Below are 144,179 nucleotides of genomic sequence, written 5' to 3'. Positions count from 1 at the left end.
AGCACTTCTGCCAGCTCCCTCCGTCCCCCTGGGTACCTCTCTGAAATGCTCTTTTCCTGACACTGAAATTATGCCTTATGTCAGTCCATGATTCAGAGCAACCTCACAAGTATTGACTGACACATAGGTAATGGTAAGATTTGAGCACAAGCAGCTGCTCACCAAGTGTTTCACTACCTGTGGATTGACTATGCATGGTAGAGACTACACTACTTATGGATTTTGTTTGGGGGTTAGATTGCTACATAGAATTGCCGGTAAAATTCACATTATTTCCAAGGAGGGTGGTTCAGAGCACAAAGTGATGGTGCAGAGTGAACACTCCTTTCTCTGCAGTACATGTTACCTGTATGTCCCCTGCTAGCCATAAGCTGCTCTCCAGGTTCCCTCTTTTGTAGCTCTAAAGCCAGTCTCCACCGTGACTCTGAGAAGTCATTTTGTGGCTCAGTGAAAAGGAGCCACAGTTGCACACAGATATCCTAGTGTCAGTCCAAGTTTGGGTGGCTGTCTCCTCCCCTACACTAACCACTTGTCCTCCCTCCTCCACCATTCCTCTGATTGTGGGGTTAAATGGTGAATAGGATTCAGGAGAATCATCTGGAGAGCAGAATGGCCACACAACCACATCCTGAGTCTATCAAGCCCTTTGGTAACCACTCAGTGTCTCCAAAATCAGTGCTTAACCTTCAGTGGGCAGAGGGATCAGCAATTACGTTTACAGCCTTTACCTTGAAATAATAAAACATTATAACTCCTGTCTCCAGTGTTAAAGGAGACAGAAAGGGTCCCAATTGGGCTTATGCACACCATCTGCAGCATTTTGTTTTCCTTCACACACATATAATAGATTTTGTCCATTCTGAGAAAAATTCTATTTTCCATTTTGACCACTGCAAACAGGGTCATTAAAAAAAAAAAAAATTAGAATACTCTTTTTTTTCTCCTTTTTTTTTTTCCATTTCCAGAGCTTTTCAGGTTTTATAAAGTAGCTTCTGCTGAATAAGCCAGTAGGTCAGAGTGCATTGTTAGTTTGCACACTTTTTAATTAAGTCTGAATTGATCATCACTCCTTTCATCTCTCTCTTCATGGGACTACATCAGGATTTCTTTTGTTTGCTACTGATAGCATTGGATGAAGGTACTGCTTAGTAGATCTTCTGTAGGCAAATCTGTCATTAACTTTTCAACTGATCATAGATTTTTCTAGGGACTCTGGCAAGCTTTTTTGACTCCATGCCTTGATGAGTGATATATCCCGGGCTGCAGAAACCTAACAGAATGTTCACTCTGTCCTCAGTGCATTATCCAAGGTGGTTTTCAAGAGCCTGACTGTCCTATGTTGTATCTGTGCTAGCGTAGGTTGATCCGCTACTATAAGGCTGTGTTGTTTGTGCCTGTTTTGTCAACACAAGCTGCAGCTGGTGCCCTTCTTCCACCTCTTTCTTCATCAGCCATCGCAATGGTGTTTTCATAAACCTCCATAGTTTTTGTCTGGTTGTCTTTGGCACCCTCCTGGTCTGTATTGACTTTGCAGCACTTGCAGAAGCCGCAGCAGTGTTTCCCACAAAAGGCAAGTGAAGACATAATCACATTGTCCCAAGGCTCTAGGGAGTGCATCCAGATGGGTAGGAAATCCCAGTTTTGGAGTTTCTCAGGCAGTGAGTGCGGTCGCCTCTTCTGCATAACATTAATTACAATCACAGCAATAAAAAGAGCAAGCAGGGGAAGGCAAACACCCAAAAGGACCGGCCAGCCTGCCAGTGACAGACCAAATACAAACAAAGGCAAAAGAAAGAAGCAGACCAGAAGATAAAATATAGCAAACCATCTGTACTTGGCTGTTATGTTTCCCAAGGTCTTGCACATGCGGATTGGCAGCCGGGTGAAAGGTAGTGGGTAAAACAGAATAATCCCAGAAACATTGAAGAAAAAGTGGCACAAGGCAATCTGAAAGCAAAAACATTTGAGAAGTCCATTAACTTTAAATGCCCTTACTTGAATGATACCCTCCAGTTGCACAAAGACTCCGTATTTTCCCTTTCCTTGCTTCCCACTGTTTTTTCTTGTCTTTCACTGGTATTTCACTGCAGGGGCTTTCCTGGCATGAAACAAGGACTCCACAATACCTCTCATATTGTGAGGATCACTGCCTACAGACAGGGGACAGCACTTGGAAACAAGGCAAGCCTAGGGCACGACATAACTCCTTGTAGATGCAGAAGTCTTAAAATGCATCTTTCAATTGCAAGAAATTGAGTCCACCAGAGATAAATCTGACTAACCAAACAGCTGTTGGAAAACAGTCCTGTTGTTAGTGAGGCATGAGAAATACACGATAACCATTCACTGTCGGATTCTACATCTCTAAGTTTTCAATTAAAAGATGGGAAGTGTAAATCAGATATTGCCTGCAGGCTATTGAGAACTTGCTTGGTTCAAACCTGGATTTTCCTAAATTTAACTAAAAGTTTATAGGGCACTGAGAAGGTTCTTTGTCTGAGTCTTTTATAATAATTAGACTCACATAATTCCAAACTGGTTTTTAAAAAGTAAGTGTGAAGAGACATCTACTTGCTAAAGCTTGCAGAAGTTGCTTAGACAGAATAAACACATACTGAAGAAAACAGTACATTCCCTGCTCACCTTATCTTATTTTCATTCTACAACTGTTATCAGACTAAAGTAAACATGAAAGTACAGGGGTTTATTTTTAAAGTAAGTTATAAAACCAGCTAGTTATCGTGAAATCTGAGCTTGGTCAAGATAGTATCTTCTTGTGATTACATCTATTCTATCATGCCCAAAGACAATAAAATGACTTCTGTAATTTTCTTGATTTATTGTGGCTGGTAAAAAACATTCATCCTTTTCATAAAGGAAACTTCATTATCTTTTCACCCTTTGATGTAGAGGGTTCATTCAAATGTTATCTGCTGCCTGGAATGTTCCTTACTGGGTGGTAAATGGGAGCCCAAAGCCACGCTGCCTACTTTTCAAATAGTCTGATTCCACAAGGAATTCAAAAAACCCAGGTTAGATTTACAATGAGAAAATAGATGCTACAATGCTCACTGCAACCTCAGGTAGGTGCACAGCTTGCCATCTTACGGGTTGTACAGCCTTCACTTAGGTCACAGCCCAAAATCAAACATGACATCCATGGCATAATAGCATCACAGCCAACTTCGTCAGTTTTTCCTTCAAAAAAGTTGTACCTTCTAAATGAATTCAAGGAAGCATTGGCTTATACTGACCTGTAATGAATATTTTAATGTACTCCCTGGACTTGCTAAAGCTGCAAGTATAGCTGTCGTGGTTGTGCCAATGTTAGCTCCTAAGGTAAGGGGATAAGAGCGCTCAATGCTTATAACGCCAATGCCTAGGAGAAAAAAAACAGCATTGAGTGGTTTGAGAATGGTGGAGAAGATGAACATGGGGATAAAGAATACAGTATTGACAACTTACCAACAAGGGGTGTAATAGCAGATGTGAAAACAGAACTACTTTGAACAACAAAGGTCATACCAGCCCCTGCAAGCATAGCCAGGTAACCAGCTAGCCAAGTAAAAGGAAATGGGAAATCTGAAAAAAAACAGAGGGAGAACATTGTCTTTAGGACAACACACTAACATAGAGGCAAAAAGACTATTAAGAATTTTAAATGTAATATATTGTTTCCATATTGTCTCTTACATGACGATTTTGGGTCATAGACAGTTCTATTACTCTAATTTACTTGCACTCCCTCTCCACCCTTCCACCACCAGACACTTTAAGATGGATACCAGATCAGGGAGACATCTGTACTGACCCAGGACAGCATTTATGCTGTAATATAACTAGGTGCCAGAAATGTTTCCACAGACATCAACTCCACACCTTCTAAGTGTCTAGAGTGTCTTGGTTTCAGCAACCAGGAATCTGCTACATGGACCTGATCTTCAATAAGCTCTAAAGACTATTCTGAGAAAATCAGGTTGGTTGTTCTAACCGGTTTCAAGTCAGTCACCTCCTAAAAAATTCACTTGCCAGCATTCACAATGAAAAGCTAATCACACTGATTAGGGAAACTAGGCAGAACGGTCCCCTGCCTTGTGCAGATCTGTGAGTGAGCCAAAAAGTCAGCAGTTACTCGTCTAGGAAGCCACAGAGGAAAACAGAGTAGATCACAAACAGTAACTGGGAGAAGCTTTTGATTCAGGCACTATTCTTTGCCCAGGGGAAGAGAAGACAACATAAGGACTACTTTGTTGCCTTCCCCGTTTCTGTGAACTCTCTCTTCAACCACAACCAGAGACGTGCCAGGAGTGCTTTTCTCTGCTACAGGTTCTAGCCACTCCATTCAAAGGACGATGAAGAAAAAAACAGCCAAGTGAAAAACCCACATGTTTGCACTCAATGGAGCCAGGTAGAAAAACCACCTGGAGAACATGAGGAAAGACAGCAAAGTCAGGGCTGCTTTATCCTACTGAAGAGAGGGTTAAGGAGTGGAACAGGTCAAGCAAAGGGAATTAGATCATTAATCACCACAAACTTTTTTTCACCTTACTTTAGAAGAAACATGCAGGCTCAGTGCCAAAGCAGGCAATTACAATCTCAGCACTTCAGCGCTATCTTCTGAGGATGGGAACATTACATTTCCAACAGCTAATGATTATACATCAAGAAACAGAGCCTGGACTTTGGTCTCTGTTCCTGTTAATCTGCTGCAATTCACAAGAAAGCTGTTCGCTAATAGATTTTTTAAAAGAAACAAAATAACCTGCTGAGGAGAAAAAGTGTTGTGAGGAGTGTGTTGATTTTGTTTTCTTTAAACTATTCTATAATGTTTGCCAGAACAGAAGATTTGTATAAACGTGCTCAGTGTCCTTGTCATTCCTGAAAACAATCTTTAGAAGAAGTAGATAATTACCAGTGTTGATTGTCTTCTTGATAACACTCGCCACTTGTCCTTTAAGCACAGAGTTTAATAGCTTAACGATCATCACCAAACAAGAGCACAGAACAAGCAGGGACAAAGCCAGAAGGATGAGACCGATGGCAAGATCAGGCAGGTCTGAGTTTGCAAAGAGATGCTGGCCTGAAAAAGAAAAAAATAGGAAAATTAATTGGCTCAGCCACATTTGTGCTTCTGATCCCAAGCCCAGCTCTGGTTTTCATACATGTTGCTAAGAAAATGGGACCAAAGCACACACAACTGGAGGAGATGATGCAAAGAGTGAGAATGCCATCCCCCTTGCTCCACAAAAGCCATGTTGGAAGGGCACAATAGGGGCTTTTGTATGGGCAATCATAAAATACACAGCAGGCATCCTTGCAGGGCAGGCAGGAAATGGGTGGGCTTGTGTGTGGGAGAGGAATACAATGGTGCGAGGACATTTTGGTGTGCTCTGGGCCAGATGGTGGGTTGGCTTTTCCCAGAGGTGGCTGTGTGCTTGAGATGGGCTGTTGAAAATCCCAAAGGGCATGCAGAGGGATGGAGATATCCAAGCAACCATGACAGCAAAGTAACTGTAGCTCCAAGTCACCTGAACAGTAAGGGTGACATGATACTGAAGTCATTGATTACTGATATCAGGGAGCATGGAAAGAGATCCACCTGCAGCCAGATACCATGATGATGGTGGTTAAGTCCATCTCCGTAGCCATCCCAGAGCATGGGCGGCTCGGGCTACACCCACCTAGTACCTTGGTAGACCTCTGAAGCAGTCTATAAACACCATTAGAAAGCTATATGCATCTGTAAAGATATTACTGAAGGGGAAATAGTTCTCCTACTTACATTTACTGATATTTTCTGTCTCAGTTACATTCTTGAGAGCCCATGTGGTGTTTCCATCAGTCCAGCAAAAGTCAGATGTGCAGTTTTCTGAAGATGGAATTGTGACATTCTGCAGTGTCTAAAGATTTCCAGACAGAGCAAACACTTCAGTCACTTGCAGCCTTCATTAAGAGCTCATGCAAAGTTCTTGGTTTTTACTACAACCAAGCATTCATCAACTAAAGGCAGATTTGGAAGCTGGAGTGTAAGATGGCACCACATTAATGACAAAGCAAAAGTTTTGCATTCTTGTGCTGTTGCCCAAGTCAATGCAACATTTAAAGGTTAAAATATCCTCCAAACCTTCTACACTGCAATAACCATAGCACCAAGCCATCAGTAGCCAAGAACCTTGACACTGCCTGCAGACAACCCCATTCACATTCTTCCTCCAGCTGAAGGGCAAAGCCGGGGTGGGTCCTGTGCCCCCACATCTTCAGGGAGTGCCTGGTCACCAGACTCCCAAACACATCAGCCTTTTACAAGCGCAACACAAAGTTGTCTCTTGCCTTCCTGAAATGTTTTCATCTGAATTTTGAAGCAGCTGCATCAGATCAACATGTTTTACCCTTATCCCTGCTGTAAGTCTGCTTAATCACCTTTGCCAGAAGTTAGTTTAACCCACTAGGAACTTAAATCATTTAAATGATCTTCCTCTTCCCCCACCGAGTTCAAGTCAAGCTTGTAGGTGTTTCATGTGATTTTGCAATTCCACTATATGCTTGGGCAGTAGCACATAGCCAAAATACAGACAAAGACAGAAATAAAAGTGGGTATGGAAATGTAACCCTCAGTTTGCACTTCTCATAGTCGCTTGTCTTTTAAGAGTCGGGGGACTGTAGGACTTAGGGGCTCAGGACTCACTGAGAGCTTAGGCTGTACCTGCCATGGGGTGCAGCAAAGGGGTAGCCAAGTATGGGGTGGAGGCCTGAAAGCAGAACAGCTGCCCAAGCATCATGCCTCCTCTGAGATGAAATATCCAGCTCCTCAGCAGCGTAACCTGAGCAGAGTTTCACGTTAGCACAGCTCTGCTCCTGGCTCTATCTCCCTAGCTAGCATTTCACTGGCCATTCAGACCGTCATTCAATAGGAGCTGGGCTCCTCAAAAAAACCCAAGCTCTTAATGTTAATATCCACTGTGTGTCCTTAAAGTATCTTCTGCCTCAGGACTCCAGGAATTACTTTTCTATACAAACAAACAAGTAAAACAGTCTAATTAGAGATCCAAAGGATACTTAATGCTCTAATTGTTAGTTAGCTGAATAATACAAACCAAACATTCTGCTCCACAGTTTACTAAAAATAGTCATTGATCTCGATCTGGGCAACAGACTCCAAGTTGCAGTGTTGCTTGGGTGAAGAATGATGGGACATAGCCCCACAGAGGCTTTTTCCATGGGCAGTTTTCCAAGAAAGCTGCAAATAACCAGCTGCTGCCAGATCACCCAAACACAAGACTAAAGCTGGTTAGATCAATAGATAAATGTTGGGCTAAAAGATATTTTCTTTGGCCTATATTGCAGATTTTTTCCACTTTCAAAGTGTGATGAGGTGTATTTGAGTTTAAAGGCATTCGGATGTGAAAGGAATAAAAGGCTTGGTTCCAAACCACCAGTTCTGATAAGCAAGGGTCTGCATGGTACCAAAAGCAACCAGGTCAAACTCACCACTGGTATGACATCCTTGGTTTAAGTGGAGCAAAGACTACATTAAATTCTTTTCATTCTTTTTCTGCTGCATTTAAAAACCTAATTTCACAATCCTTTGATAAGACATGTCAGCTACGGATCAGTAATATTTCCTGAGGATCCTGACAATGTATTTAGTGCGATACTCACCACATTGGTTTCAGTTACACACCAGATCTTTACCAGACTTTTGTTTTTTGCTGATTCATCATTCGTAGCAATTGCATTTATTACTGATTTATCAAGCTTTAAAAGAAAAAAAAAAAGAAAAAAGAAAAATAAAAGCATTACTACAATTTGTATCACACACTTCTGTTCAGCTCTGCTTAACTCCCTTTGGAAGCTCAACCACACAAAGCCTGCATGACCATCTCTAATGCTGAAGCTGCTGCCATACCTCCCAGGTAGGAGGGGGTTTATTCCCAGGAGAAGGCACAACTCTCCACACACACTGTGTCTTTTTCTTCTCAAACTTACCACGTCATCTTACTCTTTCTGTTTAAACATCTACAGTAACACAGCTGCCTAAATGCATTTACTGTCATTTTAGGAGCTGTGTGCATCCCCTCTGGTCTCCAGCTATCACTCCAGATGTGTGCAAGTTTCCTGTCATTTCAGTGTCATCTCTTCAGACCACCTGGATGTGCTATCTACCCTTGTCTAGGCAACAAGCTGCCATCTTGTCTATCCCCCATGGCTGTGTTTGTCCTCACTTGCTTTCCCAGTCCTTCTATCCTTTTCCCAGTCTTTCATCATTAAAATGAAATGCAGGGGAAATATAGAAACAGAAAATATAGACATGGTGCTTCATGAAATATGAATAAAAAGAAGAATCTATCCGCTAATGAGTTTTACCCCAAGGACACAGAGAAGTAAGTGGGAACACACACACACACCCCTAACACAGCATTTTGGCTAGATCTGACTGAACCAAGGAAGCAGCTTCCTTGAAGAGAGAAAGGGCTTACCTCAATTATGAGCTTTGTAAAGGGGTCTGTGATAACTTTTAGTAGCTCAGGGGCATCCTCACCACTTTCAAGATGAAAGGACTCAACTATAGCATTGGTGAGATGGTAAAGATAGCCAGAAATAACTTCGATGGGTAACAGCGCAAACACAGCAAGCCAGTTAAAGAAATCATGGATTGTTGCCCCAGCAAAGGCCCTGCAAGAAGAAATCAAAAAACAGAGCTGCTTTTAATTAAACACGTGCACAACATCAATTAAATATGAAATCATAGAGATGGGGATGAAGCCCATTTAATTTCTGGGGTCGCTTTGTTACAGAGCACTAAGTTGTCTCCACACCATTGACTGAGTGAAAGAGCCGTCTGATGAGTGAAACCAAACGAGAAAAGGCAAAAGTGATCCTTAACAGGAGGCTGCCGAGGCTACTTGTCTGAAAGAAAGGAGTGGCTGTACACACTGCGTTTGTTTTGCCTCTCACCCTTTTCTGGTACATTTTTAACCCTCAGACAGGCATTCCTTCTGGGACCTGTTCTCCCTAACTCATGGGAGAAGACGTCTCTTTGCAGTCTTCTCACATGTTCTCACCAACCACCAGTGTTAAGTTTCCTTCCAGCTTCTCCTCTGCAGCCTGAGGAACCACAACTCTTCCCTGAGGCACTTTCCTACTTTTCTAATAGTTTCTTGTGGTCCTCCTAATTCTCTGCAGTCTGCCTGTATTTGTTTTAAAATATAGCTCCTTAAATTAAGCTTTGTGAAGGAAGAAATTATGGAGGAAAAATTCCTTGAAATGCTAATCCTGTAATTTATGTTCCTACTGGCAGACTGCTTGAGGGAAAACCAAGGGGAGCATTCAGAGTAGGCTGACAGTGCTACCACCTTCAGTTTGCAGACTAAAGTGATTGTTAATTATGTTAAGGAATGTTTAAAATCTTCTTCTTTCTCATTATTATTTAAATTCTTTTCCTGACCAGATGCTAATAGACTACTTTGGGGTTAGAATTTGAATGACAGAGAACAGCACAGCCAAGGATTCAGAACAGTAAATCCTGGAGAAATATGCTTTGGCTAAGTGTATTTCATACTTCTGCATGCCATAAATCACAAGTTACCAAAGGCTCACATCCCTCCCAAGCTTACTACCCACCTCCAGCGAGCCATGAGCTCTCTCATCAACAATGTCCAGTGGAAGTCTAAAAGTTATCACTGTAAATATTTGACAGCCAGAACACTTCACTTCTTTACAGTTACCAGCTCTTGCTTACCCTAACTTAAAAAAGCCTTCAACATTAAATCACTTTTAAGGAGAGTAAACCAAAACACAGTAATATTTACTACTTGTATGGCCCTCCCATAAATAAGAGATAATCAAAGGTGGGTGGGGTGGTATTGTGGGAGCAGTTGAAAATTTATCCTTGTGCAAGATCCAGTCAAAAATGGTGGATTCTTACAGATCCACAAAATTTTCAAAGGAATACATGATGCTTTCGTTCAAATATATGAAGCCGTATATCTAGACAGCATGATACCTCAGCCAGGGCCATGTTGTGACTTTCTTAAATAGACAGTCAAATTTTGGTCACAAGAAAGGTCAAATGGCAGTACTAGTGATAGGGAATAAAGAAGAAAACTTATGAAGAAAGAAGAAAAGCAACTTTTCAGATCTAGTGTTTAAGTACAATACCTTCTAAATTCATTCCTGTCCCCAGCTTGCATGAGTGCCACAATTGTGTTTGTAACTGAGGTGCCAATGTTTGCTCCCATTATAATTGGGATAGCTGATTGAACAGTCAGCACTAGAAAACGGAAAAGAAATCAGTGAATGGAAAAGCTCTCTGCCCAAATGAAAATTCACCCCTACTAGTGTCACTGGAACTCTGACTTCCCTCGATGTCACTGGGATTAGGTGCTCCAGTCCAGATATGTTTGCGTTAACCGATCCCCCTGGGAATGTGGTACTCCCATAGTCCCATGATCCCCACTGAAACTGTAGCCCATGCTTATCCCTTCTCACCACATGTTAGGAAAGTCAGAGTAAGATAAAGTCTCTTCTTTCCCAGACGTTTTCCTACCTACTGCAGAATTTGAAAGGATGCCACAAGAAAGAAGTGCAGTGACTGGCTAACGAGAAAAGTATACAGATGCTTCCAAAACTAATGCATTTAAGTGACAAGGCTTTCAATGATGTGCCTTGCAGTTATGGACTTACTCCTCCTCCTCCTATTATTATTATCACACTTTAAAATTTTATATCAGGGCAACAGCTGTGAAAATCTTTCTACTCTTACTCTCAAAGCTTCTGTAGCTTGAACACAGGTGAGAATGTCTGCATCCCAGACCAAGATTTATGAGTGATCTCTAGGAAGATACTGTAAGCAGACTTACGTGTGGAAGACACCATGCTGACCACAATGGATGAAGAAGTGCTGGAGCTCTGGACCATAACGGTCACCAGAACACCAATCACCAGTCCCGCAACAGGATTAGACAGCACTGAATCATCTTGAAAAATGTCCCCTGCTGCTTTACCTACAAAAAGACATATTCCCAGAGTCAGGGAAGTACAAAGTAAAGTCTGTAGGGACTGTTGCAGTGTTTAATTAAAGATCATCCAGCCATTTAATTGATACTTATATAGGCATGCTTGCTAGCCAAAATATATACCAAGGTGATGTAGCCCAGGGATGCAAATTCAAGTCCTGAACTCTCAACTTCTCAGCTATGAGAGAATACTTTACATTCTCTCAGTTTGGTGACTGAACAAGCTCTACTGAACTCTGCAGAGAACCATGAAAACCACAGCCATCAGGGGAAAGAGTGCAGGACAAAAAACCCCACACATGCATAGATTTAAATGGTACTACTGCCTTCACATTTTTGGTTACTACATCGAGAAAAACTATTTTAATATTGCTGTAGCTTTCTTGCCAAAAATCAAAAATATCTCCACAGAGGCTCACATATTTCCCTGATAACCGCTTCTGAATCCACCAGTAGAAATTAACACTTGGAGATAAGTAAATGAAAAAAACCAACCACGTTTCAATAGTTTTCCTCTCTGAAAAAATTAGGGGATATTTCAGTGCTGGATGCTTTGATCAAGAGTGCAATTTTCATATTTCACCTTGGTGAAATGTCTTTCACAAGGGACAGATTTATACACAGATGTATTCATTTAAACTGTCAATAATGTGACAGGAAATCGGGCAAATAAACTCTACATCAACAGATCTTTGGAATTTGAGAAACAAAGGCCCTTTCAAAGAAATGAAGGTCAGTCTTCAACCAGAACTACTTCCTCCTGAATCTGTATCTCAACATAAATCTATGGACAATGTTCTTGAAGAATGTTACTTGTAGTTCAGTCACTCACATTAAATTTACTGCCTCTTTCATATTTTATTCTGTAGACATTTTCATACCTCCTACCAGTTGAAAAGCAGAGCTCAGTACATCCAGAGAACACACGAACAAGTAGAGTAATCCAAGCAGCATAATAAACTTCCCTATCCCGTAGAGTACACGAATGATTTTTCCTTTTCTATCCAGTTCTGCAAAACAAATACATTATACATAAGATACTTGTTTGATGCTTCAGGTGCTCTCTTTGTACCAGTCCGGCACGCAAGAAGAGACTATGGAGTGAAAGACAGTGTTGTGACCTCATTCTGGAAGAATGTTCTTCTTTAGCAAATTTTAACTGCAGAAGCAGGAAGTGTGTTTACCTGGTTTTACCAGGTATAAATGTTTGGTGTATAAGAAAACCCTTATGAGGTCTGAGACTGACCCTGTTTTTTACACAGTCAGTCTCGTAGGAGCCTGACTATGAAATCACATTAGCTTTGGACTGTTTTCCATATATCTCTTTGCACTTTATGGAGGAAAAGCAGAATGATTTCTGGATACTTCTTAATTGATTAAATATCCCCATTCTCTGTTGGGGAAAGAGAGACAGAATATGAAGATTACATCTGAAAACTCCCCAAATCTTAAATTCAATTCTGCAGCAAATACCATTTCAGAAAAATAACTGAGACAAAGAGAGGAGAAGCAATGGAAAAAATGAATGCATCTAACTTATTTACTGAGAAATGGCTACCTGACCACTTGACCCCAGTGTCCTGCAGTTCTGGCAGAGCCCATGGGTCAAATTCTTCTGGCCTTGTCTCATCTATCAAGGCTATTGTGGAAAACGCAGGTTGAATTTCCCCCTTATTTCCAAGTGAAGACACATTGCCTGATAAAATACAACATTAAAAAAAATGGCTTAATTACTTTCCATCTTCTGCAAGGAGCTCCAGAATGTATATAGCTCTGAAACTCACAGGTGAGCGCAAATTACCTTTGTGATTTTCTCCTTCTTTCCCAGCCATGTTCTGGTTTTGTTTGGAAGAGTCCCCAATATAGTTATTGGTTTCAGGCTTGTCCACTTCAGGCCAGGGAGCCATGATCTGCGACTAACAAAGTATCCCTGGTTAAAATGCGTCTGCAGTCACCATACTCAACTTACAACAGTGTATGTGAGAAATATGATTAAGAGTAAAAGAGATGGAAATGGAATGGAAGCAATTTGTCTCTGAAAACAGCTTTTTAGACATGTTTATGAACGATTCCTTTATTTCTAAAATTGATTTCTCAATTACATTTAAAACCACACAGTTGATTTATTTGTGCAATTTACACAGTTAAAAAAATTATTTCTGCTTCACACCTGTATTTTTGTTCACTTTTAACTGTCACGAAAGCAAATATTCTTCTGCTTTCCAAATCTTAAGCATTTATTTCCTTTAACTCATTTTATCTCCTTTCAGCAAAATTCAGAGGACTGTTTTACTTTCTTCCACCTTCTGGATTTAACCTACTGCATCTACCAAACAGTAATTCAGTGCACAGACCTGAGCAATGACAGTTCTTCATTAAAGCATTGACTAGTTTGGGTCACATATACTAAACACAATTTTCTTGTTGTCTTTACTGGTTCATTCCCATGGAAGTGTGAAGGGGGATGTGACCCTGGGCAAGGTGGGAGGGGAATGTGAATCTGCGCAATGTGGAGGAAGATCCTGAAGTTTCAAGTTGAAGAATGATGCTTGCTGAATGATTAGAGTGTAATTACACAGCAGTGGCCATTTGCAGATCTATATTTACCTGTAACCCACCACTGAGCTGCAAGTGAAACTGAATTATTGGCAGCAAGGTCAGGCACACCCATCTCATGTAGGCTCTCTGGCCAAATCCCATCAGTACATGTACAAGCAGATGTGACAGATCTAGCCCAGGAACAAGAGGAGGAAGCAGCTGTTCCTGGAACCAAATCCTGGAAAAGCCCTCCTTATTTACTTCACCAATACCAGAAGCCAGAGGAAAGGAAATGAAAGAGGAGGAAGGTGACCATGGGGAGCTGAGGCAATATACAATAATAGTTCTGCCTTCCTAGGCTTGTAAGGCTGTTCATTAGCTCAGCCGGTGTGACTGAAAACTCAGTGCAAAGGATGGGAGAAGTGAACCCTACTCAGAAAAGCATCGCCTTTGGGTCTGTCTCTTCCACCCTCTCTGCAACACAAGTCAGTCAGTTCTGCAGACAAAGCTGCCCCATGACCGCCATGTATAGCACTCATGGCTGACACACTGGTGAGAAAGTTTGCCTGCAGTCCTCATAAGTAGGGGACCTGTGCCCACCCTCCAAAAGCCAGTGTCAGAGTTGGTATCATGGTCCCATAAACACGGTTCACCTGCATTTAGCAGCCACTCTAAGGAGTATAATTAATCATTCATTTAATCATAATCCTTTATGTAGCTGATGGTGAAAATGTTTTGCCCCTGCCCATGTCAATAAGGCACACATGCTCCTCCTCTAGCTGAGAAATCACTCATGTAACAGAGGAGGGTATGCTTTTTGGCACTCCATACAGGAAAGAGCCCTTTCCACATCATCAGGGAAAATTATTCTACCATCTCATTAGCAAAAACTATGCTTTCTCACATTCTTTATCTGTGGCATAAGACCCAGGGTAGCTCTCAAGATACCGAAAGAAACAGATTGAAGAAAATTACTCTTGCTTGTTTCAACAAGGGTTTCCATTTGCTTGGAGCAAATTCTCATATTTTCACCCATGCCAGAACAACCTCCAAGCCCCACCCAGGCCAGAACACCTCCGTCTTGTTAAACGAGTTTCATTTATACATGTTCAGCACTTAAAGAGCTCTAAAAATTATAACTGCTCAGCACAAAAGCTTCTTCAGTGAAATGTGATTGTGAAAATGCATTTGAAATTCAGATGTCAACTTGCATTGACAACACATTGCCACCATGGAGAGACACAGAATATGCTGGATACAGCCATCCCCAGAGATGCCATCAGTCCTTTCACAGCTCTTCAGCACAGAAACGAAGGATTCAGCCTGACAATTACTGTATGGAATATGAGCTGAGGCATTCGCCGGAGAAACTGGAGCTTGAAAACTTCAGCAGACAAACAGCCTCTATGTCTCCTAAATTAAACCTCCCCATTCAAGAATTCAGCAGCACATTTCTTCATAATGAGCATCTCTCATGTTCCTGAGGTACCCAGGATCCCACAGGTATGTCATGTGTTATTATTGGTTTTTCTTTACATGATTAAATATCCCAGAATGAGAGTTGACCACCTCTGTGGAGGAAGGTGGGTTTTTTATAGGTATGTGTATACAATTATTCATACGATTCCTAGTCAGCCTCTGATTTGGGAAGGTAGACTTGAATGCTGGAAGTACTTAAGAGTATTGGCCTCTTGCATTAGGGTTTGCAGAGATATTACTAGAAGAGCTCATCTTGTGTGATTGGTATCAAGGACTGATGAAAGCAGAACCGTCTAGATCCTTGAAGTGCTACCAAAGCTGTCAGCTTTCTCCAGATCCCAACTCTTGTTAAGGGGAACAGCTGAGAAGATAGTTTACAGCCACCTGATACTCTGTTTGCTAGAGTCCCGGCCACAGCTACTTACTGTTAATTAATTGCTGTGCTACAGCTATAATCTACATTCTACAGTTTTCCCTTCAAAGAAGTCTCCCTTGGCCCAAATACAGACATCACTATATTGAGAGAATACTCAGAAGGAATTCTAGGTGCTGCAGTGGAGCAGAGCAGAGGGTGACAAAGCTAACTGCATCGTTCCCTGGCAGCTCATACTGGCTGCATCTTGGGAAAGGCTGACGTCAGGAGTGGTATAAAAGACCAACACCATTTGACGCAAGACATCAATGACGATGAAAACCCTAATAGTGGTTTGCTTTTGAACACTGAAGACAAAACTACACTACAAAGGAAGACGTTAGAGAACGGGCAGAGGATGGGCTGGTGACGACGCGTGCCGCAACAAGGAGCTACGTTCAGCTGGACGCACCGGTCCAGGTCCAAAGGCATGATAGCCACAATTACTGGATGAGGTGCTGGGAGCAATGAGCTCTGCCCATCCCTGTGCCAGCGCTGTGTGTCTAAGCGCTGTGTGTCCGGTTCCTGCCTTAGCTGGCAGGATGCTGGCCAGAATGCCTGCGCCCAGGGCGCAGTCATGGAGCTCGGATAAGCGTTGGCACTTCGGATATCCACCTGTTTGGAGCTATGCTGAAAGGGGAGCTAATTTCCTCCTGAAAGTGGCAGGTCAAAATATGCTATGCATATTGCAAAGGTCTGAAAACTAATGCCTGTGCAAACTGTAATCGAGTCCGTTTCGGTGAACCTCGCGGCAAATCCTCTCACACCATCGTGCGTGCTCCTTTCCTTGTAAGTATAGTCTTTCCTCACCTTTGGAAAATGCTAACTACATGTGACATCCTTTCTAACTCCAAAAGAAACTGAAACCTTCTGCACTCAGGAGGGAGATAGATGGAAATCAACGGCACTCAAATTCTGAAATAAGAAAGTCAAGCTAAAGTGGGCTCCTGTGGCTTTTAGATCCATACTGACCCAGTCGCTGCAGCATTTCAAAGAGTTAAAGTTTCTGGGGAATTATTTAAGCAACACTAGGTGTCATGCAGTTGCCCTATATTGCATTCCTCAGTGACTCATTGGACTGTGACAGCATTGCCCCTGTTGCAGGGCTAAACTCCGCGTGCTTTTCAGTTTTAAATCAGAAACGGTTGTAAATGGTTTTATTTCGCTGAACTTTAAACGAGGAATATGAACCACCACTTGCATGTGCCTGGATGTTATTGTTTGTACCTCTCCACCCGTGACAGCTCACTGAAAGGCCATGTTGTCCCTGAAGTAAGAACTACGAAGCAGTTAGCCTTAAAGAAATCCCACCTCCAGGGGAACAGACCCAGTCAAACCAAGACAAAATAAAAACACTGGAGAAAATAGCAATATTTTCAAAGCAAACCAGTAATAACTGCAATGACCACCAAATGGCCATGCTGTGCCTACAGGTTACTTAAGCAGACACAAGGAGAGGCTGAAGTCCCTTGGTTTGTTCAGCTTGGAGAAGAGGAGGCTGAGGGGAGACCTCATTGAGGTCTCTGACTTCCTCAAGAGGGGAAGCGAAGGGGCAGGTGCTGACCTCTCTTTGGTGACCAGTGATAGAACCTGAGGGAACGGTATGAAGCTGGGACAGGGTAGGTTTAGGCTGGTTATTAGGAAGAGGTTCTTTACTGAGAGGGTGGAAGCACTGGAACAGGCTCCCAAGGGAAGGGGTCACAGCACCAAGCCTGACTGAGTTCAAGAAGCATCAGGATGATGCACTCAGTCCCATGCTCTGACTTGGCTGGTCCCATGTGGAGCCAGGAGTGGGACTTAATGATCCTTATGGGTCCCTTCCAACTCAGGATATTCTATGATTCTATGAGTCAAGTTTTGATTTCTCCCCTCTCTCTCTCTTCTCTATCAGCTTTTCTACAAAACACATCACTTCATTGTCATTCACCACTTTGCTATGGTTGTTGTGTTAAAACAGGATTTATAGGCTAAACAGATATCCAACTCTATGACTTAGTAAATATGAAAATTTACCACACATACTTCATAGGAGTAACTACCAAGCTACATTGCAATCTTTCTTATACACACCTTGAAGAGACACTTCCCCCCTCAAAATGTATCATTTCCAACATAGAAGCACGTTATGCAGAGACAGGAAAGGAAAGATCCTCAGCCAGCACAAATTCATTCAGTAGCTTTACATCAGCTGATAACTTTGCCCCAGAACCTGTTCCATGGCAGCCACAAAATCCCTGCTGCAACAGAGCAGGCAACGATTAAATAAACACCAGCAATGATTCAGCTGTGCTAGGAGCAAGTCTTGTCTGTGCTCGGGCACCAGCCGCTTCCTTGGGGATTTTTCTCTGAATAAGTTAGCAGGCTTAGCCAGGATGTGAACTTTCAGCTAATGTAATAGTAAAGGAAAAAATAGGTATGTGACAGCTAAAAATTAAATTAGCTTTGTGCTCCCTGTTTATTCCTAAAGATCCCTGAGACTTACTGCTCACAAACTTGAATCTAACACATAGCAAAACTAAAAAAACCCACCCAAAAACCACTTATAAAACAAGGTAGCAAAGAGAACAAATTTACTAAGCAAGTGCAGAGACAAAATTAATCCCAAACATTAATTTTTGTGTTCACAACCAAAAAAAGCACCAGACACTGCTACTGAGGAGCCAGAACCAGGCAATATCAGTGAACTACGTGAAATGCCTATTAGGTATTTAGGTAAAACAATTACTATTTTAGAATTAGAATTAAAAAATAATCCCACCAGCAAGGACATACAACAGGTCTACCCCATCCCAAACAGAGAACACACAGTAAAGTACTGAGAGAGGAAAATTATATTAAAAGGACTTACTGATCTAATGGAAGAGCTTCTAATAAAAGTTACTGTGAAACCAGTTGATTTCTGCCTACTGCCACATTAGTTGAGCTAACCACATTAGGCTAATGTATTCCCTGTAGCTCCCTGTATCAAACCAAATTAGCATAAGAAAATGTTTCCATCGAGAACAGCCTGACATGGCCATAGTGCAGCACGCAGAGTTTACACACTATCTATGCTAACGCTCCAACTGACAGTATTTCCTTCCAATGTTTCATTAATCATACCCTCGGCATTTTCCAGTATCCAATACCACTGAGTGCTATGCCTTAAAATGTCACTTTTTTTCAACCCAAATAATAGTTAAAATAATACTTTCTTATACTATAGACAGACATTTCTGGGGTTTTTTTGACAGCTGCTTAATAAAATACCTGTTTTTCTTTATCATACTCCATAAAAGCAAATCCGGTTATTTGCAGACAAAAGGTAGTGCAGTTCGGTTTTAGAACTCTGATTTTTTTATCACTTCCTTAAAATATAAACACAGTTGAAAGAACACGAGGCAAAAATGCTGACAAGTGGATGACATTTCACATGCTACTCCAGTTCCCCACGTTAGCTCTCTGCTGCCAGTCCCTGAACTGCAAAAGCAGAGCTTTGGATACATAAGCTTGCTAGCATTCTAAATGCTAGCAAATTGGATACATACGTTTGAAAAAGAAGAAAAGAAAGCTCGGTTTCAGTTGTTGTTACTTACCACTTCTTTCTTCCCAGACAACAGAGCGAACGGATCAACTGGGCAGCCACTGAAACCTGCAATATATATAGACAGGTGTTGAGCAAAGTTTGCTTTCATCACTGCGCACTAACATTCCTATTTTACAGTCCAGAGGCACTGCCTACCTGCAACTTAATGATCACAATCAACCTTTTTTTAGCAGGAGTGGGCAGCAACCACGACTGATAAAACTACAGGCGATTTCACACTTATCACATTCTAAAAAATGTCCCATCAGCATTTAAGTGCGAGTTACTAATGTGTTCATGTGAATGCTGGGGAACGGTCTGTTCCAGCCAGAAAAACTGCCGTCCGCCTGATCATTCAGGAATCTTTTCTTTCCAATAATAATTTTCCAAAAATATTTTGCAGTCTCAAAAGTCTGTCAAGAGGGTGCGAAGAAGATGTAGTACTGTTATTTGTCTGTTCAGGTGCCTATTAATCTGCCTAAGAACAGAAGTGAAGGAGAATCAGATAAAACGCGGTGTAAGTAGGAAACACGTAAGAACTTCTTTGAGAACGGAGGATGGAGTTTCATTCTTATCAGTGCTCAGTGTTTACAATTAAGGCGAGCTCATTAGCATTTTGGCTGTGGCTCGCCTTCTAAATGAGATTTAAAGATGTAAGGACACCTTTGATAATTGCATTTAGAATGCTAGCAAGGAAGAAGGCTGTATGATCCATAGGTACGTTACTCAATAAATACAGGATAGTATTGCAGATCAGGCAGAGCAGTGGCCAGCATTGCTGTCCGTCCAGCTGTCTGCTGTCTGACTGAGGAGCTGGGCTTGGGGGAAAGGACTGCATTAGGTGCTCTAGCTTTATTATCTTTGAATTTTTTCTGTTTCAACACGCAACTTATACTGAGAAAATAAGCTGTAAACCATCAGCCTAATCAGCAGATCTGCTTTGTCGGCGTGTGCACGGTCATATCTCCCAGCAGCTTAGTGACTTAGTAACTTAGAAAAATAAAACTCTTGCTTTTTGCACCTTTCAGTCCTGCAAAGACACCCAGCCTTTGGAGCTGTGAGTCAGAACTTGCTCTTTACCCACGTCAGCATCAAAAATGTTTAATAAGTGGTGATCATAAAAGCCACCGCAGCCCTGTACACAGCATCACCGCATGGCAGTGGAACTGCCAATCGTCACCCCTGGCCACAGTGGCTCTGCTGGTGTAGACCCCAATTATCCTGCTCACGGATGATGCCAGAGCCTGAAGATGAAAGCATCAGCCCTGCCTAACCCATCCCAGCTGCAGTTTGCATGGAGGTGTCTATGGAAAGGAAACCTATTTTCCTTCCATGTGAAGTGGAGAACAGTCCAAAGTGGAAAGAAGTGAAGGAAAATGGACCCAAGGCTCACCTTGGTGGCTCACAAAGCTCAGGTTTTTTTAACAGAAGTGGACTTCAACATTGCATCTAAAAAGAATAGTTTTTCACCAATGCCCTACATGTAGGAAATCAGGGGAAGCTTTTAACTGTGAATCCTTGTGCTTGAGCTGAGGCTTATTCTTTCCTGAGTCACTGTTCCTGAAACCCAGCTCTGACAGTGAGAAGGTACGAGATGTGCACGTCCCAGGTGCCCAGTCAGGGCTCAGCCAGAGCGTGGTGACGTCTTCCACGGCATTTTTATGCCAATGTTGCTCATTCATTTGCTAAGCACAATCCTATGTGCTGACCATGTTAATGTTTTAGGAAGGGAACAATCCTGGATCAGACCCATCGTATTCTCAAAAACACCTTTAGGAAAGAAAAACATCACACAAAGACGTGTGACATACATTCTGGTTTTGGAAGTCCAAGGCGGACCTTCTGCAGAGTTGGTCTAGAAGAGTCTTCATGGGGAGATAGCCAGAAGGGAGGAAGGTGGGTATTAGTTGTCCTAGAAGCCTTTCCCTCACTCAGAAAAGGCTGATATTCTTCCCAGGATGCCAAGGCTGTCACAGCAACAGTCCAAAATGCTTTTCATGCATCCAGCATAGATTCGAAAGATGCTGCTGCTAAGGAAGAGTAACCCAATGCTCTTTCTTCCCCCTTTAGGATTTGCTTTGAAGCAATTGACCTAATTTAAAAACGTAGTATTGGCAAAGCAAACAAGTGAATTTCAAGGATGCTGTTTTCCTATCAAAAGTGCTGGGCTGCTCTGCAGCTGCCTGGAATAGTACCTGTGATAGTCCAGCAGTCAGCCGGAGGTGCAGCCACTGAAAATGTCTCGAACATGGAATGAGGAAAAAAATTTGACCTACAAATTCTGTGAAAGGTGAACTCTATCCAGTCACTGTTATATGTTGCAACAAGTTATAACACAGACAAGAAACATGTCTATATAACAGATCTGTGCTACAATGTCCCTTGCAGATCTCTCCAACAAAAGGGATACTTGCTGTGCATCAACCCTGTTCATATTTTAAGACCCAGGCCCTAGGACTATAAACTGAGTACACTACGTCACACCTGAAATAAAAATAATTAGAGGAAAATAAGACATGGTCATCCATCCTGCAAAGGTATCTGAGAAGCCAAGATATATATTCACCAACACTAATATTCACGTGAAGTTTGCTTTTCTTGTAGACACAGCTTCAATAAGACAGCACGAACAAGCAAGACTCTCAGCTAAGATCAGGAAAGAAACAGTCTCTCTTATAGTTTAATTTAATTTTCAATGGTCCAAAAATCCAGAGAATGCACAGCTAAACACCGTGCAGTCAAGATGTCAGGACTCTAGAAAACAGCTACGTGGCTCTTTATGGAAGAGAACTGGTATTGTTTCCATCATTTGGAAACAACATGAACTGTTTTAACTTGTCCAGAAACTTCGACCAAATCTAGTTGGCTACATTCAGGAACTATGTTAGTGTAAAATAGCCTTTCCTCCTCTGGATATGTATAACACAAAGCCCTGTTCATTAAAGGGAGAGACCAGTGCTGATTTCAATGTGAATTACAGCCAGAATGGTTATTTGATTAAAGACTTAGCCTGCTCAGCTGGAGAACACCTTCCTTCTTTCTGCAATAACCTGGAAGAATCCAAGCCTTGGCTTTCTCTGTTCCCTGAAAAGTGTTGTGCATGTAAACATCTTAGCAATGAAGTTTATTAATGAAAATGCCCAGTCAGATGTCTTGTGAATATTAAATTCCATATTGATATACACTCAGGTATTTACTAGGGATCAGTATTTGCAGCCAACTCTGATCGTGGCATTATATAAGATGCTTTGATTTTGGAACAGAATGTAAATGCTACAACACTGTTGTTCATTAATTTATTTTAGACTAAGAAGTGCAAATTCGTCTTTGAAGCTCTCATGCCTACCAGGAGATTGTCTGCTTTTAGCTACCCTGTACTCTTCTGCTTCAGGTGGGTATGGCTGCAACACATCCTCAGAACAATTTTTGGCCCCACCTGGAGTATTGTGTCCAGTTCTGGGCTCCCTGGGATAAAAAAGACAGGGATCTCCTGGAAAGAGTCCAGTGGAGGCTATGAAGATGATTTCATTTCAGCCAGAACACTAAGAATATGAATCATATGACATGCTTTGACAACTAAAGCCCAGATCAGTGTTTTAATTTTTCCTTATCTTAGCTGCTCTAAACCGTGGTTTGTCTCGAATGTTTAACTAAAAGGTTAAGAAATATTCATTAAAGAACTCCAACCCCAAAACCATGATCTGATGATGCTTTAGGGTAAGAAATTTTTAAACACAAAAGAAACCCAATATTATTCCCCTCTTGCTAACCCTTCCTTACTCTTTTTAGAGTCTCTTCCCTTACCTCACCCACACCCCCTCTTCCCCCCTGCTCCCGATCACTCTCTCAACCAATCTTACATTCCACATACTCCCGTTGCCTCCCACTTTAGACACATATTCATGAATGCAAATAGCATCTTCCCAACAAACAAGTAACAGCGAAGAGGAAGAAGAGAAGAAGTGGAGGGAAATGTGAGAGCTTTTAAATAAATAGTAACAGTACACTCTTATGTAAACCTTAATTTAGAGAACTCAAAGTTCTTCAGGAAAGTAGGAGTTGTTGAGTCCTCTATTATTCACAGTCAGTTCAAAGATTATTAAAGAAATCCATTGTTTTCTCCCTACACAATTTGTTAACCCTTGGCTGACACTAGACATAGTGTTTCCAGTAGCAGGATGAGCAAGTGTAATTCCTGGCAGCCAGATAATCATGCTTACACTGAAGAGAAGACTCATCTCCTGTTTTCAACCTGTCCACTTCTGCACCTGCGCTGCATAGCCCACTGGCCTCCATGTGCTGCCTACAGAGCAGGTCCTCAGGTACAATGGCCACCCTTATTTTTCTTCTACCCAAATGACTTCTGCCTAAAAGGTGGATTTGAGAAGGACTTAAAACAGGGATTTTTGCCAAAATATTCTCCCACAAACACAGCACCCTTTCAAAGGCTATATATGCACTAATTCTATAGAATTGTGCATTTCTAATAAAGCATGAACACCTCAAACTCATCATCGAAACAGCTTTTAGAAACCTTAGGTAAGTTGCCTAAAAGCAATCTTTTGCCATAAAGTGAGAAAATAAGTCTCTCTTCTTTGAACTTAATTTGCATACAACTAATTATCCAACACACTAATATTTTATGTATCTTTAAAATGAATCTGCAAAATTAACAGCAAAATTAAACCATTTTCTATTTAATAAATCTAAAATGCATTAGATTTCCTTAAAATATAGTTCATGTGTGGTTACCCATGATTAAGGCCTGAAGGGGCCTACAAGAAATCTGGAGAGGGACTGCTTACAAGAGCAGGAAGTGATAGAACAAGGGAGAATGGGTTTACACTGAAGGAGGGTGGATTTCAAGTCGATATTAAGAAGAAATTGTTAACCATGAGGGTGGTGAGGTATTGGAAGAGGCTGCCCAGAGAAGCTGTGTGTGTCCCCTTCCTGGAAGTGTTCAAGGTCAGGTTGGATGGGGCTTTGGGAAACCTGGTCTAGCAGAGGGTGTCCCTGCCCATGGTAGGGAAGTTTGGAACTGGATGAACTTTGAGGTCCCTTCCAACCCAAATCCTTCTAGGATTCTGTGACAATCATCTAATATTTCTGCCAGAGTAATATGTAAAGGATCTCAGGCCAAGCCAAGAGTGAGGATGGCACTTTCCAGAGTGAGCACTATTTTTAGTGCATTAAGCAAACTAGTTTTGCTGCATAGTTGTGAGATTTTGCAATTAGGAGACCTCTCTGTTCCTCAGAAAAATTTACTCCTTCAGTCACAACAACTTCTTCCAGTGACATCTGCGCTGTATAAACAGCTTTGATACAATCCCTCTGCCACCTGTAACACCTCTGGATGGCTTTAGAAGATCTTTAAAGATGACACTGTACATGGTGCAGGAACAATCCCCAGTTTTCTTGCAGTTTAAATTGGATGTTGGTCCTCATCCTTCACAACAAATTACACATGGAGCATTATAACGTTTTTTTTTATTTAAAATTATTCTCACAGACTTTCTGTAGACTTCAGGTACCTGTCTTAAAAGTCAGGTAATGAGTGACTGCGCTAGAATAAGGCAGCAGTCTTCATTAACAGCACAGCTTCTTGTAAACCTACCGCAGACGCATAGCTACAGTTCCTACTGACTTAGAAGAACTTACACACAAATATGTAAGGCATCATATGGCCCAAGGAATGCAGAGACTAGCTGCTTTTTAATTGTTTACAATTCATCATTTTACACAAATACTTTTGGCTTTATAAGGGGTAATTAGGGGAGTACTGAGACCAGCATTTGTTTTTCCAAAGGAAGACTGTGCTAAATAACAACAGAAACCTAAACAAGAATCCAAGACAGAAGCCATTTCCTCACAGCCCTCAGTCTTAGCCAACACGCAGGGTTTTCCCTGCCTGTTTCCATTAAAAAACAGAAACTGATGCAAGTGTGTTTACAGCAGTTATGCCTCTTTACAAGGAAAATATGTAACATCCTTTCATGTGGGGACACACAAAGGAGAACTCAAAGACACTGAATAAATCTCTGAACCTTTGGGCTCAGTGTTGACAAAATGATGCTTTGAGCAGTGAGGCAGAGAAAAGTAACAAAGCATTTTAAAACTCAAATCACAGCAAAATATTCTCTATCCAGCTCTTAAGATAAATTAATGGAACGGGAATTTGAACATTTCTTGGACATACAGAGGGATACTTCAAGGATACCTGACTCCAACATTAACTTTTTTTTTCCCTAAAGCACACAGGTCCAAACTTTGGCCAATCCCTGAAGTCCAAAGAGGTAATACTGCAGTAGAGACCATCTTCTTGCTATAAAAGGTGGATGTTATTAACTGGTAGAATGATCATGAACAACTTCTCTGCATAGGAAAATATAATTTTACTTCTCAAACAGATCAGTTGCTAAACCTCTGGATATATAGTTTAGCTGCTCTCTAAACCCTCTTCAAACTGAAGCCCAAACATTATGCTTATTGATGAGCGTAAATTTCCTGGCATAGTATGACCTAATTAAGCTGTTGCTTTTGAGTCTTGCCAACCATCTCTATCACTCTATTGGAGCACAGTCTTAATCCATTACTCAGCTAATGTACTTTCATTAAGATTGTTGCATTATCAATGAAATGAGACTATCACAAAAATAAGACTTCCATTACTTTAAAATGAAGCGTTTCTTTGTTCGAGTAACAAGCATAAATTAGTGCAGCAAGCAGACAAGAATTGCTTCTTAGTTGTACTGGAAGGACTTTATTTTTTAACCTGAAGGTAACCAGTGTCATTTTGCGTATATTAAGATTTAAAGAGGTGTCTCTGTTACAGCTGATGTGTAACCCAAGACTCACAGAGTTGTAAAACTGGAACTTTATGCTCATTTCAATAAATTATGTATAGGCCATTTACAAATACGTTACGTGCTGTCCTTGATACCCATACCATGCTATTTATTTATTGGCTTGGTCTCTGCAGGCCTCATAAACTGTTACTGGTTACAGGAAATAAGCTCCGAATTATCATCACCCTTCTTCCCTGTTAGTCACAGCAAGGCTTTTCACATGCCACATACCACAGTAACACTTTGTTTTGTTATTACCTGAGCTTGAAAAAAGCCCATTGAGCTGTTTTATTTAAAAAAAACCCTGGGGATATACCGAGGTATTCCAAACCAGACGTTTCAGATTAGCTATTATGTGTGGGTGTTTTTCAAAACACTTAAGCCCTTGATCAGAATCAATAGTTCCATGCTTGCACTTACTCTTTTCACTGAAACCAAGGCAATCGAGCCTCAGTTTCTCAATGTGGTGCCTTGGGAAACACGTGGCTATTTCTCATGAAAAACAAATAAGGACGTACTTGCCCTAGAAATTGGGAACACCGTGAGCTGTCAAGGTTTCAGATGGAGTTTACAGTGTGACTGCATGCACCAAACAAATGCACAAGACTTGACCCAACTCCCTCATTTTTTAGTCACAGAAGTCCACATACATGCTGTTATCAGGTGCAGGTTCTTTCCTGACCATCAATCACTTGCCTTCAGAAAGTAGGATGTTATGGAGATGAAGACCACAAACCATCACAGCAAAGGGTAGTATGAGAGGGAAGAAATAGCTCCTATAACCTATTTCTTGTAATCAAGCACATTATTGTGTCTCTTTTAATAATTTACTGATGTTTCCTCTGGAAAGTCACTGCTTCTTGGTGTATTAGTCCCACCACTTTCTGAAAGGTGTAGTTTTTACTACATGGGCAGATTCAACCACCAGTTTTGAAGCTACTTTGAAAATTAAAGCTGACCATAAATGGTATCAATGTAAAGCCAGCACAGCCTGTTTAGGAGGCGTGTACAACTGTTTCCAGCACCTTCGATGTATTCTGTAAACAAAATACATAAGGCTAATTATGTCTGATAATAGTATAATAACAACATCTGGTGTTTGTATAGCGCATTTCACATGAAAGGGAATTAAGCTGTTACAGCATGTTGAAGATGTAAGATTAAGAGTTAAAGAGCAATTCCCAGTGAAGGACAAGTTAGTGTTGCCTAGGATAGATACCATATCATAGATAAAATACCAGTAAGTGTCTATTTTGCAATATTTGTTTTAAATTTTCCAGATGTCAGGTGGTCCTGAGCTTAAAATCATTCTTGGAAGGTGAGGGCAGGGACACAGATGCCCATTTTTAACAACCATTTCTGAGAACTTTCTCTACTTGAAAGTGATTTCTTAAAAGATGTGATTCAGTGGCAGTTTTATCTGTGCCAATAGCACAGGAACATTGGGGAGGCCAATTTGAGAAAGCTGAAAAACTTCCTGCTGTGAGCTTGAAAAAAACCCGTAGAGCTGTTTTACTTGAAACTATCTTCCCCTAACTCCCTGTGGCACCTTGGCCACCTGGTCAGGGTGCCCCCAGCACCCCAGCTTCCACTGCTGCCATTTGAAGCAACATTTGAGCTTATACAAGCTGTAAGGAAATGGTGGAAACCTTCCTGCTCCAGCCACAGACCTTGCTTGGATGCTCTCTTTTGATCTGGATCCCCCTAGATTGCCATCAGTGCAGTGCATCCCCCCACCAAACACCTTCCTCCTCCTATGTCCAGGCAGACAGGTCCCAGGGTAGCCTGACCACAGCAGACCACAGCTCCCCAATGCTGGCAGGAGAGGTGAAGTCATGGCAGAATGGAACGGTCATAGGGCTCGCACTGCTCCAGCTGCAGTGGGCAGCTGCTGCTCCATGGGATGCAGGAGCAGCCCAGCATGTAAGGGCTGCTCACCCCACACAGCTGGCGTGGTGTAACATGCCAGTGCCCACAAAGGTGGAACATCCTCTGGGAACAAACTGGGGAATCCCATCTCATTGATAAGACAAAATGTTTGCAAGATACAGCTCCACCTTTTCTTTATTTTTTCTGTTCTGGATTAGGACAACCTGGGTGCTAAAGGCCATTTCTTCCACAGTATTACCTCTAGCAGGAATTTTAGCCTTGGCTTGGGATTCAACAAGTTAAAATGTGGCATGAGACCTAAGGTGGAGTTTCCAGCACTGTGAAATAACTTCTTCAATGCTACAGCTCAGGGAGCCAGACCTGGCTACATGAGCTACTTTCCCTAGAATTATTCCTCCATCTAATTCAAGCAACCGTTGACTGATAATATTCATGCTAACTGCACATTCTCTACGTCATCTATGTTTAGACTGATTTCTAGTATTGCAGTCCTCAGGGTTTTTGGAATGACACTCTGAACCTTGTCAATAATAATTGACTGATACACATCTGTCAGATAGCTCTTCACCTATGTCACACTTCTCACACTAATGCTTTTCCTCCAGATAGAGATATTACTTCCTTTCTGAGAATATACTCACAGTTTCACAGGAACACAGTGCTGTAGTGTGGTATGGCTGGGTTCTGGTGGAGGAGGGGGCTACAGGGGTGGCTTCTGCAAGAAGCAGCCAGAAGATCTCTGCAGGCCCCACAGAGCGAACACCAGCTGGCTCAAGGGTGGAGCTGTTGACCAAGGCTGAGCCCATAAGCGATGGTCACAGCACCTCTGGAAATCACATTTAGGAGAAAAAAAACATAAGCAGCTGCTTTTTGCCACCAGAGAAGGGAGTGAGAAGATGTAAGGAACTGTGCAGGAGAGGGGGTGCCCCAGGTGCTGGAGAGAAAGATTCCCCAGCAGCCCATGGAGAAACCCATGGTGGAGTGGGTGTCCCCCCACAGCCCATGGAAAAGGCTGAGCCCCCACCTGTGGCTCATGGAGAGGCCCTACACTGGCGCAGGTGGAGACACACTTAAGAGCACACAGTACCTAGGACTGCAAGTGCTGGAAATGCTTATTCACTGAATGCAGTTGCATCCAAAGCAGTGTGTCAAAAATGCCTGAGAAACAAAATGGGGGGACGCTTGCAGTCATTACAGTAAATGCTTTCCTACCTGACAGCAGAGAAATTTTATATAGTGTGTCACATAGAGCCGCTGGCATAGCCTTCATCCAACACAGCCTTCATCTGGTGCCAAGTCACACAGCTTCTGCCTCAGAAAGGTACCTGCTGAGTTCAGGGCTGCTGTTCACAGCTAAAGACAAAAGCAAACAGAGCGTGGTTGCTAAACCTGCAGTGGTAGGTCTCCTGTGCCCAACCTGAGATGAAGGCCAGGAGAGAGGAAGCCTCTGAGAAGTAGGAAACCACTTCACAGCCCTTATGTACATAACCAGAAGCTGGGAAAGCTCACAGGAAAATGCTCCCCCCTTTTCTGAGAACTTGGTCATACCGGCTGGTGACATGTACACCTTGTCCCTGCTCTCCACTGAGTAGGAGAACCAGCACTGCAGATCTCAGGGACCCTGGAGAAGGAGGCTGCTCTGCTACCTTAAAGTCCTCTCAACTGACTGGTTTTCTTACATTTGAGTTAGAACACTTTGTATAATTTATTACTTATGTATTTTGTAGAAGGCCAGTACAGTAAATATGGGCTTGTATTCAACAACAGTACACATAAAGATAATCAGTAACTTGGAAGGGAAACTAGATATGTCAAGGATCTCATCACAGCTTGATGAAACAACATAATACTCCCATGTCTCACTGGCCATATATTCAGGGATTTGTCATTTGATGGCTTCAAGAGATATGGGAACAGATCACTCAAGCTGCATTTCTGAAATATTGCTTAAACCCCAAGGTGTTAGGAAAGGAAATCAGAGTTGGAGGTGTTTGGGGTCTTCCACTTCTTGGGAATGCTGATTTATCAAAACTCTTTAAGATTCACACTTCCTTTTTTTTAATGATAAACTGCTGAAGGAAAGGATTCTTGGACTAGGAATTGGACTGTTGTTCAAACAAGAGGAAAGGTTTGTAAGATGTGAGCCAGGAAAGTTTAGCTCATGAGTAACTCCCAGTAAGGCTTGACTGTACATCCTCTTTCAACCACAGCTATTCCACACAAACAGCTGTGGACCAGCTCATTTGAATAGCAATTGCTGGGATCAAGAGCTACTTGAGCTCATTTTCATTTGAGCAGATTAGGAGTTGATAACCTGAGCAACTCAGCAGTAGAGATGCCTGTGGAGCAGAAGTGGCCATGAGGCAGGGTCCTGCAGACCCATGGAAGGCAACTGTCTTTCATACAGTGAGAAATAGCCCAAATTTTCAATAGCAACCAGCATATTAAATTTTGTATGCTTAACACCAAGTACCAATTGTCTGGTAGGACTACAAAGGAAATATGATAAGATTAGAAATGTATATCTTCTATTCACCTACTGGTCAGTAAATAGAGAAAGCAATAGCCTGTTATTGTTGCTTGTATATGATGTGTATCACTCTTGGATGCAAAAAGTATTGAGGACCCATGTGGGAATGAAATTTTGCAAGTCACAAAAAAGCTCAGGATTTTTTTTAAAAAAAAAAATGGTTTACAGGCAAAAAAAGACAAATGAAAGTTTCAAAAGTTAGAAGAGAGAAAAGAGATAATGGCTATAGACGATAATTATGGTACCACATGAAGAATGTAGTTAAATACAGAGCTTAACATGCTTTAAAAAAACACCCCAAAACAAACAGATGTATGAAACAGTTTCCAAATTTGATCGTTTCCTTAAACATGTCTTGTCTACTGACTCATCAAAGTAATTTGAGGACAACACTTTGAAGAGATGCTTCCAGAGAAACACCTCCCTCATGCTGTTGCTTGCCATGTATTCCAGATATACAGGCAAACTGTAAGATAACTCTACCTTTCTTCGAGCATTAATTCACATTAAAGTTCCTTTGTCTCAACACTCCTGCTTTTACATTCGTGTGATTCAGATGTTTCAATCCCATTAGATCTTACAGTGAGTGTTTATAAGAATAACAAGCAATTGCTGGGAAGAGGTAAAAAGTACTTATGGATGTGATGAGTATCATCAAAGAACTCAGATCCGTTGAGTTCAACAGCATTATTAAAAGACCAACAAGAAAGTACATGACCTTTCAGTGCTGATCTTAGCTTCCACTCTTAAGGAAAATACAGCTTCTCTGTAAATCCCTTATTCCAACTGAAGGAAAAGAAGATACTCATCCAAATGCTAGTCAATGAGACAAAGTAAAACTTGAAAAATGTTGAGCAGAAGAGAGAAAGAGGGCAAGCCTTGAGCCAGACCTTTTAATACTAGAAATCATCTCCTAGAAACTTCCACACCATAGAACAGAGGTAAAGGACATTGCTGTTACATGGGAGCACACATTGGATACCCAATCTAAAAGCAGGATTTTACGTGTAAGGTAAAGCTACTGCTCTGTCCTTGTTTGAAGAGGACCTAAATACAGGGGTGTTATGTTCTCATAGTCCTCTTGAGCTGGTTCCTTGTTCACATCGTTTCACTCATTCTCCTGGATGTAAAGACCCTCCAGCCACCAGAGCAACAGAAACACTGAGGTTCCTTTCTAGTCACTGGATAAACATGGATACCTCCAAAAGTTATTTCATTCCCTTACATAAAACACTCTACCTATAATTGATGGATCTGTTTTCTGTTAACTGTAGAATCATAGAATGTGAATGTAGGCAGCCTGGACTACCACTGGCTTCTTCAGACACTGAGCTCAGTGCAATGAATACTAGCACAAGAGTCACTGCTTGTCATAGTCTTAAAAATCAATAAATACAACCTTAAAAATTCTTGGTGTCTGTGTTTCACTTACCTCCACATGAGGACTCCTCTCAACCTATGGACAGGAAAGCTATAAAAGCACTAAGCAATACATGAAGCTGTGCTGGAAGTGGTCCATCTGCATCAGTCTGGCATCAGCCTGACCCACTGCACCTTCAGGTACCAGTATGAGGCCAGTTCTTTATAATGCTTTCCATTGAATGTGCTCAGGCCAAAAGAATTACAGGTTTCTTACCGTGTAGGATTTGTTCTGACAACACATACCTTCTCTGCAGAAAGTCTTGAGCATAATTTGGAAGATGGATCAGATAGAAAGGCATAACAAGAATATTTGTCATCCAGAGAGGTGAGAGAGGGAACTAGGAACTGCAGGAGAGCACATGGCTGCATGCTTCTGTTAAAATGATTATCTGACAAACAGTAGAAAAAAACCTGAGGACTGGTAACCAAGAGAGGCACCGTGGTAGCTAGCTTTAGCCTCACAAGCTTACTCTTGCTAGTTTCCAATCACAATTGATGGAGACGCACTCTTCCAGCAGGTGTTCAGAAGGTAGCAACATAGTGGTCACAGCACCAAATTTGACTGAGTGTCTGGACGATGCACACAGTCACATGCTCTGACTTGGCTGGCCCTGTGTGGAGCCAGGAGTTGGACTTGATGATCCCTATGGGTCCCTTCAAACTCAGGATACTCTGTGTTTCTATGAACATACCACAGCACTCCTGCAAAAGCAGCTTTTTTTTCTCTGCTAATTAAAAAGGCAGCCTACAAATATTTGCTTGTTTTAATTCTTTCCCTAAACTCATTTTCAGAACTAAATCAGTACACTGTGACCCTTGCTGACTGATGGGTTATGTCATGGGAATAATCTTGGTATCTTGAGCTCCCAGAAGGAGTGATAAGCATCTTTCCTGTCCTCTGACCTAAGTTGAAGGACTCGATGACTTAAGACGCATCAGCGGTGAGTTCACCTTGGGAAGACAGGGCTTCCTTGAGGGAAGGCAGTGGGGTAAGGCCAAAACACAGGAGAAACAAACTGCTATGAATATTAAGGGATGGTCCCTCAAGAAGGAAAAGAAAATGGGGGAAGAGAAACCCACGATTTTTTCAGTTATGACGTAGGCTGGACCACAGTCAGAGCTTGCTGTCTACCTGTGACCTTTGCAGAGATCTGACGCGTATTTACGCGCCCGATGGGGTCAGTACTTCAGTTTGCTGACCCAGTGCCAAACCAGCTCCAGAACTGAAATAGTTTATCTACCTAAGTAGTGCTGCAGAGAGGACGCTGCAATTACACAGCAGTTAATGCCACCCCATAGCAGCAATACTCTGCAGGGGCCCTTGCTCTACAGCCACTTCAGTGCACTGTACCATGCTCATCTGCCTCAGACAGTTCAGCCAGGACAATGCACAGCACTTGACAGACATCAGCAGTTATTACCAGGGTGAGGAAAGATGGGGTGTTTTGAATTGCAGAGCTCAGGAACGAAATGACATGGGATATTTAAACATACTAAATACTCAGGAACAGTAATTTATGTCCAACTCGCAACAAGGAAGCAAATAACAGTGCCCTGAACCTAATGGCATGCAAAGTATGACAAAGGAAAGATGTTCTGTTGCTCAACTGTTGATTATACATGCTATAGAAACCTCAGCTTTGCCTCTGGTGACAAACAGCATGCAAGGTATGAGGAGATTACAAGCCAGCGCTCTACGATTGCAAGACAAAAAAAAAAAACAAACCCAAAAGATAAATTAGATGTTTCTTATCAATTAGAGATGCCATTCCCAGAAAAATGGCTAATTCCATAAAATATCCAGTGCAGCAGAAGCAGTTAAGAATCTCTTCTTTCCCTTTTAAGAAATTGGGGGATTACATCTCTGTACAGACAAGATCCAAAACCAAATCAAACCATAGGATTATTTCTTGACTTCAAACAAGTGAGAGGAAGACTGGGTTTAAAATAAAGACACCCTAAAATTTGTGTGGCCTGTCTAACTCCACTGCTTTCAATCTTTCCACAGTAGTGGAACGTTTAAGGTTTAAAAAAGGATTATAACAGACTAATAGCATTAATGGTTTGGTATAAAGAGCTGTCCATCTTCACCATTCCCATTAGCTCAAGTGGATTTTTGGTAGTGTATATCCAAAAGAACCTGAAAGAGGTGGCACCATCTTTGTGCTCTAAGGAGCTATGCCTGGTGCTCTGGATCTATGTGTATGTTGCAAACTTCTTTCATACTTAACTACTGTTAAAATCCAACATGTTTCCTAAAGCAGTTCCAGTTATTCCAGAAGTAACACTAAGACTGCCAATAGATGCTTTTACCAACTTTGCACACCACAGGGCTGATTAAGAATTACTAATATATCTAGGCCTAGATATGAGAATATTTTGCCCCACCTGTAAGCCTATAAAAATGTAGTCACACAATATATGACACCCAACCCCAATTGTGTGTCTTTAGCCTATTTATTCATGTTCAGAATTCTTGTTATTGATTTCTTTTGGACTTGTGTTATGTTGGTAACTATGCTGGGTTTATACTATACCAACTCGCTAAAATCAGAAACAAACTGTACAGCTCTTTCCAGTTACATGGGTGTTGACAGCTCCTAGATGAGCGAGTGTTGGTCAGGGTCTGTTGGGAACTTCAGAGGATTCAATACAAACAAAAGACTCCTTTGTATCCAAAAAAGCTGGAAGGGGATAGGCAAATGTTACATCTCTGTGGTTTTCTATGTTAACCACCATTAACACCAGATCTTTTTTTTTTTTCCATCCAAGTTTATTTACTAAAAGCTTCATCCCACTCAGACCTTTCAATGGGCGCCCTGACTTCCACAGAACTGGTCTGATATCCAAAGCAAACAGGACCACAAGAAAAACTGCTGCATGTGATTACAGCGAAAGCACCGTGGAGCACACCTTGTTGAACAGCCGAGCGCATCTCAGGCTCTTTGCTTACTCATGTTGGTCTCCATGAACTGCCAAAAGAGAGCATGGATACTTCTGAGGGAGCAGAATTTGGATGGGCTAAGTCGTGCCACACTAAGAGCTAAGCAGCATCTTAACTACCAGCTCCTACGCTGTACTTCCCTAATGAAACTACCCTGCTCCTGGATCCAAAGTGCAAAGGTACTGTCCATGAATAGATGAGGTAGGGTTGGCACTACTTCAAGTCTTTCTTGTGCCATCTTCCAGAGGCTGGCACTGACCTGTCCTCTGAGAACTGGAAGCCCAAATTCCACTGGGCTGATGAGTGGAATGAGACTATTTTTTGACATTAGGAAGGGCTTAATTTTACTGTGACAAGCTCTCCTGCTCGTTACAGGCAGATGTGAGGAGCCACAACATCCCCTGTTCCAGGGTCCTGCTTCAGCATCCCTTATTCTCATCACTGTTCATATGTTTGAACATCCTAATTTCTCTGAGTATAATTAAAAATTTATAATAAAACAGTTCAACAACAATAATATACATACAATAAAAACAATTTCTTTTTTAAAAAAGGAAAAATGAAGGAACAAACCCAGAAGCTAGCCTTGTAGGAGGAGAGGCACAGGCAGGACTGCAGGCTGTGGGGTGCAGCTCTCCACACCTCTGCTGCATGGGCAGCAAGACTCAAGTCACCCTTTGCTGGTGCGCTCTTTCAAGAGCAACACAGAGGATGCTGATAATTAGCTGATGAGAGGCTTAACCTTTGAGGTATTGGTGGCATTAAATACCAAAACCCAGGCTCCAAACATTGCTGGCACTTCAGCATAAAACCCCTGCAGAGCCACCCCTCTCCTTTCCCGTGGCCCTATCACCCTGCTTTCCAGCAAACACAGGGAATACATTTTCTCCATCAGTTATGACACTCATGTCCAGAGGGGTTTGCCCTTGTGTCTTATCCTCTGTGCTAATGCTGTCGTAGCAAACAAAGCAGATGGAGCTGAAATACAGATGCCAATAAATAAATAGAAATGTGTTGTTAATGGTTTCCCTCCTTTCACAGAATGGGAGCAGAACATGAAAAAGGTCTGCCAGAATGTAATTTTTTTACATCAGTCCTACTTTACCTGTTTTGCAGTATCTGAATGACCAAATGCCTCCAGCTGGGGTGGCAACAAACCGCAGATAAGACAGACAAAGGAGTGGAGAAGCTGAGATTTTTCCTGGCCTTTGAAAATGTCAAATTCTGCAGGATAAGCCTCTCTCTTCAACATCTAACATTGCTTCATTCCTGCAAAGTACCACAGAAGACAGCTTTGTTTGAAAAGCCTGTTAGCCTTTCAGATAAAGTCAGCTTAGCTGCAAACCAGTCTATCAAAGTTTCATTTGACTCCAAATAAAAAAAAAATCCCAATAAAAAGGCCAAACAAATGCCAGCCAAACCTGGAGACTTATATATTCAGGGTTCCCAGATACTCTCTCTGTTTTCTTTGGCTTTGTAGCCATGATTATTCGTTACTATTTTTAGCACCAACAACTGGCTTCTCTGAACATTCACAAAACAAGCAGAGTTGCATTCCTACAAGGAAAGGGAAGTCAAAACAGGCAATAGAGCACCCCAGCCTAGTTTGAGCAAGACCGTGCACTATGGAAAGAGAAGTCCAAGTAAGTGAATTACACCCCCTGTGACGTTCCAAATAACTATGCCTCGACCAGACATGCATAGGCACCAGCTGGCATCTAATAAGGTCCAACTATCTTGATTCCTGGGTGACCAAAAGGCGTCATTCTCCATCAGTAACACAGGCTCACCACTGACCAACTTCTCAGGGAAGAGCTGAAGCTTCCTCCTTTGCAAACAAGAGAGCAATGCCCAGAAATCTGGCTCTGGATAAAAAGCCCTGTGCAAGAAATTACCTTGGGAAGAAGAACAAACGAGCATTGTGTTTCAAAGCTGCAGGACAGCCACAGCTGCAGGGATCTGCTGCTGGGCACAGCTGAAGAACAGGCCTTACTTTAGAAAATTCAGAAAGTTGAGAGTACAAACCAGTGAGCACTGGTTTGCATAACACACGCTGCAGGTAAGAGAGGCAAGTCAAGGGCTGCATGTCGGTGTCCTCACAGTAAGCAGCAGCTTCCTCACACCAGTAGACCTGTTTACATCACCTGGGCCATAGAAAAGCTTTCTCAACATGAATGTTGGAATCTAATGGATCTTATTTCCCATTTACAGACCTGGACCTGATCCAGAAAGAGGAAAGACTCCCCTGACAAAATCCAGGGAGGGAGAATGAGCAAAGCATATTTAGGTGATTTGTCCCCATTAAAGAAAGAAGCAATGGCACTGGCATTGTTTTATTTATAGATTGGAGACTGCTATCAGCTCTGCTTCCTCCTCCAAACTGAAGACTGCAGCTGCCATACCTTACTTAACCATGGTTGTACTTTGAATTGTTTCAGTACCTGAGAACATGCACTATATCTTTGAAATACATTCAAGAAAAGTATAAAATTCTATACAAGCAACTGAGGAAAACTTTTGCATAGATATGAAGGAATAGTTATTTATTTATTTATTATCTCCTCTGACTTGCACAACTGCAGTTTCTGAATTTGACAAAATTACTTTTCATCAAACCCACAATTTTAGATTGAGTCGAAGCAATTACCTTCCAGAAAATACTTAGTCTTGGTTTAAGGAGAGCAGATGATGAGAAAGCCAATACATATCTGAATGAACTGTTTCCAGGGTAATTGATCCTCACAGTTAAAATGTGAACTGTATTCCAAGTGTCTTTCTGTCTAGCTTTAAGATCTTAAATGTTTTTCCTGATGCAATGAAATTAAATATCTGGTACTATTCAAGGTCCAGCTTGAGCACACACAAAATTGAGTCCAGCAACCTGCCAAATTGAAAAATTCACTTTTGAATTTAAAAGAAAGGATTTTAAGGGCAGGACAACTAATTGTTCCCAGATATTTTTTTTTTTACTTCATAACTGAATGCTGCAGGCAAAGCCATACCCAAATCCATTTTTCATTTTCTGTACTCATCCTACCATGTTTATAATTAGAAGATAAATTTAAATGGGTTTAAAATTGCAAATAGACATTTACAGATAAGAAATAGAAGTTATCTTATCAAGTGGAAGAAAAACCATTGCAACAACTGAAGAAAAACTTCTACGACTGTTTTGTTCTGCGGTTTCTCCTCATTATTTACCTTGCACATTCCTACTACCAGAGCTCTCCACCATCAAGCAAAACATTGATTAACCCTGCTCATGTATTTGCATCCAAGACTATGACAGCAGCGGCTGAAAATCGGTACATCTGCTAACACGCTTTTCCCATAGCTGGTACAATTTTAATTAATCTCCACCATCTATTTATCTTTGAAACTGCACCCCCTGTCACCAGCTGACACCAGCTATGCTGCCTGTTGGCCAACAGACTTATTTCCCAGCAAGCAAACAGCCGGATCACACCAACCTTGTCCAGGGTCAGCTCTGTTCACCATCCCTCAGCGGTGTCGTCACCAGAGATGCCTTGTTCCTACCAGAGGCAGCAGATCAATACTGCAGCTGTGGAGATAGCACAGTCCCTCAGAGCGCCTGACAATGCATGTCTGTAAATCCATGGATGACAACCAAGCACCTGGGGGGGTTGTTACTGTACCTGTTCTTTTAGCCTTTGTTCGCTACAGGAAGCGTTTACGTGAATAAAAACAAAAGGCAGGTCGCTAATAAGGATTATGTCAGGTTATGCACAGTAGAGACAAAGGGTGTGAAAGGTGCCCAGTGCAGGGGACAGTGTGGCTGGAGACCCATGGGTGCTGCAGCCCGAGGCTGGTACCTGGCTTACACCTGCCAAGGACCACCACACACCCCCAGACATGACAGTGGGAGAGATAACAGATCCCTGCTGCTGCCATTCACTTTAATCCCTGTGATGGGTGAGCAGGCAAAGGATTTGCAAAGGTCCCAACACCGCCAGCGCTGCAGGCCCAGGTTTGTGAAAGGGTGGCTGCTCCAGCAGCAGGATTTCTCAAACTTGTTGCTGATATGACTATACCTGCCCAACGAAAGGTTCTGGGCCACACCCTCTCTCATGCCAGGTGACTTTCAGGTATCATGCAATATTTAATTCCATGAAACCTGTCTTGCCAAAGTTTGCAATGACCTCAGCCTAGGTGCTGCCTCCTCATCTTCCTTTGACACAGGCACTTGCCTGTGCTGTGTATGCTGCCTTCCTTTCGCTTCCCAGCCAACCTGCTGCTTCTTCTTTTCTCTTACAGTTCTGATAAAAGGTGTTTGCCTTTCCAAGTCCTCTGCCACTCTCCTTCACTTTCTGTTAGCATCCTAAAGGTCTTTGACCTTGGTTTCTTTCTCTTCTCTTCACCTTCAAAAGTTCCTCCCAGAATCTGAAGTGCAAACAAATTACAGCTACAGTTTCCATGCCACTGAAGTGCTAAGGGTAGAGAAGACCTTAGGATTTTATTTTTCCAAGTCAAACTCATTTGCAAAATAAAATAGTGTCTCATGTTAAGAGAGCTTCTCCAACATTTTGGTGTCTGGTTTGTATGTGACTTCCCTATGACTTTATATACAGTACAAAGAATTAATCAAACCAGAGTTACTATGGAGCTGAATTCATTCCTATCCAGTCATACAAGCTGCACTTCGATTTCACAGAGCATCTTGGGTTGGAAAGGCTCCACAAGGATCACTGAGCCCAACTCCCCAAAAAACTGGGTAAAAACCCCTTACCTGATAGCATATTATTTGAGACTGCTAATTGCATTGTTGGCATGCTATATAATAAAGACTTGCAAATAAACAAGGAGCAGCCTAGCTTTTAGACACACAGGCTTGCCTGGCTGTATTGTGAGTACTGGATACAGGCTTTTTATGGTTTCAGCTAACTCCTTGAGAAGCACACCCCCAGTGTACCTACAGAGGTAACTCAGTGTGCTGTGCTCTCAGTGTTAGGGGCACGGGAACAAAAGCTATGGGTCCTGTAAGACAAATCTCTGCCCTTCCAGAACAGGTGTCAGACTAGCTGCCAACAGCTCCAGCCAGTCTTTCATTGCCATGTTTAAAACCAACAGAGCCTATTTTTGAAGCTTGACAGACCAGGTCCAGTGTGCACTACCTGAGAGTATGGCTATGCTTACAGCAACCATAGGGACTCCCAAAGAGAGCAAAACAACAGAAAAGCCCTCATAAATACCAACAATAAAAAGGAGTAACTGGTTTTGTAATTGAAGCCATCATAGCCAGCTCTACCTCAGCACGGCTCTGGACTCTGTGTGCTCCAGCATTGCAAAGGACACAGCCCAAAGTGGCAGGAGTGATGCCAGGTGGAACCAGCACTGGAGCTAGGACTGGAGAAGCCTGGTCTCCTACACCTCTGGTGATACTGCCCACCATGGGGCAGGGAGTGCATTTAACTAGAAGAAAGGTGTGTGGAAACAGGAGCCTGGGAGAGGAAACAGATCAGAGTCTGGCAAGGATTGATTATCTAACAGTGAGGAGGTGCAAGTCACAGCTCGTCATCAGGGTTTGCTAGATAAGGAGATTAGGGTTTAGAAATCAATGAATTGTCTAGTATGAGCAAGAAGGGAGACAGATCTGAGAAGGAGTACTGGTAAGGCTGGTGCAAGTGTGACACAGAGCCAGGAAACAGGGAATATCTGAATGGAGGAGGAAACGGGGGAAAGAAATTATGCTTAAGAGAGGGGGAAAGATTAGGAAGAAGAGTGCAACAGGAACCAGCTAAACAAGCTAAATGGGAAGAGAATATTGGGGCACTGACAGGACAAGGGCACCCCAGGAAGGAGAGTGGTGTCTGGGGAGGGGGAGATGCTTGCAGGTGGGAAGCTCAAAGAGCTTGCGTAGTGATTTTCATAGTGAGCTCAGGGGGACACGTGGGACTGGCTGGAGAAAGAGACTGGCAGAAGATACCTAAAGAGAGAGCAGAGGAGATGACAAAGCAAACAGGGTGCACAAGAAACAGGTCTAACCAGGCTCAGATAGAGGCAGGGAGAGATGTGACCAGCTCAGGGAGAGGGAGGAAATGAAGGAGCAACTGAGTCTGTGCACTAAGTACAAACTTTTCTTCAACCCTTGGGATGCAGCCCAGTGCTTAGGAGCCTTTTCAACCTTTCCCCATGTCCATGCTATAGTGCTGCTTTCTATTTCCAGCAGCAGCACACTTGCTTTGAACCAGAGTGCCTGCAGGAAAGCAGAGTTCATACCCTGCCACTTACCACCACCCAGCCCAGAAGCAGTTACAGGTCTGTTACAAGAAACTTGAGGGGTTCTCTACGTCACTTTCTCATCTTTGAGTTCAAGTGGTGGTTTTTAAGTTAGAGTATAACGCTGTTTATTACACTACTGTTTATTACAGCAGATGGGAACACAGGACTTGAAAAATTGTAAACAAGAACCATCAACATTATCTAATGATTCATCTAGGCTGGTTAAGGAAGCTGTATAACACTAAGTGTATTTTGGGAGTTGGTTTGTCACGAGATAGTATCAGACAGTTCACTTCAACAAGGAATATTTTTTCCTCATTGTTTTAAGATTAGAAAAATATTAGAATTACAGAAAAGTATAATTAAATCAAGTCTGTTTGATTCATTATTGTGCTAATGAAATTAGTAAATACAGCTATTATTAGGAAAGCACTTCTAAATCACTCTCATCAAAGATGAAGTTGATCTCAGAAGAGATGATCTAAAATGGGCCAGTTAGCCATTAGTCTGATGAACTTATTGATTGCCTTTCTGGTCTGGCCGCCAGCAGCTGTCAACATCCATCTACAGGGTACAAACATACAGCCAGTGCAAGGGGAGGAGGACAGGGCTCCACCTTGGTGACATCCTATTCTCAGGTCAGTCTACATCTGAATATATCTTCCAACTGTAGACCTGTCTTCCAATAGCTCCTACTCGTGCTAGAGCAAGCAGGCATTACACAAAACTGTTTCGCTGGCCGAAGAGACCATTTCATCCACATCTAGGACTAAACCCACCCCCTTTTCTAAGCACACACAAAGACAGTTTGAGGACCCAGTTTTCCAGTTATTCTTGGGATTCCTAATGTATATTTGGCAGGCAAATAGGAACAGTGTTAACAAAATGGTTTATTTTTTGGCTATGAATAAATACCTTCTTGCTACGCACATGCTTACAGATACACAGGCAGGTATTCTCTGTGAAAGACAGCTTGACAGTGCACGTTCAGGCTGTTATCTTTCAGGAAGGACAAAAACAAACTGAACCTACAGCAATCATAACAAAGTATTTACTCACTGACCTGCACTGATATGCTTATGCCAAAACCAGATGAGGATCATGCACTCCCCTCTAAGAAGGCATTAATCATTTCAGGATGCCCTGTAAAAAAATTACATTTTGGTTCCTACTTTATCTTCATGGGCTTTCCTGTCCCTCCCTTACTTACCCCAAAATGTAGAGCGCCTTCCCTTGCCCCAAATCCCTCAGGTGGTGCTTTAAGGTCCCCCCAGAGCAATGGGGAGCCCCTCTCGTGTCTGTCTCTTTGCAGGAAAGGCATTTGGTTTCAGTCTACCTCAGTGTTGTCCTTTGTGCTATGATCTAAAACAGCCTCTAGACTCACATTCCCCATGATTACCTGAGATAGCCCTCTCACAGGGGGGTCTACATACATCTTCTTCTTTTTTTCCTCAGATCTGTAGCCTCCAAAGTTTGTTAGTTTGTTGATATCACCCCAAGAGTCCTTGTTTTAAAGGCAAAACAAACAAAGGCTTATTTAGGAAGATTTCAGGTCAGGGTAGGAGACTGAAAACAAAGGTATCACACGTGTAGAACACAACCCAGCTGATGTTTGGATACCTTCCGGGATGCCTCTGCCTCCCTCACCTGAGATTCAGACGTATCCCATTAGCTGGAGCCAGGAACACGAGTTTTACAGCACCAACGTGTCAGCCGGGTGTGGGCCAAGTTCTGAAATATTCTAAGGCAAGTTAGAGGAGGAAGGAAGGTTGGGTCCCATTTCCTCCTCCCTCCACCAATTTTACAATTAGCATTACAATTGCAGTTTTCATTTAATACCTTAACGTCGATAAAACTTCTTGATGACAAATACTATGTCAATTTTCAGTGTTCCCTTACAGTGTTTGGGGTTAAAATCTTAAAAATCAGATAAACAAGTTGCTAGTTTCGCTAGCAACTCCCTAGATGACACCCTATCTCTACTTTATGACTGCTAACTAATGCCTACGCCTTATCATCACACTGAATTATCTGAAGACTGGACCCTGACCTCTTGTAGAAGATATTCTTTGACTTAGCTTCTGTTCTGGTTCTGGAGTCTGAGCATTTAATAGCAAAACCACTGATATTCTAGATACACAGCTTTATCCCACATCATTTGTTCATTTCACAGCACTTAGAGGTTTAAAATATCTGTAAAATTATCCTTGAATTTCCATGTTTCCACTATCTTCTTCCAGTGATTGAGTTTTCCAGCTTTTACTTATTTATTAAATTAGAATAATATTGTGAAAGCTGTTATACCAAATCGTTCCAGCAAAAATTTCCCTTAAGGGAAACAGCTGAGGTAGGACGTGTATTTCCAAGAGCAGATCACTTGCAACAGCAAGCAAAATGAATAGAAATTAGTAGTATAAATTCCTAATTAAATTTCCATTCTGTGACACCCCTCACTCCAGTCAGGTTCCTTCAAGTGTGGGATAACGCACAACGGCTGCCACCCCAGAAGAACCAGAAAAACTGAAGGAAAAAACAAACAAGTTACTTTCCTTTGCCCATTCTCCTCTTATTTGTAGCACTGCCTTCTTCAGAAACAAAGGTTTCCTACTCTGCAAGCAGGACCATGCCATCATCCCTCCTGGGTGCTCCTACTCTTTTTCTGTTGCCAGAGTTGGTGAAATCAAATCAGGTATAAGGAGGAGACCCGACCATGGATCACTGGCCCAGGCCCAGGAATCTGAACAAAAGTTTGTGCTTGGATTGTCTGTGTGACACATAACCATCCTGGATGCTATCCATGAATCTAGGGAAACAAGGACATGACTTTGTATTTTAGGTCTTCTTTAGAATTAATAATAACTTTGAGGATTGTTGTGGTTTTGCCCCAGCTGAGAGCTGGGCACCACGCAGCCACTTGTTCTTTAAGGTGTGTGTTGGGGGTTGGGAATTGAGGGAATGGGAGGGAAAAGAAAACCAAAGAAACCAAAACCTTGCGGTTTGGGATAAGGATAGTTTACTGGGATAGCAGAAATATAGAGATAACAACAACAACAGGACTTTATAGCCAAATATATGAAACTGGTGCTACACAATGCAGTTTCTCAGGGAACCGCACAGCTCAGGCCATACAGCTCAGAGCCGTCCCAAAACCAGACTGTCCCCAAAACTGCGCGTCCTGGAGCTGCCCGCTCCTCCCCCCACCAGCCCCATTTTTATGCTGAACATGACATAATTGGCATGGAATACCCTCTTTGGTCAGTTCGGGTCACCTGTCCTGGCTGTGTCCCCTCCCTTTGTGTTCGCAGGGAAATATGAACAGCTGAAAAGTCTTCGACTGCTTGGCAATAACTAGAAACGTCCATGTGTTCCCATCCCAACTCCCCAACAGGCATTCCATCCACTGCTAGAAAGAAATTAACTCTATCCTAGCCAAAACCAGGAGAAGGATGCAGTGGGAACCCACATGTAGGTGAACCGCAACCCAAAACCAGAACTAAAGAACTCTGTTAGCTTCAGTCACAAGCTCACCACTGGATCAACAGTGCTTAGTAACTCTGGAAAATCACCCCTAGAGAGAGCAGTTCATAAAGCCGTTGGTGTTTGGGGCTCCATATTCAAAAGGACACTGACTACTTTTATTAGTTACAGGAGAGAGTGCCCAGGCTTGCTGAAACACACACCCCAACTACAAGCCAGGTGGAAAGGCGACAAGTGCTGCACTGACTGATGTGCTGAAGATTTTGTTTTTACATCAAAAACCCCCCACAACTGTGGTCTACATCTCCAAAACAGCTTCACTACTTTGGTGTGTATGTTGTGGCTCACCCTCCTGCCTTTCACTTTAGCAGCATTTATCTCCTTTGTGCCCACAATTCAGGGATGTTGAGCGCTCAATAGCTTAAATACTGGCAGAGACATACTCTAAGGAAGTATCAGGAATTGAGGATACTCAGGCAATAAACATTATGCATCTTACTGACTGCAGCCTCCTCTGGAGAACAGACATTGTCCACCTCTTCCTCTGGGACCACTTAAAGAAGATGAATCAACTCCTAACTTGACACACCTAATTATTACATGCTGCTAACACACGAGGATGCTGTCAGATAAAGAAAAGGGTGTAGCCTGAATGTGAACACGCTTTCCTACTCTGAAATCAAAGGTCTTCCTTTAATTAGAGTCATTTAATTAATTTAAGTCCAAATGAAGCTTCACGGGCAAGGGCAAATCCAGATGAGGCATCATAAATAAGCAATACAAATAACTCATTCATCCTATAATTATTAGATATTTTCAAAACAAGCCTTACAAGGAGGCTGAGGTCCCCTATTATTGCTCTCAGGAAAGGAAGAAAAAGCTTCTTTACTCGCCTTATTTTGAAAGAGATTGATATAGAAAATATAATTAAATCAATAAATACAGTAACCTAAAAAGTTTAGAAAGTGATTAAGAGAGGCTTTAACATTACTTATAACAGCTACAGCTATTAGAATGATGGACAAACAAATCCTTCCCCTTGAAACAGTTCCGGCAATTAGCATCTTTCTCCTGATTTCCTGATTCTGAAAAGGCTGCTCATATTTTTAATTTAGGAATTTCCAACAGAGGGAATCATTAGTCTACCCCAAACATCACATTTCAACACAGCCAGAAACTTGTACTCGATGAGTTTCCATACTAAGTCCAAAATTCAGCGGTGTTCTAGTATGGAGTGACTGGTCTGCTGCCTACCCGGTGTTTAGCCCCCAGTTTCCAGTTGCTTTGGTCCAGCCTATCTTTCAGTACACCCTATCCACTAATCCCAGCAGGAAACAATGGCAGAATGAGCCCAGCATTATTATTTTGGGAGGGGTGGGGGAGGCGAGGGGGCCAGCAAAGAGATGTGCTGAAGGGTGCTCTGTTCTCCCAGTTACACCAGCGACAAAAGGCGGATGAGGAGAAAGAGCGAGCGGCAGCATAGCGGGATCGCTGCAGCCGGATCACTGGCTTGTCTATCTCTCTTTGCACCTGACCAGTGCTTATTCCCAAGGCAGCACTGCTCACACATGCTATGGAGACACAGCAATTGCTCTGGAAAAAGATAGAGCAGACCTCATGCCACTGTTTAGAATGCAAAGCCACAAGCAAGTGAAAGAAAAGGAAGAAGGAGTAAGGTCTCCCTCCGTTCTCACCTCTGGACTCTCACCAGCTCTAGTGCTAGCACACCCTGCACTGCTTTTCTTCCAGTGCTTGCAGGCATCTTCTCAAAAGCATCTTGATGCAGAAAGCAAACAGCTGAATCAGGCACAACTTTGGGGAAAATGATGTTAATGCCACATTGAGAGCAGCTTTGCCATTTCACCTGAATCCATACAGAGGAACAACCACTCTCCCTTCTTGATCTGGGGAGTTCAGACATACCCCACTAACAGTTACAGCAAGTCTTTGAGTGAAGGAGCAGTTCATAATGACCTCAGGAGGTGGTTGTTAATTTTTTTTACACGATAGACTAGACAAGTTTCTAGAGGGAAGTAATACTTTGGATTTTTTTCAGCCAATTATTTGCTATAAGACACAAACTTGTGGAGGCTGAGGCAGCACTCCTCCTACTTAGAGCTCCTCTGTGTTTTGCCACCTGTCTGTGTGGGTCTGATAAAATACATCCCTTTCTCCCTATAACTGTTCCCTTTCAAAACACCACAGATGTGTCCAGGCTACCACAACCAATGGGTTTCTATACTGCAGAATCATTTTAGGATAAACTGAGAGGGAAGATTAAACCTGTGTTTTGGAAGTGCCAATACTACAGCCACAGCCTGTCAGCCTGAGCAGGGGAAGGTTTAAACAGGCCAGGTGAAGTTACTAGCAAGCAGAGTACATTTCCTCAAAGCACTTTCGGGGTGAACTCCAAATGGCTGAAGCATGGCACAAGGTCACAGACGCTGGCTGACCTACACGCCTTCCTATCAGGAGATTCCCAGCCCTAAGGAGGATTAGGTCAATAGAGGCTGCGTGAGGAGGCCTCTGGCAGGTCATTAAGCATCTGAAGCAGGCATCTGATATAAAGAAAAATGTTGCTTGAAGGCTCTCAGAAATAAATGTTTACTTAAGATGAAGACAAACAGGAATTCAATAGCAGCTTTGACAGCCAGTGAACAATGAACCCTGTAAATATTTTCCACTCATTTAATTTTAAAAACAAATTCACCTAATCTCTGTTCCCATTTTCTGCATTTGCTCTCTGTTCTTATTACTGCACACAATCTGAATAGGTGGAATGTTCTTGGAAACTGACTTTCAAGCAATCGCTACAAAGAGATCACTTCCAACACCGGGTAGTAAACATACACACTGAAGGCAGACTGAGCAAGCGTAGCCAAAACAAGCAGAAGGAAACAAGAAAAGCAGTTCTGTGTGGTCAAAACATGTGTAATAAAAGCAAGGGGTAGAACTGGCTTCTTAAGGGCTGTTCAGCCACGTGCTCCCCCAGCTCCCAGTCCCCCCCAGTAGCACAGTTAAACCACCAAAGGATTCTGAAATCAAACTTCACAATAATACCTCCTTCCCCTGTCTCATACAAGATAATGGATCTCACGGCTTCTCTTTAAACAGCTTTGTCTACTCCAAGAGAAGAATACTCTCTCTGTCTTCTCTGGTTAGGCTGTCACTTTCTTAACCATCCCAGAGCTATTCCTAGCTGTGTCTAAGATCCAAAGAACCAGCCAAGAAGTCATGGTAATATTCCTTTAGCATCACATCACAGGTAGTGAGACATGAGGAAGTCCAGGTTTAATCTGAAGTCACAAATACAGTATTCAGGTGAAATAGATATGACAAAGGCAAAAGGACATTATCAAAAGCCTTTCAGTGGTTTCCATCACCTGGTACAAAATTAAAAGTTTGGCTTTGAGAAAGTAATTCATATGCAAAGCATCTGGACCTTTAAAATAATCACAGTGCTTTATGTACTAAAGCATAACCAAATCTATAAAGGTTTCTTCTGACAGACCCTATTCTTCCCCTCCAGGCATTTTTTTTGGCCATTTCTCTGTGTTTTCTGGTTGTTGAGTAGTGCTGCTCCAGTGGGACTATCAAGCACCTAGAAATCCTGCAAGAAGGGCCAACCCTACAACGTGTGTACAGTCACTGCAGCTAGCAGGTTGAATGCCAGCAATTTTCTATGCACAGGTGGTAAAAACAGAAGTCATGCCTTCCACCAAAACCTACACCAACCTGTTGTGAGCGTGGATCAGGTCCACATATATTTCAGCTGTGCTCATAACAAGAGGAGCCCAAATGCTTCAGTCACATTCTCAGGAAGACATTCCTGACCAAAGCCCAGATATTCAGAGCTACTCACTACCCGCCTCGTGTGCAGAACCTCTCCCAGCCACACAAAGCAGCCACTTAATTCTGGTGAATCCAGAAAACAACCTAGAACCAATGCTGACTTCCATCACCCAACAAAACTTCAGCATCTTTTCTGCACATACTCTCCATGCACTCACTTAAATTACATTAAAAAGAAAGTTCAGGTCATTCTTTTACCAAAACCAATCCTGCTTGGTAGAAAGATATGAAGCCATGACTACCTCAGCCAGTTGCTGTAAGCTAAGGTAAGGTATGGAGCACTAGGGACTTCACAAAACCTGCCCTTGCACATGGCCTTACCACAGGGTGCCCGGGAGCTGGCTCCATTATCACTGCACAGCAGCCACCACACATGTGCTACCAAGTGAGGGTTCCATGTGTAGGTACTCACCAGCCAGTAGCTTATTTTTATAGATCTGAACAGTTCCACTGCCATGGCAGATCCTGCGTGCAGATCCATGCACACTGGTCCTGATTTTTAAGGAAACTGAGGCATTTAACTTGGCTGTTGGGCATTTAATGGGCTGACACAAAGCCAGGCTACATTAACCCCCTGCATATACTACAAGGACAGCTTTTGTTAAATCAAGAGATGTAGCCCAGGACTTGTTAAGACACAGCCCATCCTACTTTCTGAGGTACCCAGAGCGCCTTGTTAGCATGCAAAAACAGCACTGGGGAGGTATTGGGAGACACCAAAAAGCTGTGCTGTATTTCAATTCACATTTTTCCAGATAAGTAAAAAGAGGCATTACATATTTGGCATTGCATAGGCATTATCAGCATTTGCCCACAACACTTTGTAAATAAACCTTTCATTATACCCAGGCATGATTTACAGATACATTCCTTCAAATAGAAACACTGTGCTAATCTTAGGACAAACCCTTTCTTATGTCCAGATCTGATTTACAGTCAGTTTCCTTCAAATAAAAAGGTATGATGCAGATTTCCATTTGCTTTCTGCCAGAAACTTCTATTTTTAGGTGCAGGGCAACTTTACCCTCCTTTAATACGCCTACTGCCATAGCAAGTGGTGCACCTTAGCAAGGGCTGACACATTCCATTAGCTAAATAAATCCTGCAGAATTGCTGACAAAATTATATCAACATTGATAAGAACAGCAATGTGTTCAGACCTCCCACTTAATGGAAGCCTGCTAAAGACTTTTTTTTTCTTTTAGTAGTTATTTTGGTATGTGGAAATAAACCAGAAGCAGCAGCTCTCTGGATACGCTCCATACTGGCACCAAATTGCTCTGACACCAAATGCCCTTCTGTATCTGGCTGCTCTAGATGACTTCAATGACTCCCACTTTCAAGGCACAAGATCTCATGTCATCAGCTTTGCCCAATTTTGTCTCCACCTATGTCTCTCCCATTTCCTCCCACACTCACCTCCCACTCTCCACACTCTGCCCAAATTATTGATGACTGACCCTTTTGGATTCTTTATCCACTCCCAACTCTGGTCCTTCTTATATCTTACCTATGCTAGTACAAACCACCTCTCAGCCAGTATCCACCAAATATTTTCCCTCCATCATGAGCACCCAGAAAACTCCTGCTGTGAACAACACTCCACTGTTAAAGATTACAGGGATATGCTGAAAACACAAAACTATATGAGCTGTTCCTTGTGTCTGACCCTTTGTCTAGCATGTGCTCGGTAACACCCAGACAATAGAGATAAATATTCTGTTAGCTAGAGAACTGAAATAGTTTTCTTCATTTGCTTTTCTTTTCCCCACCTCAAGTGACAAACCGGGTTTAGTTTTTCAATAGAAGTGAAAAGCTGGCACATGTTTGATACATCCATACTGGTTTTCCCATACTGCTTTTCCCTTTTCCATCTCAAGATCAAGTCACACAGAATTTTCCTGGTTAGGACAACAGATTTTCTACCTGTCCTGTCTTCATGATAGCCTGTGCTTTATAGTTTATGAACTGATGACAACTTCAAAACATGGGTTTGAATGTGTAAGGTGAGAAGAACATGCATTTACTGTTCTTCCTGAAACTAAAGATCTTGGAAACACACACTGAAAGGTCCTCCTTCACTATTTTCATTCTCCAGAAGGCCTCTGTAGCACAGGTAACAGAGTGCAGTGAGGATCATGCCACTCAAACACCGTGTTTCGGGGATGTGTAATGCTCCTTGCCGCAAGTTTCTGGGAAAGAATCAACTTCTTCTGGTAAGAAGCTTGAAATCATTAGCTAAATTGATTTTGAGTTATTTGAAAGTACGAGTATTTGTCCAAATGTTTACACTACTGAGCAAGTGTTAGGTAAATTCCATCCAAACAATGAAGCAACTACCAGCAATGAGTAACAGAAATAGTGCCTCCCTTACATATTTACTTCAGTAAGTGTCTAAAAGAACTCCCATTATCAGGTATTGCAATGACAAAGACACTGGGAGGATCAGAGCATTTGGAACAAAACCTCTCTCACCATAATGCAGATAGTATCAGTGTAGGAAGAGAGAGTTTGTACTGGCTCGCCTTTCTCATGGATGTTCTCACTTATCTATTCTTCTCAACACTTACAAATTATTTCCTGCTTTGACTAAACAAAACTATTTTTAGAGAATTTCTCAACTCTGGAAAGGTGATTTAAATAGCATTCGGGAAGACCACAGACACGGAAAAGACTTTTCTTGCTGCTGCCGTTTTCCCCTCCCTGCTTAGTGTAAGTAGCACTGTCAAATATTCCCCATTTTATTTAAGACACTGCCATAAACTGAGAAAATAAGATCCTAGAGATATTCAGACTTAAAATAAGCCACAGTTCCAATTGAATGGGAAGTTTGAGGTTGAAAACACAAAAGCAGTTTCCCTTGCTTTAGCGACCAGCTCCTTCAAAACATTCTATTACCAAGCTGTGTTTCAATTTAAGGATTAAGAGTTTTGTCAAGCACAGTTATATAAGCACTTACTTACCGTTACATGGTTAAAAATAGAGAACACAAGTACGGAGTACATAGAAAAAAAAATTCAGAATCAAGTTTTACCTGTAACTAAGGAACCTCTTAGGTTACAAAACCACCATTTACTTCTTTTTGCCACGACATCTTCTCTGTTTTCTATAGAACTAGTGACCAGTGGTGAAACAAGTGTCACCTGTGCAGCTTACACAGCTGTCTGCAACACGGTGAATGTTTTTTCAGAGTCGGTGCCTGAAAGCTTTGCTGGCTACCACCTATCACTAATACACCCCCCTCACATCTTGGAACAGACCTCCAGCTACAGCATCTTGCACCAGCCCCACGTTTTCAGAGGGCTTCTGGATACGTAGGGGTACTACTCAGATTTTAACTTGAATGAGAGGTCTTCCTTCTCTACAACAAACAGGGAAAATCACAGGCCATGATCTGAAGTGTTAACAATAAATGATGTGTGGTATTTAGGAACATGACTGGAAATAACCAAGAAGAGACACAGCAGAAGCAGTCTCCACAAAATTACACCAGAAAACAGCAACTCAGTGCCAGACTACAGAAAGCAGCACAGGATTTCCACCACTGCTGTTTCCCTATGGCCCTTGGGGAAGGCAAAACCCCACCCCTGCTTCTCCCCTGGCTGAAGCAGCAGGCTCCCACTGTGGAAATCTGCTGTATCAAAGCAGCAGTTGGAAGAATAAAAGACAAGGGAGGTAAAATAAGGCATGTTCCATGTCCTGCCAGAGCTGCTCCTCATCCTGCAAAAGAGTGTCCCAGAGTGATGGTATTCTCAGGTACTGCTGGGGCGCTGACACACAACACTAGTAACTCAAACTGTATTTGGCAGAGAGGTTGGATTTAAAACAAAACTCTCTCTTGGGAGAGGAAGCTTCAGGAAGCAATCTCCACTGACATCACTTCCCAATGCTGACACCTTAGTGACATAGTACCATGATGAAGCTTTATTTTACTGCCAAGCCGGGTATCCTCTTGTGAGTCTAAGCTGAGCAAGGAGGCTGTCTTCCCTGCATGCTTAAGGCTGCTCATCAAGCACAGACAGCAGCGAAGCTCTTGTGAGCAGAGACACCTGGATAAGCTTATCCTCGAGTTAAGGAGGTATAAGCAACACTTACTTGGCAATAGATCAGCTAAGGAACAGTCACAAACTCCATCCCAGAAAGTGATGGTAACAAAGAAGACAGCAACAATGAAGAGCTTGGAAAGATAATACAGTTACAAAAGCAAAAATACATCCAACCTTTAGTGAGGACGCGGGGGGGGGGGGGGGGGAAGACTACCCTCTTAAAGCACCAGTGGTCTTTGTAGCACCTGGAAGTCTCTGGTTTGACTCCTGCCTCAGCCTAGTCATACTTAATTTCCAAGACAGTTACAGCAGTTTGCTAGAAAATGCCCTCCAAAATCCTTTTAAGGATCATTAGAGCTTTGAACTTCAACTTCTTTATATTAGATTTGAACATAAAGCCATGACATTACCTGATAAAATATGCGTGTTATAAATGCATAGGCCTAGATCACAACTGAGACTATACTGACCGACAAAAATTGAGTTAAGTAAACCCAAAACACACCCCAAAACAACCCCTCACCAAAAAAAACCCCACCCAAACAGGCAAAAACCAACCCCCACAACATTAGAAGAGCTCCATAAAGTTAAGTTGCTCTCACTCTGTACTTTAAGCACCCAAAAATGTTCAAAGCCACATGACATCCAAAGGTAAGAAAAAATATTGGCATAAGTGGTAATACTTAAACCAAGGCATGAGCCTGGACCTTGCAGACCTACCATCAAGTGCTGATTTTGCAGAAGTCCAGCAGATCCGGTGTGAATGCACGTGTTCTCCTTGAAGCCCTGTGGAAGGGAGCCAAGTGTAATTTCCAGGTTTAAATCTTCCTCTGATGTAGACTCAGTGGCTTGCTTTAAAATAACACCACTTGAACATAAACTTTGGGTACCTCCTCAAGGCATGGAGTGTGCACAAGGAGAAGTACTTGTCCAGTCTGCAGTTGGGGAAGGATCCCAGCCTGAGGAAAGCTCAGAACAGGGAGGACAGGTTTCTGCTAAAGGTGTTTGCAGATACGTGCAAAGTGGGCTACTTCATGCACTAAGAGTGCCCTGCAGCTTCTCACATGAATAGAAATTCAGGGAATTCCTTCTCAGGGAATAGCCTGAGGGTACAAGAGTTCCCTGTGAGTTCAGGCTGTGGCTAGCAGGACTTCGGAGCTGCAGGGCAGAGGACAGCAATTCAGCCTGCAAAATCCTACCCCTGAGCAGAGCTTGGGACTGTGCTGTATATGGGGAACAGCAGATGAAGGAGAGAAACACCAGCTGAAGGATACAAGCTGCTTGTTCAAAACGGGCTTTGCCTTGCACAGCCTGGAACACAGTATGACCAAATGAGCAAGCAGTGCTACTTCACAGAATCACAAAGTTGGAGAAGACCTTTAAGATCATCGAGTCCAACCGCTCCTGTCCTGTGCTAAGCCATATCTCCAAGTACCTGATCTACCCTTTTTTAAACACATCTAGGGAAGGTGACTCAACCCCCTCCCTGGGCAGTCTGTTCCAGGCCCTGACAACTCTTTCAGTGAAAATTTTTTCCTAACATCTAATCTGAACCTGGTCTGGTGCAGCTTGTGCCATTTCCCCTTCTCCTATCTCCTACAGAATCACAAGGTTGGAAAAGACCTTTAAGATCATCAAGTCCAACCGTTCCTGTCCTTCCAGACAAATGACTGCACTGAGAGCTATTCTTCCCATAGATTAAACTTCTTGTATATACTTTGCATAGTAGAAAGGGGACACAGCCACAGCAATCTGAACTAACTTTGCTCTTTTACTCAAAGTGGCTCTCTTCCTAGAGCAGGACTGTCCAACCTATAGTCAAGTTCAACTTCGATTGCAAATTCAATGCAGGAATTAGAGTCACACGTGCTGTTGTCATGAGTACATGTATGTTAGCACTTCTGAAGGATGCTGGGGAATAAAACCTTTAGATAATCTCTAACACAGAGACACCAAAAAGGGAAGTTACAGAACCTTAAATGTGAAAGTCTCTTGGAGTTAACCCAGAAAATGAAAAGAAAGAAAAAAAATGTCAAACACTGTGGGAAAACGGAAGGTGTAGCTTTCACCTACGTTTGTTCAAGACCCACCCTCAGCCCGGAGTGTAAGTAGCAGGGGTGCACTTGCTTTGAAATTCTGCCCTGGTTCACTTTGAGACGACCCAATTCCAACAGGACCTTGGCACAGCTTCGCTCCGGTAAGCCGCTTCTTTTGCAATCGGAGCTCCTGATGGATTCTGTTCTTCAAAACATGCAACTGGTGCTTTTGTGAGTGCACTTCAACTAATCATAAACATTTCTCTTGTGTTTGTTTAATACTCCTGTTTGACTGACCATAAAGACTTGCAGATTTCTGCTAATGTCAAGGTAATGAAGAGAACCAGAGGAGGATGTTCACTGATGCTTCTGAAGCTGTTCAGTACTAAGTGAGGAGGGAGGAGAGGAGGGGAGCACTCTCCCCTTGTTGGGTGATCTCCTTTGACCAGGACTTTAGAACCAAAGGCTGACCCTGGATCAGCTTTGTTGGGTTAAAGACAGAGTGGCACAGGACTTTGGCTGGAGCTGAGATCGTGCCAGGAAAGTGTCAAGATACTTGACCATGACAGATAAGGTTGTTCCTTCACTCAGCATTGAGCGATCAAGTTTCAGGTAAAGGAATTACCAGCAATCTACAAAGATAAAACATACTGGGGACACAGAAAAAAGAGGGGACAGTGTCTCTTCACTCTCCTCCAGCTGCAGTTTGGTTAAAATCACTTTGGTCATCTCAATCTATCGCCACTCTGGAAGCCAACTCCAACCAGTTCTCAGAGTGTCATTCTGCCTGAGCGAGCCACCAGAGCCTTCAGTTTAAATCAGATCTTACTTTCCTCAACCTTCAGCAGCGTCAAGCTTCTCCAAAAGACAGACTGCATCTTTATAAGAGGATACCACACCTGTTACTCGATATGTGATCACTTCAGTACTTAAGCCAACTACAGTGATCCTTCAGATGAAGACAATATTCATTCCATTTTAAGAAGTAGTTTCAAAATTTGATAGGAAAAGGGAGAAAACCAAGACACACTGTAATTAGTTATGTATTTATGGATTTCCATAAATGTCCTTGAACATGAATCTCCTAGGTAGAAACCACGTCATCTTATCGGGGAGCACGGTACACCTAGCACTGTAGATCTTCCCTGCAGTTGAAATAATACCCAAAATTTGTAAGGAAGAAAGTAATCTGGGTTTGAAGTAACTGAAAATGAAAGCCCAGACATATAGTCACTTCTGAGTTCAGATTAATGGCTGCTTTTATTAGAATGAAATGATCAACCCTGAGTCCTAACTACTAAGGAGGGAGCTTTAACTCAGAACATAGGTAGAAGTGAAATGTAGTTGGTAAGTGAAAGCCTTGGTCACTTGTTACTTGTAGGGATGTTTTAGGAACATCAGCACCTTTTAAAATTCATATGAAGGACTCAGCCCTGCTTGTTTATATTATTCTTTATTGCAGTCTGGATATTGAAGCCAGTATGAGGAACTATTTCTATCCATTTGTTGTAAGTCATGCATGACCACCAATCTCTGTCAAAAATTCTGGTGAGAAACCAGATGAAGAAGTAGGTCAGATCTAATCGTTGCCATAAGCATAATAGGAATTTAGCAGAAAAAAAACCCCGGTTCTAATTGTGTCCAGGAGCCCCAGTGGCCTTCTACAAGGATAATCAAAAGCAGAATTTGGCCCAGAACAATTTAAGTTGCATTCAAACATCAAGATGATTAATAGATACCATAGAGAAATCAACATATCCCTAAATTCTTGACTGGTATTTTAAAGTCCTCAAGTATGATCTCATCACATACATTGCTGAAAATCTTTGCATCCAGTTATTGCTCCCCACTTTCTCTTCATGCTCTCTTTAGACAGTCCATGCTTTCAATCTTCAGAACAAACTACCTGGTACATCCACCTCCTCCTCCTCTTTGTCATTATTTCTTAAGAATTAACACTGGAGCAGCAAGACAGCCAGGGAGCTAAGAAGGGAAGCTGACTGCATTTTAAACCAAAACTGATTTCACTCACCCTCACAACCACATACTCACAAGTACCTGGGGGTGTGTGTTCAAGTAGCCTGTGCAAAATTCAGGTGCCAAGACTCCAGAATCCAGGTGGTCTCTCTAGGACTCTTTGACAACACGGAGGGAAAAAAAGGGGCCTCAACTATTAAGCTCTTACCACTCTGGGCTCTTCTTAGGTTGGAACCCAGTGCTGGTTTCAGGCCTTTTTGCACCCTTTAGTAACCATCAACGATCAGCTGGTCCATCTTGTTCTGCCTCAGGATTTGCTCATGTCCTTTGCACGTAGACACTTGTGAGGACTTTCTTGACTTGGTAATCTAAGTGGCTGCTACACATGCTGTTCTTACAAGCCCTCCTGCTGCTGTTACTCCTTCCCATACCCCTATTCCCAGGCATTCTCATTCACATCAGGCTTAATGCAGCTATTACAATTCTCAAAAAGCTCAGTGATCACCAACCATGGAAAAGAACTACAGAAACTGTAATCACCTGCAGACCAAAGCAGAACTGCACAGTATTTTAAGGCAGAAAGTGAGAGCCAGCCATAATTCGGCCATAAACAAGCTGCCTTACGATATTAGTTTCTTTAGGTCTTCTAATAATCATTCCATGTTATTCATCTCAAGGGATTGCTATGCATCTAAAAAGCTTCTAGAAAATAGTCTAATTTAGAAGAGATTTATTTCTAGGTACCACACACACACAAAACACCCATCAACCAACCCTCTCATTGCACTAGGAACTATATGTTCTTTAAGATCCCTTCCAACCCAAAGCATTCTATGATTTCTGCCTTAATAATAAAGAAATTAGGGCAAATAGTATGCTGTTTTCCCCACAATTGATCAAAATATCACCACTTCAAAATTAATATTCACTATTCTAGGAACCATGGTGGCCGCTGATACCTTCCACCCTCCTCCTGCATTTCAATATTCTGAATGTTATCTGGGAGCATCAAGCCCAGTAATGATGAGCTGCAAGTGAGGGGACATCACCAATGCTGCACATTTCTAACAGAAAAGTCAAAAAAGCTTTGCCCACTTGCTTCTAGTTCAGTAGGATTGCACTGTGAAGGGAACATGGTTAATACAACATATGGAAAGATAACGTTTATTGTTCTTCGGATTATTGCAACATTTCAAAGCCCTGGTCTTTGTGCTATTCTCAGGAAACCATAGGTTACCTCCACGGTCTAAAATAAATATGGGGCCAAATGAACAAATTCCTTACCTTTGCCCCGCTGGGTCTTATCTATAGTAGCTGTTAAAGAGGTGATTTTCAGTGCACCTGAGGTAAAGTCTTCATCTTCATTACAGAATTTGTATGTGAAGTCTCTTGAGAAGTACAAGAAGCAAAAGTCAATCTTAGGAGTTTGTTTTAATAAATAATGTGATTATTTATTTTAAAATTACATGCTTTATTAATTACATTATTTATTCTTTAGAAAAACGTACAGAGAAAAATGATAGGACCTATACATCTGTAGAAGAATCACTGGGGTGAGAAAAAGAAGGTTTTTTTTCAAATCCTATTTTCTGGTGCCTTTGGAAGAAGGCCCTGGACCTCACCTTCTCAGGTGGCTAGCACATACCCTAATCTAAACTGCAGAGTGCAACATTTTCCAGTCAAGCAAACAAACAATTGGTCTGTTCAAAGCAGAACAGATTCAACAACCTATGATGAGAGCTCCAGATCCAAGAGGCAACAGCTCAACTGACACAGGACTGAACCCTTTTTGTGCAATAGTAAGAGTACAGATACAGAAAGTCTTGTTTCCTATACTAGACCCTAAGTGGGTCTTCTTTTCTCTCCTCACTTTAGGAGGCAGGGCTCCTGCTCAGAACTGCAAAAATTAAGCCTGACAGGGTTCTTTCTTTTATCCTCTAGGTTAAGCACGAGCGCTGCATAAAGCTACCTGAGCTCTTCTGATTCACAGGAGCAGGCACAATCACATCGTTTGCACAGAGCTGCCACAGCAGAGCTGTAAATCTGACAGCTGAGAGCAGCAGCCATGCAATACCCCCTGGGGTAAGAAGGCCACAACACCCACACTGCATTTATATCCCATTATCGCTTACTTCAACCCTGGACTTTGCTGGCACCAGCGTTTTCCAGCCTGATTTGCTAGCAGCTCTATTACTTAATACAGAGGTATAGTTAATTGCGTTTTATTCACCTACAAGGGGCATTTCTTCTCTTCCAGTTCCTGAGGTGGTTTGGGGCTTTTTTCTTAGAATTCCTCCACTGTGGTATTCTCCATAGAGTTCCCTGTGTCATTTTGCAACTCTTCTTGAGACTTGGCCCATGAAATGCCTCTCATCCTCTCTCCTCAGCCATATGCATTCTCCTTACTGCTTATTATGAACTGATTCGTGAAGACTTCCTTCCCCTCTCCCAAAAAATCTTAGACTACCACCATTCTTTCATGGCACAAGCTACCTCAGTTCTTCCCCTAAACCAGCTTGTGAAGCAAGATACTAGTCACAGCTCCAAGAGCAAGAGCTTGTTTAAGGTAGCAAGAGAGGTCTTCCCAGACACCCCTGCAGTACCTAAGACGACACATGAACCAACTCTGACTGCAAGTATTAACAGACTGCAGAATCTTACTGAAGAACTGAAGTACTTTTTATGCAGATGGCTTTCCCATGCTGACAAGGTTTACTTAAAGCTTTTTAAAGTAGGTTTCTCAAAGCCAAGCAGCATTTGCACCAACTGTAGCCATGGTTACAAAAATACACAACCCTTCTCCCCCCTGCAAAAAGAAAGCTGGCTGAAGCAAACTTCTCCACCATTTCTTGCCATTCAGCTCCTGTCTTCTTGAGCAGCTGAAGCAGTCACTTGTGAAGGTGCTTGTGAGCACGCTGTGAAATCCATAGAAGTAGGAGGCAATGGTACCATGGCACGTCCAAGTTGTGAAGCAAAACAGCACCAACTGATGAGAGGCTGAAGCAGAAACTCAGAAAAGCAGCAAGTTCTCAAGTCTCAGATCAGGCAGAAAAGGTGTGGACAAAAGGTCTGGCAAAGGGATTGGCACAAGGTGAACTGCAGACAATAAAAGCTACCCAAAATCATGAAAAAAACATAGAAATGCCACACACAAATCAGGTAGATACTAAAGGGGCAGCAGTTAATGACTCAGAGATCTAAACATCAGCTCACTAAGAGTAGATTGTGTACATGCCTGCTGAGAGAATAAAAGATCTTTTGACTATAAACTATCAAGGAAGAATGAGAACTCACAGCAGAAAAAGGTTGAAAGAGCCTTCAGTTAGCATAAAGAAAATAAAATGATGAGGAGATCATCGTGTCCAGACACCACCAAAATCCCAAGAATCAAGTGTTTCCTACTACCCCTTCAAAAATAAACACATAAGCACATGACTGGCACATTTATTATTACAGAAGTCTGGTAGCAGTATAAAAATAAGTTAGACAGAGGAATCAGTAATGCATTCAGAAGCACTGACCTAAACTGGTGCGTTCATATCGTGTCACTATGAAGTGTAGAAAGTGCACATGTATTTATTCAAGCCAGAAACAAAACTCTCACTGCCTCAAGTATATCAGACTGGACTAGAAAGATGCACAGAATATCATCAGGGAGATTTCTGAAGAGCATTACCCCTTTGGTACGGGACACACCTGCCATTAAGGCAAATTTAGAAACAATTATGGTCAGATCAGATTTCCATATACCCACAGATTAAAAATACTTAGCAGAAAGAGCAGCAAAGCAATTGTTTCCAAGCACTCTAGTGTGACAATTCTTAAAGTTAGATCAAAAGCAAAAGCTTCCAGGAAGAACACAAGGCCAGGCTTAAGCTGAGGAGGTTCTGTTGTAGCAGCTGTTCTCAAGAGAAACTGTTCCACACAGAAAACCCACAACCCTTTTGAATGGGCATTTTGAATGCTCCCCCAGTCCTTCAGCTTCATTGTGCCCTCCATGATTAGCATCTGTTAGATGAGAACACTGAACAGCATGCAACTTCCAAGGAGCTTGGTAAGGAACAGAAAAAACAAATCTCTCTCAAAACTGCACAGCTTTGTTTACAAGTCTCCCTCAGCCCAAAAACTTCCAAACTCCACTTTAAAAAAACAGTTATTTAAAAATAGCATATGAAAACCCAAGAGGTTAAGTGTTTGATTTCTGCAACTTCAGAAGATTTATTTATTTTTGAAGTACAGAATGGAGCACATGTGTAAGACCCAGTCCCCACAAATACAAGGAACACCCACTGAAGGAAGGTACGCTCTCCTGAAGGGAGATCATGCATTTAGCAGCACTGTTCATTCCAAGAGCTGAGTTTGAAGTCAGTTAACTGACAGCTAGTAGGGAAGAAGAAAGCATTTCAATTTCTAAACACTGCTTCTAGCTTCTGCTTAGCAGCATGCCACTCCTACAGCACGGAGCAGGGTTATGGTGAAGCCTATACATCAGGATAAAAAAATATATGCTCTCTGCTGTAGCTTTTCGTTACAAACAACCCAGATGGAGGTGACAGGCGCTCAGGAACCATCTGGCAGAAGACAGACAGGCTGAGACATGCAAACATTTGACAAAACACAGGTGTGTAACACACACACAATGTTGCACTGAGGACTAAATAACTGCACAGACCGAAACACTTTTTTAAAAGTCTGTATTTAAGTAACAACTGCTAAATTTTGCAGCTAGTCTTATGCTGATCTGCAAGCTTTTTGTTCACCATACACACTGAAAATTTTGGCTCTACCAGAAGCTTCTGCAACCCCTGCCAGAACACAAAAGACTGAGAAGCATTCAGTCCTGAGCTTTGTTGTTTTCACATACAAGTTCACACACAGATCTTAGGAACAGGTTAACTACAAAATGTCAGCTGGCATTTCTTTTTCTGCTCGCCTGTAAAAAACTGCAAATGAAAAAGTTCAAGGAAATTTAGCTCATACCAAACCATATGCCACACAAAAAGGGCCACATAAACGTGCTCTAGAATGCAGTCTTAGCTGAGCTGGAATCCTGACAGCAGCTGCTTGGGTAGATACAGCAGACATCATCTCAGCAGCCCGAAGCGAGATCACAGTCTCGTCCCTTTACAGCATAAAAGCCCATGTCAAGGCTCCAGGCTCGATTCGTGCTCTTCAGTTTCATCAGGCAGTTCTTCAGCAGAGGCATCACACACGTTGTCCTGGTTATCTGCAGGCTGATTTAGCTCATCAGGTTCCCCAGCTGTAATATGAGTGGTTTCTTCTTCCTCCTCTTCCTCAACTTCCCCATCATCCTCTACATCCATCTCAAACACCCTCACATGACGGAGATTTGAGCTTAGCTACAGAGACATGAAGAAGTTTCTGTTAATAAATAAAGGCACCAATACCATTTTAATTGTCAGACAATGGCTTTGAAAACAGCCTTTAACTTTGAAATTGAGGTATCAAGGAAATTAGCAATTTTTTTACTGCTCCACAGGCTGAAAAGTAAAGCAAGTAGCTCTAACAACTTCTGTTGAAGTTCTTCTGTGTCGTGTTAGGACTGTATCCTGACACAATTGTAACAGATCATGAAAGAGCAAATCTATTTGTTAAAGAAAAAAAATCAGTTTTGATAAATCTCACTAAACCAGCAAAAACAGGCTACCACTCTCTCCAGTCCAGGGACACTTACTTTAATAGTTTACAGGCTTGGTCACAAATACTGTACTCACCACACAGGAAACTTTTCTAATGCCATTTACAGCAACATACTGAGCTTTCATGTTCTCCAGAACTCTCCACTGATTCTCCAAGCAGACAGTACGTGTGGTTATCTCATCACTTTGCTCATCCAGCCTGCACACAGGAAGGAAAGCACAAACCTTGTATATAAGAAACAATTCCAGCACTAAGAAATACCTTAGTCCAATTTTTTTTATGTCTTAAGTTGTGCCTCACTTGCTTTTGGTACTTTCTGTTCGTTCTTCAACACACAATTTCTTTGTAGCATAAAAGAAAATATTTACAGTTCAGCATGGCTCTTCATTTTGACATAAAAATGTATCTTAAGCAATTCACCAGCATAGAGAGAAGAAATAACAAGCTAGTGAGGCACAACTGAAAGCCTGGATTCAGTGCCTGAATCATGTTGGCCTCGTGTGTGTGCATTTGCTTCCCCCAGATACTCTCCTCAACAGCACAGAGAAGAACCAATTCTGATGTTTCAAGAATAGCTGTGTGACTACCAGTGAAAAGATGAAAAAATATCTGTGTATCCTTACTACAAGGCAGAGGTACATGAGCAAATATGCTGAAAATATCCTGAAATTTAAGTCCCTAAGAGCATCCTCTAAAGAAAAGACTTGTGATTCTAGAGAATATCTTCAATTGGTCCTCCCATTTCAAGACAGCCACGTACACAGGTAGTACACAATCTCAAAAAAAAAAAGCAAAGCCAATCCTAATTCCCTCAAAACCCCACAAAACTGTTCAGGAAGCTTCCATCTCCCCAACCCACTCACCCTGGCAAAAAAAAAAAAAGAGGTTTTATCTTTAAAACATTTACACATACAAAGCAAGAGTAACTGTCCACAGATTATTTGCTTAATCTGCTTTTCAGTTCTGCATTTTCAGAGTTGCTCAAACTTCTTCAGTACCTTTTAGTAGAATCCCAGATGAATTCCCTGTCTTGGTCCTCATCTGTGTATACTGACGATAAAGGTAGCTGAGCCAAGACTCTCTCCTTCCCCTCTTGTTCCACACTCTCCTTCAGAACTACAGTTACAGTTTCATCATCATAGAAGTGTGCATCTAAGCAACTGTAGCACCTACAGGATCAATCATTCAGAAAGCATCCAGGAATGAAAAGTGAATAAATGAGAATACAGAACTAAAATATTTGTAAGTTGCACAGCATTCATATTGCAAAGTACCCAGGGGTTAAGGGTGTTCTTTACTGTAAATGACAGAGAGGGTCAGTCATGGAACTAAGACACTGAACAGCCAAAACCATGTCAGACTCCTGTAACATGCAGGAAAAGTAATTCTGATAGAAAAAACCCAAAGAAAATCCAACCAAATTTACTAGGAATTTTATTTTTCCTCCATTTCAGGTGACATGTAACAAACAGTTAAGAAAAACACCAAAGAAAATTTAGAAACACAACACAAGTACTGAGAGCAATCTGGCCTTTTTACATGAAAAGGATGAGCTTAGCTTGCCATGCCTTCTGAGATGCCTTCATTCAGGCATGTCAAGTCTCAGTCCATCTTAGAGAACATCACAGCCCTAAGAGCTGTTTCCAGCTATCTTTGTTTTTTGCACATGTGCTATTGTTCTAGTTTTCAATGAGAAAACTAAAATTTACTTGATCATGAGATGAAGGGCAAAACAAGTCACAATCCTGCAGCTTCAGGCACCTGTGGCATTCCTCACAGCCTGACTCACTTGAGCACTGTGAGCTGGTTCAGCATCTGAAGCAGTAACTTGCAGGGTAGAAGCCAAACTGCAAAGCCTAAGAAGTTAACCTAATGTGAAATGAATACTAGAAAAAACAGACTTCAATTTATCAATCTGCAATTCTGGAGTACAAATACAATGTACTGACCTGGAGTCTGAGCTCTCGTTTATACTGTTGTTCAAGAAGTTCCCAAACTCTACTGCAAGAATTCCATTACTGACAGACCTAGAAGAAGAGAGCTCATTATCTCAGTGACTAATCTCCATTCATAGAAAACCCAAAAAATCTAATGGCAACTGTGGTAAGAGAGGCTGTAAACCTGTCCAAGCTTGGCACAACACAGGCGGTGCATGGGAACCTTTCGCTTTCTGTCCTCCTAGTGGAGTCAAATGGGAAACTGCAGCTGGCCTCTGGGATACAGGTTGCTGAACTCTTGGCTTGATGGTCCCAGTCTCAGGTCTGTTAAGGTACCTGTTATTCACATCTATACTAAATGAGTTGGTTTGGGTTTGCATGGCAAGGTTTCGGTAGTGGTGATGGGGCTGCGGGGTGGCTGTTTCCCAGTCAGCAAAGGTGGGCTCATAACCATGGATGCTACCTGCTAATGAGATGGCAGGGAGGCACCCAGGAAGCTGGGAGGGGACACAGGCAGGACAGGTGACCCAAACTGGCCAAAGTTGCTACTCCGTACCATGACATCATGCTCAGCATACAGGGAGCTGGTGGGGGAGCAGCACACAGCTCCAGGACACATGGTTTGGGGATGGTTCAGCTTCGGGAGAGCTCCAAGCTCTACAGTGAGTCATGCAGTTCAGTGAAAACTGCATTGTGTATCATCAGTTTTGTATATGTGGCTATAAAGTCCTGTTACCATTACTTCTCCCTCCCTTTGCTGTCCCTGTAAACTATCCTGTACTCTATCCTACCCAGTAAACTGGGAGGAGTGGCTGACACAGCAGGAGGCTGCACAGACGTTCAGCAAGACCCTGATTGACAGTTGAGCAAAGACAAACCAAATGAAATTCAACAAGGGCACATGTAGTCTGTACCTAGGGAAGAATAACCCTGGGCACCAGAACAGGTTAGTTTGGTCAGAAGCAGCTCTGTGGGGAAGTACATGTGAGTCCTGGTCGACAACAAGCTCTCCATGAGCCAGCAGTGCCCTTGTGACAAAGGAGGCCAATGGACCTGGGGTGCTTTAAGAATGGAATGGCCAGCAAGTAAAGTGAGGTTCTCCTTCCCCTCTGCTCTGCCCTGGTGAGGCCACATCTGGAATACTGCGTCCAGTTCTGGGCTCCCAAGTTCAAGACAGACTGGGAACTACTGAAGACTGTCCAGCAGGGGACTACAAAGGTGATGAGGGGACTGGAGCATCTCTCCAATGAGGAAAGGCTGAGAGAGCTGGGTGTGTTTAGCCTGGAGAAGACTGAGACAGATCTGATCAACACTTTAAATACTTGAAGGGTGAGTGTCTAGAGGAAAAGGCCAGCCTCTTCTCTGTGGTGCCCAGAGACAGGACAAGGGGCACAAACTGGAACACATTAAGTTCCATCCAAGGGAAAACTTCAGTGAGGGTGGCAGTGCACTGGAACAGGCAGCCCTGAGAGGTGGTGGGTTCTCCTGCTCTGGAGATATTCAAAACCCCACTGGATGACCCTGTGACCCTGTGCAACGTGTTTTAGGTGATCCAGCTTTAGCAGGGGGTTGGACTAGATGATACCCAGAGGTCCCTTCCAGCCCCTACAGTTCTGTTCATCTGTGCTCATTCTTTCTTTGTGCAAAAAGATTGAAATTATAACTCTCTCTGCACACATGTGATGAAGCTCACAAACCACTTTTCCCCCCTTTTGGGCTTACCTGGAAGTATCAGTATGTCTCCTCAAAATGTATATTTTAGAAATAGAATTTTCTAACATGGTGAAGAGAACATAATGTATATTAGATGTTTTGTCATTCCACCTGCAATGTGGGGGGAAGAAATTAAAATTTAGATCAAGCTTCAATAAATGGTAAGTGACAGAGAACAAGAAATAGTGTCAGACTTACAGAAATGGTAGTTTAAATAACTGAGGCATGGAATCTTCACTGAAAATGAAAAAAACAAAGCTGTTTATAAAATGCTACTGTAATTTTGGGCAACTGAGCTTTAGAAATAAATGTAAAGAAATACCTTTGAGAAGTCTTGTAGAGACACATGCAGACTGCTTGATGCACTGACTTTCCAATTACAACCTAACAAATATAATGAAAATAGGCCAAAAAAATGCAGACAGTTATTTGTAATTCTACATTGTCAAGGCAAAAATATCCCCAACCCCAAAACCACCAATGAAACAAACCGCCTGAATATACCTGAAAGAAAAAACCACCAATATTGATGCTGGAATAAACATCTCTCATGCAAACACTGGTGTTACTTGATGTACATGCTTCATGTTTCTTCATAATATGCAGATTAATGTATTGTCAACTAACACAGCTGTCTAGTTACACAGTGCCTACACCAAGCTAATTAACGTTTAAAGTAGATCCAATAATGTGGGAACAGAAAATATGAAACAACAAATCTCCCCCATTACATTCTCCCTTGCCAAAGGTGTGAGGCATCCCACCAGCAGTGAAGCTGGGCTACATACTAAACTGAAGTTGTAGGCAGTTGCAAGCAAAGATAAGAACTTCAGGCCTCGCAAGGCATGAGTGATACTTTCAGTGACTGCTACCCCTAAAAGAAGGTTACATCTATAGTAATTGCACTTACTGCTGGCTTTTGTAAACACTGATCAATGACCCCTTCCATTTGCCTTTTAACAAAATGCAGCGACTTCTCAGGATAGTAGGGAAACAAAAGTGGACTTTCTGTAAACAGATAATAAAAGTTCCTTCAGAAAACATTTGCATGTCTGTAACAACACACTATGCTGTCATTAAAGTGACAAATTGGAATGAGTTCAGTGGAGGGTCAATGAAACAGCTGCAGGATGAGAGCATATGCTTTACAAGGAGAAGTTGAGGAGGCTGGGTTCACTCAGCCTAGACAATCAGTGGCTAACAGGGAGGAACCTCTGGCTCTCTCCAGCTGCCTAACAGATGTTAGAGAAGACACTGCTTTTAAAGCTGCACACATTGAAGAGAGAAGATGTAACAGTCATAAGCTCCACCTAGGAAAATTCCAATCAGATAGAAGGAAAAGAAAGTTTTCACAAGGACTGGTTAGTCACTGGAGCAGGGTGCCCAGAGAGGCTGGAGGGTCTCCACTGTTGCAGATGTAGAAGACTCAACTGCACAACCCCAGTCTAGCTTCAAAGTTAGCCCTGCATTGGTTGCATTAGGTGACCACCTAAATAATTCCCGATAATAATTCCAACTCAAGTAACTAACTGGATTACAACATGAAATCAGAGAACTGAATGAGAAATGGAGGCCTGCCTGCCCCTTCAGCTTTTCTTCACAGCCCACTCAAAGTTGCAAAAAGACAGAAGTACATTTACCCAAGAGCTACAAATACAGTAGTTATAAGATACCTTCAGCAAAACAGTTTCCATACGTTTTGTAGTAGCTATTTGTCTTCAATAGGACTGATTTGTTCTTATTAAACTAACTTTGTAAGAAGACATTCAGCTTTCAATACAAATCTCACTAAAGTACTTAACCTGTTTCTTTTCCAAAGTTTAGCTGTGAAAATGCTGAAAGTTACATCAAGGAGAGCAATATCAAGTATCAAAGGCAGCTACACGTTTCATTGCAGAACCATTACTCCTCCTGTAAACCTCACATCTCTCAGAGCAAGACAAACATCTCAATACTTGCCAAATTAATACCAACAAAAACACTCAGAAATGATTTCTACAGTCATGAACCTTAGGCAGTGAGAGAAACAACCAGTCAAGTAGTCTACACCTTCAAAGTAGCAAACCTATTTTCAAAGTATGTCTAAAAATACATTTTCTAAACACTAGTCTTCCAAACTAAAATGCTATAATTTCTCACATTTCTACTGAATTTAAAGGGCAGAAAAAGGCAGCTATAGAAAATTCTATTACAAGACAGCTCATGCTGTAGAAGTTTTCCAGCCTATGCTTTCTAAAGAGGCAAAAAAGAATAATTTTCACTATCAGCTTTTTACAGGGTTTTACTTCTTTTTCACCACTAATTAACAAAATAGTCTCAGAGTCCACTGAAAGACAGCAAGTTAGGTCATATCTGGAGAAAGTGTCCTAAGCATAATTATTACTTCCTTGAACTGGAATTAAGGTCTCCTGAAATAGGTATCTCCTAGGGTTTCTTCCAAGCCAACGTTTCTCAGACTGGCACATGAAATGTCAGAAACTCCTAATACCCAGAATAATGGTAACTGGCTGGGTGAGCAGCTACATAAAACCCACGTAAAATAACAAGGTTCACTTATTTTATTCTACTGAGATGGAGACCTGTGACTAACACTGTAGAAAGAACTTGCAAGCATGAGAAAACAGACTGGTCTTCTGTGTTTCTAACATTCTATGCATAGATTTGATTCACTTATTTTTTACTGAAGCACACATTACCTTTAAGGTGAGTACTATTTTTAAGAAAGTCAAACCACTGGTTTCCCTCAGTATTAGGTGGTGATACAAGGTCATCATCTTCATCTTTCAAGTACTAAGAAAGAAACAGACATTTGTAAAACTGCATTTTAAGAACAAGGGACATTAGAATCCACCTCCAACATTGCCCCTCACAAGCCTGTCAAACGTTCCTTCTTAATTTAACATGCCCAACTCTTACAATGACATATTCCACCCCTTCTAGGAATAGTAAGAAAAATCAGCTGTTGTCTAAGACCATATAGCAATGCTTCCTAAGAAACTGATGTTTGAGCACAGATGTTCTGAAATCCAGTGATGAAATCCATAAAGACAAATAAACACATTTTGATTTCACCTTAAGATTGCTGTCTGTGAAGAAGTTTCACCCTTTTACTAAAAGTACAGCATGAGTAAGGTAAAACTGAAAGATATTTTCCTCTCCTTTTCCTAATAATAGCAAAAAACAAAGAAAATAGTCTCATTTACCATCATTGGAATGTGCAACACAGAGCAAAAGGGACTGAGACAGAAACCAGGCACAACTTCAAAAGCTTCTCCATCTAAGGATTTTATCATTTTTTCTTTATCCATTGACTCCCCAGTTCTTTACCTGGCCAACTCTCTCCACATTGAAGTATTTTCCTTTACGATTGTAAAGCTCTGGTGCCTGGAAAAAGAAACCACAAACCAACCCATTATTTAAACCCCAAATCAATAAGAAGTAGATGACTGAATAAATTTAATCTTTTTTTTTTTCAGATTCAATTATTGGCAGCAAAAATAAAGTCAGATGCTGTACTTGGCAAAGCAATGCAACTTACCTCATTGAAGTGCTCAGTAAGAAAGTCAGCAACAAAAGTGATATCTTTTTGAGTCATCTAAAAGAAAAAAAATGGAGAAAAGCAAAGCATAAGTAACAGACCTCAATAAACAGAGAACATGCTCCATAGGCTGATCAAGTGCAGCCCCCTCATCCTGTCCTCACGGGCTCCAGCCTCCAACCTATTTATGGGAGTCCTCTGATGATCTCACTCCGGTTTATTCATGCCCCTCTCATAGGATGGCCCCCAAACTGGAGACAGTACTCTACATGGGATCTGGTGAGTGCCCTTGCTCCTGTAATACAGCCCTGGTTACTCTTGGCTGCCACAGCTGCCAGGGCACACTGCTGGCTCGTGCCCAGCTTCCATCCACCAGCACCCCCAAGTCTATCTCACAGAGCTGCTCCCCAGCCAGCTGCAGCCTCGCTGTGCAGTTGCTGGGGTTACTCTTACTCCAGACAGAATCGTGCACCTGTCCTTGCTGAACTTCAGGAGGTCCCTATCTGTCCATTCCTTCAGCACATCTATTTCCCTCAGGAAGGTGCCTCTGCTCCTGAGCGCATTAACTGGTTCACTCAGTGTGACGGCATCTGCAAAACTCAGGCAGGTGTATTCCATCTCCTCTACCAGAGCAGAGATATTAAAATCCCATTCCCATTAATTCAGTCATTTAGGGCATATACAGAGCTGCTATACACACAGGTCTCACATTCACAGAGTGTACTAGAAAGAGTGGAATTATCAAAGAAAACAGAAAGAGCAAACTCATGTGAGACAAGTCTTTTTTAATCAGCAGGTGTCAACTTTCTATAAGAAATTACAAACACCACTCTTAAAGTTTTGGAATAAAAATAAACCTTTCATCTTGCTCAAAGTCAAGCAGAATACAGAGTATAGCACCATGTATTACAAAATGTTACTACTACCTTGTTCAGTTCTGGAAGCACATGATCTTCTGACATCCTTAACATGGCTGAGGGAAAAATTACATTCTTACTGCATTAATATGTTTTCCTAATATCCTTAATTTCCCATTGTTACATAATAAGACACTGCCGACAACAACAGGAGATTCTGGAATGAAGAATTATGAATTGAGACTGAAATTAAGCCTCACCTGTCCAACTAGTTTACAATATAAATCTTGAGAACTTTGGTGTTTAATCTTTTCCAACTGCATTGTACTCTCTATAAGACTGAGACAAGTCCATTACAAAAATGGTTCATAAGAACTCATTTGCATACATACTAAGAGTAGTAAAACTGATATATATATATAAAAAATACAGAAATATTGTCATGCCCAGAACAATGTGCTTTAAGAGAATTCCACAGAAGTAATTTGACATCAGTGAGGCTTAAATGTCCCTGAAAGCTGAAATCAGACTACTGATCACTGGAAATTGCCCAGTATTTAGTTTAAACATAAACAATGTTTATGTTGCGAGTGTTTAAAGTTCTAATGTTATGACAGAGAACCCTGGCAGTTGTTCTTTCAACAATTTTCAAAATTCAAATTACTATGTTCCTACTAGTAAGTAAATTTCTGGTGCTTTTACAGTAAAGACTGCTTAGGGTTTTGTAAAGTAGTTCTAAAAAAAAAAAATCAATTAAAAATTATAAACTATTCATAAGCACTTTATAAAAACCAAGCAGGCTAAAATGCAGTGTTCTGCACATCCCTCTAACACTTCCCTGCAGCTACCCAGCTGCAGTCGGAGGTGGCTATTAAATGCATCTGGACATTCAGAGACCATTTATATCTGTGCATAACCTTACAGCTAATTAGGTCTCCACAGAAGAAAACAGCAAGTGGCTGACTAAAGGAGAGTTAAACTACAAATACAGTGTAAAGTTCTTTAATCTCTCCAAGTCAAGACCAGCAATTTGCTCATGAAGCAGACAACAGTTAGGAATACTATCCAATTTATGATCGGCATGTTTAATATTACAATTATTCTTGCCTCATCAACTGCAGCCTTTTAGATGTCCAGAATTTATGACACAGACAGTTAGTTAACTTAATTACTTGCTGACATTTCAATGCTTGCAGTACAAAAGAGATACTGGATGGTTACTATGTGATCAAGCTTACCCACATACAGCCAGCGGAAAAAGGCTTTGAAGTTTTTCATGCTACTGTCGATAACTCTGAGCAAGAAACAAGAGAAGAAATTACCAGATCCAAATGTCACAAGCTGTTCCAGGCTCAAGTCCCATCCTCACTACAGAAAGACCTGTGTTATAGTTTGGTTTGGTTTTTTTTTTAAATGCACAATGCAACCTCCCAACTAAGACTGTTCTTGGCGTATGAATCTGTAAGATGCAGTGAGACAAGGTAAAATGCTCACCACCAAGACAGAAGTCTTGCTTTCCCAGCCGCTTTTATACCCAGCCACATGCTCCCCCTCAGATACATGGCTCAACACACATGCTTTTTTAATGTTCTCTACACTTCATACTTACTGAAGCAGCTCATTTGCTTTCAGGATGAAAGACCCAACAGCAGTAATGGCCTCTGCAAAGAGAGGTTAACTGTCATTATCAAGGTTTCAAAGGTGAAATCAGAGCAGGTAACACACACACTACTGTACCTTCAATTCCTGATGCATCTAATCCCAGAGACTCATATTTTTGTTTCCATAAAGCCATTCCTTTCAATTCACTCAAGTGGTATAACAGTGCCTCGGAGCCACTAGGAGGGCAGAGCAAAGAAGTAGAACCTTGTAGTCACCCTGTGGACATTCACTGCTTTGCTGCATTCTACATTTTTATCATTTAATGTGAAAATGGAGAGTTTTATGAGGTGGTGTGGCATGTAAGAGTTCAAGTACCACTTCACAGAAAAGCAAACGTTGTCCTAATGGTTTTAATCACCAAAGTCAGTGTGAATATTTTGCATATACTCATAAACACACCAGGCAGTGACATACAGATGATGTGCCACGGAGACTCTGCAAAGTACTTGAACAGTTCCCATTACACAAAGGTAAGCTTTTTGCCATGATTGCCTTGCCACGACCACAGTCTCCACACCAGCATGCCCACATGCAAAGAACAACCAACACAGCCTGCTGGCTTTCAACAGAGTGTGTAGTGTGCCATTTTATCTATAATTCACTGGACATTCTGTGACTTACCTCTGCAAATGACTTATGACCAACTTTTGTATACTGGAATAGGAAGACTCTATGGACTGACCAAGTTTTTTTAAGCCCTGTTAAAAAAAGCAACACAAACACACAGTAACGTCCTGTTAACAGAACAGTGATTAAAATACACTGAAATAGATTGCTTTAAATTGCTTAAAAACATGAACATACCTTTACTGTTAGCTGGTTCATTAGTAATGCCTGAAGTTCCAGACTGAAGGAGGTGGGAGAAAGAACCAAATATGCATTCATTTTGTATTTCAATATCAAATGCAAATGCATACTCAGATAAAACAACAGTAACTACCTTGCTTTGCCCCATAACAACAGCTGCATAAACTCATCCTGAACAGAAGTGGTTGTATTCTTTTCCTGTCAGTCAAAATGATTGAAATAGATTGGTAAAAAGATGAAATCCAGGCTACCACATAATCTCACAAACACATCAATTAAAGTATACTGGAAAACCCACCCATATGCTTGAATGTTGAAATCAGACTACCGATCACTGGAAATTTTCTAGTATTTTACGTTCTTTTTGATTATATTTGTATTGTATTATATTGTATTTGTATCACCCATTAAAAATAATAAGCAGTTTGCCATCACCAAGAATTTAGTTGAAAAAAATAATATATTTGATGCAATTCATTTCTAACTATGGTCAATAAACACAAAATTTAAGGAAATCCAAGAACATCTTAATCAGTGCTCTGCTGCACTGGGCTGAAAGTGCTGGTCAGCATTTGTTACTCAGTATTTACAGTATTCAGTTTACCAATGACTGGAGTACAAACAGCACAGCCTTAAATAGAAAGCAAGTGGTCAATAGCTGTGGAAGCTGTAAGCTATCACTTTTGAATAACTTAGAATAAAATAAAGAAGTATCACAGTACAATTGTGCTTGATTGTACTCAGATATCTTCAGCATCGGAGCTCCTGACACACAATAGGTTCCAGGTTGCCTCTGACCTTACAGATTGTTATCTGGAGGCATTATGCTTAAACAACATTCAGATACACAGCATGCTAGCATGAACAACAGAACTACAGCAAAAAATGCTTTTCCAAAGGAATGGTCAGTACTGTGGTACCTGCACAAACTTTGTCAGCCGTGAGTCCATCTGCATCAGTATTTCCTCCCATGCTTCACACATGCATGTCAGTGACAACTTTATATACTGTAACACAGACAACAGCATTACTATTCCCTTCCCTGCCCCCTGAAATCATGTGTAAGAACTGGATGTTACAATACAAACAGAATACATGCTAGAGATGAAATATGAAACTTATTACCAAATTCCAAATACTCTACATTTACTTAAAACCAATGTAGATGTCCTACAAGAAAACATTTATTTTACTTGTGTTAAGAATACCAAAGCCTGTAAGAACTGTGATATATAAGGAAATTATACTACAACTGTACCTGTAGCAGAGTTGAAATGTGAGTAAACTTCCGGGCCATTTGAGTTACCTCGGGTAAGTAACTTGATAACAGACTAGTGTCCAGCTGTAACAAGTGAAACAAGCAATAACTAACTATTTTTCTTATAAAAAAATTTAGATAACAGAAATTAAAGGAGACAGGGAGAAGACCCACAGAAAAAACCTGTAATTTTTCATTTCTTTGAAGTTGATTTTAAGGGGGAAAAGCATTTAATTTAAAGGGGCAATAAATATTTTTAATACATCTATAAAAACTCATTTTAATGAGTTCCACAATTTGGAGTTTTGACAGTAATAGTTTTAGGATTACTTTTTTGGATAGACTGGGTAAACAACAGCATTGTTCCTATGCTTTTGTGTGCAGAATGAAGGAAATCTGAATGACTATAACTATAATTGAATAAATCACAGAAGATTGGAATGGTTTGGGTTGGAAGGGACCTTATCAAAGATCATCTAGTTCCAACCCCCTGCCATGGGCAGGGAAATGAATGTTATATTTACAGTTACTTTGTAAAAGAATGCCTCAAATCCTCCTCATCATCAGCGAAACTGGATGGTAATGTGATAAATCCAAAAGCTTTACTGGGGTGAATTTCAGAGAAAATGGAAACAGCAGTTTGTGTTTTTTCTGTACATAGTGGGAAAACAATAGAGCTACCAGAAAGTAACTAAAAAAGCTGGTTTACTTTTAAAGAATGTTCTAATATTACTTCACTTGCCTGAAAATACGTTATCTCTGCTTCACTGTCTGCAGAGTCCTGTATCTCTGTGATCACCGACAGTGATTTCAGATCACTAGACAAGCATAGCCCACGACAGGAACCTGCCACCTGAGGGATTCCAGTTGAGAAGTTAATGAAATGTTGCACTTCTGCTAAGACGTATTCAGTGATTTAGCTCAATGACACAGAAAAACAAAGTGGAATTTTCAGCTACTGTTCAGGAACAGAAGCATCCTTTTTACTGGGGATTAGCACTGAACTTTAGTTTCACTTGAAACAAGGTGTTAAACCACCAAAGTTAGAATGTCCTTCCAAAAATAATCACACAACCCAACCAAGAGAAACAACTTTTTCTTTCTTTAAACTTCAACAACCCATTTTCCCTTCTGTATGAGCAGACACATGTATTTTTTCATTCAATTCAGCTGTAGCTTGGGACATCATGGAGGGAAAAGAGGGAAAGGAATGGAACGTACCCCAGTTACTGTAGCAATCTTGAACATTCCATAAGCATAAATCTCAATAAATCCTGAGCTACCACCAAGGACAAGAGCATTAAGCCTGTAAAAATAGAAGAATATGCACTGATGAGCGTACTGAAACAAGCTCTATTGCAAACAAATACACTTCTTAATACTTAAAATTCCATCCATCACTTTACTAAAGATCCTCTAAAGAATCACTGAACAAAAAGAAACACTGTACTACTCTCTGCAAATCCAAGACATTTTAAAAGAGAAAAAATATCAACTTGGATTTCACTGGTATGACCTGTATCTAACATTTACAGAAATAGTATCCATTACTAAGTTATCAGACACAATGGAAAATTCACACAATTTAGGTACAGAAGTCTTCCTACATGAGCTTTATACCTTCTAGAAGAAAAAAGTACCAGTTTCTAGCAACAGCCTGCATACAGGCTGCAAAGCATTCTTACAAAGCTACTTCTGCAGTCCCCTGAGTGTATCCTAACTACATGCAGAGTGAGTTTGTCGCAGCCACTCCCTGGTGCTCCCCAGCAAAACCTCAAAGGCAAGAAAGATTTGGAATGGATGTAGCAAGCAAAGAACAGCCACAAGTAACTGCAGCATCAGACACAGAAACCCAGTTCAAAGAATAGGGTCTGGGACAGACAGGTCTGAGTTTTGCTCACTTAGTAAAACTAACTTGCTACAGTAACTTGGGAAAAAGCTGACCTATGTTTGGAATGTTAAACTTTGGACAGGGAGGTTGTCCATTGCTGTCATACATCCATACATCTCCAACTACACATATCTGCTTGCATTACAGTGAGCAGTAATACTCTCCCAACATAAAAAAAGGGAATGTTTCACATGTTCCCTTATAAATACAGGAAATTAACAGCAGCTTCTGCCTGCTACACCCCTAAGTATGTGTTAAAACCAACAAAGCTTAACAGTATCTGAGAAACTTTTGTTTTTATTAATTGAATAGATGAAGAAGCACAGAATCCTGAGAGCTCCTACAGCACTGAGAGCAGTCACTCTCTTTCTAGCAAAGAAGCCATACTGTAAGAAGAGATATCAAGGCTTGATAGAGGTGCAAATTTTGAAATATGGAGGATGATTCTCAGTGGTGAGACTGTAAGGAACAGTGAAAGAAAGTGACAGAAAAATGGAATGGAAAAACAAGGCACAGAGGTTGAGCACCCTCCTTGAAGACGCACCCCAAGCAATCCCCAAAGCCAGTCTCAACCTGCTGAACTACACTTCCTTCAGCTGCACCCTACGTGTTTCATAATGAGAGAACTTTTATTTTTGAATGTGAAAGAAAAGGCATTCCATATCCTTTCTATGGGTCCCTTAAAAACAGATTATGAATAATGTATAAATAAACCCACTTATCCATTATTTTTACCTAACCAACCAAAAAAACCCACACCCAAAACCACAACCCCAAAACCAACCATGACCAGTTACATGCATACTTTACCTTACATCACCCAGAAGCTTCATAATCTCATCTGACTTTTCCTCACTGGAAATACAAAACACATGATTGGGGATTATGTAGCTTGCCTCAAAACCAAGGGGGAAAAAAAAAAAAAGAGAGAGACCTAAGATGACAATTTCTTACCTGAAAATTTTTGCAGTCGTACTGTAACTGAAAATAAAATAATTATTCTTAATGATATCGAGCAGACATCTGACCCAAAGTATCTGTAGAGCATTAAAGATGAATAGCCAAAACAATGACAACAAATGACAACTTGTATCTTCTAAAGTTTACTAGGGAAACACTTACTTTTTTGGTAGTGCTGGCAATTTAGGCAAAAGGAGATTTGATTCATCCTCAGCATTGTAAAAGGAAGTGAGAACACTGAAAAAGAAATAGGACTGTCTTTAACCACCCAAGATGTAAAAAATGGGGGGTAGAAGAGAATTTATTTCTAACTTCAAAGTTACTCAATATGTCATGCATATTAAAGAGCTGCAAATATCAGAGGGGAATCCCTCATGGGCCCTTTAATAACTTATCAAATGACCAAATTAAGAAAAGAAGTCTAAAAATACTATTTATTTATTTCCACCAAAAGATAATTTAAAGTTTCTATCTGCTGTTTCAGTATCTTGCCACCAAATCCCTCATCACCTGTAACACAGTCACTGACCAAGGCTTTCTGTTTAAATCCTGCACAACCCTCCAGTACAACCTACCTACACTTTAAAAAAGCTCCACCCTAAGGACACATGACAGTCAGAGGAAGGCTAAAATGCAGTACTTAACACCACACCATACACCTGAGAGAAGAATGAGATTCCCCATAAGGGGCTAAGTCTGTCCCCCACCAGGAGAACACCAGAGTGAGTAAAGATCTAGTTATTGCTATTTTACAAGTGGGATTTTCTGGGGGGTGGGGGGTGTGTGTAAACTCCAAATCACCTCCCTTTTTAAAACAAATCTTTCACTGAATTATTGTCTTGCAGTGCAATAAGGTGAGTAACAGAGGGTTTTATACAACCACAGATATAGGGACCAGCTCACAAGTGCTGCTGAGAATTGCCTAATGCCAGAGAGCTCAGGGTCACTAGGGGCAATGTGGCTTCCTGAAGTACTCCCCACCACAGAACTACTAGCAGTGCTGGGTGGAACACCAAAGGCACACTGTGAAAGATTTAAGCACCAAGTTAAAGATCTCAACACCAGTGAAGAAAGATTTAACAGTTATTCTGACTAAAGCAGATGAACATTACATTACTGTCATTAAATAAATGAATTGGTATTGAAGTAAACTTGATGAGAAGACAATTTGTACAAACTAACACTAGATTAAGCAGCCCTGAAGAGGGGGGGAGCTCAAGATCATGCTAGAATTTCTCTACATAACCAAAAGAACCACAAGTCTAAGACACCAGCATTAAAAGTAGGTGTATGAGAAGGGTCTACTCTAACCAAAAGGAAAATTTTAGCCAAGTGGTAACAAAAAGCCATATATGACCATCTGTAACATACAAGTATTGGCACTGTATAGCCCACAATTGAGAATTTTTGGGACTCACCTGCTTTCCTCAGTTACTTCCATCCAGTGCATGTAAGTAACAGTCAAGTCGATGGAGAAGGAGTGCAAGCTTTCAGGTTTCTCTACATCACATAGAATAATCCTCTTGGTATCAGCAAGGCCAAAAGCCAAAACTAAAGAAAGATGAGTAAAATGTATAACCAACCAGTGTGCAAATCTTTATTTTCTAATTCTGTATAAAGTGCCTACAATGTCTCTTCAAAGCCAACTACTGGTCAGAATTTTCTCTTTGTCTATTTATAGTCCTTCCAAATTCTCATGTGAAACCTGCTCATTAAAAAGGAGGTTTGAACTCCTGCCATATTTTAGGTGAAAAGTCAAAGGCATGATCCCACAATTATTTATCTACATGTTGAACAGAGCACACTTCTCATACTTCTAACAACAGCTCTGATAAAGCAGAGGCTTCAAGTTTCACAAAATAGAGGTCAAAACTATAAGGAAACCCTGTCCACCAGGGAGGTTTGGGGTTTATTACAACAAAATGCAATTTATGATTTGCTGAGCTACATCACCTTAACTTTATTAATCCATAAAAGCATATAGCAAGCAAAGGCTTCTAAGCTTACTTCTTTGTAATCACAGGCAACCAGCTTAAACAAAAGTTCTTTAAACTCCTCTGACTCCATCATAAAACTATACAGGTATTTTTCACCCACATGTCATAGAAAATGATTATTCACATTCTCCAACATAAAAAGTAGCTGATTTCCAGCTTAGGTTTATTGCATTAATAATTTCAATATTATTTTTGTTGATAAGGAAAATAACTTTTTTTTTTTCTGGTATATCATAAGAGCAATTCTAGTTTCTAAAGTTCAGCCTATCCTAAATTAACTAAGCTTTCTGTCAACCCTGATCAGACAGACAGCCCCTCTCTGTACTTGCAGAATAAACTTTGTCATTAATGTAAAAGTCTTGTATTTAGTTAGGAACCCCAAGGTTTTTTTATACCATGAAAAGCAGCATTTGGGACATAAATCCACCTTACAACCCTTTCTTGCTTTCAACAGGGTAATGCACTCCATTACTCTGAATAAACGTACATAAAATTAAGCTACTCTTCAAACACATTCTACTTGACAATTTCTTTTACAGGCAAGAGGTATTATCACCACAGCCTTCACTCTTTTCCATGGCACCATATCATCTCCTGTACTTGACATTACTTTTGCCATCTGGTCTCCAAGCAAGAGCAGTCACTTCTTTTCCTGTGTTTTCATTTGGAGGCAAACTCCACACTCGCTGGAAGTTTGCAAGCCGATGTAGTAAAACCTACAAGGCAAGCACATTGAAGACAGAAAAATAAACCTTTCTCCTGTTAATAGCAGCATGTAAATCAGTTCAAGACACGTTTTTTTTTGTTTAACCACTCTCTTACAAGTCCTGCATCTTAAATACCGCCTGCTCCTCTGGGAGAGGAGTCACTCCCATGCCATTTCAGAGGCCAGCAGGTCGCTGACTGTAACGCAGAGGGAAGCTGTGCCCTCTGGAAGCCTCGCAGTCTGTAACCCAGAGGGGCCACCCAGCTTCTCCAGCGAAGGCCGCCTAGGAGCACAACAGTCTGTTCGTCAACGATCAGGGCTCCGGGTGTGTGTGTGTTGGAAAATCAGGTAATTTAAATAGGAAATTTCATGCACTTTAAAATCCCACAGATGCTGGAACTGGGAATGTGATTGTTGAACTTGCTTGGAAACTAGAAAGTGAAAAGAAAAGGGACAGGAAGTACAGAGAAACTGGGTAAAAGCTCTGCTATTCCCACACGCTGGGCTAAGCTTGCAAGAGCTGTGCCACCGGTGACAGCCGAGGGGTCGCAGGGGCTGCACAGAGCAGGCAGCGTTTCCCCGCTGGCGCAGCCGCCGTCCTTCCCAGAGCCCTTCCTGCCAGACATGCCGGGGCCGGGGCCAGGGCCGGCAGCCCCCGCACTCACCTCCCCCGCTCGGTTGGCCAGGGCGATGAGGTCCCTTTTGGGGGACCAGGCCATGAAGACGACCTCCTGGGGCAGCTGCTTCTCCCCCACCTGCCGGAAGGCGGGCATGGCGAAGGAGCGCGCCGGCGGTGCCGCAAACGGCGCTGCAACCGGCTGCCCGCCCCTGCTCTCCCCCGGGTGCCCCCACTGCCGCCGGCCTGCCTGCCTCCCGCTCTCCGCTCCCGGCTTCCGGAGGCGGAGCTTCCCACGGCGGCGCGGATTGGCCCTCGGAGCTAAGAGCTAGTAGCGGCTTCCCGCACCACCAGCCCAGCCCGGGAGGCGGGGCGGTGGCGGGGGGCCAGGTTCCGCCCACGCGTGGCCGTGGGGACAGGGCTGCTGCCGGCGGCGGAGGGTCCCTCCCCGTGCGGGGCTGAACGAAGCGGCTCTCGAAAGGAGACCGCGGGGCCCGGGCCCAGCCGGGGGTGGCTGCGTGTGCCGGCCGATGCCCGGGAAGCGCAGCCTCCCCTGCCTGCGGTGCGAAGCGGCGCTGCGCTGCGCTCAGGGTGGCATCACGGGAGGGGCCAACCCCTCCTGCGGCAGCACAAGCCGCCCGTTCTCGGGTGGTGTCCGTACACCCGAGACCACGCTGTGCCGATGGCCAGCCCCCAGTTTTACACTGTGACCCACCCCTGACAGCAGTGCCAGCACTAGAACTATTGATTTCTAAATTTCACTCATCAGAGTAGTTTAAAATAAGCTTAAACTTACTGACAAGGTGTCTTCTTCCACTTACTAAGCTTCTGAAGTACTTTTTTTCTGTTCTTCAGCTCTTTTGTCCATTTGAAGAGAAAATTCAACACCCTCCCCCTCCCACACCTCCCCTCCAAAACCACACTGCAAGAGGACTGGAACTAAGGGAGCCCCTGGATCCCTAAGAATGGGTGCCTTCCCATCAGCATCCCTCGCTGCCTCCCTTGCCCCAAGACCCCAACACCTACCACAAAAACCACAGCATCCACCAGTCCCTCACCTCTCAGCAGTACTTCTCCCTCAACTCCCACTAAATCAGACAAATAGCTAAACACACAACAATATGGTTACAGCATACAAATACACAGTGTGTGCTTTACTTAGCATTTTTTTTTTGCATGGAAGTAATGATACACAGTGAAAGAACTGGCACTTGTAACTCAATCAGGTTTTATTTTGGATTTTAATATTAACACTTTAAGAAAATGGAATTTAAGGCTGGCCATAAGAAAATAAATAAGTGTACCATCAAGCAAAATCACGTCTTTTTTTTCTTATTCTTGATTTTCTTCCTGAAGAATATGGCATGCTTCATAGCTGATCTTCTACCGATCCCCATCTTTATCCTCTTTTAGAGTTTTCTTCCTTTGCTTTTTGCCAGCTCTGTAAAGCATAGAATAGAAACAGAATTATCTTGGTTGGAAGTGACCCTTTAGATCATCAATCACCCTAACCTGCCATCCACTACTAAACCCTGTCCCTCAGCACCACATCTAACTGTCTTTTGAACACCTCCAGGGATGGAGACTCCACCACTTCTCTAGGCAGCCTATTCCAACACCTAACAACCTCCTCTGTGAAGAAGTTTTCCCTAATATCCAATCTAAACCTCCCTTGGCATAACTTGATGCCACTTCCTCCTATCCTATCACTTGTTACCAGGGAGAAAAGGTCAGCAAAAAAAGAACATAGAGGTGAGAATAAAATGGAGAACATACTTCTACATGTGCTGGTATTTTAAATAATCTGTCCATCCAAGTAGGCAAATTCAGAAGCACTGTCACAAAAAACTACAAGGAACATTCCATCTTACAATGTTATGATATTTAATCTTCCTGAAACTGTTTTCCCAGTTACTACCATAAATTACTTTTTATATATTTCCTCATTCAGCATTTACCTCTAAACGGATGTAGAAAAGTTAAGAAATGCCACTCACCAAGTACAAAAACGCACATAGAGACTTTTGTGCTTAATGTATAATGCATGAATACATAACAGAAAGGCTTGGAAGAAAGCACATCATTTAACATTACAAGTATTCCTGCAAATAACACAGGACCTAAATATAACTGGCAAGTGGATTATTTTCTGTCTCTGACAAAGGATGTTAATTCAGAATATGAAACACCGAATAATTTTAACAAACAGAACATACAAATGTTTTTATTAGAAAAGAAACCTAAGTTATCTTCTGCAATAAATCAGCAAAAGAAATAACTGATTGTCTGAAAGGGCCAAACCATTCTGTACAACAGACAGAGTAAAATCTTACTTGACAGAAGAAACCCACAAGGTTTTGTGGATTTCTTTTAGTATCCTTTTTACTTTGTTTTTTAGGCAGAGAAAAATATTAAAGGAGAGAATTTTTCAGAGTGATGCATAACCAAACACTGCCTCCTTTTAGCTCTAATACTCCATAATCAAAACTCCAACTAATGTCACAGCAGAACATGAAGCAATACAGCTGTAGTCCTCTACCATCCAGCAGGCACCTGGAGAATCTCTCGATGCTGACCCAAGAGGTTAACTCTCTGAATCTCACCATGCAACAGAGCTATCCGTCTTGGGAAGGAAGATTTGAATTTCCAGTGCTAGAGCCATTCAGGTCAAGAATCACAAACCTACCTACACACTCTGGAGAGGCAGTTACAGAAGTATGGGCCAGCTATCCCAACCTGGAGAGACTGAGCTAACTGCTGGATCACCTCGTAGCCAGTCCCCTTTCTTCTTTTCAGTTAGTTCCATCAGAAGACCATCACATACATTTTGTTGGTCTTTTGTTACATACAAGCATGTGTTTGTCTGTTACAAAACCGTAATGATGGCAGAATAAAACTACTTAATGTGACCCTCATTAACACAGATGGTGGGGATTTAGACAGTAGTACAGAGAGCACTTAAAATACCAGGACCTAAAAAGATGTAACAACAAAGCAGAAGAGCAGTAAAAAACACTGTTGTGACTCTTTTCTCTGCCCTTGCCTGAGGAATCCAAAGGTGATAAAAATGTTTTGTGACTTCTTGACAGAGCAATTGCATGCACCATTCACCATGTTTGGGATCCACATAAATCAGTTTTGAAAGAAAAGCCACAGTTAAGGAATTGGCAGCCACGGTAAGTGACCTGCCTGGGTTTTATCATATCCTCTTCCAGTATATGCTCCCCAGCAAGCGGACAATAGTGAAAGATAATGACAGCACACAATGCCAAAAATTACCACTTTCTAAATCAAAAAAATAATATAATAGTTTTGATTGGTAGGGATCTTCAACTAGATGAGGTTGCTCAGAGATATTCCCCCCCCCAGCCTGACCTTGAATGTTTCCAGGGATGGTGCACCCACCACCTTTCTGGGCAATCTATTCCAGTGTTTTACCACCCTCATCATACAAAATTTCTCCCTTCTATCTACTATGAATCTACCCTCTGTTTAAAGCCATTACCCCTTGTCCTATCATTCACGCCCTTGTAAACAATCCCTCCCTAGCTTTCCTGCTGGCTCCTTCAGGTACTGGAAGGCTGCTGTAAGTTCTCCCCTGGAGCCTTCTCTTCCCCAGGCTGAACAAGCCCAACTCTCTCAGCCTGGCTTCAGAGGAGAGGTGCTCCAGCCCTCTGAGCATCTCTGTGGCCCTCCTTTGGACACATGCCAGCAAGATGAAAAGAAAGGTATCTTTCCATGAAAATAATTCTAATCTCATCCAAATGCTATGTTTTATAACTGTAATGCAATATGACACTTACTGGCAAGCTGTTGTGGTGCGGGAGAGGCTGGGACAGGTAGCGCGCTTGTGACCTGCCTTGCCACAGACAAAACAGCCAGCTTCTGTCCTCTCACAAGTGTGCTCTGAAAGGGCGCAGCAGTTGCAGTTGTTACAGTGAAACCAAGCTGAAGAATGAAACATGATTTATGATCCTGAAAACGTTCAGAGCGATCATTTTGAAAATAAGCTTTAAATACAGGCTACATTACCAGGGTTTTAATTTTGTTTCAGTTTTACAGAGATGGGTGTAGTCACTTTCAGTGCCTCATCACATTTCATAAGGCAGACAGACACTTCATTAGATACACTAGGTAACTATTTCAATATAACAGAATAATTTTGCCTTTAGAACTATTATCTTGCATGAAAAATAGTTTTGATGTTAAAATGGACTTAGAAATGGCAATTTCTGTATCCGTCACAAAAATGATTGCTTTAGCTATTTAAGCACAGCTATAAATACAAGTGCATGTGTATGAAGCATAACTTGATCACACAAGCATTCTAGTAATTGCCTGTTTGCTTATAAAAAACTAATGAAAAAAGTTTACAAAATCAGGAAGACTTATATGACAAATTAAAATGTGTAAGCTTTCCCAAAACAAATATAAAAAGGATTTGGTATGCCTTCATGAGGACTTACCAAATTTCCACACAGTGCAAACATACCTAAGTTATGAAAAGGCAACTCATGTGAAACTGACATTTTTCCTTTATGTCTTCTGAATGATTGCGTTTTATTGATTTTACAAAGTATATTCTCTTCTGGTTTGCCATCCCAGTTACTTTGGACTAGCTTAAACAGTAAATGGACTTTTATTTATAAAAATGTTTTCTGTACTTACAGGGCTTTACACATTTATTGCAAAGAACACAATGTTTCCATTGTCTACCATCCTACAAAAGATGAATAAAGGCATTGTTTGTTATTTGTTAAAAAAAACCAACAAACCACCCACAGATTCAATCTTAAGACTAAACTACTGAAGTATGGTCTCCATTAATGTTTACAGAAACAGGTCCTCTGTAGGAAGGACTGGAATTTAAAAACAACAGTCCTGAGAATCTGTGAGAACCACAGCAGATGACTGCGTTCTGAAGCTGGCAAGTTCTACAACTTCCAAAACCTGAGAAATGTGTTGACAGACCACTGATGAATACTGTATGGTGCAAGAGGCAAGTAGCAAACTTTTTCTCTTCTCTTTCCAACACAATGGAACCAAGGAAATATAAATTAATTCCCAGGCCTGGAGATTGGTGGCCCTGCCTGTGGCAGGGGGGTTGGAGCTCTATGATCCTTGGGGTCACTTCCAATCCAGACCATTCTATGATTCTCTGAATGATGTCCCATGAAATTACTAAGTCAACAAAACTGAACTGTCTGGGGTTTCCTAAGGAAAGCAGTATCAGAATATTTTTTTACTAAAGCAAAAATTACAGAACTACATTTGGCTATCACTAAAACTTCTATCCAGAAAGAAGTCAAAATACTTACTTTTGAGGTACATGAATCACATATCTCACAGTGCTGGTTACCAGAACTAACATATCGCTGACACACAGCGCAAAACCTGGAGGGGAAAAGGTAATAAACATATTGGTCCACTATTTGGTAAAGAAGAAATATAAATTAATTTTACACAAGCTCAACAATAAATATATGGATTGTAAAATCACTCTGCTAAGTTAAAGATGATGGGTTTATGCATAAAATCACCAATTCAGATGCTTGAATTCTAACTGGCCACACTACCCACAGTAAAGCGAATCAAATCCATTCCTTTGTCCTTGATGATTCTTAGTGTTCACTTGGTTAACTACTGTCCCATTCAAGCTGATTATCAAGAATAACTGTAAATCTCTGTCTCTCATGGGCATGCAGAATATTTCATATGGATTAGCTGAAGAATCTCATTCCACACTGGAAAATGTAAACCTCCTTTTAGGAGGTGCCTGGCTTTCCTATACATTGTTTATAAAACATGTAACCTTAGAATGAGACAGAGAAATGCGGTCTTGAGACCAGCATCCGAAAGCTAGGCATGATAATATTGCACAGAACCATCCCAAAGTCTTTTAGAGACTTTATGCCTTAATTAAGACAAAGCACACTCCCTCAGTCACTTGAGTGTTAACACATCTTACCTATAACCCTCTTCCACAGGAAGTACAATCATACTCGGGGTGAGGTTCGTGAAGATACGGACAGGAGACTGTCTACGACCTGTCTTGCCATGTTTATAAAGTGCATGATTATCATAGTCTACCTAGAAAAATAAAACCATAGAAAAAGAGTCTTAAACTGAATGCTAAGCATGGATGGAATTATTTAGCTAATTACTCTCTCCATATGTGTCTTATGAAATTTTCCTTTTTAGATGAAAGATTCTATCCTAAAGGTAGATTACTAATTCAACACCAAGTATTTTGTCTCATTTAGTTTTAAATTTGTGGAACTGTATCAGGCCAGACTCAGGAAACTAAGTTCCCAACAATAATCCTATTTCACTTACCCATTTTGCTCTTTTGCATGGCAGTTTTTTGTTCTATAAAGACCAACCCATTAAAAAAACAGACTATTCTGTTGGTCTGCCTGTCCACACAAGAGCTGATTGATATTCCTGTTCTCACTGCACACAAGTGAAATTTAGCAGATTCACTAGGCTCAGTTATACCTGGTAATCCATCATAGTGAAGCTTGGGAAAAATTCCAGAATACGAGACTCAAAGAAGTATGGAAATATCCAGAACATGGGCATTTCTTGGTTGTTATGACCTAGTAATGAAAAGACTTAGATGTAGACTAAAGAAAACCAAGGTATATGAAGCATGAAAAACTTACAGTAAATATGTACATCATGCTGGGCATAAGAACTAGTTCCTTTAGGTGCCAGAAAGTTTTGGTGTGTTTTATGTATGTGAAGCTGTAAGCACCATTTAACTAACAACTCACCTGCCTGTGTCGCTAAGAAATGGTACTGGTTTGACAGCTTATTCTTTAAAGTCCATTTTAATTGCAAAGCAGATTGTTAACAACTTTAAACATTTTTAAGAGACTTAGAGAATTAGGTATTATGAAACTGAAAGTATCAGAAGAGTATACTAGATATATGGTAGTTTATCTTTAGAATCAGCTTCACATTCACCTGAGAAGCAAGAATCACAGACTTCTAAATAGTTTTCAAAATACTTTTTCTACAGCCCAACCCACCTATCTGGTGTAATACATACCCTCTTTTTCTGTCTCCTCCCACATTGCCATCAGTTTTTTAAAACTAGAAGCCAGTGCTTCCACTAAACCTCCAAATGGGGGATCAGTTACCATAATGACTCTTTCATCATTGTCTTGAGAGAGGAATTTCCTACAAGTTTCACGTGCAGCCTGTAAGAAACAGAGGTTAATTTCCAGAAATACAGATTCAACAACTGTAAAAATATTGTACTTGGCAAGAAAATTACTATTTTAGCAGTTTTAACTTTGAAGATGGAAGTTTATTCCTCATGTCAAGATCAATTTCCTCTGGTGCAGAATTTGAAAGAACACAACTAAATTTGAAGCACTGAAAAGGAGTACCCTGTTCAGTCAGAGATACTGTATCAAGGGCAGATGCAGTTCAAGCATCCCCAGACAGTCTTCTTCCTATGGGTATTAAATTTAACTTGGAAAAAAGAATGTATTATTCATACCAAGAAAGTGAAGTTCAGGCTCAGAATACATTTTATTCATGCCCTTTAACTTTAGTTTCATTTTATTTATTATATTATTATCATAAATATATTTATTATATTTATTAGCATTATCCAAGTGATGAGAAGAAATTCAGTCCACTGAAAACTGATTCAGTCCATACCAGTTATAAAAACCTATCATGTTCAAATGTTATCAATCCAGCCTGGGTTCTATTATTAAAGGGAATGTAGAAAGTTACGTATTCACTACCATCTTGCAGTGTTCTCTCATCTGTTACTTAGATTCTGTTGCATTCCAAAACCAGATTTTTAACACCAATACACATTCAGAAGTACTGCAATTCAGTCCTTGCATACACTGCAGCACAGTGCCACTACAGGTGTCACCTTTCACACCTTGAAAAGAACACTACAGTGTTTTTACCATGCGGATGAGCAGAGTGTTTAGTATTAACTGAAAAATACAAAGTCTGAAGACAGTAACAGGTTTAAAAGAAATAATCAAAAGTCAGGCTTTCAGACCAGCCTCCCATTTCACTCTATACAATTCTTCTTATTTTCAAGATCTCATTCAAAATTAGGCTTTAGAATGGAAAAAAATCTGAAAATTATCTACATAGTGTGAAAAGTATTACAATAAACATGTTTGTGCAAATCAGTGGTGGCTTAATAATAATGGCAGGGGAAGAGCAAAAAGTGAGTATAATACTGGGGTAAAAGTTTAAAATTCATGTTTTGAATTGAATTACACTGTGATTCTCTGTACAAAGCTACAATAAGTGTCCTACTGCAGCTGCAGATTTGCCAATGAACTCAAAATTCAGCACTTCATATGACATTTTAAAAGAAAGAAGAAATTCAGCACTTTTTTTTTTTAAACCATGACACTAATTCAACCTCCTTTTATGACAAGATCAGCCCTTCGACCTTGCTTGCCTGGAATAAAGCAGGAAAAACTCCTCTTCCCTCTCACCTCAAGTACCAAAGAAAAAGTCCCATGGCATCCACTGGGCTTATAAAGGCTGTGAATAAAACAATTAATTGTGTTGCATCAACACAGTAACAGGGCTAATGAATACTTACTTATGGCAACAACTCACACCAAGTTGTCATTTTCATAAAAGGAGCAGTTAAGGTATGTAAGTAATATTAGCCAGAATAATTTTAGCAGGCAACTTTGAATCGTCTTTGATCCAAGTGGGAGCTAATTATGGAAGAGGCACTGCTGGCCTTTGATTGCCACTACTGTTGACCACTTATCTCAGATAGTTGTCTTCTACTAGACTAACTACGACTTCCTTACAAAATTCTGCATCAACAACATGTGCTTCCTTACAAAGCACTCAAGAAATACTTGGCCTTACCTCTCCACCAAAAAAATAATGATTAAACATGTTGTAGTGGCAGAATTCATCTTCAGTGTAAAACTGTGAATACCTGTAAAATAAGTTTTAAGTAGTAGAAACACATAAACAACTTCTTGCCTGCCCTAAGGGGCATTTACAGGTTTTGATTACTGACAACACATACCAATACTGGGAATTACTAAGTATTTTTCTAATTAACCAGATGTCATTTGTGTATGTGTGCAGGAACAGAGATGCAGAGACAGGAAAGGGAAAACAACCACCAACTCATCTTCTAAAGCAGTAAGAACACAAATCTCTGTGCGTACTCTTCAGACACACAAACATTCATCAAAACCTACCTGAAATCAATATCTAGCAGAAGGCTTCTGACCCTGAACTCTTCTTCTTGTGATGCTTTCAACTGGATCATTTCATGAAGCCTGAAGTATAATTGGAGCAAAAAATTTAACATACACACTGGCTTCAAAAATTACCATGCAAGACAAGGATGACTGGTACTTTACTAAACCTAAAACCAAACAGATAGAGAAAATGGACTAATGTGGATTTGATGATCCCTTTTAGCTAATATTCAAAGTTAGAAAAAACATGTTTGTCTTACAAGAGGAAAGCTCAGCAGAGCCTACTGGATCAGAGTGAACAAAAAACCCACCCTAAACATAAGTTAAAACACTCATCACCACTTCTGTAAGACACTGAAAGCGTCTGTGTCTCAGTCCCCTCCTGTACTTTATGAGCTCAAATCAAGAGCCCACTAGATATTTGGATAATCCCAACCAATTAAAGCATAGTGAACCTCTTATTGTGGGAGAATCCTTGAGTATTTAAATATGAGTAACCTGCAGAGTTTTGAGACATAAACATTATGTGAAATTGTAACAATTCCCACTGATGTACCTGGGTGTTCCAACAGAGAGCACTCGCTGGAATCCTAAATCAGTAATAAGATCCACCAGGAACTGGCAACTTCTGCCTGCAAATAAATACTGTGCGTTTGTTTTTTTATTCTCCAGTGGAAACAGAAGTTGACTGGGACTTTTTAACTGGGCAGTGGAGATATCACACAGGAACTGGTGATCCAAGTGTTTTTCCCATTCAGCTGGCAATAGCAATTGCTGGCATTCTTGGCAAAACCTCCTCTTTGGTAATGGCAACTGAACAAAATTCTTGTACCTTTAAATACAAAAGACAGTAGGGAACAAACTTTGAAGCAGCCTCTACAAAAGACGTGAAGGGGAGCTATGGAGGGGGTTTCAAATTTTCTAAGAGTTCAGTTTAAATAAGCTGCTCTTACAAAACACCACTAGCTACATGTAAATTAGGTAATCTTTATGAAAAAAAAATGGTCAAAGAACACTTTGAAAAAGCCTCCCCTGAAAGGAAGCATGTAACACACAGGCCAAATATAGTGAGAGTATCCATAAAAAGTCTGGATTAGAGTGAAGACTTCGTATCAACCACCAGCAAGCACCATATGCCTATCCACAAAACTCAAGACAATATACGTGACCATACCTCTCCACATTCTGCCTGTGTGTAAAATGTGGCTGACGATTTCTGTTATATTCTTCACGTGCTGCAAGCCTGGTTTCTGACACCTGTAAAATTTATGTATATAAAAAGTTACAAAAGCAACAGATATCATTTTGTATTGTAAATTAAATTTCAATATTTAACAAAAAGGGTGCAAAGGACTTATGCTTTCATTATTCTGCATAGAAAATTGATCAAATTCTTTGTTGTCTCAGAACAAGAAGCATGAGTGCAGCAGAGGCATGCTATATAACAACAGAACTCTCAGTGTGTGAAACAGAAGCATTTCATTCTTTGACAACATGTAATATCAGGGAAAAAAAACAAAACACGACAGTGATGAAAGCAGAAAGAGGTATACTTTCCACTACTGAATGCCAGCTGTTGCATTCCCTCTAAGAACTATGATCTGATCCCACACAACTGGTGAATGTAGAAGCGCTGCCCAAGTCTCTCCTGAATGATTATTTTAAAAGCATGGAACCTCTTCCCTGAGTCTTCTACTTTGTTCCCACAAAATGTTCTTAATGGTTTCACAGTTAACAGTTTCAGGACATTTGTGCAAACCTTACGGAACTGATTTGTTCACAGGGGGAAGACAGTACAACTCCACAGAACAGAGACACGGTGATACAAGTCACATTCAGAATGCAACTTCACTTGGAACACCATTCAAATCTACACAACAGAGTGATTAACCACCTCATTTTCTCTTCAACTTTTCAGAAGTAACCAGCACAGCAATGAAATGCTCACAAGCCTGACTAAATTCCAGCCTGCCAACCTCCTGAGGATAATGACCAAAACACAAGATACTGGTTAGGAAACAGGAAAAGTAACATAAAACATAGTGGGCAAAAAACACGGTAAGCTCTCCGTGAATATGTATCAATCCCAATTTTTGTTACCCTACAATTATCTGCCCAAAGTTCTTTAGATGAAGAGAAACTGCTGCAGATATTCTGAGATTGCTGAGCATCACGCTGATCCCCACCATCTCACGTATCCCATTGTTTCCCTATATCCACCAGATTTTCTCCCTCTTCACGACTGAAGATGAGGACAATTTGGGACCTGAACTGCTCTGTTTTATTCAGCATTGCATCGTATCGACAAACCTTGTAACTCGAATTCCTGAGGGTTCTGGCAATACAGAAACAAACGCCAGTTTTGCTCAAATTGTACACAACCTTTCTTAGAACTTATACTTGAAACATTCTAACAGAAATAAGTGCTTTGCTAAATAAAAACTATTAGACAAAGTTTACAAATTAGTAATTGCCACATTTCCACAACACAATTTTTTTGGTGGTTTTTTGATAGAGAACAAAATTCCCAATATTTTTGGTGCACTAAGCTGCACCAGGGCAGGTTCAGATTAGATGTCAGGAAAAGATTTTTCACTGAAAGAGTCCTCAGGATGTGGAACAGGCTGCCCAGGGAGGTGGTAGCGCCACCATCCCTGGATGTGTTTAAAAGGAGAGTAGATGAGGTATTTCGAGGTATGGTTTAGCATAGGTTAGGAACGGCTGGACTCGATGATCTGAAAGGTCTTTTACAAGCTAGTAATTCTGTGATACAGAACATAGTGCTAAGGAGGGCTCTCTTACCTTCTCATCTTCCCACTGGAAAAAGTTACAATCTTTCCTATCCCTGCAGGCTGAACAAGCGTAAAATCTTCTCCCCTCCTCTTTTCCTTGGCTCGTCTTTACAAACAGAAGAGCAGGACCTAAAGGACAAAGGTAATTACAGGGGGGCACACGGGACACCCACAGACCTGTTTTGATGCCTATGTTGCAAGCGTCAGGCTTCCAGAGCAAAGCAGCCAGAAGCAAGCAGCAGAGAGACTCCAGGGTGTACCAAAGCCCCCAGCCCGGGACCAGTGCCACCTCAGAGCCCTCGCCAACGCCGCTCGGCCGAGCTCACCCTCTACCCCCATCCCACCCGAACGGCTTTCTCGACACCCGGCTCACCGTGCGGGCAGCTGGGAGCGCTGGGCGTCAGGCCGAGCAGAGCCAGCCCATCCATCCCCGAGCGTTCCGGACCGCAGACACCCCGCAGCCCATCCGCTCCGCTGGCCGCCATGTCACCGCCTCCTTCCCGGCAGCCCCCACCGGCCGCCGGGCAACGCTGCTGCCGGCCGCGGAAGGCAGGAGCGGGCATGCAGCGCTACGGCGCCCCGCAGCGGCACGGCGGCGTGAACGGGAGGCCGGGCTGTGAGGGTGAGTCAGACGCCTCAGGCCGGAGCCGCGCGGGTGTGCCTGTGACCTTTATTTCCTTCAGGAGGCAGGGCTGGTACATCAACACCATCTTTAAGGGTTTTTAATAAACGGCTTTGATAAAAAACATCACGGAAAGATCATAAAGGTGGTCATTTCATTATTCTGAACCGCACCAGACAGTGAGTCTTACAGTTAAGGCTGAAACATTTCAGGTACTCGCTGACATGCTACATTAATATTTACATCCACTCAAAATTATACAAAATACAAGCTTTTTTTTTTCTTCCTAGTTCAACAGTATTGCTTAGAATTACAAAATACAGCAACGTCTGAAATACTGAAGGCTTCATAAAAGCAGCAGGGTTTTTTCTCCCATTCCCAGTCTTTAACTGTCCAGAAAATTACTAAAATAAAAATATTTACCATGTCCAAGGTATCAGTAAAAAGCTAGAAACATAAATGCAAATGGCAACTGGCAGAGGCGCAGGACATTGCTAAGGGCACAATAAGAAGTCTCTGTGCTTAACATAGTATAGTCTTTTTGTCAAAAAAATATCGGTGTGTTTAAATAGAAATTTTGAAGGCAGACTGGCGTTGTGACAGTGCTTCTGTCATTAATAGTGCAGGTGATGACCAATGAACACAGGTACACACACAGCAAAACAAGCCTGTAACAACACGGTGCAATTCCTTCCTTGAGATGGGTCCAAAAGATATATCACAATTTTCCATACATGTGTTTAAATACACTAGTTTTAAAAGCTACAGGTGAAATTTCAACCTCTGAAATGTAGACTCAGTTTATTTTGTCACAGTAGGAACTGTGTGTACTTACTCGGGTTGAATTTTGCCAAATCTAACTATATAACTATTTCTGGTCCCCCTGTGCAAAAAAAAAAAAAGCCACTTGGAAATTTTTCCCCTTCTCCCTTTCACTTGTTTGTCAAGAAGAGACTGATTTTATTTTTAAATTAATTTTTTCTTTAGTACTTTTCTACTAACTAGCCTATGAAAATATATAAACCACTTAATAACCAGGAAGAAGGTCCAACAAAAAAGCATTTTCACAATCAAAGATAACATTCTGAACTTTCTTTAAAGACCATATAAAAAGAAATTAAGAATGTATAGGTTCTCACATTTATATTAACAAAAAAAATTCTGTTGTATTCAAAAGTAGTTTTTCAGCATATGCAAACTGTGCACCTTTCTTTATTCGGCAGATACTTCAGAATACATTAATTTAGCCTATAAAAATACAATATAGACAAGTTCTTCTCATTCCCTGACATAAGAATTCACGATTTTGAGACAAAAATTGTAAACTTTTTATTACATTCAAAATACATTTCTTAAGTCTTTAGAATTTAGGTTCTGAGGTGTCGGCAGTCAGAGCTCTTGGTATACAGCAGAAGTATGTTATTGCAGAGCCTTTATACAGAAGTAGCTTTACAAGTTAAGAGAAACTCAGTCTTCCATGTGTTTTTGTTGCTACCAGGAGGAAAAGAAAGGCTTTCTGCTATGAAAGGTCTGCGTGAACGTGTTACTCAGATGAACGATTCGGCCCTGACTTCCAGTGCCACTTCGTTCCACAATCACACGTGGCATCTGAACAAGCTGAATGGGACTTTTTTCATCCTTTAATGCCTGAGTAAGGTTTAGTATCTAAAATAGTAAAAGCACGTAACATGAGGGCACAGAAATAAAACTGTGAACAACAGGCTTACAGATTTAGGTCTCACTCCTAGATTCTGTAGAAAGGACTGTGCTGACAAATCATTTTTAAAAGATAAAATATTTCTACTTGCAATAGAGTATTTGGTAACATTATGACATCCTACTGGTGACTGTCCTTCTAGTCTTTTCTTGAATATTTCACTCAACCCCCCCTGAATTTTTTGAATATTTCAAAGACAAAAATCTAAGAACATTTTAAATTTAGCCCATCTTAATAGCATCATAACATTAATAAAACCACCTTGACAGTTTTTCGCACTGTTTACTGCAATTTGTCTCTTCCAGTAACTCTACCTGACATTTATATTTTCTAGTATCTAAGGCAATCCTTTGTAGATACCTGTTACCTGGTTGCTCAGTCTCTTATGTTCTTGAGACAATTGTTTATATTGGGTTTGAAACGCTTCCCAATATTTTTCCCTTGCTTCACAAAAATATGCCTCTAACTACTTTTAGTACCTTGATTTAAAGATTTTTGCCCCCTACATGCAAGACTGATTTCAGCCTCCTTATCTTTATCAACTAGATTCTCCTTTTTCCAATTCTTAAAAGTTTTCATCTTTAAGGGTGTATTTACAGATTTTTGGATATCCTGCAAATTTATCTTAACTGAATGAATCCTGCCAAAACCAAGGCAACAAGTTAATTTTCTTCCCAGCAGCTGTTTGGTGCCGTGTTTTGGATTTAGGATGAGAACAACATTGAAACACACTGACATTTTAGTTGTTGCCAAGCAGTCCAAGACTTCTCAGCTTCTCATACTGACCTGCCAATGGTAAGATGGGGGTTGCCCAAGAAGCTGTGAGGGAACACAGCCAGGACAGCTGACCCATACTGGCCAAAGGGGTATTCCATACCATATGATGTCATATTATGTATATAACTGGGGAGCTGACCAGGCTTAGGAACTAGCTGAGCACTGGCTTCAGTTGGTGAGCAATTATATCAGTTGTATATTATTTTATCATCATTATTGTTATTATTCTCTTCCTTTTCTGTCCTATTAAACTGTTTTTATCTCAACCCCTGAGATTTACCCCTTTTTTATTTTCTTTCCCATTCCACTGGGGGAAAGTGGGGAGGGAGGGCATGTAAATGGCTGTGTGGTTGTTTTAGCAAGTATGGGGAAATGAGACTATTAAAATTTATCTAGTGTGATTCCCTTATGTTTTCAGAAATCACTTTTACGCTGACACTAAATACAAAATTTGTTCTTAGCTGAAGCTTGTTTTCCAGTATATCACACCAGTCTTAATTTTAAAACAGCAAGAACATGGAGAAACCCTTCTCCTCTCTTGTCTTAGTGTTAAAAAAAAATTATCAAATTTCTAATCTGAAAGTAGCTGGATTGGTTCCAATATGGTTCTGACATTTGTGAGAATAAAGAAGCTTTATTACCTAATATTGATTTTCTTGCAAGAGGTTTTTTAATTGTCAAGTTAGTGCTCCAAAAACAAGTTCACATTTATTTTAACAACACTGCGCACCAAATTTTTAGTCTAAATTTATGACTCTTTCATTTTTAAAATGCCATCTAATATATAGGTATTATGTCCTCCCCCTATCCTCCACAAAAACAATAAAACCCAATTACACTATTTAAGAAAATATTCTGCTATAAAAATCTTTTAGAGAAATCAGTATACACTTTCTGCTGTCTCATTTATATGCAAATAAGAACAAACTAGAAAGATATCTAGCCTTGCTTTCTCAGATCAAAATACCTTTAAGTGTCCTTCAATTTTAACAGGAGTCTGGTTTTTGTAGCTCTAAAAAAACAGTTGAGAATGATGACAAAATACATAACCAAAAGCGTAAAAAAAAGTGGTCTTACCTGGCCCCTCATAACGGACATTTGGTTTTCAAAAGTAGCCTTGTCAAATCCTTTATCAGTCTTTAATAAAGAAAAACAAACAGTTATTATAGGAAGCAACCCATTTATTTGTAGCTATACACTCAGCATGCCAATTCATCAATTTCACAATACACACAGTCATATTTACAACAGTACAGAAATTTGGGAAGCTTCATCCACGAAAAGGTCTACTTATCACAGCAAGTTTACGTATGTGAAAATGAAGGATGTTCCACATCAAAGTAAAATACATCAGTGGATATTACTTCAGGGCATCAGTAGGTAGGTTTAATACCATCATATAATGGTATTAATGTTACACTACTCTTTCTCACCTTTTCCCTGCAAGAGAATACTTACTCTATCAGATTTAGAAAATATTTCAACTTCTACTGGGTTGGACAGACAACCCATTTTGAATACAACTGAATCACTGACGAAAATATTACAAACTTGTTTCAGGATCCAGTTTTGACCTTACAGCTGCATTTTCTTAAAGTTTAAATTTTCCATTTCTTTAAATCTGATCATTTGGATCATTTCACCCGAACATCTAACACAACTATATATGAAATGTTTCACAGAAGGCCACACCTTCACATGCCAGCATTGTAGTAGAGTTTCAGCATCTTTAAAATAAGTTTTACTTACTTTAAACACGATCAAGATTTCAGCATCAACTTCACACGATAGATGTGTGTGAAATTAAGTATACAAAGGGTATGCAGGTACTTTAAGTTACATTAAATACATTGTTTCCTCAAGTTGCTACAGTTTATATCTTGACTGTATATACACAACACAAGTATGTTAAAGCATTTTAACAGACTCATGAATAAAAGTTAACTAGTTTTAATTATTATGCAAATAAAAACTGAGCTGGTTATTATCAAATACCCACATTAGTGTCAGAGTTTCCTCTTAATTATATAAACCCTTTCCACCATATGAGTGTTAGAGCTGAAATAGCACAAGATCATGAGATACAGGAGTTAAATTCATTAAAAGCAAAGCCATCTAACTGTTCTATTGCAGGTATTGGCAGTTTTAGTAACGCCCAATTCAAAGAAGCAAATTTCACCTTAAATAGTTCATAAAGATCTTCACAAAGGTCCTGTACGAAGTTCATATCAGAGATGCGAGGAAGAACTAAATCTCTGGTCTCCTGAGAGAAAGGAACTTTTGCTTGGGGCAGCCAAGCCCAGTGAAAGGGATCTAATGCAGAAAAACAGTACATTTACCAATTAACTGTGGGTAATAATGAATTTTTCAAGTGCTTACCACTGGTACCGTACCCTGGTGCCCACAGGTAGCTCTCACTCACACACCACTTTCCATAGCACTGTTACCCCATATACCACTTCTGGCTACAGTTACAAAAGCAGTTTTGCAGCTGACTTTGCCTTCTTTCCAAACAGTGAAAGTACAAAAGTAAAACATATTCCAAGAGCTCTGTGTTCTTATCTTGGGGACCCCAGAGCTTGACATAGTACTCCAGGGAGGTGTCATGAGAGCAGACCAGACAAAGAATCACCTCTCTTGACCTGCTGGCCATGCTTCTTTTGATGCAGCCCAGGATGCAGTTGGCTTTCTTGTAAGCGCCCATTGCCAGGTCACATTGACCTTCTCGTACACCAACACCCCCAGTCCTTCTCCTCAGGGCTGCTCTCCATCCATTCTCTACTGAGCCTGTCTTTGTGCTTGGGATTGCTCTGATCCATGTGCAGGACCTTGCACTTGGCCTTGTTGAACCACTCACTGCCCTTCCCTCATCTTCTGAACTACTCATCACTAAAAGCTATCTAGTCAGTCAAGCACAATTTGTCCTTGGTAAATCCAAACAGTTTCCTCATCACCTCCTTGTTCTTAGTATGCTTGAATACAGCTTCCACAAGCATCGCACAAACTTCATGGGGACTGAGGTTAGGCTGGCTACCCCCCATCATTCCTTGTACTCTGCATTTCTCCTGCCTGAAGATGGATGTAAGACCTTCTCCTAGTCATCAGCATCCTCCCACATTACTACAGTCTTTCAAGGGCGATGAGAAAACCTCACAATGACATCAGCCAGCCCCTCACTACGTTTCCTAGATATCCTATATACCCAACATGTATGTCCATTCTGCTTCAGTGCTCCCTTTCTTCTGCTTTGGGTACCAACTCATTCCAAGGGGCTCTGTTTATGAGCTCTGAGACATAACAGCAAAGCAAAAGTTACAAGTAATAACTGAGGCAAAATCTGCATTGAGTAACTTGTCCTTTCTTAGGCCTTTTGTCTTAAGGTCTTTGCTGCACTTTTCAGTCCTACTTCTCACTTCTGACTTACTTAAGCCTTTCCTGTTACCTTTCATGTCCTCTATTAGCTTTACTCCAGCTGAGCTTTGATTTTCCTTGGACGAAGCCTCTACTTTTCCAGGATAGTGTCTCTTTGCTTTTTTTTTTTTTTTTTTAATGCACTTAATTTTTGTGTCCCAGTTCAGTCAGGAGTTCCCTGTCCATCTATGCTAGTCCAACTACCAACTTCCTGCCTTTCTGATAGTCTGTTCTCTGGTTTTCAGGTTATCCTTGACAATCAACTAGCTCTAGTCATCAAGAAACACTCCCTACTCCTGAAGAGCCTGCAATTTTAAGAAACATTATGCTTCAAGTTTACCTTTACAGAATTGTCACACAATTGTCCAGCTGCAAAAGAATTCTAAAGGATCATCCAAATTTACTACTTTTGATGCTGAAGTAAAAGATTGTATAAAATAAGCAATAACTGTCATGTCTCTAGAGCAGCCACAAAAGTGACTGTAGCCAAGACGTATGTAGGACAGTGACTGAGTATCAAATTATACAGAGACTATATGGAGCTCTGGGTGGGGTAATTACCTAGCCTTTTGACAGCAAAAGTAGCCCACACTTAACTGCCATAATTACCTGATTGGCTAATAGTCAGCAGATATAATTTTAAACCCTTTTGGGCACTTCCCACTGAACTATCAGAAACAATCTAGCTTTAACAGTAATACCAATTTTCAGTCTAACTAATGATTAGCTTCTATTAAGCAAGCTAAAAGCTCAGAACAAGTATGTATAGCATGTAACTTGTCTACCTGTTCACCTACAACTGTACCCTTTGTTTGGAAATAGAATTTGACCATTACAGAGACAACCTGCATATCCCTGCACTCAAGTAATTTTCCACTATGGCTTTCAAGAAAACACAGGAAAAACACATTGCTTTTCTCCAACTCCACCTCAGTCTATTTACATAGAGCAGCATGCTGATGAATACTCATGTATTAACATTGCTTAAAAGTGTCAGAGTAAAAAAATATGAACAAGGATTAAATCACATGTGCCACTGCAAAAAATGGCATTTATTGCCAACTTTCTGAAGAAGGCTACATTATTTAAAAAGCCAATGTGTAATTACAGCGAGGATTCTTAGTAGAACAGCACAAATTTAAAAAAGGACTTATTTGGAAGTTACTATCCCAAAAGGAAGAGAGCTGAAAAATGCAGTACTTACATGCCCTCCACTCATCAGGATGCTTAAAAGGAAATGCTAAACCATTGTCAATTGCAGCAATTTTAATAGTAGATTCTTTAGTTACAGTCCACTGGCTATCCTACAGAAGGAATATTTCAAAAATAAGGAATATTTATGTGCTTACAAAAATAGTGAAATACATTAAAAATACTAAACATACTTTCTAGCTTTACTGCTTAAAGTCAACATATAATTCTTACTCTACCACCATTTAAAAGACGCCCTTCCATCAAGTACAAGGCAAACAGAGCACAAATAGCTGAAGCAGTGTGCTTGAGCAACACTGGGCAGTTACTCTCATTATTATTGCCCAAGCTAATAAAGAAAAAAAACCCCACCACAACAATAAAAAGAACTTCTACCACTGTTCTAGCCAGACTATTCTAATCCAAATAGCTTGTCCATTCACTTAGCCTAGAATAATTCACAGTTATCATATTCCATGAGATCATGCATTATGGTTAAAGCCATGCACTTACTCCCCTGCAAGACCGAGTTACAACTTAAAAAACGTAAGTTCCAGCATACAACTTTCTTACCTTATCTGACAGATCAAGTCCATCATCTTGTTTTTCATATCTGACTAACCAGTTATCATTACCTCTGTCTTTAAACAGGAAAATGCATGTCACAACACATCATTTATAAAGAAGTCATATCTAAAGTCATATATGATGACTAATATCGTAAATTGTGACTTTACAAAAGGAGTCAGTCAAAACTGTTTAAAACTCTTTCTATCACAATACATGTGGCATAGATTTACTGACATGTTTGAGGCAATCAAGTTAGTGGAAAGACCACAAATTTACCAAATTTTCTTAGGTATGTATTACTGCTTTAGTTTCCCCAGTTGGCTGAATATACAGCAAAATATCCAGAAAGCTGAGAGAAGCTATTTTTGCTCATTTTAAGCAGAGAGATGGGTTGTAGTGTGCACTTTTTCTTGGGAAAAAGACTGTCAGAAACAGCAGCCAGAATCACTTACTTTTTAAGTTTGTTTCAACACCAATGGGGAAAGACGCTCTCTAGCTAGACACACGGACACACTAATACATACCTGTATTTCTGATTACATAATCCAAGATAACCAATCTTTCAAACTGTGACTGAAATTCTTTCCTTGTGTTCTCAGGTAAAGGATCAGTTTCAAACTTCCTGAGCCAGTAGTCAGCTTCCTTATAACCTTCAACAAACAGCTGGAAGGAGCCAACCTGAAACATTAAAAACCTGCCTTTGGAAAATGCACTTGTGCAGGACATGTAACTGATCTTAATATTAACAGAAAAACTTATTATATACTTTCAAAGTTCAGAACACAGAAAGCATGACTTTTTAAAAAATTAAGAGTTTTCATTTCTACATTATAAAAGGAGATTCAAATCATTAGGGGGTTTTGCTTTGGTTTTGATATTTGTTTAAACACTCACTGAGTTTACCAGGAATAAAATGCAGCCCGATAGCTCAACATAAATGAGCTCTCAGTATTACAAGCAATATTTGAAACAAAGAGAAATAAACATCTATTCCCTTCTTCATTGGAAAGGAGCTCATAGGAAAAATCACAAAAATTACATGAGAAAAATCTCCATGGCTGAAAAGCTTTACAGCTCATTGATGAGAACAGTAGCATTAATTTATTGATCAAGACAGACACTTTTTGCACGAAAATGGCTGAAATGCATTTCCCAAAAAAGTCCAAGGAATAAAACACAGGTGGCATAGGCACCATATGCATAGGCAACAGCAAAGGTGCTCAAGATTAAAACTCTTCACTCATCTTCACGAAGTGAAATGCAGATAGATGCATATGTGTGGAGATGTGGACAAACAGATAGCATGTGGAACAACCACGCTGATAGAGGCTTGCATAACTGTCACATGGATCAAAATTGCTGGGAACTGACACAAGTGGATTATGTAAGCTTTCCATAACTTGTGTGATATTGTCCATAACACTGCGGTGATATTTTAGGGATACAATAAGGCACGGAAGCTGTGAGGTTTTAGTCAGTGGAGTACCGCACACAAGACAAAAAGAGGGTAGGAAAAACACAGCAACAGGATATTTAAAAGAATAACAGGAGAAAAAAAGATTTAGGAAAAATGAAAGTAGTAAAACACATGTGGGGAATAAACAATTAGACAATATAAAAACAGAACACTGAGGGTAATACACTAAACAGTCAAGAAAAAACCCAACATTGAGAGATGTACAATTTTTAACATGCTATTCCTCCAGCAGAAAGCTAGACTGCAGACTGATACCAAAAGTGGCAAGATTATTAAAGTAGTTCAAATGAAGGAACCATGTAGCAGAGTATACAAATATCACTGTTTCTTTGCAGAGTCTATTAAACCAGTCATTCGGAGATAGTTCTCAAGAATTAACTAGGTTTATCTTCTATTGTTGAAGTTACCCACAATTTCTTTTCTAATTCAAAGGTTTATGTAAGAAGCAGGAACTGCATAAATCACTTATTTTTCATCTTACCTTAGGAGGTAGTCCAATTCGATTAAATTTTTTAGCAACTTTTGGCACTTTCTCTAAAGCATATTTTTTTCCTCTTGACTTTGCACGATCTATTGCACTGTAATTAAAGGTCTCACTGACAAGCCAGACAACCTTAAAACAAGAAAGTTAAAACACACAGCTCAGAAATCCTTATTACAGCGATTACAAAAAAAGACATGAAACACAAAGCATAAAAAAATAAAGTTAGAAACTGAAGTGGTTCCAAAGAAGAGATTTAATTGAGATCACAAACCTGTCCCTTAAAAGAAAAATCACAGTCATTATTTCTACACCAAACCACTGTGCCTTTGCGCTTCCAGTAGTTTATACATGACTTGGGAATAATGCATGGTATACAAGGATTTCTTTACAACTACAGTCCAGAGACTGAGAAATCTATCACTATTTTTTTTTTTTTGGCGTTCAGTATTTGATGTATTTTAACTTTTACCTTAGTTTTAGGTACCACACCTAGCCCCAGCTTGTCATCCACAAGATAGGCACCAGCTTCAGAGAGGTATCCCTGATTTGGAACGAGGCAGCCTCTGCCAAAGCAGCAAGGACAACAAACTTTGTGAAAATATTTGGTCCATTTTGGATTTAGATGTCCATAAGGCTCTTCAGATTTTGGTTTGAACACTCCGATAATTTTCTAGGATAAATAATATAAAATTAAACCATGAATGCTTTGAGTTTCAAAAGACTAAAATTATTTTTAAAACTAGTTATTTGAAAGTACTGTTTAGAGACTCCATGTTGCATTTTACATTTGCTCTTTTTAGATGATGAAATTGAAAGTTTATTTGGAATACCATTCATTTTTTCATCAAACGCTTGTCTAGAAGTAGTACAAATTCAAAATAAGCTCTTCATAAGAGAAAAATTAAAAGCAGCTAACTTCCATTAATTTTTCAAAATCAGAGGACCACATTGTAGAATATACTTTATATCCTAAGTTCGAATGCATCAAAGTATTCTGCACTTCGCAGTTCCAAAAATTATGTCCTTTACCTCTGCTGAGATTCCTCAACAGAAAAGCTGACAGTGGTTCCACTATCAGCCACCATTTATGTTGCAGACATAGAACCACAGGTTTGTGTAGGTTGGAAAACACCTTTAAGATCACCGAGTCCAACTGTAAGTGTAGCACAGCCAAGTCTACCACTAAACCACATCCCCAATTGTCACAACTACACGTCTTTTCGATACCTCCAGTGATGGTGACTCAGCCACTTCTCTCAACAGTCTGTTTCAATGCTCACAATTCTTCTGGTTAAGAAATTTTTTCTAATACCCAATCTAACACCTCCCTGCCCCCATGCAGTAAAGCTTAAAATTACGCAGATTACTGTGTCCACCTTTGGACATTATGCTTCAAGAAATCTGATAAACCGGAGAAAGGTGGAAAATCAATGAGACTAAGTATAAAAAATATGAATAATGAAAGACTGTAAATAGAGGGATAGTTTAGCCCAAGAGAAAAAGGAGCACATTATGTAATAGGTTGCTATAGAGAAAAAAGAAACAATACATTTAATGTTAGGGAGCCAAGAAGTGATAAGCTTAAATCCCACCAAATAAGTTGCAAAGAAAAAACCCTTTTGAACCTGAAGAGTGGCTTAAGACTGGAACAGGATGCCACTAACAGCTGATGGATGTCTAACCTGTTAAGACAATCCTGCTCCACACCACACACATTAAATAGATGATTTCTCAAGGTGCCTCCTACACAATTCTATATTTGTTAACCTCACACCGCAGGATTATTACCACACTAAAATATACAGCCTTCCAATTAACTGTGATAAACTTTAGTCTAGTGCATAAAGTCCATAGAAGGACAACAGTTCCAGTAAAATGTTGTATTCATTCTCACAGGACTATGGTAAGTAAAATCGAATTCTTATCTAATATTTTTTAAGAACAACTGTCTAGGAAGCATTGTTCACATATTAGTATTTTACTGAATTCTTCTTAAAAAAAAGTGAACACTGGCTCTTGTTGCACCAACACTTAAAGCTGATTTACACTCATGTCATAAACAAGTTTGCTGGCAGTCAGAAACTAGCATTCTGCTTCAGTAACTGCTGATACAACTACATTAGGAAGAGGACCTGACTACTTGCTCTAGCTCCTAGAGAATTTTCACCCACTTTCTTCACGGCAACTTAACTATGGAGAATTTGTTTCATTCAGTTTGCAAACAGATTACACAGAAGACTAGGCATTAGTTGTATCACCTGTCTTGTTCATCTATTGATTCATTCCCATCAACTACAGGAAAGTAAGTTATGAACTCTCACTATTTACATTCATCCTGTAAAATAAGCTTACTATCAAAAGGGGCAAAAAAATTATTATAATTCTCTTATTTTCAATATGCTGTTACCAGTGATTCTTAGGTTACATTCAAAATCATGAACAAGTTCTATCTATACAGTTGCACAGACACAATTCAATTTAGACCCACACAAAAGACTGCACTTAGAATAAATATACTATGCAACATGAAAGGCCAGGATGCTCTCTGAACGGTTTACTTCTTTTTTAAACCACAACACTTTGGAAACTGAATTTACTTGGCATACTAGTCCAGTCAAAATTCTAATACTAGGTTTAGAATTGCTAAGAAGTTATTTGATTTTTTCCTACTGAGTCATGGGTACCTACCTGTTCAAAACAAAGCTAGCAGCTTTTCATTTCCCGGAAACAGAGTGGTATGTTTGGTAGTATGTGCCACACCATTAATTATCTGGCTCTTCTGAAACACTCTTTGGACAATACTTCCTCCAAACTGCTCATTTTAAAAAGGAGCTTCGCTCATTCCATTACTTGTCTGGCCCGTACTGTACTATCAAATCTAGATACAGTTCTCAAGGTTTCACTGAAGTTAGATTTTGCTGAGCCACTGCTGTTGGGGACCAGAGTAGAACCAAAAAGCTCAGTATGTACACAATCTACCAAGGCTGGTCTTAATTTGGCAAATTCCAATGGCATTACCAATTAACCAACAGCTAAACTGCCAAATACATGTTGCAGAATAGTTTTCAGCAGACACAATGTCTTTTATTTCACTGGTTACACAACGAACCACAAATGCAGACATATTCAAAACTTCAGCAATACTGCTGTTTAAGTACTCAGCTGCTTCATATCAGTATGCAATCACGCCAAGAAATGCAAAGTTACTGATTTTAATTAGGCATTTTAATTATATCTTTCTGGTAGACCCAAATCAGTGAGTAAGATGACCTAATGGAAACAGGTTATTTTACCGGCAATTGGTATTAGCATGGGTAAGCACTTCAGAAACTGACCAGTAAGAAGGCTTAGCACATCTAATACGCTCTTTCCCAGCATAAGGAAGAGAGTATTACTCAAGTAGAGTAGGAGAAAGCAAGTCACAAAACTGGTCTGAAGCAGAATGATGCAATACTCTGTCAACCAGGATGTGAAATCCATTCTATGAATGGGAGTTACAGTATTGACAATATGAAGTTGTGTCTGACTTTTAATATGGATAACATATAGATAAGCTCTAAATTTAGTGCAAAGAATAAAAGCAAAATTGAAAGTCAGCTAGGAACTCAGTATCATTATTGCCACAGTCCCCTGTTGGAAAACAGTTTGATATTTTGCAATGGGATTTTCAGGCCCACGTAAAAAAAAAAAGGTGATATTTTAGTCTTCATTTCTCTAAATGCTTACATTCAAATAAACCACTTGCATGAAAGGGGAGGGCAAGTCACTACTAAGAACTTAACTAGGAACAAAAGCAACTCTTCACTGCAAAACAGAAGTAAAACCAACCAGAAAATCACCACATGAGAAACAAGGAAATAAGGAGCTCTGTTCAAAATACTACGGTTACAAACACGATGTGTAAATACTCTCTCATTAGCCCATGGCACAGTGAGTCTCAGCCATTTGCTAGTCACTAAAAAGCCTGGAAAATCAATCTGGAGAAGTTACAGACAAAACAGATTTGCATATATGAAAATCCAGAAAAAGTATAACTTTTCTTTCCCTACTATATTTCTCTACTGATTTTCTAACAATTTAAGACCTTGAATGCACAACATTAAGAAAAATAAAAACCCCAAACACTTAAGCAGTTTTAAAGAGTTTTTAGCATAATACTTTAGAATACTCTTTAGACACATCGTGCACTGAACTTTTTAAAAAGTATTGGTTTAAACCAGTATTTGGTTATACAGATTACTTTTCCTTTTGCATACTAATGACTGTAAAAAAACCTGTATGAAGTTTGACTCTGTATATGTAAGCACACAGTCTGGATATGCACAAGGAACTGAACTACTGAAGTAGGGAAGTTTAAGAAGTCTGTCCAATGAAACTTTGAACAACGGTTTTCATATTAACAACATTGTATGTGACAGTAAGAGTCCACAAAGTGATTAAAGAATAACTTGAAAGGGTAGTTCTGGCACTCTCTATATCAAAAATAAATTCATAAGCTTATTGAGTCAGGTAACTAGTGCAAAAATCACTCATTCAATAACGCATAAAGACTATAATCAGAAAAGCAGTGTTAAAACAAACCAAACAAAGTGGCAAACCAGGAATATATTTTCTAATCATGAACAATATCAATAAAAGCTAAAACAAAAAAACTTCCAAAATCAATTAAAAAAGACTGTTTTGGGAATGCAGGGAAGAGCAACAAGTCTTCCATGTGTACTGAAAGCCTTATCACTTAAAGTGTTACAACTTCCATGTCCAACACACTGGTATCTTTGGGACTAACAAACAGCTAAAACTACCCAAGACCAGAAGACTGTTGACTGAGCTAAAAATCAAATCAGACATGGCAAATCAAAGGTTGGGAGTCCACTTTTTTGGCACAGGTCAGTAAGCAGACAAAGTATTTTTTATTTAAAGAAAACATCTTTAAAGCATGTCTGAAATAATTTTGTCTTACTAAGTAATGCAAACTAAATGTTGCTTTTCAAGCAAGATATTCACGTAACTGTTACTTCACTGTCTCAAAGTAACCATAGGACACCTGTTTGAGGATCAGTGTTCAAAGCACCGTTTACCACTAAGGGAAAGGAAATCATATCTTCAGGTTAAAGATTCAATAGACATGTGAAAAGGTACATTTGTTTATATCACTCTTGCCCATCTACCAACTGTATAGGAGGAAAGAGATATAACCAAAATTAAAGACTGGAAACAAAAACATAGACCTGGCTAATGAAACCTAAACACAATACCCAAAATCGGAAGCTCACTTGTGTCAAAAATCAATTAAAACAGAGAGAACAAAACATCAGATTCTACACAGAGAAATTCCTGAATTGTTACTTGCTTATATGAATTTCTCACAAATGTTAAAGAGGCCCTTTCATTTTTTCCCATATTTATTTGAGGGAGGTCATTCAGAACATACTTAGCCTATGCCACAAATCGACATGTTTACTTGCACTGATTTTTTCCAATGCAGATTTTCACATACTATAACTTGCTTAATAACTTATTTAAATAGAAATTAATTTAATTAGAATTTTAAAGTTCCCACTTTAAACTCATCGCTGACAGTGCCTCTAACTTCACAGTAATGTACTTACCCCTTTTGGATCCTTGGCAAAGTAACTCCCACTGGATCCTTGAGAGATTCTTTCTGGAAAAACTCCACATTCTATAGCTTGTTCTGCTTTCAGAATAATTTCTGCAAACTCTGGATCATCTAAAAATATATTCATATCAGCAGTATGTCCTGTATGCCCAGAAAAATAAAATGAAAAAAAGCAATCTTAGTTTTAATTATTTGTACTAGGAATTAACAACAGCATAAGTAAACACAATGAAAAGCTAACAGCCTTCCCTCCCTGCTTACGTCCATCCAATAGCAGGCTGAAAAATCTGGTTCATTAAATCAGTGCAAGTTTTCCCACTGATTAACTCCCATATAGCTTTTTGTTTAACATAAATCAGACAAATCTGCAACTAACTTGAAACTACCATTGCAAAATGGTTACACTTTTGAATGTGGGGTGGTGGTTTAAATTTTTTTTATTTACTTAAGGAAGCCTATTTAAAAAACCCAAACCCTTCCAAACCATATCTGTAAAAAAAAGGCTAAAGATTTTGCACACAATTTTTACTAATATTTGTGTGTCCTTTTGTAGAGAAAGCTATCTGAAATAAAACTGTTCACTACCCACTATTAGAATGGTATCATACCGTTCACTTAACAGCTTGGCTAACACACATTCATCATCTGCTAAGACAACCAGGATATTCACAAAACAGTCCGCTACAAGTAGTGCTGACAGGTGGCACCCATATCTGACTGAAGTACTGCATACCATCACCATCCCAACATTAAAACACTGTCACCTCCTTGTAGAATTTCTTTGCATACCAAAAGATCAGCTCTATGCAGGCATACAGTCAAACTCTGTGACTCCATGCAAACGTTCAGAAAGGTGACTAGAAAACAAGCTGCCAAGATTTAACTCCTCTAACGCTCTTTCAACTTTTCCAAATTATTTCTTAGCAAGTTTTGAAACTGTGGATTTACTGTTACAGCTAGGATTATTCCATGTCCTTATGGAGTACATCTTAATGGGTCTGTGCATTCGGGCTTATTTCTGCATTAAGAAAAAGCTACATTATTCTAAATTAAACATTCACAGATAAAGTTGCTTTGTTCCCATTTCAGCACTTGAAGAAACGCAAGATCACACATATTCTCTCCTCCAGAATAAGTGGCAGAGAATTAATTCAGAAAAGATACTCCTAAAGAGCTGATGGATAGCCAAATGAAAAAAAACACCCTCTTTATGATTTGGAACACCTTTTTGTATCATAGGACAATGCTTCATGTTTTCTGGAACATAACTACTTGTTTATATGAATTTCTCACAAATAACACCATGGCTTCCCAACAAAAGCAACTAAAAACCATAAAACATAAGAAAACCTTATTATAATTTAGCAACAGGAAGACAAATCTTAAAACTAGTAACAGCTCGTTCTTAAGGATAAACAAGTACAGCCCACTGGATCAGAATCTGTGAGGCTACTTGGCCAATACTTCTGCAATAAAATACATTTTAAGACTCTGATTAGCCCTGCTGGTCCCAATAAATAAATTTCACAGAGTCAGCCACCAAGAAAGAAGGAAAGGGCTGCAAAATATCCCTCTCACAAAGTACCTGAGTTACAGAAATAAACCAAAAACCCACAACACACTTGGAATAGGTGGATCTTACTCCATACTCAAACCTCAGCTATCAGTACACAAGAAACATATCACATCATACAGCTGAGCTGCAGCTACTACCTGTATTTGTCAGTGAAAGCAAAATCAGGGCTGTGCATTATACTGTTACCAAACAAAGCACAACACCCATGTGAAGTTGCTCTGCATGTTAATCTTCCGGATGAAAAGGATGTGCAAATGAACTTTCTATCACAGCGACTGGTGGTGTGTACACAGAAGACAACTTTCTGAGAGGTGACTTCCTAATTTCTGTACGTTCATTCCAGAATCTAAAATCATAAGAAACCTCACTGTCTCGAGGAAATTCTTCAATGGTGCCTTTTCTATGTTCAAGGTAACTGCAGGAGAAATATATTCAATTAAAAAAAAAAACAACAAATTTAAACCAAACCACGTTATGCTGTGTGCTCAAGGAATAGGAAATTAAGTTTTAAAACTTATGACTCATTTTTGTTACTGTGCTACTGTAAAGTCTTCTTTTACCACAGTTACGCTGCAATAAAAAATACAGTCTGAAAACAAGGAAACTGTTAGTTTTAAGGATTTTCCTTTCAGTTTATTAACACTCTCCATATGAAAATAAGCCATTTTAATTGAAGCTAGTATTTGCTGAAGGTGGTGGTACTTTGAGTTGCTTTTTTTCTTCAAAAATTATTCTAATCAAGTTTTCCACTATGAAAGCGTTATGGTCATAACTTACTCCCAGTACAGTCTCCAAATTTAGGATTATAACTAATCCAAGGGGGTATTTTTCTTGCAAGGGCTCTTGAAAACTACTTTCCTCATTAAACTCCCACTCAGGAGACCAAGGCTCACACACAGAGCCCAACTACCAAGCTCAGTAACTATTTTCAAATTAATTTGGATAAGGCCTAAGGCTGTACAGCTGCTATGTTTGAATGATGAAGATGTGCCAAAGGAGATACAAATGCTAACATCTCTGTATACATCTCAACCTGTTCTTCCATCAAGTTAACATAAACTATCCTAAATCACATTGCAAGATTAACACCTATGACCTTCTTAAATACTAAACTGCCTTTGTATTATTTTAACATTAACATAATTAGAAGGCAGTCCATTCAAGCAATTCCATCTTTTTCTATTGTCTCATATTCTGACCATAACTCCATTATGAAAACATTGGCCATGTTGCAGTAACACGCCTGAATAACATCTGTTGCATGTTTGTTCCACCAGACACATGAAACAACCCTATACCTTCAAGTATTTAGACACACAGAAAAGGTAAGTACAAGAAAACAAAAAGAGAAGATGAGATGCTGGGATCAGACACAGTTCTGAGATTTTCTTACAGGCTATTGGGGCAGAGCCCAAGAAGTACTTTGCATTCATCACCCTAATTGACCCAGTAGTGAAAGACCGGGGCTCTAGTCTCCATTCTGAAGCATTAACTACTATGTTTTGTTAAAAACACTGTCTCGTTAACACATACTGTTGGAAAAGGCAGAACTCAAACATTTTCACGTTTACATTAAGGTCTGATCTATGCTTGAGATCACTGGTTAAAAGAAGGGAATTATACTTTATTAACGGTTAAAGGGTACACTGGCAAAAGTTTTCTGTGACCAGTAAAAAAAAGTTACTAGTATAACTTATTTTGCTCAAGTTGACGGGATTTATGTTCGATTTTTTAAAAGAAAATGTTATTGCTGCAAAAGAAAAAAAAAATTACCAGTCTCTGGGAAAAAAATCTTGTAATTACAACAGCAAATGCTTTTGAGTGATAAAAGTCCAGATTTCCACAGGTAAACCTTTCCTAGATCTGTTTCCTACATCTATTTACACAATTGCACAAAATAAAACCATTTTAAAGTCTAATGAAAAAAGGAAGCAATACACACTGTGTAGTTTATCATCTTGTCCATGTATGTGCAATTAGATAATGACTATGGTTATGGTGCTTTTTCACATTCATAAGTTCTTGCATTCCTGAATTTTCACATCACACTTCCTTCTCTTTTCAAGATTAGATTTCAAAATATGGAAAGCGGGTATTTTTTTATGAAAACTGAAAATATGACAAAAATAGTCCACGCTTAAGCCTCTTACTACGCGTGATGGTGTAAAGAAGTGAACATATGGTTGGAGCAAAGAACAGATATGGAGTAATGTTGGGTAGTTTTACAGGAAGAAAGAAGGGGTTCACAAGCAAGTAACTGCTGGGATAGGCGAGACAAATAGAAAACTTGTCAGGTTTCGCCAAGCGTTACGTTAGCAGCAGCCAGTCCCACCACAGAACAGTCTGTGAAACACGCAAAGCCAGAAGCTACACAAAATATGACAGCAACAAACAAAGCAAAGCCCAACAAAACAGAAAACAGAGAACAAGGAGTAACAGTGGAGCCACTCATGAAGATGTAAATGAGTTCGTGCAGTCCTGCACACAAAGACAAAGCCGTTAAATTTCGAGCTATTCACAGCACTTTCACTTAGAAGAGCCCATGTGCCGAGCAAAGGCAACGCACCTCTGCCCCTGGCTGCTAACATGCCTCCGGATAAAAGGCCTGTAAGAAGCTCCCTACGAGACAGGAACACCTCAAGAAGACAGGCGGCAAGGCACAGCAAGCGTACTTTAGTCCCTACAGGCGTTTTTCTCGCCTCGCTGGCAGGACAGGGCAGGCACTACCGTTCTCCCCCGGAGACACCCCAGCAGCCTAACCTGGGCAGCCCCCGAGCCTCGCTGGCGCCCCCCCGCAGGTCCCCTCTGCGTTCAGCCGAGCCCGGCGGGAGAGGCGGCGGCCCCGGGCCATACCTGCGGCGGCGCGGGGCTCCTTGTCCCAGGCGGCGCACCCTCGGCGGCCGCGACCGGTACCCGACGCCCGCAGGAGAGGCTCGTCCTCTCCATCCCCCTCAGGCTCCGAGCCCTCCTCACCCGAGTCTTCTTCCTCCTCCTCGAGCCCCAACTCCCCACACAGCCTCACAGCCCCGCCGGGGGCAGCTTTCACCCCGTGCGGCCCCGGCCGGGGCGGCCCTGCCTGAGGCGCCGGCTCCGCGAGGAGCAGCAGCCGCTCATCGGGCTCCTCAGCAGCCGGCTCCGCCATGGGCGGCCGGGAGCCGATCGCGGTGGGAGGCGCCGCCGGCCGGACTCAGACCCCGGCACCACAGCCCATGGCGCTCTCAGCCGCCACAGCAACTCCGCGGCCACGGCTCCTGTCACGGCCTTGCGCATGCGCGCGGCACCGGCACCCCGCCCCGCCGGCGCTACCTGCCTTAAAGGGGCCGCGACCCCAGCAGCGGCACCGGGGTGGCTCCACGGCCCTGGACTGTGCGGAGGCCTCCGCAGCAGGTCGTGTGTTTGAGCGGCGAGACATCGGGCGTAGGAGGGGGCGATGAGGGCTCCGAAGTCTTTTCCGGGCCATCTACCAGTCATGGGGCCAAGGATTTTTGCCTCACGGCAGAACTGTACTGAGGGAAGCAGAGAGTTGGTACGAGGTGGCTGTCCTAGGCCAGCCAGGAGGGGGGAAATCCTGCTGGTTTGAGTGTTGGGTCAGCATCAGATACCAGCATCAGCTGGCATTGGTCAGCAGATAGTATAGGACAGCTTAAGCGTGGCATGAGCTGCTCAGTGTTCCTCTGGGAAATCACAGAATCATCGGGGTTGGGAGGGACCTCAAGAGATCATCCGGACCAACCCCCCTGCCAAAGCAGGTTCCCTAGGACAGAAATCACAGCTACAGACCTCCACACTTGGATTTTCACTGCAAGCCATTTAACAAAAACACCCCTGAAACTGTCTATTTCTGTCTGAAACAGGCCTGTCTCCTGGCCACCACTTTCCATTAGCCAGCTGCTCTCCCTCACCATGCTTTAAAAGACGTTGTTTTACACCATCATGGTAATTTCCAAAAAATAAGCCTAAAAATAATGTGAGAACAATATGAATATATTATTCCATTACTTCCATGTTCCCACTACTGTTCTTGTGTTATTAGCTGGAAGAAAGAGAATACAACTGTAACGCCAACAGGTGCATCAGGTTTTGATTTGGATGTCTTCTCCCACACCTCTCTATTGTATCAAGGAGGAGGCTCAAAGGCCTTGGTGAAATACGGGAGAAAGATACAGGTACAAAGTGCTTGTATAGAACTGGGATTCTGGATTGTACTGGGAGCAAATCAGTTCTCAGCCAAAACAGTAATTGCACATATTTCATATTGATTATTTCCATGATTCTTCATGGTATACGGATTCGTTCAGTACATTACCTGGATAACAGAAAGAAAATCACTTTCCTTGGTTACTGACAAAATAAAACCTTACTGAAATGCTTGACTTGTGTTTGTTTTGTCTCAGGTTACCTACCCATCAGCCAATGGACTTTGGAACTACTTTGAGTGTCATTTACCTACCTGAGCATTAATACCTGCAACATTCGATAAAATCTCTTCACCCTTGCGTTTCTGTTTCCACTCCTTTCTGTTAGAAGTGAACATATTCAGTCAACTGTGACTCCAGATGAATAGCTGTTTTATGCCCAGTAAATGAGTATATGAAGTTTATGGGTACTGGATGTAATTTTCTGTACAGAAAATTATACCGATGTTAATTCCTGTGTGAAGCAAACAAAAAGATCAGACTAAAATGGGAGAAGACCACTAAAGAACTCTGCATCTCCCTTCAGCTACGTTAGTTACGAGTGAGTTGTGACTGTCTCAAGAACATTCTGTCAAACAGTTAATCCCTAAGTTCCCCAAAAGGCTGAAAGTTCTTTCTTTTGAATAAACTAATGAAGAAATATGTAATTAGTTACTTATTCTGGTTTAGGGATTCATCTACACACGCTACTGTATGCCTAAATGCAGTTAACTCAGTTTTTATGTTCTAGTCCAATGAGAATCCTGTAACTTGCTTACAGGCCTTGAACTACTGAAGCCTTTACATCACATCAATCTCCAATAGTGCAGAGTTCAAACGCTATGACAGCTCATAATTAAACAAAATACACATCATCATCATCATCATAGTTATTAAGAAACTATTAATTTTATTTCTGAGTAGCTAATGCTCTCAATTAGCCACCTGGTTTAAAATTACTAACAATTAAATCATGCAAATAAATTGGATCATTTTGCTCACGCTAACACTTTTGTGTCTGTCCTTCTAATGCACATAGCATACCTCGTTATCTGTTTGTAATATGTATCTACGAACTACGTCCAAACATTTGAGTGGGAGAAACAGGAGGGAAAAAAACCACAATTCACTCACAATCGTGCACTTTTAGCTTTAGGTGAGCGCCCTCTTGTGATATTTAAAAATATAGAACAAGATGAACGGCTGCTCAGTATTTCGAAAGTAACATCCACACCCACCACACATCCTAACAAACGAGATGCAGGACAATTCAGCGTGCAAAACGCTTTTCTGTTCAGAAGGACTAAGAAAACGTGTTTTATATATATATATAATATGTATATTATATATATATAATATATATATATATAATCTGAGCCAACAATTCAAATAAGCGCAAGAAATTACTGTCAGAATGCCTGAAAGACCATAATCTGGCTAATCAAGCCTACAGAAAGTCAGTTGACCCGAGTCTGGTTAAAAGCGAACGCTGGAACAAACACACTTAACATACCTCTTCAAGTTTTGCACTCGCTAATGGGTATTCTAGGAAGGCCGGGGGTGATCTGCCAGCCCCACGGCTGCCTGAGTGCAGTGGACAGTGCAGGCAGCCGGGTGCTTAAGTACCCTGAGGAGCCACTTGTGCTCCAGGTGAGCGTCCATCTGATGAGGCTTCGTGGGCAGCCCCTGGTAAGGGTACAAATGCCTGGCCCAGATTTCTTGTATTTTTTGTATTAAAAAAAAACAGCAAAAGATAGAAAGAAAGCAAATTGCGTCCCTCCCTTGCCCTGGTGGGTAGGCCGGGCTGCAGGCACAGCAAGCGAGCAGCCTGCTGTATTTGCAGACCTTTGCTGACAGGAACGCTGCCCGGAGCAAAAGGTGCTGCACCGACAGGAAGCTTAATGGGACTTATGTGGCTGTTCCTAACGGCCTAATGCTTCTTCGAGGGGGAGGGGAATAAAACCAACCCAGAAATGGTTTCTTCATAGACAAGAAGTCTGGTGTGCGGTGGGCTCAGCCCCCTCACGGAGGAATGCTGCCGACTGGGACTGCCTGTGGAGGGCCGACCCTGAGCGCGGGAAACGGAGGGACACAAGGGCGGCCGGGGCAAAGGCCGTCGTGGGCCTTCACCCGCTTTACCTCTATCAGCGGGCAGCCCAGCGCTCCACCCAAAGGTCGGAACCTACGCCGAGGCCGCCGCTACCAAGCGCTCCCTTTCATCCAACAGCCTACAGCTGCGCGCCCCAGCCCATCCCCTCTGAGGGGAGGAACCCCCGCGCTCCCTGGCGGCGCATGCGCCATACCTCAGCCCGCCCTCACCGGCGGGAACTGGCTTGCGCGTAGGTGGCCCGCTCGGGCGTTGTGTATCGGCGCTGAGGACGAGCGGCGGCTGGGGTCTGCGCTGCCGGGAGTCCCGGCGCCTCCTGCCCCTCGGCCATGAACGCGGAGAACTTCGGCTCCAGCGAGCGGCTGGTGACGGCGGCCTACGTGCGCCAGGGGGCGCAGGGCCGCCGCGCGCACGAGCTGCGCCTGCGGGCCCTGCTGGAGCAGGTAACCGGGGCCGCCTCGGCCCGGCCCTCTCAGCGCCGGGCACCCGCAGCGGGCCGGTGCCGCCGGCGGCGGGGGAAAGCGGCGCCCAGTCGCCCGCGTTAGTGTGCCCGGCCCGGGGCCCAGCGAGAGGCTCGCACCCGCTTATTCTACGCCGGGCCCCGCGGAGAGCCGAGCCCTTCTGCCCCGGCGACTGCCCTGCTGGCTTCCCGGCCCTCTCTCTCAGCCGCCGTGCCGGTGGGCAGGGGCACGGCGCGGCCGCGGTGTCGGGCGCAGTCCGGGCCAGGTGGCTTGGGAGAGCTCGGCAGAGGCTCAGGGGAGCCCCGGGGAGCGCCCAGGCGCGGCCTCTCGGGCGGGGAGGTTGCCTTTGCGTGTGCGTTGGCTGAGAGGGGCCCGGCCAGCAGAACCGTTTGTAAATAAGATACTAACGTGTCGCTACACGAGGCAAAAAACCGAGACACATGTAAGGCCCCGGAGCTGCGTTTTGTTTCCACTGTACCGAAGTCCTTATCAGTGACTTCCTCAACGTTTCACTTCTTGAACATCCTTAGTCGCATCACCTGCTGTTTCACACTAAGCTGCCACAGCACGCTTCAGAAGTTTGATCAGTTTTACAAAGTTTCTTTTACTGTTACTGGGGCATGTAAAAAACCCCCAATGTGTCTGGTCTGTAGAGCTGCTATAGCAGCATGTCGTGGGTTTGTGGGCACCCTTCCTCAGGGTCTTTCCTACAGCTTGCAGAGATGAGTGCAGTGCAAAAGTAAAGAGCACAGGAGAGAGCATGTCTGCAGTTTTGACGTGTTATATATTCTCTAAGGGGTTTCCTTACCTGCTAGGTAATAACTAGAAAAGTATGCAGATAGGAAGATCCATAACAAGTGAAACTGTATTTCCCTTCTGATCATAATTAGTATTTTTGGTTCTATAGTAGTTATCTCCCTTTCATCTGGTGTTCTCTGTTGAGTTCCTGTAGTAGTAGATTCTTGTCTAGAGGATACATCAAACAATCTATAGCTTTCTGGGGACTAATTAACATGTATGGGCTGCAGTGGTGGTGTGTGCATTTTAAAACAGAAAGTGGAAAATATCCAGGCTGTTTTAATATCAGAATGTGCTAATGTAATTGCGCTGAAGTTATGAAAAGAAAAAAGATTATTTAACCGTTCTCTCAATTCAGGTTCATAAAATTAGATGATACCAAACAGTGTAATGAAAAATACTTTTTAATTTTCAACATGGGGAAGAAGGGTAACAATCTACAAGTTGCAGAAAGTTGTGTTCATTTGTAATTTCCAAGTTTAATAATTATCTTTATATTGCTATTAAGGGAAAATGCCCTGAAGATGGATGGGATGAAAGCACCATTGAACTGTTTCTTCATGAACTTGCTATAATGGATAGCAATAACTTTCTGGGCAACTGTGGTGTGGGTGAGAGGGAAGGAAGAGTGGCATCAGGACTCGTTGCCCGAAGGCATTACAGGTACAAATTATTGGCAGTTTGAGCTATTATGTTCTATTATTAATGCTTTCAAATGGCATATTTTATTGTGTCTTGGTATGTGAGACCTTGATAGCATTTGAGAAAAACAATATAGTGCAGTATTGAATTGATGAAACTTTCTGTATTGAGCTTGCTTTTATAACTCATTGGAAAGCCTTGAATGAAACAAAAATCTTCTCTTAGGGTTATGCCCAATATGCTGAACTGGTAGAAGCTTAATATGTTGAGTTGACTGCATGCAAGGGAAGCAGAGATCTTCCTGGTTTAAAATAAGCCATGCATTACTTGCCCTTTTTTTGTTTTTCAACACTGCCCCATTTTTTATCTGTATATTATTAAAACTACCGCATATTGTAGTTGTAAATAAAGTATCAAACATTCCCAGTGTTTTATATTCATTAATATCTTTATATAATGATATTAGTTGATATGCACATGGAAACCCAGTCTGTCTATAATAGATTTTATATGAAGTAAGCAGACCTATAAAGATAAGAAATGCTTTTAAGAGCTTGCAGCCCTTCTGACACACGATGGGTACATTGGATGCTGTAATTCTGGAGGCTCTGTGTTTACTTTATGAAGATACACTTTGTTTCTTTTTTCTTTCTGTTTCTTTGCATGGAGTCCTGTGCTGAGTGCCTTGCTGTGATGGTTTATCTAATAGCAATGAAACAAAGTTGTTATTTTTTTTCCTGGAATGCTTTGCCTTGAAAGATTAAGACAAAAGCATATTAAAGACAAGAAATGTAGTAAGCTTTACCATAGGGAAATTGAGTTACTTAGGTTTAATGACTTTCATAGGCCCTACAATACCATGAAAAATTAATGAAGAAAACTGCTAATACTTTAGTTTGGCTTTATTTTTTTTTTTTGGTCTGTCTGTCTTTCCTGTTCACTAGTCTAGGATATTTGTGGTGAGGAAGGTAGAGGGTCACACTGGGAGAGTATCTGAGGAAGTACTGCTTTCTGGCAATGCTGGAGAAAGCAAGTCCAGCTTTTGGCTGGTGAGAGCCTGGGCTGGCATTTAGCTACTGTTGGTCTGATGCAGCTCTGTCACCTGGTATATCGCCTTCAACTATGAGTGTCAGCAACAGCATGGAGAGGCATAGAGGCCTCCTCCACTCTGCTTATTTCTGCATTAAGTTTTACAGGTAACTTTGGGTGTGGTGGAGGTAGCTGGAGATTGTTCTCAAGCTGTTCTTCTTTCAACTAAATAAATTCTAACGGCCGGTCTCAGGGAGGATTGCCCCTTAGGAATGTGCAGAAGAGGAAAAGCAGTAGTATGAGAAGGCTATTAAGAACATAGCAGTAGGAACAGGGGAAGAAAATCTATTTCAAGGAGTGAGGGTTAGGTGCAAGTTTTGTTTAATTACCAAACTACTCTTGATTCTAGCTATATCTTGAAATGGGGAAAAATAGCGGTAAAAATATGCTCCACGAAGCTCTGAATTCCTTACATTCATCAAACTGCATTTTACTCTTTCCCCAAGACAAGAACAGAACTAAAGTCATAAATAGATGTCTGTTGTTACTGGCTTACTTGATTTGAGCAGCTGCTGCATTTCAGCCATGGGTAAAGTTAGTTCTGTAAGCAAATACTTTATGAAGTATTTCAGGATCCTCCTTTCCTGAAAGGTGCTAAATAATACCCAACATCTATAAACACTGTTTGTAAACATAATTTATAAACAGAATGCAGAGAAAGATGGTGTTACATGGTACATAATACTGAATAGTAGAATGAGGTAGATGAAGTGAAGGTGTAGGAAAAGTTGGGCAAAGTGATACATTAACCTAACTGTCTTCCAGAACATTTTGTCACAATATATATTATTTCTGTGCCCTGTGGAGATGAAGCATTTGTCAGGGGAGTATCTGTATAATACTGCTGTGCCTGTGGTGTACTGCACTATAGGCAACTGTAGGCAACTGATTTCTGTTGTGTATCTGAACACATCAGCATTTATAATGCTAATTCAACAGACATCAAGAAGTGCTGAGGTGTGCTTAAAAAGGAAGCCTGCCAGATGCTAAAGGTGTTGCTACTAAGGGTCTACTCAAAGTTTTTACTTGCATACTGGAATATTGTTTACCTACTGTTAAAATAAACCCAGCAGTTTCGTATGAATATGTGTAGTTTTTTTATAACAGAATTCATTATGGTAGATACTGCTGCTGCATCAGATATAATATTTTTCACAATTATTTGTCAAATTCTCTGCAGTCAGCACAAATGACTGCATTTGGATTTGAAAAAACTTGATGTTTTCAACATTTTTTCTGTAGGTTGATCCATGGAATTGGAAGGTCAGGTGATATTTCTGCAGTCCAGCCCAAAGCTGCAGGGTCTAGCCTTTTGAACAAACTTACTAATTCAGTAGTTCTGGATATTATAAAGCTGGCTGGTAGGTATAAATCTGAAAATACTTCTCATTTTTGAGGGCACGTCATGGGTTCTACTGATTAATTTCTGACTTGCTTTTTTTGTGCAGGTGTCCGGACAGTGACCAATTGCTTTGTGGTTCCCATGGCAACTGGCATGAGTCTGACTCTGTGTTTTTTAACATTGCGGCACAAGAGACCAAAGGCAAAATACATTATCTGGCCACGTATAGACCAGAAATCCTGCTTTAAATCAATGATAACTGCAGGTAAGAAGGGGCTGACTGGTTATGCACTGCATTCTTCCAACAGATACAAAACTTCATCTCACAGAGTAATCAATTCATGTGCTTGCAGTGAGATTCAGAAAAGGCCTAATGCATAATAGAAGTGTATTATTTCTACACTCCTGATTTCTAACATGCAGTCATGTGTATGAGTTGCTTAAATGCCTTGTAAAATGTAGGTGTGTGGCAAGGTACAGAGGTGTATTAAGTAGTCAATAGAGAATACAACATTAAAGGAAGTTACAGTTCATTCTGAGTTAAATGCCTAATTTGCTGTCCTGAGAATTATGTAAAACCAAGGTTCATAGTTCAGATCTGCCTCTTAGATTTATGCAAAAAGTGTATGTGTCCTAGGAATTGATTGGAATGTGACAAGCTGTCTGATTTGCACATTCTTTTCTTTAAGAACATGGGAAGTGTTAACTGCTGTATTTGTTTTTAATCTTGTGGTATCACTTGGTAATTGAGTTTGGTGCCTTTCTCAGTTCAAACCTTAATTTCTCTCTAATGGAATTCCTTGTTTACCAGACCATAAGTAAGGTAAGGGTAGAAGTAAGTCCCTGCACTGAATCTCTCCTCTCCTGCAGACAGATGCATGGGATCAAGGAAAGGGCAAGTAAGGGAGACCATAATTTTCCACCTCAGTGCATATACCTGCAGGTGGTGGCATAGATTCTGGTCTAGTTCCTAGGACACATTCTTTTTGCATAGAAGACTCATTAGATAAAAATGACTAAACAGTTGGAAGCAGGGACTGGATTCTGTCCAAGTAAGATGCAGACATTTAAAAGGAATCAGAACAAATAGAACATGTATACCAGAAAATCAGGAGTGTTTGGAATACTGTGTTCAATGTAGAACATCAAGCTAAGGAAATTATGTTTACAGTGGAGAGGGTTGTTAGGAAATACAGTTGTTCTGTTATTTTTTTAATAGTTAAGCTAGCTATCACGTAATTAACTAAAATAATTATCAACTAAAAAGAGAGAGGCTGGTATCAGATATCTAAATCTCTTAAACGTGATCTCTGTCTTCTAGATCACTTAGTGAAAACCAGACCAGGGTTAACAGTGTCAATCATTCATTCTAGTCCATGTTCTTCTGTAGGGTTTGAGCCCTACTTGTCAGTGTTAAAGCCTGGTCTGGAGCCACGGAGGAAAAATTCACATAGCTACTGCCTTGTAACACTGCTTGGGAAATCACTCTTTCCTTTTTCCCCTCTTCTTCTGCTTTACTTTCATGCAGTAAAGTGAACATCTCTGGTTTTTAAGAAAGTAAGTTGCTTCAGCTAGCTTGATGTTACTGCCATGCCACAACTGTTTGGGGAGGGGAATGTATGGTTTCCAGTGCTCTAGTATGTAAACAAAACATTCCTGATTTATTGACTTCTTTCTTTTATAAGCTATACATTTGAGCAACTACTAGGACAGGCTTCCCTCTTTAAGAAAGAAAACCCTTTAAGTTAGCTCAACCACGCCCTTGTCTAGCTGAATATTGGAGATGATTGAGGGTGAAAATTGCACAATCTCTCTGGATAGCAGATCCAGAGCTGTGCTATCCTCTGCAGGGGTGGGGGAGGGAAGTTTTTCTTGCTGTTTATTCTGAACCTCAGTCCAAAATATGTTGCTGTTGCCTCTTTTTGTATCCTAACATGGAATAGAACAGAACTGTTGGAAGGGAAATAGAATGATCATCTAGTCCAACTGCCTGGCCACTTCAGGACTGACCAAAATTTAAAGCACATTATTTAGAGCATTGCCCTCTTCAACGCTGACAGGCTTGGGGCACCAACCACCTCTCTAGGAAGCCTGTTTCAGTGCTTGACCACCCTCATGGTAAAGAAATGCTTCCTAATGTCCAGTCTGAACCTCCCCTGGTGCAGCTTTGAACCATTCCCATGCATCTTGTCACTGGAGAAGAGCTCAGCATCTCCTGCCCCACTTCCCCTCCTCAGGAAGCTATGGAGAGCAATGAGGTTACCCTCAGCCTCCTTTTCTCCAAACTACACAAGTCCAAAGTCCTTAGCTGCTCCACACAGGACATGTCTTCCTGTCCTCCTCTGGATGCATTCAGTGACCCTCACAGCCTCCTTAAATTTTGGACCCCAGGGAGTTTGACTCTTATCTTTGTAATTCTCTTTCACATGTTTGGGGGCAGCTGTTAGATATTCTCCTCAGCCTCTTCAGGCTCGAAAAGGCTAGATCTTAGGGTCTTTCTTTCTAAGCTATTGCTGCATCTAATGGTCATCCTTTTTTACCACAACCACCTTTGTAACCCTCTGATTGACCCTCTCTGGTTTTTCAAATCCTTCCTGAGCAGCCCATTCCAAAAACTGTTGAAACCTCGAAAACAAGGCACAGATTTGGGAGGACTTAATGTAAATGGGACATAAAGTCCTCCCAGAGCATGCTCAGTGATGCTCAGGGGGTGTTCTGGTGGTCTTCAGGGATGAAGACTAGGTATCTCCCACTCAGTGAACTTTTTACCTTTTCCTTCAGTGCATGCTCTTTACAGTTTTCTCCATAGTCTCAAAAACACATTCCTGCACTCAAAAACTACTTAGGAACCCCTTTTAGTTGAAAACAAGATACACTCTTTCTCTTAATTGGTTGTTGGTCTCATTTATTACTTCCCTATCTTCACTTTCTTTATCTCCAAGGCTGTTCCATTGTTACAGTTCAATTTTGTAGATACTCTAGCAAAGCCAGCTCAAAAGGCTATGGCTATATGCTACTAAAATCTAAAATATGTAAATAATTTCTCCTGATGTTAAAGTTATATTAATTAATTGTTTCTTAAGCTACATCTATATTAATATATCCGGTATTATTATACATCATTCAATCACTGGAAACATTCTAGCATTGAGAAGAAGGGGATAACTTCCCTTTTTCAAACATTTCTCATATGTGTCCTTGAGAAACAATCTTATGAGGTTCAACTGTCGTACAGCTTGAACACAGACTTAAGCCTGAAAGACTTGGAAAACAGCTTGATTTTCATGACAGGACAAAGTTCACTTTCAAGATGAGGTCAAAAATGGACGTTTTTATCTTCTAGGAAGTAATTTGGAAGTTTATGTATTGAATAAGCCAGGGGCTTATGATGGACACTAATTTATACTGATCATTATTGCATTGCTGCAGCTAATGGCATCCTTTTTTAGACAAGCTGTCTTAGTGTGCTGATGTTTTATAAGAATGCCACTCAAACACTTTCTGTTTAATCATGAGGGAAGAGGTTAATCTGGTTTTGAAGCAATCTTCAAACCTATTGCTGTTGCATGCAAAGAATGTAAGGTAAGCTTTTCTTGGAGTCTGATATCTAACAAGAACATTACTGTGGTTTTTAGCTATATGGATATTGTAGAATAAAAACAGTTTATGCATCTGTCTTCAAAATCCCTGGCTGAAAGAGCCCCTTAAAACAACAGAAGCAAGAAGATTTTTCAGATTTATACTGAAACTGAAACCCCACATTCATGTCTTGCTTTTTTGAGTCAGGTTTTGAGCCTGTGGTGATAGAAAATGTATTAGAAGGCGATGAGCTACGGACAGACGTGGAAGCGGTGGAGGCTAAAATCAAGGCTCTTGGTGCTGAAAATATTCTTTGTGTACATTCTACAACATCTTGCTTTGCTCCCAGGGTACCTGATAGGTAAGTAGGCTTTGTAAGAAGTGTGTTATTTGTTACTGTAAAAAACTAAACAAACCAACCCTCCATGTTTTGAATATCCATCTTCCTAAAATAACTTAAATGCTGCCAGGAATTCCTTGCTAAAGGAGAACAGCAGGTTGAAACAACCTTCCATTTTCAAAAAAGTGTATTGAAAGAGTGAGACTAATACAGAAGGTTTTCTTCCTGTCATATAACTGAGGTTAATGATGATCTCTTGAGGTGAAATGAATGTCATTTTGCCAGCGGTTTTCTTCCCATTTCATGGAAGTAGTAAAAGTAGACTTTTCATAGAAACATCGTCCCATAAATGTAGTTCCATACCTAATGCCACTTTCTAATAATACTGTTCCCTTTTCTACTCTTCTCATCTAGCCAGTGATGAATTTTCCTAGGATGTTAATACCGGGTTTTTTTTTAAAAAAGCTGTAGCTAAATTTAAAATCTTTGTTTGGGTTACTCTTTCCTGTGTCACACTGATGTTTACAGGGCTAATTGTGATATACTGATACAAAGAAGCTCTTGGAAGCATCTAGGGCTATACAAATACATGATTCACCCTGCTGTAACTTACCTTGGTTTGAACATTTGCTGCCTGATTGCATGCCACTACTTCTTACAATTTCTAGTTGTTTAATCACCATTAAAAGAAGCTTAAATTACCTTCTTTGCTGATATTATGTGTGCATATACTTAATTTCTGTAGTTGCTATGAAGATGTCATTCAAGCACTGACTGAAGCAGAGATGAATATTAGAGTTACAGAGTATTTGAGATATTTCAATGAGTAGCTTGGATTTGAAATATGAGAAAATCTTCTCACTCCACGAATGACTTGTTAGAGATGGCTAAGGCACTTAGTATATTGAGCCATTTGTCCCAAATGAACACCACTGTTACTCACAAAACCTGCTTTCTCTATTTGCTTATGAAGATAAGTATCAAGGAGCAGATTTGTTAGGTTTTACAATTTACTGGGTATATTTTTATGGACTTGTCTGTAGTGCCTGGAAGTTTGAGATATTAGTAGGACATCTTTTTGGACTGGTTTTTACAGTTCTGCAGAGAACTGAGAAGACATTTACTGCATTACATGCAGTGCATGGGTTTTTGTTAATTACTTTGTTATCTGGAAAACTTAGTTCAATGTTTGCAAATCTGGGAAAGAAACATTATTGACTCTGAAATGTGGCAAGTAAAGATATGTTTCGCTTTGTCTTCCTACCTTTATAAACCCCCAGTATTTATCATAGGTTAACCCAATTGCTAGAGGGAAGTTGAAAACCATATAATTCTGTCAGAATACTATGAACATTGCTTGAAGTTGACTTGCAGATTTATTGGCTAACTTAAATCACAGCTATCAAAATTGAATGGTCTGTTTTATAGCTTGGGTAAATTAATCTTTTCCTTATCTGCCTCCTGTTTTTGACATGCGATTGTTTTGTCCTCTGCAACTAAGAGATGAATTATTAGGTAGTGGCACTGTGTTATGATATACCACAGATACAGGAGGATTTGAACGCACTTTCTATTTAAAGGATACTGTCAGCTGTTGAAGGCCATAACATTCATCTTCCTACGGGAAGGAAAATCCCATACAGCCTTTTCTGGAGAGTACCATTTTAAATGTCTATTTTTAAATACCCTGAATCTGTAAGGCTTTCTTCAGTTGTGGTGGTGGTGGTGTAAAATTTTGAGTGTCTTAGGATTGTTAAAAGGTCAGGGTAAGACTTTTACACCAGTGTACCTATAGCTTCCCTTTGAAGTATTATTTAACTTCATAGGAATAATTCACTAGTGTATAAACCCCCTTCCTTAGAGAGACATCAGTTCTCAGACTGTTTTACCTGCTGTTTCTGTGAGTTATCTCTAAAACTACCCTATTTAAGAGAACTAAAGGGGGGAAAAAAGTGTCTTGTTCAATTTACGTGCTTGGCAGAATCCTGTGTCTCGTTGCTTCCGTTAATACTAGAAGAAAAAGCAAAGCTTTTTATGAACTTTCACAAGATGGAGAGAAGGAAAGAATAAGCTGGAAAATATTTCTCTAAGTCTCGAGTAGTAGTAGCCAAGCTTACATTAATGATTTATTTTTCTAATATGACTAGCAGCACTTTTAATGGTTCTTTTTAAGCCTTGGAAGCAGACAAGTGGTGTGCATAATTGCTTGCTTCCCTTGTGTAATCACGTATTCTTTTCAGACTGTAGCACTCTCATCCTGTATTGTAATATGGATCTAATTGTTCAATAGAATATTTTTAGGAAAAGTCAAGAGACTTTTCTGTTTCTAGTACTTGTAGAAGCTAGCTTGTTGCTGCTTGAAGTCTCAGTGGGTGAGAAAAGGCAAACATAGAGAGCAGTACACCCTCTGTATTTCCAGTTTGGTGAGGTTCTCTAGATGCCCTTGAAAAGAAGCCTGTAAGAGGGGAACTCTTTTTCCATTGAGTGTCTGTGGAAGGTGCAAGAATGAGTCTGATTACAGTTGGTGGGTCAGAATGCAGAAACTTTCCCCTGTGTGGTGTTACATTTCCTGAAGTAATCTCTCAACGTTACGTAGTTCAGGATGTTGATAAGTGTGAAAAATTATTAGAATATCTTGACTGTAGAAGATCGGTACATACATGATTTCTTTAGGGATAATACAGTAATGATGATGTTTTCCTAAGGACTGATGTTTAGAAAATTTAATCTGAGGTTTGCAGCTGAATTTTGCATTACAAAATGACACTAGGCAATGTTACAGAAATAGAGTGCAAAGGAATGTTGCCTCTTGGAAAATATTTTCATACTCTGTCACATTTTGCATGAATGTTGGTAAATTACATAGAAGGACTGTACAGAAAGAGAGTTAAAATGTATTGGAGGCTTAGAGTTTCTTGATTTTTTTAATCACTTTTATCTTAAATAATTACATATTACATTATTTTTTCAAATAGATTTTTATTTCTAAAGTATAGTCACAACTTCGGGGTAAATCAGCTTTTTTAAAAAAACAGAGTATGACTAGAGTGCTTAAAAATGGCTACTAAGTACATATGCATTTAAAATGCTGAAGACCCTTAGCCAAAATGACCTGTGCACCCACATAAATCCTAGTTTGACTGAGAAATCAATCCAGGCTGAGCTCACAGTGATTTCAGCGTTTCCTAGAGGCAAGCAAGGAGTTGTCTTCATTTCTGAGCTCACAGCTGAACAAAGTTTTAATATGTTGAATGTTTTCATGTTGAATATTAGAAGAAAAGAGAAAAAACTCTGCATAGCCAAAGCTCTGATAATTATCATTAACATAAAAATGCCTGTGTCTTAGGCAGAAAGATTTGGAATCTATTTATTGTCTTACAGGCAAAACTTTCAGTGAAGCATGAGAAAGTTCAGCCAAAGTCAACGATTTGTATGTAACAATGTTCTTCTCAACCTTTAGAGTTTAAGGTGACAAGTGCTACTAATCAAAAAAGTTTCTTTTCTCATTCTGACCTTCCTATAGATCTTTCTGTCTTCTACTGGTCTGATACCTAACAGGAATCATAGTTACCTGTGCTTCTCTAAACCTGGGTTTTTATGCTCACAGACTGGAGGAGCTGGCTGTGGTTTGTGCTAATTATGACATTCCCCATATTGTCAACAACGCGTATGGAGTTCAGTCTTCAAAATGTATGCATCTCATCCAGCAGGTAGGACCTGTGCATTTCAAATCACTTTTTAACCAGTTTGCTACAATCAGAGATTTAGGTAAATTTGATCAGATGTTTCACAGCCCATCAAAAGAATTGGAGAATATATTTTTTTAAATAGGATTCAAGGGATCCTGAACTATTATGAATTTAAAATACGCTGGTGACTCTTATTTTTCTCTAATTAAGAAGGCATTATGTTATTAACTGGGCACAGACCAACTTGATATCTAATTGTGACAGGAACATCATGTTAGCATTTCTGAATCTTGAGAAACTGAGAGCGTGTGACCAAAACTGAAGTGATCTGAGGAACAGCAAATGGCATGTGCTGTATTTGTAACGTACCTGGCAGGTTTGTTGTATTTAACTTGCTCAAGCTTAGTGCGATGCTGACATGAACCGGGCTGTGGAGTCGCTGAGTCTCACTGCGAGAAATGTGATAATCTTTTCGGGCTGCAAATAGAACTGTTACTCTGTTGGCTTCTGTGGGAGTTTTCTGGCTTCTTGATAGGCTGTTTGGGGTTGTTTTGTTTGTTTTTTGGTTATGCAGATGTATGCATTTGAGCTCTGATTTGGTTTACAGCAATGTGCTTCCTGCGATAGAAAATGTACTGTCTATGAGGAAGCAGTTATTAATGAATACTAAGCAATATGCACATGCTGAGCACAGTGTGAACAGAATTTGCAAGACTATCACAGGAAAGAGCTTTTGAGACCATTCCATTTGTCATGCTTTTCCTCTGGTGGTCTCCTGTCAATTAAATCAAATGATAGCTGCTGGCATTCATCTTACTATCAAAAAGCTGACAAACTTGGGAGTGCATCTTCCCACCTCCTATGCACTAAGCTATTAAAACATAGAAATAATAACTGTGGTTTAGTTGAGTCTGCTTTTTTTCAGTCTTTTTTCATAGCTATTAACTCTATTTCTGTTTCTTGGTTTTAGTTTGTAGTGTTTTAATATGTTTTTTTAATATTCATACATATACCTGGGGGTTTTGATATACTTTTCAGGTTCTGTTGTGCCACAAAGTTTTTAATTGTACAGTCCATAGTAGCATATTAGTCAGATTGAAGATGTACAGCAGAATCTGTTTTTTTTTTTCCTTTAAGAATATCTGAGTAGTTAGATAGAAGGACGTCTTGTTATCTGGGAAGTGGGGAGATCTGCTATAGGAGGTTACAAGGCACACAGCCTTATAAGGAATGCTGTCACAGCCCTCTTGTTTTAATGCAAATTTATACATGTATTAAGAAAAATCTTCTTTTCTAATGAAGCATTAACCTGTAGCCCTTTACAGTGAGAATCTGAAACGTTCGGGGTTGTATGGTTTTTAACTGTATAACTCCCATTAAATTCCAAGGGTTTTATTTTTTGGTTGTTGTTGAAAATATGCTACTTAGACTTGCAGGAACTAAAATCAGTATTTTAAGTCATAGAAACAGGAATTTGTAAGGTACTGTGAGTAGACAACAGTGATAATAGTGAGCAATATTAAGGAAAGGTAATACTGTGATATTTAATTTTTCATCAAAACACAATACGTGAGAGAGTTTCAGGAATTATATTTATCTCGGTTACATTGCTGTGTATTTATGATGCTCTCCCATTTCCTTTCTCCTAATGTATACCGTGGATTTTATTTTTTTTTTCCATTCCTTTTTGACAAAGGGTGCTCGAGTAGGCAGAATAGATGCTTTTGTTCAGAGCTTGGACAAAAATTTTATGGTTCCAGTAGGTGGTGCTGTCATTGCTGGCTTCAGTGAGTCCTTCATTCAGGAGATCAGCAAGATGTATCCAGGTAACTAGCTCACGGACTGATTTCATCCATATGTAATAACTGTAGAAAACTTGATTATCAGTGTTCTTTCACATAAATTTTATTTTTGCCAATCTGTATGTTGCTTTTTTCAGGAAGAGCATCTGCGTCTCCTTCTTTAGATGTCCTCATTACACTTCTGTCTCTAGGTGCCAGTGGCTACAAACAGTTGCTGAAAGAGAGAAAGGTAAGCCTGCATAGCAGCACTTACTTCAAATCAGCTGTTAACAAAATCCTGTTGCAAAACTGCTTTGTGCAGAAAATGCAGTTTCTGCCTAGAAAGCTGCTGAATTTCTTGTGAGCTCACAGCTCTGAATTTGGAAAGGCAGCATGATATGACTACTTCTTGGCCAAATGGTGCTCATAAATAAGCATGATTTCCGTATTGTTTTCCAAACCAGAAGGCTGAACTGAGGTCCTGAACTATCTCACACAGTATATTTGTTCTAAAGTTTGACAAGTGCAGAGGAATTTTGCTCACGAAAGCTTAATGAGAAAAATACTGTCACTTAAAGTGTTCATCGAGATACAGATTCTTCTCTGCCTCTCACAGACTCACTAAAGTGGTCTAAGGTTGGAACTTGTCCATCTTGAGTTGTCGTTAATTCTGGGCATAATACAAGCCCGATTTTGCTACCTATATATAAGAAGGAGGATTGTTTTTATAGAGGGTTTTAGATAAGGAAATGCTGTGAATTAAGTAATGTTAATAGTTTTAAATCACACACAATCTGTTTCATTTATTCAGAAACTGTGTTCCAGTTCTTTCCTGCTGACAGGGTTTGCTGATGCCTCTGACTGACTACCTGACAGGGAGGTAGTGCTGGATGCTGTGACTTGGTTCTAGCTGATTGTAGAGGCATCCATAAATTCTGTACTGGAATTGACATCCCACAGGAACAGCTAGACTGTAGAAAAACAAACTGGCTCAGTAGCCTTATGACTTAAGTGGTGGTCTGTATAACTAAAGTGAAAACATGGCTTATGAAAGGCTGAAGGCAGTTACCACTTCTGCCACTATTACAATACAGTTTCTGACATTTTATTCTGGACTGGTGTTTGTATTGCCATGTATGGTTTGTGTCTTCATTAAAAGCAAATTGTATTTCCCCCACTCCCTTCACTTTCATCTCCAAAAGAAACTCAAGTGGATTTATTGTGTCTTGTGCAAAGCTGATTTTTATGCTAGATTTACACTGGTGGCAGATACGTAACGGGCAGTATAAATATTCTCCAAGTCATAATTAATAATTCTTCCATAAATGAAATGTCTTAATGAATAGCTGTATATTATTAATTGTGTCATTTTCTTGGAAGTAGAATTCTAAAGTGAATAGAGCATTATGTTTTTACAACTTTGGGTCTTTTTATTTCAAATGTGAGTCTAGTCTATAAACAAAGCCTTATATATGGCATAAATATGTTTCTTTTATTGGATTTGTTGTAGAAATAGAAACCTTTTTTTCTTAAATCTGTTTGTTCCTGAATTGTAAAAATGTAATAGTGATAGTTTATTGCCTGTGCTCTGTGAAAGCAGAGGCAGAGCTATTAGGCTCCCAGGAGGAGCTATTTATAGCTTGACATTGAGTACTCCTTTCTATATCGGTGCAGGTACACCTACTCACACAAAAAGTCAGCTATAAAAAACTTCAAGTATTTTGTTCTTTCTCCTTTTACCTTATTCTTATTCACATGGGTGTTACTTCAGGTTATTTGAGCTCAAGCCAGAAAGACCAGAATATTACTGAGAAGAGATTAATCTCACACAGCCAAGGGAAGAAACAGTCTGCCCAGTTTTTCTCTCACACGGGTGAACTGCTTAATATAGGAACGGAAGAGATTGTATGAGGGAGAGGAGCATGTACTCCTTCCCCATGGAGTGGAGTTTTCTGGCAAGCTGACAGTCAGAGAGTGTGCAGTTGTCCAAGAGTATGAGGTTATGTGTTACAATATGAATGAGTAAAATGGTGCAATGGATCTGAGGACAGAAGAGCAAGGGAGTAACACACATGCTGTCCAAGTGTCTGAATAAAGGTGGCCATATATGAAAGTTTAATAAGAAATGTCTTCAACAGTCATATGTAGTCTTGATGTTTCCAGAGAAAGGGTGGAAGACAACCAACAGAACATATTCTCACTTGTTCTAAATTTTCACTGTTCCTTTTTATATATTTTATGTGGTGTTTAAAGCACTGGTTTTCTCATCTCAGTAGGGGATTCTATGTCCTTTTGTAATACAGATAACGATAGCTGGTCAAATTTGTTAAAGAGTTTTGCTTTTAAAGAAATATATTATGTAAAAGTTATGTTTTTTTGTAGTGACTCCTTTGATTTCCTCAGTACAGATTGTGTTGTGCCCCATATTCTGCATTGCCAGGTGTTAACACTCTCTAGATTCATGTATGTATCTGTGTCTGAGCCAGGCCACGTGTAGCAAAATCTAGTGGTTACGCTGTGTAATAGCACAAAGAGTAGACTTCAGTTGTCCCCTCAGGATTGATGGAGGGCAAGGACCCTACATATCAGGTTTAATACCTGTAAATATTTTCCAGTGTGGTCCATTTAACCCATTTAACAAATTACTATACTGATGTTATTGAAGCGGTAATGGCCTCATTTTGATTTTAGCACTTAGGGATTTTCTCATTAGAATTTCCTTAATCTAAAGATCAAGATAATTCTGACTTTCTTAAATGTATTTCTGTGCTACTTGGGACGTGGTAGAGCTTTTTATATCTCTATCCATCTGTCTGTTTACTTTCTAAAAGTGATTAACTGGAGTCATTTTTATGTCGTTATGGAGTATGTATCTAAAATATTTAAAATTACACCAACTGGGAGGAAATTGTTTGGGTTTTATAGTTCAGAAAAATACTGGGTTTACATTTCATGGTTTATCATTGATACAGTTACTCTGGTAGCAATAAATTATTTGTACAGTATGCTGTGAGCTCATATTGCTGCTCTACTTATGATTGAACTCAATAATAAGAGAAAAGTGATTTAATGCGAGATATTAATGTAAAAAAATCAGGTAGTCTTACAAAAACATTTGTTACTCCTCTATTTTGTGTGTGTGTGTGTGTGTGTGTCTGTTACCAGCTTGCAACACACTAATTTGTCAGATGGGTGGAAATGTTACAGGATTTTCCTTGTGTGAAATACGTGGAATCTTCAAACTGTAGAGAGGCTGGAAATTAGATAGTTTAGCTGAATGTAATCATTCTCTTAAATGGTTTTGTGTAGTTAAAGAAGTGTGAATGGAAGCTTCAGAGAGGCTTATGTACCTGCAACATGTTATTGGACAGGTATGGACCACACAAGGCCTGATCTCAAGGTCTAGGAAGTGCTGAAGAGTACGTGTGTTGGTTGGCGTTGCTAAGAAAGACTCCAAGCATAAGCAAGCTGGGTGGTTAGAAATAGCTAGGATGGTGTCAGTCACATGATAAAAGTTTTATGGACTTGGTCAGTTGTCTCTCTTGTCACCTGATATGGGACTAATGGCATAATGAACCCCCACCTTCTGTTTTTTTCTCTGGTGTGACTGGCTTTTTTCTTACTCGTTTCCCTCTAAGTATTTTCCTTTGGAAGAACAGTGAATGTCACACTGGAGCAACAAATGAAGTGTCATGCATGTGAGTGTAGGTTCTATTAAAAGTAGTTTTATAATGTAAATTCAGTATGATTCTAATATTTCTAATAATCATTACAAAAACACCTTAAATACTTTCTATACCTATGTGGAAGTAGGCTGTTTTGTTCAAATAGTTGAGTCATTTGGCACATTTGATGCATGCACCATTGTTGACTTCTTCCTATTCTTTGAGGCATTTTATTAGTTTAGGTGTTAGAAAGACTAGAGGAAGTAAGCAACATTTTCACATAGTTTAGCATTCATCTCACTAGCCTGGTGAAGTTTGGGGTAAGTTTCTAGGGGGAAAAAATGAATTAAATAGTGAAACTTCACTGACATTTAGTGTTTGGGTTGTTCAATGCAACTTTAGCATAATAGCTGGCTTCATTGGAGAAAGCTTGAGTGCCTACCATAGAAAATCAATTATGTAAGAGCTCATTTGTATATAATTGCTTAGGGTGCTTATAGATTTTCCACATAACAGGAATATTTTATAATAGAGGTTGGCTATAGATTTGACCTCACAAAAATACTGCTTTTTTCCCTTTTTGTTGAAAAGGCTGTTCATCTATTTTGCAACAAACCGCTTCACTTCTGAAACTATAAACTATCTAGAGGGCTTCCAAGGGAAAGATGTTAAATAGTGTTGCTCATAAAAACAAGAAGTTCTGAATTTGTGCTCAGGTAACATCAAACAGATGAAAACAAATACTTGATTTTTTTTGCCATCTTTCCACTCTTTGTTTTAACAAATTCCTATATATGGAAAGGCTCATCTAGTAACCTAGGTATTTAATCTTAATTTATTACACTAATACAGAGGGTAACTGGTTGTTATACCAACTTGGAGTCCTTTCATCAATAAATACTGTAAGAGATGCAATAGAGAATTCCCTAAGTACAACACACAGCAATTAATTACTTAGGAATTTCTTCCTGTCCCCCTACAGGTTTTGTTCAGTACTAATTTCACCAGTGGTATGTCCCTAGTAGGCACTGTATGAATACTTCTGTAAGACTTTGCTTGAGTTGTAGAAGTAAATAGCCAGCAGAGGGAGCACAAATTAATTTATGATTTGGAGGCCAAAGAAATACTAATAAAATGGCTAAGACGTTCATGATGCTCATTGTGGAAAGCAAATAACAAACAAGTGATGTGTTTGTATTCAGTGAGGGACCAGGAGGAACACAAGAGTGTGGACACTTGAAACACAAATGTTTTTCAAGTTCTGCAAGTGAACTGTAAATTACCTCTGAATTGAAACAGTAAAATCACTTGATTTACAAATGCCTGTGAAAAATAAGAATCATTTGTCACAAAATTCAAATCATGGTAATAAACCATAGGTGCCTCCCAAATTTTTTGTTGTTGCAAGTGCCGCAGAAGCTTTATGCTCTTGTAGATTGTTGAATCAATAGCCTGCTTTATTTAGGCAGTAACATGGTACTTCTTCCTATCTGGCTGGATTCATTCTATGCTATTGTGAAGAAGAGGTCAGGAGCAGTGTTTGTTTTGGTCATTCAAGAACTGAGGCTGGGTTTACTGCAGTGGCTCAAGAAAAGCAGCTGGAACGTTCATCTAACTTAACTACCACGAAGCTCATTTGGTTTCGTAAGACCTTTGAGAGGTTCTGCTCAAAAACATGATTTTGATCACGAGCTGTAATTTGTATCTGTCAGAGTGCACAGGTCAGAACGGGATACTGGTCTACAAACAGAAGAGGCAACTCTATTTAAAGAATGAAAAATCACTTGTCAGGTCCAGAAATTGATGAGGATGCTTAAACAGGCAGTCACATTGAAGCAGATGAGCAGCACAATCTTTATGGCTGGAAAAAGGAAAAATCTGATCTTTAGTGTCTTTTTAAAAGACTACCAAGTATTTCTGTCTTTTTTTCTAGTTTTTATGAGAGACTAAGCATTAAAAAGGATAGAAAAGAAGCCAAAGGATACAATAAGAAGGATGGTGTTTATTCTCATTCTGTCTATATGTGTTTGGAGCTGATAGGTGAAGAGGAAGATCCTAAACTGAGGAAGACCATGAGCAATTATCATAGGTTTCTGCTGGGAAAGAGGGAATAAAAAAAGCCTGCTTCTCTTACTTCATCCCTGTATGTGCAGTGTGACTTGTATCTGAGCAGAAACATTTATGAATCTCAGTGCAATTTATTTGCACTTCCACAACAAAGGTGCAAACTAATTCAGTGATAACAGAAATTCAGATATCTCCATTATTTCAGTAGGCTTGAACAGGAGGGGTTGGCCCCAGGAAGAGGACTGACTACACAATAGAGCTCAGTATTCAGGAGAGTGTATATTTTGTGTGAAACAAAATACAGTCAAATGTGTTCTCACAGCATTGACCTTAAGAGACCGTTTTGGTGTTTTCATAGAGAACCAGAAGTATAAGTACCAATGGTAATTGTGATGGTGTGATACACCGTAACAAAATGCACTGGGTTTAGTCTGGAATGCCTTAATAGGAAACAAAATGAGGAGCAATTTGCCTTAACATGGCTATCTGGGATGGGGGAGCAAAAGACCTGCTGTCCAGTGGGAATCTCTTTAGGATTTTACCTCTCTAAGTTTCAGGGCCACAGAGAGAATAACTGACATCCCAAGCACATATAATAGACCAGATCGAGAGCTTTGTACCAGCCTGAGGGGAAAGAACAGTGTTCAGGAAATAGAGCTGTTCCTTTATAGAATGATTTCAGAGAATTGTCTGGTCCACTTATTTGGTACACATGAAAAGAGGATCAGCTGGGCACCTGTAGGATATAATGGAGACTTAACAGTTGTGTGAAATAGGTACTATTTTCTCTGTTTGATAGCGAATAACAAAAATATTGCATCTTGTTTTTTTTTTCTCCAGGAGATGTTTTCCTATCTTTCAAGTGAGCTGAAGAAGCTGGCAGATAACCACAATGAGAGACTGTTAGACACACCACATAATCCCATTTCCTTAGGTAGCTGTTGTTTTTTATCTTTAAAAAAATAAAACTAATATACCGTGCATTCATCATGCACTTTCATGTACAGTTTCTATATATTAAATGTTGTTTGCTGCACTCCATTAAACTGTTCTTAGGCTGATGTAAAACCATTGAACCCAATAAGGTGACCTGATGAAACAGTGCAGTACCGAGTTGGGCCTTTTCTTTTTCTTCTTTTTTTCAAAATTGCTCCCATCCAACATATTTATTGTAATCAGGGCAGGCAGAAGATGTTAGCATGGAGTAATATTTTATAAATAAATAGATATAAAAATAAATAGGGTACAATTATTTTACCCATCATCTTCTAGTGCTGTAAAAAGAGATTATGGAATTCCTACACAAGAAATTTGGTCTAACCAAAAACTCCACTGAACATGAAAGGAATATTGCCATACAATACCCCGAAGTAATAAGGCAGAATCTGCCCTGCCTACAGTCTGACCAGAGGGGTAACCTAGGAGGGCTTGTGGGAAAAGGAAAAACTATCAAATAAAGTATGTGTGGGGTTTTTTTCTTTTCTTTGTATCTGAACACAAATATTTGCATAGATTTTTATTCTTGGAAAAGAGCTTGGGAAAAAAAGAAGCTTTCTGATATTATTAACCAGACCTTTTGGTACTTTAGCCATGTCACTGAAGAATCTAGATGAAAATAATGATGCTGCTGTTACCCAGCTCGGATCTATGCTTTTCACAAGACAAGTTTCTGGAGCAAGGTAAGGATGCTATTTAGGAGGTTTTACTAGCATGTATTTCATGAAATCCTGTTATATTTGCTTTGTACCAGTTTTCTCATGATTACAGATTACAGTCTGACAACAGTGAATGAGAGTAATATGCTCTTCTTCATCACTGTTATCTACTAATAATGTCTACCTGCCTGCATTAGCAACACAGAGGGCCCCTTTGTTAACTTTGGTAGGCTAAGTATGTAATCTGTGCCCATTTAATTTAGTGTCATTATTCCCTAGTACCCCTTGGTTTTATTTAGTTTCCAGCTGTTGTCTGATCTTACAGTTAAGTTGTAAGCTACTTAGGATCTTTGTTTTGTTTATTACAGCACAAATATGGTTGTGCTGGATGTCAGGGGAATAAGCCTTTAATACCCTACATAGCTTTTTGTCATATGGAGGAAAATCCTCTGTGTGACATACGCTTTCCAGAACTAATTGTGTTTAAAAAATAAAAAATTTAAAAGATCTACAACCTGAACCGAACTGAATTTACTCTTGGAGTCACCAATACATAGAAATGCATGCCACATAATTTTTAATTATTTTGGTTTAAACCGTTTAGAGGAAGGGAATGATACAAAATTTGCTTTGGCAGGATTCCTTAATCTGAATATTACTGCTGCCATGCCAACTTCTGCCATAGACTTAATGTAATTTTTTTGTAGCAGAGCCGAATGTTTCCACATCAGAAGGTATGCTTCATTAGCTTGGATTATTCCACTTCCTGCACAGATGAATGACAGTAAATCTATATGTACTGTAGTTAGATGCTCTTTTTAATTTGCCTGTCCTAACCTTGGCTTGTCCTGCGATTTCAGCCATCTTTGGCTGAAATGATTCAAGATGTTGAATTTTTGAAGTTAAAAGATTCCGATTCTTTGCCTGATATAAAGGGTTTGGTTTTTTCCTTGTGTGTGTGTACTTGTTTGACCTGGCATTTGATCAGATTTTGATGTTAGGCTGGTGATGAATGTCAGTGGTAGGAATAGCAACTCCCTACTTCACTAGTGTACAAACTGTGGTCAGAGCAGTCGGACTTTGATGGGGAAGGATCTGCTAATCCTTGTGGTATTTTTCTGAATGCAGTTTCTTTTATGAACTGCAGGGCATGTCTCTGTAGAGGTAGTAAATTCTTATAAATTGATCAGTGTTAACTGCTTGTGTAGGCTTTAACTATAGCCACAAGGCAAGTTGTTCCTTTAAGAAGTAAGGATGTGGATTAGGGTCTTGATTTATCAGGGAATGGATATGTACTGAAAGTGCTGAGGAGGGTGTAATGGTATACTCTCAGTATGAGGAAGAGGTAAAAGCAGTGGCAAACAGTACATACTACAAGCAGGGAATGAATATGAGGTTAACATCACAGGATGAGGGAAAAGGGGGATGCAGTAGAGAGGAATGTCTGGGAGGAAGTTGGGAATGTAGGAGCTTGTGTAAATGTGTTCATCATAGGGTATCACATAAAATATCTGGGGCATCTTAAACTGAATCATAATGTTGTTTGTTTGTTTCAGGGTTGTTCCCTGCGGGACTGTACAGACAGTGAATAACTACACTTTTAAAGGCTTTATGTCACATGCAAATGACTACCCCTGTGCTTACCTCAATGCTGCCTCAGCAATTGGAATTAAAAAGCAAGATGTGGATGTATTCCTAAAAAGACTCGACAAGTGTTTGAAGACTTCTAGAAAAGAAGCAAAGCAAGAAAAAAGTGTAAATGAAATAAATAATTCTAACACAGGCACAGAACAACTTGAAGACTAGAAGATATGGATTTAGGAACACAGGAAGATATGGTTATGTTTGAAGTATGTCAGGTTTGTATTGGGTTAGCATTGTGAATCTTCAGTGGAGAAAATTTATTCCTAATCTGAAAGGAACAACAAAAAACCTTGGGTGAAATTCAGCTTTAAATAAAACAGGTGATATTCTCCCCAAGACAGAAGCCAGACACAAGTTTTTTGTAGCACAAATAGGCTCTTCATCTCTGCTAGAGTAAAGCTTTACATTCATAAAGACCTTGAGCTGGCCTCTCAGTCTGTGGGTGACTCTGTGGGCTGCTGTTCAGCAAATCACACAATGCTTATTCACGTAGTTTTGATTAACAAGATTTTCTGTGGCAGTGATTGAATTCCTTCCTAGGTATAGACCATCCAGCAAGAAATGCTTCGCTGCTCTCAAAATACCTTGTTTCTCATCAGCATACGTGACACTTTTAGTTTCTTTTAAAAGATTTGTCTAAGTTTTAGGATAGCCCTTATAAAATACAATGTTAAAACTGCATGAGGAAATGGTGGAGTTGGAATAGTAGTGTTTCCAAGTGTTCTCACCTCTCAAAAACTGCCTAGAACAAAGCAGCCCTGGGTGGTAAAGAAAAACCTAGAATACCTCATATCCTGTCAGTATTTGGCTTTTGGAAGCATTTACATAATTCAGCAACCCAAAGGAATTGTAATAATGAAAGCAAAGGGTGCTGATGTCTTTTCTTTTTCTCTTTTTTCGCTTTTTTCCATTTCATCTTTTCTTTGGTAGGGTGATCAGGCCACTGAAAAGGGGAGAGTGCCTTGTGGGATAAATGCAGCAGTTTCAAGAGCCAGTGAGACCTGAGGGTATTCTGGCATTTTTAGTCCATTGTTGTTAAAATGTATAGACTCCCATTTCTGAAGTGTCTTACGGCTGGCACTGTTGCTTCTGTGGCTGTGTGCAGTTGCTGATTTGAATTCATTAAGCAAACAATAGATTCAGAGTCTGTTCCTGAAACAAAGGTTCCGTATCACCGGAGCGACAGTGCTGTAGGTTGCAGAACTTCTGGTTAATTATTCTTAAATGCAATTACTACACTGTACGTAGGGTTTGTGTCATTTACTGCTCAAAGTGAGCTTGATGTTCAAAGACGTTTTCTTTGTCTGTCTGTAATGTAGTCATACGTGGGACACCGCAGTTAATGAGTTCTAAATGTCAGGAAGTATTCTAGCTACTTGGGTGGGATCTGAGACGTGTATCCCTCAGAGCCTGCTGTAAATTGTTTAATCAAAATAGTGGTGCTTTTGAAAGGGTTGTCTATCCAGTGTGTGCAAATGAATGGATGCAAAAGGTGATGTTAGTACATGGAATTAATAGTATGCTAATCATCATGAAGGTGCTCTCACTTAGTGAGGTCCGTTGTATCTGAAGCTTAAATTGAACTGCTGCTTCTGTGTTGTTACTGCCACAGTTAACATGTTAGATGGATTAAAGCTCAGGGAGGTACAGCTCCCGGGACGGTGCTCGCAGTTGTTCCTTGCTGTACAAACACATCTTAGGAGAAACAGAATGTAACCTGACCACTAAGTCCTTGTGGCTATGAGGAGATGTAAATTTGTTTCATTCTTTATTTATTCCGCCCCCCTTTTTATTTCCACCTTTTTTTTTTCCAGTTGAGAGCATACTGTACCTCAGTTTTTCCAGTCAGTAAAGCTCTTTGACAAGCTTGCAGGCAAACCTGCAGCTCACTGCCTCATTGCATACTGGAGCAGCCAGTGAAAACCACAAGGCCTTAGCGATACCTTTCTTCCTTCCAGTGTTGCTGTTCTGTGCCTGAATGAGTATCAATTATTAATTTAGATGACTAGTCACATAATGCGAACGTTGGAACTATTGTTACAAGAGTTTAGGGAGGTGGATGGTAGCAGCTAAAATAAGCATTTGATGAATAAGTAATGTCTTGAAACTGAGTAAAGAAAACAACAGTTGCCTTCTTGGAGAGGAAGAATCCTCTACCTTTTATGTTCTCATGATGAATTGTCTGCTGCAAGTAATTCACTCACTTCTACAGATTGAACTGCTTTCTCAGGTAGCATTTTTCCTGTCCTCAAAATGTTTCCCATTTGAAATCAAAGCTGAAAATTTCAATAAATATCTGTAAACAAGTATCAAAGGAAAGAACTAAGTGGTACATTCTGATTTTTACCTTTTTAACCTATTTTTATTTTTAAAAATGATGGCTTCAATTAAAAGGTTATTAATCTGTGTGTTGTTACATCTCTTCACAATCTTAGTGATGTCACCCAAAGTCAGGAAATATTTTGAGAAGGGTGCCTCATTGTGTATAAACTCTTGAACTAATTATTTGTGTTGTTACTTTGGTAAGCTGCTAGATGGGTTTTCAGTTTTGTTTGCTTGCTTTGACCCCTTACATGTCTTCACTTAATATTAAATTTTGAAAGGCAGGAGTATTATGTAATATCATTATAAATATAATGAAATATTAATTATATTTTTGAATAAATTAATAATTGGTTATTTAGGAGATTCAGTAGATAATATTTTTCAAGGAAGAATATAAATCACATATTCTCTATTCACCAATATGTATAATAAAGTAGTAAAATAATACTGGAACATAGACCATGAGCAGAGTTTTAATTTCCTTTGTGCAAACAGGTACGGGCAGATGTCACGGCTGTGGCATGTCTCACCAGCTAAAAGGAGTGCTGTGGAAGATGGTAATAGCAACTATGCAGTGTAAAACAAATACATTAGCAACATTTTCCTTCTGTGAAGATCTTTCTAAGATTGTAGAGTGAAATAAGAAGCAGAGGTAGCAAAGCGATCTGTCTGCTTGTGGCAGCTCCTGCAGTTCCTACAGTGCGGAAACAAATACTGAAGCTGGAGGGTGTTTGAGCCTTGCAAGTAGGAGCAGTGGTGGCCATTGAGCTTCTGCTGAACGTCTGTTGTACAGGTACTTGCTTACTGAAGGCTTCGCCTTTGGGAATGGGGCATGGTCTGTGAGTGGGCAGGGACCCCTCCAAATTGCTGCGGTCTGACTCACCCAAGTGTCTTCCATCCCTTATGGCGCCTGTAGCTGTTCCGAGAGATGCTTTTCTTTCCCTCTGATGTTGCATCTCACGCTATCTGGATCTACATAGGTGGAAGAAATGAAGGAGCAGATGGACTTGCTTTATAAAATTAGCACTGAGATAATTTATTGCAAGCAAACTGACACTCAATGACCCACCCATCTCACAGGCCCACTCTTAGTTGACTTCTTTCATAGTATCTGAGATAATGAACAAAATGAGGGACTGTTTGGGCAATAATACTGCCTATTCACACTTAGTTCCTAACGATTGCCTAAGATACAAAGCAAATAAAATCTACCAGATGCAGCAAATTCTCTTGAGCCTAAGAAAGCAAAATTGTAATGTTGCAAATGTAAATGCTGGCATTGCAGCTTAATGCACATATAAACCCAGCAATCTATATTGTGCGATCATCATTTTTTAAGAAAGGCTGGAGCCCAGAGACTAGCAAATGTTCTCATCTGCAGTGTATCAGCAGTTCTCAGTCTTCAGCTGCTGTATAGATAATAATTCTAATTGAAGAATCATTACATGAATCCATATGTGAATGATAGATGGGCTGTAGCCTTTTGTTCGTGATGCTTTAAAAATCGAGTTGCTGTTTTCACTTTTATAAGGGGTGATTCGATTGCCTTTTTTTTTTTCCCCCTTTAATGCAACATTTTAATCAACCTGGCCTGACAGGATTTGGAATCTGAAGGAAAAACAATTTCTGTAGCTGACAAATTTTTTAAACAATAGCTGTTTAAAGGCTTGAATTGGTTACAAAGTGACTCTCCGCAGAGAGAACCTCAGTTCAAATGATTTTAATTCTGAAACCAGTGCTTGAAAAATTGTGCTCTATGTGCTCCGTAATAATTGTTTTTCATGGATTATACTTTTTTGCCTCAAAGATAATAGTGTATGCTTTAGTGCAGCTTAATAATTCTTTTTAAAAATCACAGTTAAAAAGGCATTTGCGCTGTCACTCGTCAAGCATCTGTCATATCAAAGTACTAGTAATGTATTTATCTTGATGGATAAGCTTCATTGTTCTGGACCAAATTCAGTGTAACTGGACCAAGCTTTCAGTACTCCTTTGGGGATCCTAAAGTCAAGTTCATGATCTAATTAAGATTGGTGTGATAATTATATCTGCTGCTGAACAGGAGTCTTTCATCATACCAAATTTCAGTTGCATTCAGTAGCATGGCATCAAAGCTGATCCAGTTCAGAAGCTGAATTGCTTTCTTAACGCGGATGGTGAAATTTAATTTGCCTTTAGATCCTGGATTCAAATCCAGGCTGAGTCAGCTACAACAAAATTATAACTGCTTTTTTTTTCTTTAACCTGATGTGAATAGGAAGCATACAGTGGTTTCAGCTGGGCACAACCTTACCTACTGCTTGTTCTCAAAGAGCTGCAAACATCAGGCTTACATATCTGCTGGTTGGGGGGCAGCTGGTCTTGCACAAGTGGTATGAGAGCGACAGAGGCGTGAGCATTATTAATCTTTCTTCAGGCATCCCAAGTAGGAGCACACCACTCCACTGGGAATTCAAGACAAACATCTAGTGTTTTATCGACCCATTCTCTCCAAAAGTTGTTTCTCGTGTGTATTTGTTGTGATCAAAGGACATCCAAGGAGCACGTGGACTGAGGTCTCCAACATTTTGGAAGGTTTCTGGGTTGGTTTTGTGTGTTTGGCTTGTGGTATGTTTAAAGCCTAAATTGCTGCGCCAACACTTGAAAAGATGTTTGCAGCCATTCTCGTCCAGTATCTGAACTGCTTCCGAATTGAATTCGGTGCAGTGACAGCTCAGTAAGTGCTGGGGCAGCTGGATCCCTGTCGAACACAGCAGCAAAGTCTGGCTGCAGGAGGAGAAAAGCATTCCTGCTTTGCTTTGAGACTGGAATGTCGGGCAGACCTGACAAATAGAACAAGTTTGCTGACACAAATACTGCTGAGCAGTTAGTTAATCATCTAACTAGTCTTTCTGGAGCCTGAGGAACTGCAGATAGAAAGTGTGTTTCATCTGGTCTGCAGTGTGTCAGGGGAGGAATGTAGCTATTGAGGGAAGGAGAATTGTGAAATGTAACTCAAGACAAAAAAATCTGCAACATACTGTATGACCTCTTCATTAAATACAAGTTGTCTTACTACTCTCATTGTTTTCTTCTGGCTTTCTCTCTAATGAAGCCATAATGCAGATTCTGGCTTCTGATTTTACACCACGTCTCCTTCAGTAGAGGTAGAGGAATTGCAAATGGCTTAGTAGGTGGAGCGGCTCAGGATACATTTTTACATGGAAGATGAGGAAAGTGTCTCAGAAGTTTATAAAAATAGAAATACCCTGAGCTGCTTGCTGTGCAGCTGAGGAGGTAGTGAGTCTCCAGTGACATCTGCGTATGCATAGTAAAGTCGTGACCTGCTGCACAGTGCAAGTACCAGAGAATGCTGTCAAAATACAGCTCTCATTCCATCACAGTAAGATTGGAGGGTTTTTAGCAGGCTCTGCTGTACTAGTACATCAGGAGAGGGATGGGGAGGGGGGAAGGATGGATGCCTACCAGTGCACTGCCATCCCCACTCATGC

At 40.6% G+C, this 144,179-nt stretch overlaps 5 protein-coding genes across 5 annotated transcripts; 1 reads left to right on the top strand and 4 right to left on the bottom strand.

The window, feature by feature from the left end:
- Positions 1-1,185: 1,185 nt before the first annotated feature.
- SLC34A2 (solute carrier family 34 member 2) lies at positions 1,186-12,931 on the bottom strand. The gene is made up of 12 exons (XM_084266779.1): positions 12,817-12,931; positions 12,574-12,711; positions 11,897-12,025; positions 10,860-11,003; positions 10,159-10,270; positions 8,478-8,673; positions 7,660-7,755; positions 5,783-5,900; positions 4,913-5,080; positions 3,466-3,582; positions 3,255-3,379; positions 1,186-1,947 (listed from the first exon to the last, which is right to left on the bottom strand). Exons 1-12 carry the CDS (start codon positions 12,920-12,922, stop codon positions 1,372-1,374), a joined length of 2,025 nt encoding a protein of 674 aa, XP_084122905.1. The 5' UTR covers positions 12,923-12,931; the 3' UTR covers positions 1,186-1,371.
- Positions 12,932-60,874: 47,943 nt separating this feature from the next.
- On the bottom strand, positions 60,875-80,028 carry ANAPC4 (anaphase promoting complex subunit 4; the record flags this gene model as incomplete). The annotated part of the gene is made up of 28 exons (XM_084266990.1): positions 60,875-61,628; positions 62,004-62,127; positions 62,928-63,098; positions 63,879-63,956; positions 65,589-65,690; positions 65,778-65,816; positions 65,902-65,963; positions 66,490-66,587; positions 68,276-68,369; positions 68,907-68,963; positions 69,118-69,174; positions 70,044-70,090; positions 71,213-71,268; positions 71,584-71,635; positions 71,712-71,812; positions 72,258-72,334; positions 72,441-72,483; positions 72,577-72,641; positions 73,364-73,450; positions 73,702-73,785; positions 74,444-74,554; positions 74,923-75,007; positions 76,403-76,447; positions 76,547-76,573; positions 76,715-76,789; positions 77,971-78,103; positions 79,160-79,265; positions 79,921-80,028. 28 exons carry the CDS (start codon positions 80,026-80,028, stop codon positions 61,413-61,415), a joined length of 2,400 nt encoding a protein of 799 aa, XP_084123116.1. The 3' UTR covers positions 60,875-61,412.
- Positions 80,029-81,076: 1,048 nt separating this feature from the next.
- Positions 81,077-92,372, bottom strand: ZCCHC4 (zinc finger CCHC-type containing 4; the record flags this gene model as incomplete). Its single annotated transcript, XM_084266889.1, has 13 exons — positions 81,077-81,312; positions 83,675-83,819; positions 84,540-84,591; positions 85,190-85,265; positions 85,840-85,961; positions 86,370-86,470; positions 86,926-87,076; positions 88,749-88,821; positions 89,093-89,173; positions 89,652-89,927; positions 90,270-90,352; positions 91,898-92,016; positions 92,261-92,372. The coding sequence occupies 13 exons, from the start codon at positions 92,370-92,372 to the stop codon at positions 81,255-81,257; spliced, it is 1,449 nt and encodes a 482-aa protein (XP_084123015.1). The 3' UTR covers positions 81,077-81,254.
- A 1,275-nt stretch (positions 92,373-93,647) lies between these two features.
- On the bottom strand, positions 93,648-112,471 carry PI4K2B (phosphatidylinositol 4-kinase type 2 beta; the record flags this gene model as incomplete). The annotated part of the gene is made up of 10 exons (XM_084266969.1): positions 93,648-94,174; positions 96,081-96,140; positions 97,183-97,316; positions 99,619-99,718; positions 100,179-100,242; positions 100,696-100,853; positions 102,134-102,265; positions 102,606-102,806; positions 107,746-107,894; positions 112,183-112,471. 10 exons carry the CDS (start codon positions 112,469-112,471, stop codon positions 94,001-94,003), a joined length of 1,461 nt encoding a protein of 486 aa, XP_084123095.1. The 3' UTR covers positions 93,648-94,000.
- Positions 112,472-115,934: 3,463 nt separating this feature from the next.
- On the top strand, positions 115,935-138,525 carry SEPSECS (Sep (O-phosphoserine) tRNA:Sec (selenocysteine) tRNA synthase; the record flags this gene model as incomplete). Its single annotated transcript, XM_084266682.1, has 11 exons — positions 115,935-116,054; positions 117,379-117,533; positions 119,844-119,962; positions 120,050-120,208; positions 123,730-123,883; positions 127,470-127,572; positions 129,248-129,377; positions 129,491-129,582; positions 135,905-135,998; positions 136,653-136,743; positions 138,276-138,525. The coding sequence occupies exons 1-11, from the start codon at positions 115,941-115,943 to the stop codon at positions 138,523-138,525; spliced, it is 1,461 nt and encodes a 486-aa protein (XP_084122808.1). The 5' UTR covers positions 115,935-115,940.
- Positions 138,526-144,179: the final 5,654 nt, after the last annotated feature.

The sequence above is a fragment of the Gallinula chloropus genome, assembly GCF_964237585.1.
Source record: "Gallinula chloropus genome assembly, chromosome: 7".
NCBI lineage: Eukaryota > Metazoa > Chordata > Aves > Gruiformes > Rallidae > Gallinula > Gallinula chloropus.
Note: the sequence above shows the minus strand (reverse complement) of the source record. Positions and strands in the feature narration are given on the sequence as shown.

Bases quoted from the DNA above. Each gene is read 5' to 3' on its own strand.
- SLC34A2 (XM_084266779.1), bottom strand. From the start codon at position 12,922: ATGGCTCCCTGGCCTGAAGTGGACAAGCCTGAAACCAATAACTATATT. The intron at 7,756-8,477 runs GTAAGCCCTTTC...TTTCTTTTAAAG, and splicing joins TTACAAAGCTCATAATTGAG to CTTGATAAATCAGTAATAAA. The intron at 3,380-3,465 runs GTAAGTTGTCAA...TTTTTCTCCTAG, and splicing joins TGCTATTACACCCCTTGTTG to GCATTGGCGTTATAAGCATT.